At 36.5% G+C, this 132,550-nt stretch overlaps 1 protein-coding gene across 1 annotated transcript; it reads left to right on the top strand.

Moving 5' to 3' along the window:
• Positions 1 to 10,875: 10,875 nt before the first annotated feature.
• SLCO4C1 (solute carrier organic anion transporter family member 4C1) lies at positions 10,876 to 81,969 on the top strand. Its single transcript, XM_059175559.1, has 13 exons — positions 10,876 to 11,409; positions 14,909 to 15,172; positions 41,852 to 42,034; positions 46,684 to 46,780; positions 48,888 to 49,009; positions 50,317 to 50,435; positions 58,416 to 58,560; positions 58,972 to 59,167; positions 66,109 to 66,262; positions 70,233 to 70,423; positions 71,921 to 71,985; positions 72,823 to 72,960; positions 80,008 to 81,969. Exons 1-13 carry the CDS (start codon positions 11,064 to 11,066, stop codon positions 80,166 to 80,168), a joined length of 2,181 nt encoding a protein of 726 aa, XP_059031542.1. The 5' UTR covers positions 10,876 to 11,063; the 3' UTR covers positions 80,169 to 81,969.
• The last annotated feature ends 50,581 nt before the right edge of the window (positions 81,970 to 132,550 follow it).

The raw sequence follows: 132,550 nt of genomic DNA, 5'->3' as shown, positions 1-132,550 counted from the left end.
TTAGGCATGAAAGTTTCCAGTTAAAATACATCACAGTCCATTTAATCGTTTGGCCAAAATCTGGAGATTAACGTAAACTAAACTATGGGAATAGGATAAGGCAAAGGAATAAAAGTGGTCTAGTAAGAAGATAAAGGAATTCTAAGTATGGTTCTGACAGTAAATAGATGTTTGATGAAACAAATTTAACTAAATTTAAGTTCATGTCAATATTGTATTAAATTAACAGGTGATTACAGATTTTTAGCATCATTGTATGTCAGATTTAGAATGAGCTTCAAAGGCTTCAATCTATTTTATCCCATTTTGTAAAGCTCTAATTCTACAGGCCTCAAATTATTTTGTCTCAGGACCCATTTATACTTTTAGCACTTACTAAAACTGCAAAGAGCTTTTGTTTTTGTGGGATATACCTACTTATGGTTGTCATATTGGAAATTAAAATGAACAATTTTAATGATTCATTTAAAATAGCTATATATCTCTATATTAACATAAATATTTTTAAGGTTCAATAGTTACAAGCCAGAAACAGAAAGACAACTATCTCATGACATCACTTGTATGTGGAGTCCCAAAACAAAACTAACATTTGCATTCATGTTACAGAAAGCAGACTGGATGTTACCAGGACCTGGGAGTTGTGGGGGGTTAGGGATATGTTAGTCAAAGACTATACACTTTCAGTTGTAAGATGAGCAAGTTATGGAGATCTAATATACAGCACAGTGACTGTAGTTAATGTAGACTAGAAAATTGCTAAGAGAGTAGATCTCAAGTATTTTACACACACACGTGCACTCACAGATACCTATGTGAAAATTGATAGATATGTTAATTGACTGTGGTAATTATTTCACAATATATACATATATCAAAATATCATGTTGTATACCATAAATATACACAATTTTTGTTTGTCAATCATACCTCAATAAAGTGGAAAAATATATTTTCAAAAATTATGGTGAGAAGAATGGAATGGTTTTGTCTTTTTTCAAATCTGTTTTATGTCTAGCTTAAGAGGTTCTTATGTCTTCTTTTTGTGATATGACATGTCTAGTGGTCTCTGGAAAACATCACTGTAGGCTCATGAGAAAATGAGAATCTAAAAGGCAAATAACACCCCAGTATCATTTTGAATATAATTGTGAATTGGAAGAGCCCTTGAAAATATTTCAGAATTTTCCTGGGTATCCTGGATGACATTTTGAGAATCACTGCTCTAATTATAAAGATTTTCTTTATTTGGAGCCCATATTTTTCTTCTACTTTCTAATCTCAAGAACCATAAAGAGTAAGTCTGATGTGTTTTAAATGGTATCTCCACTCAAATATTTTATGACAACTCTGTTGTTAACCTTTTATCTTTCCTTTAGGATCAACATTCATAGTTCTTTCAACTAATGATCATGTGGCAAATCTCAATTTTTCTTTCTATCTTAGTTATATTATCCTTGGGCCTGCACTCATTAGTCATTTGTTCTTTTGGTGTAACAATTAGTGTTGAGTACAATATTTCAAGATAGTCTGAATGTTGGGAAGTTGAGAAAAAAAAAATCTTAACCTGGATTCCACATCTCTTAAGTTCTATACAATTTGATCCAGATTTTAACTTGCTAATATTAAGTCTTTCCTATTTTATAGTTTTTAATTGATATATAGAATTTAAAAAAAATCTATGTCATCTTATTAGAAGATGGATCATCATTTTAGCTTGTGGATCTTGATGGTATATGAAATATATCACAATATTTATGGCAGATAGTATTCACCAAATTGTTTCATCTTCCTCCTGGACATGTAGCACGAACCATATACTGAGCCCTCCTTGTATCCAGGTAGAGCCTAGGACTGAGTTCTTGTCAGTGGGGTGTACAGTTCAGTGCCCGCCAGAAACATGCAGTATAAATATTTGTAGTATCCCCACAATTGACTTGCTGCAAGTGAAGAACTCTGAGAGAACTAGAAAGTGGAAGGAACTTGGATCTGAGTTCACTATTTTGAAGGACAACTTTCCACAGAGGCTTCTGGAAGGGAAGATGGATTTCATCTTGATTCTTCTATGAGCTAGAAAGTGTTAGATGTTGCTTGAAGCTCTTGGGATTTTTGATAGCCTACGCCACGAAATGTTCTCAGCTTTATTAAAACACTCTATGTTGACATTAATCTGTTATTCAGTCACTATTTTTCTATAGTCATTCAATCAAAAAAGACCATACTACTTCAGCCATACTAATTGTACTAATCCTGCCGTCATTTATCCCATACTTATCTTACCCACAAGAATACAAGATAACTTTTGATAGATGCTACGGTGAAATTTGGATAAATGACGAGTAATGCTGTCATCAGAATGAGCTGGGGATGTGTTCTCTTTATTTTTTTTAAAGATTTTATGTATTTATTTAACAGAGAGAGAGAGAGAGAGAGAGAGCACAAGCAGGGAAGCAGCAGGCAGAGGGGAGGGAGAAGCAGGCTCCCTATGGAGCAAGAAGCCCGATGAAGAGCTGGATCCCAGGACTCTGGGATCATAACCTGAGCTGAAGGCAGGTGCTTAAACAGCTGAGACACCCAGACTTCCTTGTGTTCCTTTATCTTTAATTTTGTGAAAGAATTTGTGTAGAATTGGTATTAGTTCTCCCTTATATGCTCAGTAGAATTTACTACTGAAGTCCTTGCTCGTGAGTTTGTGGGAACATTTTTTTTTTTTTTTTTTTAAAGATTTTATTTACTTGACAGAGAGAGAAAGAGAGATCTATCAGAAGCAGGCAGGCAGAGAGAGAGGGGGAAGCAGGCTTCCTGTTGAGCAGGGAGCCTGATGCAGGGCTGGATTCCAGGACCCTGAGATCATGACCTGAGCCTAAGGCAGAGGCTTAACCCTCTGAGCCACCCAGCGCCCCATGTGAGAACATTCTTAACTACAAATTCAATTTCTTTAATAGACATACGTTGTTTAGGTTACCTATTACCTCTAGAAAGATCTTTTGTAATTTGTTTTAGAGGGATTTTTGTCATTTTCATCCATATGGCCAAACTTAGAGTTAGGTATAACTTTATCCTTTAAATATTTGTAGAATTTGTAGTTTTATAACCATTCACATTTCAGATATTGAAAATATGTGTTTTATCTCTTTTTCTTCTGGTTTCACTAGAGGTTTACCAACTTTATCTCCTCAAAGAACTCCATTTTGGTTTTATTAATTTTCTCTATTGTTTTCCTGTACTCTTTTTTGATTTGTTTGTTTGTTGTTTTCCTGTTTTCTATTTCATTAATTTCCTTCCTGGTCTTTATTATCTCCTTTGTCCTATTTACTTTGGATTTAATGTGTTCTTCACTTTTTAATTTCTTATGGTAGAAATTGAAGTCACTGATTTGAAACTTTTCTTCTTTTTAATATGGGCTGGTTATAGGTTTTCCCCAAGTGGTGCTTTTTAGTAGCACCCTACAAATTCTGATGTTTTGTTTTTATTTTCATTCAGTTTACAATACTTTCTAATTTTCCTTTTGATTTTATCTTTGACCCATGGGTTATTTGAGATGCGTTTTTTTTTTTTTCTTTACACATTTGGAGATTTTCCAGTTATCTTTTTTAATGATTTTTAATTTCACTCCCTTGTGACCAGAGAATGTATTTTGTATAACTTGAATCCCTTTAAAATTGAGACTTTTTCCATGTCTCAGGATCTGGTCTATCTTGATAAGTGTTCCATGTGTACCCTGAAAGATGTGTAGTCTTCTGTTGGTGGTGGAAATTTCTGTCAATGTCAGTTAGGTCAAATTTGTTGATAGTGTTGTTCGAATATACCATACCATAGTGTTGTTCAAGTACACCATACCACTTTGATTTTCTATCTATCCTTTGAGTTATTGAGAGACAGATATTAAAATTATTTAATTTAAATTAATTTAAAAATTAATAGAATTATTTAAAAATTAAAATGAGTATAATTGTTATTATGCTTAGTTTTCCTTGCAGTTATATCCGTTTTTTTTCATGCATTTTACATTGTTTTTAAGTGCCTAATTTTTAAGACTCTTAAATCCTCTTGGTGAATTCACCAATTCACCTCTTTATCGTTAGGAAATAACCTTCTTTATCTCAGGTGATATTCTTTGCTCTGAAGTCCACTTAGACTTTATTAATGTAGTCTTTCCAGCTTTCTGAAGATTAATGTAAATATATCATTTCAACTTTTTACTTTCAGCCTATTAGCATTTATATTTGAATTGTTTTTCTTATTGGCAGTATTTAATTGGTTCTTGCTTTTTTAATATCCCATCTGATCATCTTTTCCTTTTAATTAGAACATTTACTCTATTTCCATTTAATGTAACTATTAATATAGTCTGGTGGCAATCATTACCTTGTTACATGTTTTCTTTCTGTCTTCTCCATTTTTCTTCCCTTTTCTGCCTTCTTTTGGATTAATGGAATATTTTTTTAGGCTTCCACTTTATCTTGTTTATTGGCTCTTCTATTGTTGCTATTTTAGAGCTTGCTCTAGGTCTTACAAGTCATTATAATATTCTACCTTTTTTTTTTAAAAAAGATTTTACTTATTTATTTGACAGAGAGAGAGAGAGATCACAAGTAGGCTGAGTGCAGGCAGAGAGAAAGGGAGAAGCAGGCTCCTTGCTGAGCAGAGAGCCTGATGTGGGGCTTGATCTCAGGACCCTGGGATCACAACCTGTGCTGAAGGCAGAGGCTTAACCCGTGAGCCACTCAGGTACCCCATAATATTCTATCTTTCGCATATCACTTCACTTATAAGGCAAGTATATCGTTTCAGATATAAAATACTTACAATAATATACTTCCATTTACTTACTTATTTCCGTTTCTCTTTACCTGGCCTTTGCACTATTACCATACATTTTACCTTTACTTATGAATATCACAATACTTTTAAATTTCTGTTTAAGTAGTTTATCTTTTGGAGAGACAGAAATTTTAAAAAATCACATATATTTATCAGTCTTAAACTACATCTCCTCTTTTTTGTTGCTCTTTATTCCTTTGTATAAATAAAGCATTATTTCCACATCGTGTCATTTTCCATCTGCCCGAAGGACTTCTTTTAACATGTATGTAGGGTTCTGGGTATTAAATTATTTATGTTTCCTTTTCCTTTTTTTTTTTTTTTTAATGCTGGAAAACTTTGTTATCTTATGCTTTTTTTCTGAATATTGGCTGCTGTCTCTCTAATCCCTTCATATGACTCCATCTGTGGTCAAGGGTAGTTTCTTCATGTGAACATGCCATCTGTACTCTGCTGAGTACTTGAGGGATCCCGCTGACATCAACTCTTGCAGCTGTCTCCTCTCTAGTATTCTGCTCTCTATATTCCAACCATCTTGGTGTCCTTGGACCTTCAGTATTCTTTCCATGAACTCAGAGTCTGCGGGGTTTTCTGTGCCTTTCACATCTTGCCTCACCCTTCCCACACCATCACTTGAAAGCTCTCTCAAGGCAGTAGATTGCTCACCTAGTTTACTTCCCATCTCTTAAAGATTTTTTTTTTTAAGATTTTATTTATTTATTTGTCAGAGAGAGATTGAGAGCACAAGCAGGGGGAATGGCAGGCAGAAGGAGAAGCAGAGTCCCTGCTAATCAAGGAGTCCAATGCGGGACCCCGGGATCATAACCTGAACCCCGGGATCATAACCTGAACCCAAGGCAGATGCCCAATTGACTGAGCCACCCAGGCGTCCCAGGACTATTTTTTTTTTTTTTTTTTTTTATTACATGAAATCCAGTGCCTTGAAACTTTTTTTTTCCTTATGTATTTTTTTCTTCTTCTTTGTTTCTTTTGAGTGTTCCAAGAAGTTAAATCTGGTCTTTGCTATTATCCCATCTTGTCTTAAAGCAGAGGTCCCTCCATTTGGCTCTACTTTTAATGCCCATTTTTAAAATTTATTTTTAAAAAGTTTGCCTTTGTTCCATCACTGCCTCAGAAGTTTTACTTCTTATCATTCTTCGATATTCTTTTCTCCTCTAGTCTAGCAAATTTTCCTCTCCCCTGATAAGCAGAAGTATGGTAATCTTTGTATCTTCTCTTCAATCAAGGAAGACACTTTATTTCTGTGGATTTTCTCTCATACTCACTTAAGAAATTCTCTGTTTTCTTATCTCTTTTGTAGAGTATAAAATCTTCATCCCTGTCCTTTAGGAACATGCTCTGAGAACTTTCACAAATTATAAAGTGGAAGTATAAGGGTTTTTTAAAGTTTTTTTGTTTGTTTTATTTCTGTCTACTGACTTGAGCACTGTTCATGAAAGCTCTTATTTGTATTTACAAGTAAATTATTTTACTAAGTAATAGTAGCCTGCTAGCTCCCTCAACCTCACACTAGACTTCTACCAACTCCCAATAAATTGTAAAATGATTACTGTGAAATAAATGATAATTCCTCACTCACCACTACCACTCCTCCTGTTACTGTCCTATTTCCTGCTTCTGAATGCATTGAGCTTTTGGGTGCATTTGACATTAACCTGCCTAGAAACAGGCTGCTGGAACAAATGACATCTTGATATCTCTTGTAAGTCTAAATTTTAATAACTGTCATCATCCACTTTGTTAAGAAATGGTAGTGGTTAAATTGTGGGAATGATGGAACTATCAAGAATGGAAGCATGGCTGTTTCTCTAGTCAATAAAGCTGGCATTTTGTCATGAGGATGACATTGTGATTATATATTCTATAAAATGATCACATTGAAGACCGTTTCCTGGCATCAAAATCAGATTTTGAGTAGAAAAGAACATGTTTTAGAAATACACTATTTATTTGCTATAGAATTTCTTCTAGCTTAAAGCATTTCTTGAGATATATATATATATATATATATATATATATATGTACATATATATATATAAATCCAGCTGCGCTATCTTCACTATACCTAATGTTATATTTGTATAATAAATATCTTTCTATAGAGTTCACAGTATTTTGAGTAAATTATAATAGTATTTACTTATCAGTGAAAAGCTTAACTTGATACTACAGCAAATTTTATGCTAGAATACATTTTTTCACTGCCTACTGGGTTAGCTTTCTTATGGGAATTATAGTATTAAATGTTTACATGTTTTGTTTTTTAAAAATTATATTCATCCATGTTCATAGATACATGGCTTTCTTAATGATTTATGGTTACTTAATGATTAATGATTACTAAAGAAAATATAACTGCTATTTCTTCTAAACATAAATGTATCTGTGCAACTGCAACCAAAAAGTACCAAAAATAATCTAGTTCAACATTACATTTTTTCTTAAATATAATTTATTTTTAATTATACATTTTGTAGAGCATTTAAAATAGAAAAGATAAATGAAGAATACTAAGATCACTTAGATTGTGCCATTGCTTTCATTTAATAAACATAAGATCCAAGAGTATTAATAAGTCCTTACTAGTGGGATTTTTAATTACCACAACAATATCAGCACTTGACCATCTTTGTATTCAGGCTCTCTCAAGATCCTGTAATTTTAATATTCTGTGAGCATCATAGTGTTATATTACTAAAGGATCCACTGCACAATTGAAAGGGAACTAATACACTATTAAAAGCACACAGAAAGAAAAATGATAAAGTACCAAGATAGACATATAAGTATATTTCATTCCAGTAGGTATACCTACATGGAAGGCCAACATATAACGATGAGATTTCTTTAAAGCATGGAATCAAAGCAAGGGGAGTTGGTTTGATCATCTTGATAGCTCCTGTCATTAAGCCACTTTATTTTGGTTTATCCAGTTCCTGAAGGGAAAGATCTACTGCACATTCCAGAGAATGATCCATAGGCAGGGGCATCTGCTTCTGTGTATGCTGTTGGAGCTTTACTACAAAATTTGAATACTATTCTTTATCCCATTTTCTACCCTTTAAAAATACATCAAATGATATCTATTACAAGAATAGCAATTTATTAATTACCTTCTCAAATTTAAATTTTTTGACTATGCTCACTAGATATGCCCTACATTGACCAAAGAATTAAAAAAATGACGACTTTCCACAGAATTAGAAAAAAATTCTATCAAAATTTTTTGGTTTTGCTTTTTTGTTGTTGTTGTTGTTGCAAACCTGAACCCCCTTCCTTCCAACATTGCATCACAAAGGATGTAAGGGAACAGGAAAGTGGTGTTGATAACACTTTCAGTAAGAGCAAGATGTATTTAAGATGAAGCAATAGCACTTTGACTAATCTTTAAAAAGAGTTCTCTTCTGGAGCACTGCAGGAGTGAAGATTTCTCCTTACACAGTATGGACTTAAGTGCACGATGAGTATGCTACTTTGATTTTGATAGTATAATTTGAATTTGCTAATTCAAAGCTTGTGCAAAAGAGTCTTAAGCCATGACTGTGTTTATCATATTTCATCAAAGCAAAATTTGCTGGTTGTTTAAATTAGTTCATATTTCATAGACAAAGTGTATATTTACACCTTTAGACATCATTCTAAGTTCATTTCTGTGGAAACTTTTTACAATAGAAGGCCTAGGGGGAATTCCATACCAAGCCCAATTTGGATATCTGCAAAATCTGAATATCTGCACTTCAGAGCAGAATTAATCTCCAAACTTATCAACATCAGATCACATGACTGTTGATCTCTTAGAATTGCTAGCAAAAATTCTAACCGACAGTGATAGGCTGTAGCAATTCAAAGAGAGAAAATGCAAGGTTCAGGGACGATATCTGACAGAACTTGGAGTTCAAATCCTAAGTAAGTGCCAGGCCACTTATTAGCTATATGGCTTTAGGAGAGTTACTAATCCTTTCTAGAATACAGATTCTTTAATATGTAAAAGGTAGATAATAATAGCTACTGTTTTAGTAAGGATTAATATTGGAATATTTAGGAGAGATTAAAAAAAAAAGATAGTTCCTACTTCTACTCTTTCCCTATGTTCTTGATCAGTCTAGACTGCCAGGGAAGAAGGAACAAGATGTATGTTTGTTTAAAGTAAAATATATGTATTTTTTATCTCAATCCCCAGCTCAGTATATAAAGCAGATAAAATTGAAACAAAATTTTCACAAAATAATAGCTATTATGTGTCATGCACTGTGCATTTTCTTCTGAATTCTAGTTTATCTCATTAAGAAGTAAAAGTGTTTGAAAACATTCCTCTAGACCTTTTAAATGAGCTTAGCTACTATAGTTAGAAGAAATAAACACATCTTGTTTTGGGATGGGGGTAACTTTTCCATCACTATATTCTCTTCTCTAGGATGAAGGCTATGCTTGGATATGATCATTATATACTACCAAATCATTGCTATTCAGGAGGTATTAGCGCTCAATCTAGAAGTAGCTTCTTGGACAGGCAATCAGCCAGATGTTTAATGAAGACAGCAAAATGTGGAAACTTTCTCCAGATTATGATTAATTTTTAGTGAAGTAATCTTTTAATGAAAGGACCCTTATAAATAAATAATAGTACTAGTGTATTGACAACAATATAATATAGTGGGTATAGTATTTGGACAACTGAGACCTATATTAACTGCTAAAGGTAGTCCAGACACATTGTTTTGAAGTTTTATAATCAACAATTAGATTTGAGGAAGTAGATTCCTTAATACTCTGAAGTCTTATGAAACGTAACAGCTTTGTGTATATAGGCCCATTACACAGCAAAATGGAAATATATGTGATTTATATTCTGTTCCTTATCACAATACACATTTATGGAAAGATAAACATCTTGAGATGTTGATATAGCTTTAAAAATGTCTTCATTTAAAATATACTATTTTAGTACGCATTAGTCTATCTTCAGAAGGCAAAGAGGTTGGATCCTTTGAAAAACCTAATCATGTCACGATCAAGGTGACATACCTCCTGGGTTCCATACCTCCCAATTTACTCACAATGGAAGCCAAAGTCCTTATTATGGCCTCTAAGGTTTAGCCCCAATCACTTCTCCCCCCACCCCTTCCACCCCGCCACCCCCCATCTGCACCCCTTCACCTGCTTTCAACTCCTACTGTTCTCCAACCATTTCATTCACCCCAGCCATTCTATTCTGCACATGAGACTGTCGAGTCCCTTATCTCCTTCAGGTCTTTGCTCAGACTCAGGCCTTTCCTGTCCACCATTTTCTGATGAATGAATGAAAGAATGAAGGGATTTTTTAACTCTGGCGTAATGTTGTTCGGTTCTTCAGAGTCTGTGCTTTTAAATATATTCCACAGGTAGAAATTATTACATGATTAGTAGTATTGCTGATCTTAGCTATGCAATATACAGCAGAACGAATATCATATATAGGCTTTTAAAGATTTCTCATTTCGGATCTTCAGTTTTGGGGTTAGTCGAACCAAGCAGGTGGTTATGTTGCCACGTTAATGGCCCTGGTCATGGGGAGTAGGCCGGTGGGGATGTCCGTTTCTAGGGAGGATGACAGGTAAAAGTCTCACCATGATGCTCAAAATCCCCAGTATTGTCTTTGGGGCTGCCCAGATTCTCGGCATTTCAGACCTAGTCCGGGTTGGTAGCCAACAGAGGAAGAAAACCGGCAGGATATTTTCTGGAATGATCTCCTGATGCAACTGCGTTTGCAGCTTCCCTGTCAGGACCCAGAGGGAGCTTTATGGCCACCAGACTCACAACGCCTGGTTCGTTCCCAGTCCCTGGGCTCTGGGAAGCGGCGCGGAGGCCTGAGGGGCTTTCGCGGGGTCACCTGGCGGCGTCCGGGCCGCACGGCCGCGCCCGGCATTCCAGTTGGCCGCTGCGGCAACAGGTGAGGCGGGCGGAGCGCCAATCACACAGCCAGCCCGCCCCGGCGTCCGCGCTCGGCGCTCGGCGCTCTGCGCTCCGGGCGGCGGCGAGCTCGAGGAGGAGGATCCCGGCGGCTGCGCGGCGGCGGCGGCAGCGGCAGCAGCGGCGGCTTAGCCCTGCAGGAGCGACGGCAGGGAGGCGGGAACTGCTCCCGCACGGGGGCGCTGCCCCCTGCGCGGGGGAGGAGCCAGAGAGGAACCGGGTTTTTCTGCCGCCGGAGCGCACTGGAGTTGGGAGAACTCATCCTGACCATGAAGGGCAGCAAAGGCATCGAGAACCCGGCTTTCGTCGCCTCCAGCCCAGACACCCCGCACCGTCTGTTTGCATCGCCCTCTCACGTCGAGGTCTCGGACTTGTCCATCAACACCCAGCGACAGAACTCGCAGCCGCGGGAGCCTCCGGAGCCCCAGAAGTCGCCGGAGCCACCCCGGCCCCCTGCGGATCCCGCTGTCTCCCAAGAGCTGTCCGTTCCAGAGTCGCTGTCCGAGTTTGAGGAGGGACCCTGCGGGTGTGGGAACTTAAAACCGCAGAGTCTCCAGCGCTGCAACACGCCCCAGGGCTTTCTGCTGTACTACTGCCTCTTGGCCCTCACGCAAGGTAATGGCCAGCGCCCGCTCGAGAGGGCAGGGGCGAGCGGGGCCCAGCGAGGGCGAGGAGGGGCGCGCGGAGCTGGTGGGGCGGAGAGGGCAGGTGTGCGGCGGAGCCCGCGTGGTCCACGCGCTGGGCGAGGCAGCCCCGGGCCTGGGGACTTGCGAGCGCTCCCGCAGACGTCCGCAGGCTCAGGCATCCGCATTGGAGCTTTTCCTTTGTACCAACTTTTAAAACTTGCCGTGGGAGCTTTTCCATCCCCCTTTTGCGTTCTATCTCAGTTTAGCCGTTTCCCGATTCCTTAAAGGAAGTGGAAATCACTGGAGCCTTCCTTTGGGAAGAGTTTTACACCGGGGGTATCCATTCTGTGCTACAAAAGCATGTATCTTGCGAAAGCCCTTATTAAAGGGGTTTTATTTTATTTTATTTTATTTTTTTACATGGTTTCTGGAAGGCAAGGGTTAATTTACAGGTGAGGGTAAGGTAGTTCTCCAAGGAGAAATTTGTGGATAGGTTAGGTAGCAGCATTCATGTAGTGTGAGTACATTTAGCTGGAGTTGTGTGTGCGCACAGGTGGAACCCAGTCAATGTTAGCAAAGGCCCGAGGCGTTGGTGAAGGGTGAGGCTTTTGAAACGCAAAGGAGGTGTGCAGACTGTTTTGCTCCAGGATCTCTTTTAGAGTCTCTTGGGAGTTACTGATAGAGTCCACGTTTATCCCCTTAGGAGTTTGCAGTCTAGACCTGGTTTGGAAGAGTGAGTGGTAGAATAGAGGAAGAACGGCTCCCAGGAAAGAAAGCAGGGAGATTCTTAAAAGCTGTTGCTGGGTTGCCCGATGCAAGGGGTGAAAGAATCGGGAAGGGAAGTTACACTAAGGTGACGGACACATTGAGGACAGGTGGGCATTGAGATGAAGCATCCTGAAGGAAATGCTGAAGGTTAGTTAGAATTTGATAGTATGTAGATATTTTTTTAGTCACTTGAACCTTATTTTCAAAGTATTTTGTAAAAAGGCCCTCCAGGGCCGATTGGAAGAAGTGTAATCCAAGAAATATTTTTGAGGAGGGGGAGGAGTTGGAAATTGCTCTTTTTTAAGATTAACAGAAGAGTAAATCTAAATATATTCTTTTCTTTAATTAACATATAATATGTTATTTGCCCCAGGGGTACAGGTCAGTGAATCTTCAGTCTTACACAATTCACAGTACTCACTGTAGCGCCCCCCCCCCCCCATGTCCATTACCCAGCTACCCTCTTCCTCCCTCCCACCTCCCAGCAACCCTCAGATTAAGAGTCTCCTATGGTCTGACTCCCTCCCCTTACCATCTTGTTTCATTTTTTCCCTCCCTCCCCACTCCATTCTTTCTATTCTTATTCCTGCTTCCCTATCTGAAGGGAACGCAGAATTCAGTGCCCTTTGCTTTTGCACATAATAGGTGTTCAGTAAGCAAGCATTGATTGCAGGTCAACTGCAGCTTTTCTGCCAAAGGTTGTTTTGTGCCAAAAAGTTATTTCCATTTCCACCTTTCTTGCCCCCACCCAAGTTCACCTTCTCTCAACGTCTTGGTCTTAATTGTCCAAAATCTGTGACCAAATATTTCAGTGCCATAGGAATGCAAAGTTCAAAGAAGTTAGGCACAATTAAAATTTCTTGTTTTATCTTGAAACCTCTTCAGAAATTTCTGTATTCAGGAACACATTCTTGAATTCCCAAAGGAAGTCTCCAGTAAAATATTGTTTAAAATTATTAACAAATATTATTGACAGCCCTAGAAAGATGGGTCAGGTTTAGCCTAGAGTTATAGCTATCTAGAGGCCCCCAATTTAACAAGCATAAGCCTAGATGAAAGTGACCCAATAAATTCTCAGTTTAAATCTGAATTATTACCATTTAAGTTTGAATTATTACTTAATCATGTTTCTCAGACATGATCCCTGGGAGGTCCAATTCCGTGGTATATTAAGTAGTGTTTGGGAAAAACAAAACCCCTCTCTTGTTAGGTTAGTTTACTTAACCCAGAATTTCTCAAAGATAAACAGGGTTTCTCTTAGCACTTAACCTTCTAATGTGCCTCCTATTTTCATGTATGTAAAATAGAGACATGTAGTATGCAATATTTCCTGAAATTTCCTTTAGTAAAGGAGAGTTCTTAGAACTTCTGTAGCATTGAATTCAGAGTGGTATTCCTAGGCTTTAAGTGCCAAATCTCCATAAGAGTTTATAAATTTACTTTCTCAGAGAAGTTATACCATAAAGACAGTTGAGTTTTCATGACTAACTTTTAATCAGTGTGACAAGTGTGTTGGGAAGTTGGTTTTTTGGGTGGGGGGAGTGGGTTGATCTTTGGATGGGGAAAGTTTCATATTCTCAGATACGTTTATCTCATAAGCATGTCATTCCTAGGTACATTAGACACTATACCTTTAAATTTTAAGAACTGTAAGTTGGCTTTTGACTTATTAAATTGGCATAAAAATAAAATCATGTTAAGACTTTTAAAACTTGTCATATTGGTTTTCTTCAAATATATTTACAGTTGCAGTCTTGATAAAGCAAAATGTAAAGAAGTTGTAGAAATCATGACTTGTGTATATTCTGTTCGCTAACGAGTGAAGATGAGTCATGGTATCCTCCTAAGTAAAGGGAGTAACTAGTTAAAAACTGTATAATTGGATCAGATGCTTTTTATTTTCAATTTATACTGATGTTTAAACTCCTGTAAATTTAATCTGTATCTGGACATAACCTTTTTGTGAAGTCAGTCACAATTAGATTTCCAGCTTTTCGTTGTTTACATTATAGTCTTCCATCGCAGTTGTTATTAACAGATAAAATGTATAGTTTTTCGTTTACTTTGCATGTGATTTAGAATGCCAGTAGTTGAAATGACTCAGTGTGTGTTTATTTTTGTTCTAGGACCTCTTAAGTTATAACTTTCATGTCTATACAAGTTTTAGAGGAAAAGATGTTTGAAGCTAAATTTCACCTTTCATAAGACTAAGTCAAGGATCTCTAGTAATATATAAATATGTTTAATAATTGAACAACCTGGGAAGGTTGTTCAATTATTACTTAATGACCTCTTTAATGACCTCTGAGTCACCTGTACTTTTTGGTATTCTTCTGAGTGAGGTCTAAGAGAGTATGTTACTCTTGGAGTCTCTCTCGCAGACTGGCTTCATAAGAATTCACCAGTCTGATTTTTTGTTTGTTATATAGAGAAAAATGCAGTTATCTACAATTTTGTTTAGGAGAAGCATCGATTTTATTTAACACCTGAAAATTCACAAGTGTACCATTTAAAAGCAAACTAATTTTTAAGGAAGTTTGTTTGAGTTGCTAACTTTGAAACTTTGGGACTTTTAAATTTGGCACATTAAAAAGAATCAATATAAATGAACACTCAAACTTTAGTCATAACCAAACTTTAGTACATTGTTTTAAAACTCATAATCCATATGGGGAAGTTAATAAAAATCATGTACATACATTTTCTTTTCTCTCTTTCAGGTATTATCGTAAATGGCCTTGTAAATATTAGCATTTCCACTATTGAGAAGCGCTATGAAATGAAGAGTTCTCTGACGGGCCTGATATCATCAAGCTATGATATCTCATTCTGTTTGTTGTCTTTATTTGTGTCATTCTTTGGTGAAAGAGGACACAAACCAAGATGGCTTGCATTTGCATCCTTTATGATAGGACTGGGAGCACTTGTGTTTTCAATGCCAAAATTTTTTAGTGGAAGATACCAATTGGGGTCCTTTTTTGAAGGTAAGTCTCTGTTATGTTTTTGTTTGTTTTAATTTAAGAAGTACTTTAAAACAAGGCCTTTAATTTTATATTGCAACTTACTTGTACAGGTGAGAAGGGTAAGGACTTCGTCTCCTTCACTATTTACTCCTTTGTTTTGATGTGAATTGTGTGAAGTAGATTAGTGCATTATTCATTGCTTCAGTGGTTGTTCACGTTATTAATCCTCTGAATCTCATTCCCCAAATTACTCATTGCTCAAAAAACCATGAGAGACTATGGACTCTGAAAAACAATGAGGGGTTTGAATTGACGGGTGGGTGGGAGGTTGGGGTACCAGGTGGTGGGTATTAGAGAGGGCACAGATTGCATGGAGCACTGGGTGTGGTGAAAAATAATGAATACTATTATACCGAACATAAATTAAAAAAAAAAAAAAAAACAATGATCAGTTTTCCTTTGCATTTGTACGTCGTTGGGGTTCTAAGAGCTATAGTTTTCTCTTGTGTGTGTGTGTGTGTGTGTGTGTGTATGTTTTAAGTTACTATTTATTTGAAAGAAAGAGAATGAGAGACAGCATGAGAGAAGGGAGGGTCAGAGGGAGAAGCAGACTCCCCACTAAGCAGGGAGCTGGATGTTCGGATTCCCTGGACTCTGAGATCATGACCTGAGCAGAAGGCAGGCACTTAAACTATTGAGCCACCCAGGCATCCCCCAACCCCTGTTTTCTGGTTTTATTTGGTGTGCTTACAGCTCCGCACTCTGGACATATCAATTCCTGATTCCTGAGAAAAGAGAGATGAAATTTATAGCACTGAAGCCTTTCCTAAGAATTGAAGCTAGCTGTACTTTCGACTGTATTAGAGACATAGAACTTTATGAGTTATCTAATGTGTTGCTCTGGTTAGTTGAAAAAGTACATTATTCAAAGGCTCAAAAGGAAATTTGACTGTATTTCTATGTTGTTTTTTTTTTTTTTCCTCCCAAAGAATCCTTTTCAGTGAAGAAAACAATTATGGTAGAGCCAGAGGGATGTTCTAATGAAGACCTTAACATTTTTATTGTCTTTCCTGGGATTTTTAATAACAAATGTTGAGAAAAAGAATGTTATAAAATTAACTTTCAGGAGTTAGATAAGTGAGGAAAAGGCTTAGAGTATGAAGAAAGGAGAACTGGGGCCTGTTGCAATATAGGCATTATTTTTAAAAAGTTAAGGTTCTTACATTTGTCGAGTTTCAATATTGAAAATTAATGTTAAAGTGTTAACATTCCTAAGACCAGCTTCCAAATTATAGAATGACAACCAATAGGAAAATGTTTTTAACAGTTTAACAATAATATTTTTAACAATTATGCAGCATGGTTTTAGGAGTATACTTAGGTAAGCAATCTTCATTTTGGAAATAAAAATAGAATATGCAAGCGTATAGGACCAATAGAGGGTGTTTTTAAAGAGTTTTGGTAGAGTTTGGAATAAATGAGATAAGGAAAGTATGTTATCAGTGAAAAGATCACTTTTATTGATTCTAGATTGGACAAGATTCTGTAAGGCCAATGTCACATAATTTCCCTGGAGGTAGTTTTAGGAACAAGGCACACTAGGCTTTAGTATGACAATTTTGAAATCGTAACACTAAAGTCTAACCTTGAGTCTTTCACATAGGAAACATGATACTGATTCTGTGATAGCAAAAATACTGTTCATAGCATTTACATGGTAATCTTTGTACTAAATCAAATTCCCCAGTCTTCCAGTTGATCAGATGCCCTACTTGTTTTTAAAGTATATGAGCTCTGATACTATCTCTGACTCTCTAAACTAAAACCACAACACCTGTTCCAGTACCAAAGCCTCATCTGTCTTCAACAATCTTCTTAGCTTCATCTCTTGCCAGACACACTTTGAACTGTAGCTGATCTGAACAATTTATAATTCTCCATGGGAAATGGCCGCAAATTAAGGTGTGTGTCATTGGGGACAGAGATGAAGCCAAGAAGATTGTTAAAACCAGGTCACATTATACTGTACTATGTAAGTTTTCACCAAGTTCTTTTTGATATGTCTTACTGATATTTTTATTATTTTAGTTGAAGTAGATTTGAGGAATTGGCTGATTGTGAGGTTTTTAGTGTAAATTAGACTCATAATTTAAATCATAGCTTATCACTGGCAAATGGAAACAGAATCTCAGGTTGCCCTTATGTTCTGTCATTTATACAATGAATATTGCTTTGGACTCTACCTGGTGCTGCGATAAACAGCGAAACAGTTTCATGCCATCAGGATTTTCTGTGGTAGTGGGAAGAAATATGGAGTTCATAAACAAATGAAATAATCAAAGATGAAAGTGTTTTTATAAAAGAACAAATAGTATGAAGTAATAGTGCATAAAAGAAAAAATATGTGGTCAAGCGAAGGTTGTTTTGACAATAACTGGATAATGAGGAACCAGCTTTGAAAGATGCTTTCCAGGCTGGAGAAAAACATGATAAATGGCGTTGGAGGGAGAAAGGGTTTGGCAGGTTTTAGGAATTGTCACTTTGGCCAGCATGATCAAGGCATGGGAGAACATGGCATGGCATGAACTTGGAGAGACCGGTAGATGCCAACATGAGGCATTTAGATCTTCCTTTAAGTGCTGTGGGAAGTCATGAGGAAGTTCCCCCTCCCCCCATTTTTAAAAAGATTTTATTTGAGAGAGAGCAGGAAGCACAGGAGCGAGTGGGGGTGGAGATGGGCAGAGGGAGATGGAGAAGCAGATTCCCAACTGAATAGGGAACCTGACTATGCAGTGCTTGATCCCAGGACCCCAAGAGTATCACCTAAACAGAAGACAGATGCTTAACTGACTGAGCCACCCAGGTGCCCCAAGAAAGTTTTCCAAAGGGACATGCGTGACCTTACATTCTGATACGATCATTTTGGCTTCTGTTCTGAAGGATGAGAGTAAATAGGAGAGAATCACCTAGGGTTTTTTTTTTATTAGAGTCCAGGTGAGAGATATAAAGGTGGTTGGATTGGGTTGGTATTAGTAGAGATTTCAAGGAGTGACTGATTCTCGATGTATTTTCAAGGAAAAAGAGTACTCTTTGGAGATTGATTACAAAAGAGGAGTGAAAAATGACTCCTTGATACCTGGCTTGGCCAACTGGAGCAATTCACTAGAATGCAGAATAGCATTGGGAGTGGAAATCAAGAAATCAGGTTTGGAATTAGTGGGAGCTCAATATTATGTATCTCGATAGTGTTGTAATATATATCTTTGAACATACATGTTTGTATGAATGTGCAAGTTACTCTTTAGTCTTCATTCCTAGAAGGGCTCATATTGGGTTTGAAGGGCTTCCTCATTCTAATTTTTGATAGGTAATGACACACTGACTTTTAGGAAGGGATGTACCAGTTGCTCTCTCAAGCCAATACATGAAAATGCCCAGTTGCTATCTTGAATTTCTCCGTTTTTTTCCCTGAAAGTTTTCTTTAATAGGAATGTGTCTTTGAGGTATGTTTCTGTGTATGTGTAGGTATTCAAATATAGCAGATACAGAACTAAGGACTGAAACTGTATTACATACCTAAAGGGAAGGAATTCAGGCATTTAGAAACAGAAGGAATGTTAGAAATCATAAATTTCTTCTTTTACACCTCTAGGACAAGAGGTGAAGTGGCTTCATAGTGATTTCATAGAGCGGACAATAACAACTAAAACTAATACTAGTTTTTGTGCTTTGTTTAATGTTTTTAATTTTTTAAATTTTCTCATAGGTTTATTAACTATATTGAATAGTTTTAATATTTTTATGAATTTATTTATTTAAGTGTTTACATATTACATAATTACTTTTGTGAATTTAAACCATTTTTCCCCAATTTTGAATAGCCGGTTGTAATGACCTATTCTTTCTTAAAAACACAATAACTGGTCTGTTCAAGTAAGTTAATCCACTTTTGCAGATTTTGGACTCTATAACCAAAAATCTTCATGATTTGTCTAAGTCTAAAGAGAATATACTGGAAAACGATATGAGTGGGAAAAGAAACAAGAGTTGAAAACTCTCTGTAAATAGATAGAAACAAGGGCATGTACAATCTTGTTAGGTAATATAACATAAATAACCTAAAGAGCCTCACACTAAGAAATCATTTTATTAATTGAAATTATAGTGTAATTTAATTTGAAAATGACATTGAGAGAATTAGCATTTTCCTTTGGATGCCTTTTTGTTGTTGTTTTTTGAACTTGAGAAAAGTCAGGGCTCAGGATGAAATTATTCTATAAGAGGAGATTAATGTAATATAGTTCATAATTAGAGGAAAACAAAATGTGAAATATGATAAGCCTGTATAATTTCCACAGGTGATAGAAAAACACAAATGAGGTAAAGAGTTAGCAAAAAGGTAGAAAAGGGTGTTTGAAACAGCTTGAATTTTCTATTCTGTAAGAATAAAATTTGGGAAAATATTTTTTAAAGGGAAACTTATGAAGACCTAAGGGTTAGAGGTGATTATCTAACTTCGGAGATATTTATCAAAGGGAAGTTTTGGTTGTTATTGGATACAAAAAGTGGGAAGAATTAAAATTGACAGAAATGCTTCTCAGAACTTATTTTTATATATGTTAGCCTGGAAATAGAATATGTCATAAAATACTTTAAAGTAAATAATATTTGACATTCACTTTTGATATACTTTAACTTGTTATTACATATTTTAATATAATTTTCAAATATTATAAAAATATAATAAGTAAATCTTTACCACATAACATTTTGTTTTCCTCCAACCACTTTTTAATTCCTTGTGGATGAGTGTTAATTTAATGGTGTTAAGGAAAATAATCTCTTTGACTCTTTGAGATTTTTGGGAGGGGGATCCTTATTAAATACTTAGAAATTATAGGTAAGTAATTACTAAATCCAGTGAAGCTCTTTTTCTTTATTGACCAATAGTTGGATAACTTTTCTTAAGTCATATTATTTTCATGTTTCTCTTTTCCATTCCTTTCTCAGAAAAAGATAGCTCTGAACACTTTACATTTACTTCAGCATTAAATTTCTAATGTTTTAGATTGGTATTTCAGGAAGAATTCTGTATCGAAAGATGTTGGTTATGCAAAGTGACTAAAATGTTGAACTGGGAAAATGATTAGTGTGAGACTCAAATGTGTGATTTAATTTTAGTTACTGTTTTGCCTTTTATCTTGTATTCATAAGGATTTTTTTTTTTTTTAACATGGAATACTTCTCTAGATTGGAGAAGACATAGGGCCAAGGATCTTACAGTTTTACAGTTGCTAATTTAATACAGTATAATTTCCCTGGGCCTCTGAATGTTCTTCTTCCTTGATATTTCTTCTTCCTTATAAAGAATCAGTTTTATTTTTCTTATATTTCAATTTAATTGCAACAAATGAATAAAAAAGGAAAGGTAATATCTTAGAATATGTAATGATGTAATAAAACAAATGATTCAAAAGATTTTTAAATTCCATACATATAATAAAAGAGCTAGAACTAACTTCTAGGGGTAGTCAGTGCTCCAGATGGAACTATCACAGTTTTTAATATCCAAGGCACTTCAGTTTTCCACAAACTTCCCAGATTATATGAGTTACCCTAGATGCTTGCTACCGTCACTTACTGCCTCTTGGGGACCCTGACTCAGTAAGTCTGTAGTAAGACTCAGGAATTTATATTTTTTAAAACTAACAAGGTTATCTTATCAGTCCATTTGGGGAAACATATGTCCAGCTTGGTGCTTAATTATTTTGTACAGTTTCATCTATGGGCACAGAGGTTTCTTTTTCATTTCAGGATTATTGCTTTATAAATTCCTTTAAAATAGAAGTTTCACAACTGTCATGAAATACTAGATACTTTAATGTAGCCAGTTTTGTTGAAATTCAAATGACCAGGCTTCTGAAAAAAAAGGAAACTAACAGAAAATTAAATAGGAGGCATGTGTCAGTGAGTTATTAGCACAAACTTATTTCTGCTCACAGCTATAATTTGTAAATAAAGATTTAAAAACGCATGCCCTTGAGCAAAAGAATATATCCCGCATTTCTTAAAGTATGATCTGCAGAGCCCAGCTTCTGAAGATATTAAGAGTATCTTAAAAATATGTTTCATGGTTCAATGAGGTTGGGAAAATCAAAGTTAAGGGCTGTCTCTGTTACATCCCTGTAAGTTAATGCAGTTTTGAATCTGTAGTTAAGAGGATGTGATATGTATCAAAGGACTCCACTGGTTGGCCCCTTTGCTCTACTTCTGCTGCTCACTTCATGTTTTCTCCCCCAGATAAGTGTTTTGGTGAACAGGCTTTGGGGACATCTGTTCTGTGCTGTCTTACATCATTTTGAAAGCCCTTGTTGAATTTAGAATCTTGATTATGGCCAGAATTAGAACAGCCTGTGATGGATAGTAGGTGTTCAAGAAACGTTTGTTGAGTTGTCACATATTTTAATGAATGAATGGATCCTTTCAGTGGAGGCATATTAAGAGTCTAATGACTTCCCCTCCATAGAAGGGCAGTAAGAGCAGTTAATGTCAGATAGAGGCAGTTTGGGATGCTCTGTTCACATTTTCCATAAACTTGACCTAAAGAGTAATGGAGCATTTTTTTGGGGGGGGGCACCGAGGCGAGTTTTGGGAGGAACTGTGTTATCAGTGGCAGAGCATAGATGATCTTTATGGGTAAGATTTGGGATCTGAAAAATTTACAGTGCAAAAGAGGAAGCTAAAATGAGAAGCATATTCAGTAATAATAATACAACGTTTTGGTATTCTACTTTTGGTTTTTGCCTTAATTACTTGCTAAACTATTGATTTCCCTGTGTAGCTACCATGCTTCTAAGGTGATGCTGAAATGGCAGGATTTTTTCTTGATAGACTATTAGTAGTGATTATCCTTATTTGTTTTCATGTATAAAATAAAAGGAAATGCTCTGCTAAGGCATTCAACTTGACCAGAGGCATAGTTGTGTCTTACTGGTATAGTGTATGGGAGGTGATAATTAAGCAATGCTTTTGTTGCTTCCTCAGAAAGATTGGTAAAAATGTGGTTTGTGGCAAGAAAGAAATGAGGAAGTCACTGTTCTTAAAAAAATGCCCAAAGAGGTACTGTGTGTTTTAATGTATTTTTTCCCCAGTTAATTACCATTAGCACATTACCTTGAGAGAAATTATGCAGCAATATAGCAGGGATATTAAGGTCAGACAAAACTGAATTTAAATTTTTGCTCAAATGCTGTGTGGGCCTGGACAAGCTTTACTATAAATTACAATGATGATAATAACCCCTCCTCACTGGAGACTGTATGATACTGTATACTGTACTATATACCATAGTGATAAGGCAGTGCCTGGTGCATGGTAAGAGCTCATTAAATAGTAGCAATGAATAATAGCTTTGTTCATGATAATTAAGTAACAGCTATACTAATGTTAAAAACTACTTTTCTTAGGACGCCTGGGTGGTTCAGTTGGTTAAGCTTCTGCTTTCAGTTCAGGTGATGATCCCAGATCCCTGGGATGGAGCCTGGGGGCTGTCTGCTCAGCTGGGAGCCTACTTCTCCTTCTCCCTCCTCAGCTTTCCCTCTTTGTTCTCTCTTTCTCTCTCTCTCTCAAAAGAAGGAACAAACAAACAACCCCCCCCACCCTCCCCCAAAAAACTACCTTTCTTAGTTTATCTCAAAAGTCTGGCTAAACACTTCCAAAGTAATATATTAGAGAGGATTTTAATTAGCTATGTTTCCAGGATTATATTCTTAGGAGATAAGAAGATAACTCTGGTGTAGTTCAGCTTAAATGGATCCACTCAAAATAGTACACAAAAATATTAACTTTTAAATAGGCAAAATGCCAGTTTAAATATCTTTAATTTTTTTTTATCTAATTTTAAACATGATACATCCTTTGCAAGCCATTCAGAAGATTTAAAAAAAAAAAAACCCGAAAGAAATGGAATAAAAGGAAAAAAATGGAATAAATGAAACAAAAAAGGAAGGAAATAAGTTTTTATACCATAACTTAGATTATCCACTGCTAATATTGTTCAGTTTTCTTAATGTATATATATGTTTTTATGTGTATTCACAAATAGTCACACATCATACACACATTTACAGTACAGTCATTAACACACAGTCATGCTCACTCACATCCACACATTCTTACTAACATTCATACATATTCATACATCTTGTATCACATTTATACATATGCATTCAAATGTACATTTAAAGGAAACAACATTTTGAATTTATAGCTATTCACTTTTTCTTTAAGAATATATATTGGTCATTGTTCTATTTTAAAACAGTTGCAAATTATTTATGTTTTTATATTCATTTTATAGATAACCTATTTAATCATTCCTCTTTTGTTGTGTTTTTTTATTAGTACATTATTCTGGTTAGAGAAGTCCTGTGGGTCATTGCAGACAATTTGGACAATACTAAGGAATAGAAGAGAAAAAAAAAAAAAAACAATTCATTGTTCTTTCTCAAGGAAAAGAACTTTGGGACTGTGTTAATGTTTTTAATGTGCCTATTTCTTTTCTTTTTTTTTTTTTTAAAGATTTATTTATTTATTTATCTGAAAGAGAGATAGAGATTGCAAGTAGGCAGAGGGGCAGGCAGAGGGAGAGGAAAGCAGGTTCCCTGCCGAGCAGAGAGCTTGGTGCCGGGCTCCATCCCAGGACCCTGAGATCATGACCTGCGCCGAAGGCAGAGGCTTAACCCACTGAGCCACCCAGGTGTCCCATAATGTGCCTATTTATTATAGAGTTAATATAATATTTTGTATAGTTTTCAAACTTTGAACATTCTTTTCTTATATAACATTCCTTTTTAAATTTTAACTATTTTCATGAAGTTGAATATTTATATTTGAAAGTTTTCTATTGTAAATTACCTCATGCTAACATTGATTATGTTTAAAGATTTTACTTTATTTTGGTAATTATACAGTATTTAGCATTTCAGAATTGTCTTTTTTCACTCAGAATAATTCTCTAAAAACTCACCAGAGTGGTGGTTATCCAATGTTCATTCCTTTTTATTGCTAATTACCAAGTAGTTCATGTAATGAATGTATCAGAGATGGTTTGTTTAACTATTCACCTACTAAAGGACATCTGCATTGATCTGTTTTTGGTTGTTACAAATAAAGTTATGAACATTTGTATGGATGTTTGTGTAAACATAGTTCTCATTTCTGTAGGATAGATGCCCAGGAGTGAAACAACTGGGTCATGTGATAGTTTTATGTTTATTTTTTTGAGAAATGCTAAACTATTTTCCAGAGAGAGTGTACCATTTTATAGCCCATCAGCAGAGTATGAGTGACTCTATCATTTGGTGCTGTCTTTTTTTTTTTTTTTAGATTAGCCACTCTGATAGGTTTCAGTGAAATCTCACTGTGGCTGCAACTTGCATTTTCCTAATGGCCAATGATGTTGAGTGTCTTTGCTCGTGTTGATTTGCCATCTGCTTAACCTTGGTGTAATGTCTGTCCATGATTTTTGCCCATTTTCTAGCTGGATTGTTTGATTTGTACTGTTGAATTTTGAAAGTTGCTTATGTATCTTAAGTCCTAGATCTTTGTCACATAGGTGATTTGCACATATTTTCATCCAGTATAGCATATCTTTTCATACTTTTAACAGGGTTTTTCATAAGTGCAAAAGATTTAATTTTGATGAAATTCAGTTTACCAGTTTTTCTTTTTATGGATTATATTTTTGTTGCCAAGTCTAAGAATTCTTTACCTAGTCCTAGATCCTAGAGAGTTTCTATTTTTTTTTTTTAAAGTTCTAGTTTTCCATTTTTGTCTGTGATACATTTTGAATCTTGACTCTCTTTGTATTCCCATTAGCACTAGCATTCTCTGTTTTTTCCTTTAATATACCAAACATGTAAGAAACATATTTGTCACGATAATCATCTGGTTGGAAAGAGGAAAATACATAGCAGTCACTAGTTCAGAGAAATCCTGAAATCCCACTGGGAAGATAGTATGCTTGTTCCTTGAGTAAAGCTGCCTCTTGGGAGGCGTTTATTGTTCTCTGTTGGTTTTTTAGTCGTCTTTGGCTATATTTGAAGAGGGCAAATGGAGGGCATATTCCTTGTATAGTTAGAATCTCTATCAGCCTTTTTCTTACCGTAGAAATTTAGGAACTAAGGGTTATTTTCATACTCATTCAGTTATAATCTGTCTGAGAAGAGGCTGGTGGTTCATTTGGTGATGCAACAGTTTCAGAAACCAATTTGTTATCTCATTGGTTTGGGTATATGTGCCAATAGCCATACTCATGGTTTTGTTGTAGGTCTTATCTTTCTTAACCTCATGCCTCTCTCTGGACTTAATTAAGCATATCAGACTAATGGGAGAGTAATACCCTTAGGTACTTTTCTCTAAGCAGTATTTTCCAATTAAAAGTACTTGCTTGGCACCATCTTAATCCATTTAATGGTATTAACAGTGAGTGTGGCCTTGTTTTTATCCTTGACATGGTCTGTTTTAATTGACCTTTGTTACTCACAAAGGACTTCTGAATTTTATCTTTTATAGGATTTGGATGAGAAGCAGTTGTCTCTTCCAACTCTGAAGTCTAATCCTATTCCCTTTCATTCCATCCAGAATGCTTGGCACAGATCCACTGATCACCCACAATGTCATTACTGTCATTTATTTAGGTTATTGGAAGAGGTCAGAAAGGCAACGACCCATAAATCTCTGTAGGATGTTAAAATATGTTACTTAAAAAAGAGTTTCAGCACAAGCTTGCACTGTTTTTTAGCGTATTATTAGGCAAAGGGTAGATAGTTAGTAGGTATTTGTTGAATGAGGACCCCCTGTAATGCACAGAAAAGCCTGCCACATTGAAAAAGAACAGAAGAGAGGAAGGAACTCTTTCAGAAAGTTAGTGAATAAATAAATTACAGGATTTCTTTATTGAAATGATTCTGAGGATCTTGAGTAATACTAAATTGTTCATGTGGTTTCTGGGATAATGTGAAAAACACTTCTTTCTTGAAAAATTATCTGTAACCATGCCATTTTCTTTTCATAGATTGTACTTCCTATTATCTCCATTTTGTTATCAATGTGGTCATGTTTCTAATTTCAGTTTTATAAGAACAAATAATTGCTATAATACAAAATATTTTACCTTATGTCTGAGTTTTTAAGATAGACTCAGTGGTATTAAGAAGTAATCATAATAACTGAGTATAAAATATAAAATATTGGTCCTTTTAGCTTTGCTAAATATGACATTTTCTAGGATATAGTTTCTGTGACCGAATTCTGGTTACTTCAAACTGAAATATATTCTCTAGTCTTAATGTAACATATAAATTTCATTTATTACTATTCTTAATCTATGATTTCTGTCTGTTATTTTTCATATTAATCTGTTATATTCTGACATTTCTAATTCATTTTTTGGTATTTATTCTTATTTTCCTTTTGTTTACTTTATTACTATAATACTTAGAGGCTATAAATTTTGTATTTGTCAGGTTTTAATTTTTTTTTTTTGTCAGGTTTTAATTTTTATAGTATCCATTACTATTATTGCTACATCAGATAGAATTTTTGGGGAATGTAGGAGTTATAATTTGTTCATCATTTTTGGTATTTAATTTTTAATATATTTTTAAAATGTCAATTTTTAATACATTGAATTAACACCCAGGGCCTTTTGCTATGAAATTTAATTGATCTTATATTCTTTTTAAAAAATATTATTTATTTATTTATTTGAGAGAGACGGAACAGGTAAGTGGGGGAGGGACAAGGGGCGAGGGAGAGAATCCCCAGCAGAGTCCAAGCTGAGCACAGAGCTGGATGCGGGGCTTGGTCTTTTAATTCCAAGATGGTGAACTGTGCAGAAAACAAGAGTCACATGCTTAACTGACTGAGTCATCCAGGTACCCCAAATCTTATGTTCTTGTGGTAACCCTTGTTTTTTGAAAATTCAAAAAGACCTGTAGGATATAAGTTGTATTGATATTCTTCATTTGTCCATCCAGATCCTGGGGCTATGCTAACCTTCAGAGGCAAGGTCAGCTCCATTACTGATTGAGTTTTAGAGACCAAATTGACATATTTAAGTGGGAAAATTCTAAGTTTTATGGGCAGAAACCCAATCTGAATCAATATTATAGGGTTTCACAACCCTTTTACTAATTCCCAGACCTAAGTTAGTTCATAGATAGAGTTCATTATTGATAAGAAGGCTATATATCTTTGAAGAGCTTTACAACAAAGTCAGGAGAATATGATGCTTCTCTTTCCTTAAAGAGGAAAGAAAGAGCTTCCTCCTACCTTAAAACGTTTTATCCAGTGTTGAGCGGGAAGGGTAGTATTCATATTCAATGGAGATGGTTAGATAATAGCTCTGAACTCATCTGATCTCTGGAGTTCTAGAGTAGTGCCATGGTCCACTGATAAGAAAGGGACTTAGAGAGGTCCAATAATAGACTTGGCCCCAAGCTGCTCTAGATCACAGTGAGAACCCATCCTGTAATTTTTCTTAGTCTTAGGATATAGAAAGGGGATAGATATACTAGCCTGAAGAATCTCCACAATGGTTACCTGACCTGTGAATTGAGATATATTATTGTAGGAAGAAATAATTAAAAACCCCTGAATGAAATAGTAAACTGGAAATAATACGGTATTCTTAAAAGGATTGTAGAGTTTAGTGATGCCATCAAGATTTGAAAGATACCAGGGTGGTAAGTCCTACTACATTCTCACTTTTTTTAATGAATTTGGTGTAAATGCATGATAAAATCATGGAAAATGACTTTAGACCATTGTAAACATAATCAAAATTATAACTTTATTTTTTTATTACTTTATAATCATGGAGTATACATAATACTGATTATAGCCATGTTTCCAGATTTGGTACCTTTTCTAGAGCAAATTGACATAGACTCTGATATCTAATATATAGTTATTGATCTGGCACACGTTTTGTTTCATTTTTCAACTACAAAATAATCAAGATGACTTGCTTTTCTATAGAAGAACAGGAGTACATCACTATTCTCTTATATCAGTCCTGCACACTCTTTTTGCTCTTTGGTATAATATGGTCTAGAGCAGTGGTTGTCAACTGAGGCCAGTTTTTCTTTCTGGAGAACTTTTTGATTGTTATGACTGTATTGGAGGATGCTACTGGCACCTAGTGGGTAGAGGTCAGGGACACTGGTAGACCTCCTACAAGACCTACAGGAGAGGCCCTTCCCCAACAAGGAATTACCTAGCCCCAAATTGACATTTGCGATAATCTAGTCTAGAGGTACCGTGATCATCTTACTATCCAACAGAATGTCTTGCTGGACCTTATATTGATGGTATTACGCTAACTGGACTTGGTCAGTTAAGTATTTATTTATTTACTTATTGTATTTTAGAAGCCTCAGTAAAATACATGCATGCTAGAGAAAAACCACAAAAACATCAAGAGCCTACCATAACAGTATGGCCAAGGCCATGTTATAGTACCCTCTTCGCACATTCCACATTCTGCACTTGCATAGCCCTTGGTGTATCTTTTGGGATTTGGGAAGCATCACCGACCTCATTTAGATACATTAATCTAACATATTTATTAGGTAATGCCTAAGATTGCCAGAATTGAGTAGGAACTGAAAAAAGGTAAATTTCTTACAGCAGTATAGACAGTGTTTTTGGCAGAGAGGAAGGGTGTCAGAAGCCTCTGACAAGTCTTCACAGGGAAGTCACCGTGAAGACCCCAGGTTTTTGTAGTAAGACCATGTTTCTTCTTCTTATAGTAGTCTCCATTTGAAAAGCGGCTCTTGGTTTGCCACTAGATGTTGGTATGTTAGACGTAAACATGATCATGATCTGAACTCGCCATGATGAAGCATTGTTATTTACTATAACAAATAATAAAATTAATCATGTGAAACAGTATTTCTTATTAAATGAAATGGTAGATACAAGTAGGTTTGGAAAGCACAAGTAACTATATAGGCAAGCATCTCACATTTGTAAGCTGCTTGTTTTTATTGCCTTGTAGATGGATGTAAAGATATTTTTGCCACTTGTTAATGCTCATTTGGACATATCCTTTGTGGAAGAGGTTCTCAATGAGGAACAAAAGATGGTCTGTGCAGGGAATGTCATTCAGTGTCTTGTGGAATAGTACCATGTAAAGAGTGGCCATAATGATATAAACATGGATCCACAATCATGCCTTTCCCTCATCAAGACTGGTCTGTTTACCCCCACTGCAGATGGACTGCTTAATTTATTAACTCTAGGGGTGTGTCCTGAGAGCTTCTGATATGCCAGCTTTTCCCAGGGCAACCAATATACCCAAAGGTTAAAATATATCTCTACTAGTTGCAAATTATCCTCCTAACTTAACTATATATTCTAGATAGGAATTTCTTCTCATTGCTCTCCATGCCTCTACCAACACTCAACATTGTTTGACGTACGGAATACCTTATTCATTATAATTATATTCTATACAACACCACTTCTGACCAAGAAACTTATTTGCAGCAAAAGAGATATAGTAACAAAGTCGTGTGCATGAAATTCACCTGCATGTCTTACTCTGTACCCTAAACCCAGAAACAACTGACTTGCGGGGATGGTGTTCATTGTGTTGTAATTTGTAGAACAGAATTTTCTTAGAACGTGATACATGTGTTAAATAAGGCAGAAACCACTCTGTTTTGCTGGATCCTTTATAGACAGAATGCATAGGTAAGGAGCTAGAGAGTACCAAAGGACTAGTGCCTCTTCTTACTGTATCTAAAATTCCATTTATGGAATTTTTGCTTTCTGCCTTGGTCTTGTTGAGTCCTAGCCTCCAGAGATAAAAAGCTTTCATCAGATAACCCAGTCATTATTCCCTTAAAGTCAAAGCCTAGACTGTACCCTAATTATATATATATATATATATATATATATATATATATATATATATATGTGTGTGTGTGTGTGTGTGTGTGTGTGTATAAATATATTTATATTAAACAATCAACAGGAAGAGAAGATGGTCACTGAGCTGGCAGAAGTGATAGGTCCTAGTTACTCAGGGGAAATTGTGTTGTTTCTATACAGTATCTCCAAAAAATATATTTTGGACTGAGGGAATTTACTTGAGTGCCTCTTAACACTCCCACACTCAATAGTACTTGTTAAAGGATAACTATGGCAACCAAACAGAGATAAAAGAGCTGAAGACTTATAAATGCTCTGTAAAATCCTAGACCAGCTGAGGTACAGGCAGGAGGTAAAGGGAACAAAACCTGGATGATAGGAAAGGAAGCAATGTTTGTCAACTTGGTCTTTCTGACCAACTCTAGAAGGAAGAACTATGGAGCTTGTTAATTGTCCTGCTGTTATTTTCCTCTGCCTGTTACATGAAGACCACTGATGAGGACCAACATTTTAGTGTTGGTTTCAGGTAGGATAATAGCTGGATTGACGTTACCCCATGATGATGTTTTGGTGATAGATTCTTGTGGATTTCTTGTGTTGAAGATAGTGTTTCTCATCTGGACAAAGATAAAAATGGATGCTAAGATACCAAAAATACCCCACAAGAAATGGATAGTCCTGAATGGATATTCTCTGTTTGTCTTTCCAGATCTGTCATTCATTTTATCATCCAGTTTAATAGAGTAAGGCCCATGGACTATGTTGCCTTAGTACTTTGCTACCAGGATTCTTGTTGGGTTTAGCCAATGGGAGTTTGCATATTGGAAAGAAAGAGGTCGTAGTACTTACTTACTTTCCTGGTATGTTCCCCACCAGAGTTGGAGCATAAGTTACTGTGTGCCTTTATATAACTAAGCTACAGTTTTTGTAGTGTTTTGGCAGCTGCCTAGTGGTACTGGCACTTACTATTTGTTCCCTTTAACTCTGTCTTTGTAAAAAATCCATACCCATAAAAAATGTTAATTTTCCCCCAGTTATCCTTTTTGTCTGTATTCTACTTCAATCTTCTGTGATACATTAAAAAAATGCATACATATTTTCTAGCCTTATCGTCTTTCAAAAAACATTTTGATTTAACATTCCTCTTTACAAGTGACTTTTTTTTTTTTTAAGATTTTATTATTTATTTGAGAGAGAGAGAGAGAGAATAAGAGAGTAGGGGGAGGGGCAGAGGGAGAGAATCCCAGGTAGACCCTTGAGCCAAGCACAAGCCCATGGTGGGGCTCAATCCTATGACCCTGAGAACAACACCCAAACCCAAACTAAGAGTCAGAAGCCCTAGTGACTATGCCACACAGGCACCCCCCAAATGACTACTGTTTTGAAATGGAGTAGTGCTAATACTTTATAACAAATTGGGAAACTTTGTATTTTCTTCTCTATACAGGAATAGTTTAAATAATATACAAGGGTTGATTGTTTTTGGTTGAGCTTTGACATAAATTCTCCAGAAAAAATATTTAGAGGTAGACTTCTGATTCCCATTTCAATTTATTCCAGAATCATAGATATATACAAATTTTATATAACTTAAAGTCAATAGTTTCAAGACATTTTCAAATTTCTTGGTATAAGATTATACATAGAGTTTTCTAATTTTTAAAAAAGGGTTTTATGCCTTTGTGGTCATTCCTATGGGATTCATGGTGTGTCGGATTCTACTTTTCTTTCCTTTTTTTTTTTTTTTAAAGATTTTATTTATTTATTTGACAGAGAGATTGAGAGAGAGTACAAGTAGGGAGAGTGGCAGAGAGAGGGAGAGGGAGAAGCAGGCTCTCTGCTGAGCAGGGAGCCTGATTCAGGGCTCAATCCCAGAACCCTGGGATCATGACCTGAGCCAAAGGCAGCCACTTAACTGACGGAGCCTCCCAGGTACCCTGGATTCTACTTTTCTTATCTTGTAGTGAGTTATGGCCACTTACTTTAGAAAAGTAGATTGGCTGTTAGAAATTATATTAAGTTTTTCTCCTTATTTTATGTTGATAGAAACCCTTATAGAAATGTTTTGAATTTACATCGCAAGCTATTTAAATAACCAACTAATTTTACTTTATGTCACCATTAACCATGCGATGAATCTGTTATGTACTTAGGCTCTTTAGTCATAGAGATTTTGGAAGTAGATAATCTAATCTTGATTTTGCCTATCTGTAAAATGTGGAACGTAATGGTACCTCCTTCAAAAGTTGTTTCTGGGAATTAGATAATACATGATAGGTAAGGATCTTGCATAAGATGATCACTATTATGGCTGTTAACATAAGTGAGGATCGAATGTAAGCAAAGCATGATAAGCAAGAACCTGGTGAGTCATACAGGCAGTTAAATCAGGGTTCATTATCACTGAATGGAGAAAGAGAATAGTAAATAAAGATAGCGTTTCCTTTGGGCAATTTGGGAGACGTGGAAATTGAGCTGGACTTGAACAACGGATAGGATTACAGTGGGAAAAGCATATGGTGTGGTCATTTTAGGAAAGGAATATAATGTTGAGTGATTCTCATGTTTTAAGCTTGATAACTAAAAAACATAAACATACAGGGAAATGAGGCAGACAAGATGGTTTTTTGAGAATGATGAGTTCTGTTTAAGACATTTAAGTTAGAAATTTGGCATTAGAAATATGGTTCTAGGGATGCCTGGGTGGCTCAGTCGGTTAAGCAGCTGCCTTCGGCTTGGGTCATGTCATGATCTCGGGGTCCTGGGATAGAGTCCCGCATTGGGCTCCCTGCTCAGCAGGGAGCCTGCTTCTCCCTCTGCCTGCCACTCCCCCTGTGACTGGGGGAGTGAAATCCCATCTCAGCCTGCAGCATTCTGCCCTACCCTTGGCAGCAGGATGGGCTCAGAGGAAAAACGTGATTTCTTAACGCCCAGGTTTTGAAGGTAAATGCCTGGGGAGAAGCAGGCTGTGAGCCTCTGAGTGGGGATGAGGCTTGGACTAAGTTTGATATTTAACTTATAAATGTCCAGGTATATAGATTTTCATTTTCTCCTTTACCTTTAGTATCTGCACAGGTTAGTGGGTAGGACTGAACACTGGTTTGTCCCTTACGCAAGTTCTAAGCCTTAGTTTTATTGGCCACATTCCCTCTGCTCATGAAGAGCGCAGGCACTCCCTCTTGTGGTGTACTGTCAAAACAATGTTTTTAAATTAGTGTTGAATGTGTTTTGCCAGGAATTGTTTTACTTCTCATTAGATGTTGAAATTATGGGTTCAGGCACTTTCTTCAACTGATAATACTGCAGAATTCACATCATAGGTAAACCTAGCTATTTTAAAAATCTGTTTTAGAACAGGTGCAATATAATAAATTATTTAATATTACTTAGGATGAATAATCTTCATGTCTCCAATGGCATCTCAGAATGAAGTATTTCTTGGTAGGCTGAACTGAACCCTCTAGTAGTTATTGTTTTTGTTTTTTTCAGGAAGGGGTAATTCCTTGAGATTTATAATGTGTTTATTTGTCTTTTGCCTTTATACTTGAATGATAGTTTAAGATTTATGAGTCACCTTTTCTTTCACTGATTACTTTTTAAAAATAATTTCCTTTGCTTTATGAGATATGTTGCTCTAGAGAAGTCTGATGCCAATTAAGTGTTTTTTATTTCCCTCTACATAAGTGACTATCTTTTTTCTTGATGGCACAAGTGTTTCTTCATCTTTAAAATCTGTTAACTTTATAAGGGAATAGTCTTGAAAGCCCTGCATCAAATTTTCCTGGGGTGCCTTATGCCTTTTAAATTATAGATTGGTCTTCATTTATTTCAGAAAAGTTTCCTAAGTTTTACCTCAAAGTATATACTTTTTCCTATTCTGGTTGATTATGCACATGTTTGATTTTCTTTGTCTGGACCTCATTTCTATAATTTTCTCTCAAATCTTTTAAGTCTTAGTTTTGGTTTATTTAATTTTGTTCATATTTCTCAAGTCACGGATATGTATTCTCCTCATAATTCTTAGAGTCCTGTTTTCTTTTGCCCATTTTGATGTGACTTTCATTTCTATGGCAGTTTTCATTTTATTTCATGTCTTGCCTTGAATTTTTTCCATTTATTTTTTCTTCTCTTATTCATCACATTTATGAGCTTATTCAATCCTCATTTTCAGTTTTTGATTTTAAGAAGCAATTGTTATGATCACTTTTAAAGCATGGAATTACAGTAATTTAAAAATCTACATCATAGTGACGTTTTTGTGGAGACTATTCTGCCATGTGTTTTGCCTTTCCTTTTTGGTTTTTATTCACCCTTCAAGGAAGCAAATTCTTCCTTGGTTAACTTTTTGTAAGATGTTTGTATTAGTTTTTTATTGCTGCAGAACATATTATGCAAACTGAATTTGAAACAGCACAGTAATTCTTACTGTCTCTGTGGATCAAGAGTCTGGCACAGCTCAGCTGGATTCTCTGCTCAGAGTCTGAAACTCAGGGCATCAGCTGACTATCTCATTTGCAGCTTTTCAGAAGCTCCTTTTCCAGGCTCATTAAATTGTTGAAAGTAATGGTTTTGGTGGATTGTTTAACTGAGATCTCCATTTCCTTGACAGTCATCACTGGGTGTTGCTGTCAGCTTCTAGAAGCTCTCTGCATTCCTTGGCATATGGTCATCTCGATCTTTAAAGCCAGCAATAGCTCAGAGAAGCCCTCCTTGACTTCAAACTTTTCATCCCTTTTCTTCCAGACTGCCCCATTTGTTGGCATATAATTTTTCCTGGTATTCTTGATGATTCAATGAAATCTTGTCACTGTTTGTATTTCTCTGGTGTTGATTGTGGTATCTCCTCTCCCACTGATGATTTCTTTTTTCTTTTTGATATGTGTGGCTAGGGGTTTATCAATTTTATTAATTCCTTTAAAGAACCAGCTCCTAGTTTCATTGATCTTTTCTATCACTTTTTTTTTTTTCCTGTATCATTTATTTCTGCAATAATCTTTATTCTCTCCTTTCTTCTGCTAGCTTTAGGGTTCATTTACTGTTCCTTTTGCAGTTCCTTTCGGTGTAAGGTTAGGTTGTATATTCGAGATTTTTCTTGCTTCTTGAGGTAGCCCTGTATTGGTATATCCTCCCCTCTTATGACGGCTTTTGCTGCATCTTAGAGGTTTTAGACCATCATGTTTTCATTTTCATTTGTTTCCATGTATTTCTTCTATTTCTTCTTTAATTTCCTGGTTGACCCATTCATTCTTTAGTAGGAAGTTCTTTAACCTCCATGTATTTGTGGTCTTCCCAATTTTTTTCTCATGGTTGACTTCAAGTTTCATAAAGCTGCGGTTGGAAAATGTGCATGGTCTGATCTCAGTCTTTTTCTCCTGGTTGAAGCCTATTTGTGACCCAGTATGTGGTCTGTTCTGGAGGATGCCTCCTGTGCACTTGAAAAGAATGTATATTCTGCTGCTTTAGGATGAGATGTTTTGAATACATCTGTTAAGTCACCTGGTCCAGTGTGTCATACAAAGCCATTGTTTCTTGGTTGATTTTCTGCTGAGATGATCTGTTCATTGTTGTAAGTGAGGTGTTAAAGTTTCTTACTATTATTGTGTTATTATCAATGAGTTTCTTTACGTTTGTTATTGTTTCATATATTTGGATGCTTCCTAGATGGGGGCATAAATATTTACAATTGTTAGATCTTGTTGGATAGATCCCTTTATTATGATATTGTGCCCTTCTTCATGTCTTGTTACAGTCTTTGGTTTAAAATCTAGTTTGTTTGACACAAGTATGCCTACTCCAGCTTTCTTTCTTTCTTTCTTTCTTTCTTTTTAAAGATTTATTTATTTGACAGAGATAATGACAGTGAAAGAGGGAACATAAGCAGGGGGAGTGTGAGAGAGAGCAACAGGCTCTCTGGCAAGCAGGGAGCAGACGTGGGGCTCAATCCCAGGACCCTGGGATCATGACCTGAGCCAAAGGCAGACAATTAACAACTGAGTCACCCAGGTACCCCTCCAGATTTCTTTTGATGTTCATTCTCCATCTCTTCACTTTCAATCTGCAGGTGTCTTTAGGTCTAAAAGAGTCTCTTATATGGGAAGCATATTAGATGGGTCTTATTTTTTTTTTTTTTAATTCTGTTACCCACTGTCTTTTTTTGGAGCATTTAGTTCATTTACATTAAGAGTGATTATTGATAGATTTGAATTTAGTGCCATGGTGTTATCTATCAGGTCATTGTTTCTGGAGATTTTCTCTGTTCCTTTCTAGTGCTTGTTGCTTTTGGTCTTTCTTTCCAACTCAATGAGTCCTCTTTAGTCTTTCTTGTAGGGTGGTTTAGTGGTCATGAACTCCTTTAGTTTTTGTTTCTCTGGAAAATTCTTTATCTCTCCTTCACATTCTGAATGACAATCTTGCTTGATAAAGTATTCTTGACTGCGTATTTTTTCCCATTCTGTATGTTGAGTATATCATGCCATTCTTTTCTGGCCTGCCAGATTTCTGTTGATAGGTCTGCTACAAACCTTATATGCCTTCCCTTGGAAGTTAGGGATTTCTTTTTGCCTTGCTGCTTTTAGGATTTTTTCCTTTTTCCTGTGTTTGGCAAATTTTACTATTATGTATCTTGGTGTTGGCCAGCTTCTGGTGATTTTGGTGGGAGTTCTCTGTGCCTCCTAGATTTGGGTGTTTGTTTCCTTCCCAGATTAAGGAAGTTTTCAGATATCATTTCCTCAAATAAACCTCCTGCCTCTTTTCCCCCATCTTCTTCTGGGACTCCTATGACATGAATGTTACTATGTTTTATGTAGTCACTGAGTTTCCTGTATCACTGATTTGTTTCTCTGCTTCTTCCATCCTTGTGCTCATTACATACATTTGGCTTTGCATCTTGGTTATAGCATTTTTATTTCAGCCTGACCAGTTTGGGGTCTTTTATCTTTGTGGTAAGGGACTCCCTGGTGTCTTCTTTGCTTTTCTGAAGCCCAGCTAGTATCCTTATGATTGTTGTTTTAAATTCTGGGTCAGTCATATTACTTAAATCTGTTCTGATTGGATCCCTGGCCATGACCTTTTATTGTTATTTCTTTCTGGACGAATTCCTCTTCCTTGGCATTTTATCTAGGTGTCTGTCTTCTTTTCTGTGTTAAGAAAGCCTGCTATGTTTCCTGCTCTCGAGAGTAATAGCTTTATGAAGAAGAGGGCCTGTAATCTCCAGGACCTGGGACATTAGGCAGTGTTTCTGGTGTATGTTGTGTGCACTCTGTTGCCGTGTTTTGGCTGCTCTTTCCCTCAGGTCATTCTTCTGCAGAGTTTATCCTTGCCAGCAGTGGGAATGTTTGGTCCTTGTCCAAAGTGTGGAGAGTTTTAACCAGGTGTGTTATGGGCTGCTTGTTAAAAGGGACTGGATCCTGTTTCCACTAGGGCTGAAGCTTTGCAGCATTCTGTGGTCAGTGGACTTCATGTCTGTGGGAGGTTCATCCCAGTCTCCTGGGGGAGGGGTGCTGGGTTTCTGCTGCTCTGGTTCTCAGGCACACTTGCCCTTGTAAAGAATCACCTGCACAGCGCAGGATGGTGGGGCTTTGTGTAAGCGGCTGAGGCCTTCACTGTTGGTGCTGTTCTGCTTGCTTAAGTCAGCCCATGGTGATGTGGGACAGAGAAAAATAGTGCCAGCCCCCTCCCTGGTCTTCACAGTTTGTGCCTAATGCTGTTTGGGAAGCCCTCGCAGAAGAGGGGTCACTCTCTCCTTATGTATCCCAGGCATTCCTCAGGTCCCTGCCTTCACCCTATCTGTGTCCAGACTGTCTGCCTTCCCAGCAGTGCACTGCACTGTGTTTTATCTTAGGCATGCCAGCTGACTTTCAAAACTCTAAACTTTAGGGATCCAGCTCAACACAGACTATGTTTGGTCTTCTGAAGGAGGGTCTCCCTACGCTGTGGCTGGTGCCAGTTTGTCCCAGACCAATTCACAGGAGCTTGGAGTTCAGAGAAAAGCAGAGCAAAAAGCTGGTGTCCAGAGTAGCTGCTTTCAGTGGGTGTGTCTGTGCCCCTCTGCTAAGGGCAGCGCAGTGGTGCCCTCTGTCATATTTGTCCCCTGAGATGTAATGCCACCTCTCCCACATGCACTCCAAGGAATAACTGTCTCCCCCAGTTTGTCCCAGGGGGTCATCATATTACGATATCTGCTTCCAGGCCTCTGCTCTCCCCCATCTTCCTCCTCCCCCTCCACCCCCAGAAGCACTATTCTGCTGGTTGGGCTCCACACTGACAGTGGCATGGATTTCTAAAACTCCAGTTTTTGAGTTACACTGGTTGTGAAAACTCAAAATAATCCGTGCCTCTCATTTTCCCTGGTATTGGTTTGGGGGAAGTATTTTTCATGTGAGATCCCCTGCATGCTGTGTGCACTTGCTCCCTTTCTCTTTCTCTCAGTCTTTCCCTCTCTCTCTGTCTCCACTCTCCATCATCAGGGTTCCTTCCTCCTCCCCAAAGTCACTGTCTCATCTCCATGCTAACCACCTTCCTTGTTGTGGCCTTTTCTCCCTTTAGCTGTGCATTTCGATTTCTCCGTTCTCTGATTACTTGGGTGTTTAGAATGATTTGATTTTTATCTAGCTGTGTTGGAGGGAGGAGGCAAGCATAGGATCTTCCTACTACTGTGGGGTCTTAACCCCACCTCTCCAGGTTGGATTCTTTCACTTAGCAATATGTATTTAAGATTCATCCAAGCCTTTCTGTGGCTTGATATGTCATTTCTTTTTATCAATTCTAAGAAAAGCAGTAGAAATTATTCAGAAATAATATAGAGAGTAATATATTGGATATAGTAGTTTTCGTAAGTAGATCTTAGGCCTTGTTTACTTGGGAAAAATGATACAAGATGATGTTAATTGTTACCAGGCTTTTCATGTAGTTCTGTGAAATAGGTCATAACTGGGATAACATGTTGGTATCTCAAAGCCTAGACAACTGAAGTAATTACAAGGGATTTGGTCCAGAGAAAGACTGCAAAGATCAGTCACAAAAAACAGTATCCAAAAGTAAACCCATACCCAAGACATTTAATTTGGTTAAATTTGGTTAATCAGACAGAATACTACATTCCAATTTTTTCCCACTAAACTGTATTACATATGAATTAAAAATACAGTTGAGAAACACAAAAACCTGAGTTTGAATTGTGTTGGGTCCACTTGTACACAGGGTTGTTGTTTTTTGTTGATAAATATAGTACAGTACTTACTATAAATGTATTTTCCTTATGATTTTCTTAACATTTTCTTTCCTGTAGCTTACTTTATTGTAAGACTTTAGTACCTAATACATGAAACATACAAAATATGTGCTAATCAACTATTTATCAGTAAGGGTTCTTTTCAGCAGCAGGCCATTAGTAGTTCAGTTCTGGGGGGAGTCAAAAGTTATACATGGATTTCTGACTGTGCAGGGACTAGTGCCCCAACACCTGCGTTGTTCTGGGGTCATCTCTAAAGTAAGAAAAATTCTATGGTAAAATCATGTTAACTTATGTGTACTCTTGGAGAAGGCAAGACTTTCATTAAGTCAGATATCAAAGTCGGAACCTAGGAAGTAAATTTGAAAAATTTATAGAAAATATATGCAAGTGGCCAATAGACATATAAGAAATGCTTCATTGTATTGATGATCCTAAAAAATTGAATAAAAAAATATGTACACGCACATGTGCATGTATTTGTTTAAACAGAGAGATTGGAAGTAGTTTAATTTTATTATGCAAAGTGTTGCTGCATTGCTGGTGTGATTGCATATCTGTTTACTTTTTGATAAGGCATTTGGCAATATCAAAATACAAATATTTACACACTTTGACCTAGCATTTCCACTTTTTAGAAACTGTACTACAGTTAGGCTTGCATAAATATGCCAAGGAAATTTTTTAAAATGCTTGTCACAATATGTTTGTAATGACCTAAATATATGTACAATATAATAAGAATAAATGTTATGTTACTAATTATTATGTGTAAGTTGTGGATTAAGATATACGACATTTATGCTATGGGATGTTATGGCAGCCCACAAAGAAATTTAAATACAGTTAAATTCCAACATCAAGGATGTCAGCACAAGAGTGAAATCTGGAAGTTGTTGAGCATGAGAATAGTATGTTTAGTATGACAATACTTGTGTAAAAAAAAGTAAATGGATATAAGATGTGTGAATGTGTGAGAAAATATCTGAAAAAAAAATAAAAGGAACTGTTTGTTGGCAGTGGTCATTACCTCCATCTGAGTTACAGGGGAGAGCATCAGGTAGAGGCAAGCAGGGGGAAGGGAGAGTTTTGTATTTCTCTTCGTCTCTTTCTGTGCTATTTAAAATTTACTTAAACAAACATGTTGAAACCTCATGGACTACTTCCTCTGGGGAAAAAACAAACACCAGAACCCCACAGCATACCCACATGGTCAAAATATCAAGTAGATTACTACAAAGAGATATTTCTCTACTATAAAAAGAAATGGGAAAAAAATAATAAACCAAGAAATACGTGTCAGTAGATTTAATTGTGCAGGGTATCAAATAATAAGAGATCATTCTTAGTACAATCTGCTACCTCCAGAAAAGTGAATATTGAAACCAGAAGTCACAGGTCAAATGTCTGACATGGCCAGGAAGGTAAGACAAATAATGCAGACTTGGCCTGGTTATGAATATAAATTATCTGCTGATTATCTGATAATATAAATTATCATCAACCTCGTATAATAGTCAGATTATAAAAGGGCATATTATAGGGTATATTTTAAATTGTAGGGTATATTTTACATTTTAAGTTAAAAGAGTAAGTTTTTTACATGTAAAATTTACATCTGAAAATCTGATGACCATGGACCAGTTAAAGAGTCTTCAAGATTGGTGCTTTGGAGGTCTTACTCATCTCACTCTTCAGGAAGTAATACATCTTGATCTGATATTAAGGAAATGAAAATCATCTAAGGCTGTTGTTAAAATGCAGTTTCCTGGATACTACCAGCTTCAAAGGGAAAGAAGGTGCTGGGAATATATTTTATCAAACACTTTTATTCATTAATATTATCAGGTGAGTTTAGGAAATATGGGTTTACTATAATTTCCAGACTTTGTGATTTTTAAGATTTTAATGAAATCTTAAAAGTAACAATTTTTCCTTTGATGATATTCAGAAGAATATTCTATAGGGCCAAAGTTTGCTTCAAAAAATAAATTTAGTAAACTAGTTTGAGCTATAAGAAAGAACTAGACATAACTTCAAGTATTATGGCTTTGTAGTGAATATTAAGAAATTACCATTTTGACCAAAATGTCATATAACCTAAGTACGCTTTTCACATGTGTTCAGGGTATTGATTGATAATTCAGTATGCTGGTCATACTATATTTATGACTTGGAAAGAAAAATAAAAGCTAGTTTTTTTGTGTTTTGTTTTGTTTTTCCCATTATTTGAAAATTCCTTCCCAGGCACAGCTTGCTTCAGTTGTGTTTATTTCAACTTACCCCCAAATTTGTTAATTTTGATTGTTAAAGTAACGTTTCTCAGTTTTATTTTACATTGCTAAATTTTAACATATTTCTTAAATTTTCTTAAGTAATGTATATATTTTAAGAACAGTTTAATCAAAATGAAGTGATTGAAGGAAATAAAGATGGTTCTGTTAGGCAAGTATAATTGATAAAAATAGATATTTCAATTTTTAGCCAAATTTCCATAAATTCACAATTTAATTTTTTCCTCCTCAAAGGTACTTGCATAGCAACAAGGAATAGAACCAATTGTAACTCTTCAAATTCTTCGCTTTCTAACTACTTGTATGTCTTCATCTTGGGACAACTGTTGCTGGGAACAGGAGGAACTCCTCTCTATACCCTAGGAACAGCCTTTATTGATGAGTCTGTGCCCACACACAAATCTTCTCTCTACATTGGTAAGTTTTCTCTGTCCTGTTGTTTCAGTAACACTTCATTTTATTGCTTGTTTAATTTATAAGTAAAAACATAATAGAAGCTTATTTAAAAAGTTAGTTGTAATTTCATGGGTCTTTCCATTAGATTCCCAATAGATGGCAGATATAGCAATATTACTGTTTTTGTTTCATTATTTACTGACATATGTCCTTTGGTTGAATGCAGTTATGAATTTTGTTGACTTCCTGCTCTGTTTCCTGTTCTTGGCACCCCAGCCTTCCTAGAAGTGCCATCCAAGCAGTAGGCTGTCTAGATTACTTGAGTTCTGGCTAATTTACACAGGGTGGGGGATGGAGCTCTCCCATTCTACCTGATTTACTACATCCTACATGGACCTGACTAGAATCCACAAAAGAAACGACAAGATAGTACTAAAAAATCTGTGGAATTTTTCATTTCCGATCAATCCTTTTTATATATGGCTCAATTCATGGGGGCAGGGAATCTAATTTTTGGTAGCTTAAATTTTTCTTAAATTCCTTCTCTGATACTCTTGCAGGGTAGAGCTTACTAGGCTATTCATAGCCTGGCCTAAAATGACTGTGTTTCACATTTCATTTTATCAGTTTATTATTCTAATAAAGGGGGCTGTCTTAGTTCTTTCAGTCTGCCAAAACAGAATATCCTAGACTAGTTGACTTATAAACAATAGAAATTTTATTTTTCACAGCCCTGGATGCTGAAAAGTCTAAGATCAGGGTACCCACAGATTCAGTGTCTGGTGAGGCTCCTTCCTACCTTACAGACAGTTTATCTCTTTCCTGTGTCCTCACATGACACATGGGAGGACAGGGCTTTCTGGAGTATCTTCTTATAAGGGCACTAATCTCATTTATGTAGTCTCCAGTCTCATGATGTAATCTGTTCCAAAGGTCCCACCTTCTCACACCATATTAGGGATTAGGTTTCAACAGGAGTCTTTTGTGGTAGGGGGGGTAGGGAGAACACAGACATTCAGCCTATAGCAAGAACCTATTGTCATCGTCCCTGGAAGTCCAATGCATTCAACATAGCCCTGACAGAGACTATTAAATCTACGTAGGCTCTTCCATAATGTGAAAACGACTACACTTCTGTTTATTTTCTGTACTCGTTTGCCTTGGTCTCTCAGCAAGCTCTGATTCTCTCTCTCGGATCTCCCAGCTGATCTGTACAGCTTTTCTTGCATTTGCTAAGTTAACAATGATTTATTTCAATTAGCTAGTGGTGATGTTTTCCAGTCTCCCAGTTCAATAAATTTCCTTTCTGAAGTGCTCTTCTGATCAATACACCTGATAAGGCAATTTTAATCTTTATGTTTTGATAACACACAGAATAGGAAGTTTTTCAAAAATTATTTAAACACGGTTGGTGGGATAGAGGCCCACAGGACCATCCCAGACTCCATAAATCTGTAGGAAGACTGACTCAGCATAAAATCATACTCGTAGCTATGGTTTATTACAGCATAAGGAAACCAAGCAAAATCAGCAAGGGGAGAAGATGCAGGAGGCAAAGTACAGACAAAAACTGGGTGCAGCCTGCCAAGATTTAGCTCCCCCGAGCGGAGCCATACAGCTTGCAATTAATCCTGCCGGCAGTGAATTTGAGATATATATATATGTATACATACATGTATGTATTTGCTAAGTTAACAATATATATCTTAAAAAATTTGAGATATATATATATATATATATGTATACATACATACAAATTTAAAAAATTTGAGATATATATATATGTATACATACATGTATGTATACATATATATATATCTCAAATTTTTTAAATCACAAGTTCACTAGAGATTCAGTGCCCAGGGATTTTATTGGGGGTTGATCCTATTGCGACACTCTGCCTTGCATCTATCAAAGTTCTAGACTCAAAAGGAATACAGGTGGTCAGCACATTGTTTATGCAAAGCCCACACAGTGAGTCACCCTTATTAGTTGTGGAATGGTGGCATCCCTCTGGACAGTTAAATCCCAAACGCTAGTCAAGGGCCAACCTTGCCAACATGGCTTTCTAAAGTTAACAGTCGCAGGCCTCTATGTTAAGTCTTTCCTATACTATAGGAACTCATCAAATGGCAGTTTTTTTGAGTAAAGGAAAAAAACAAAAGCAATAAAACTGCAAAACTCATTTTAGTTTTATCTCTTATTTTTCTGTTATGGAAGATATAAATGCTTATCTTAATCACAGTATCTTAAACGGTTCTTTTCACTTTCAGATAACCATATTTTTCACTAGATACTTAGGTTTTTTGCATGAAATCCTTCCTTTTTTATAACTTTTAATTTCCCCACTTTCAAAATCGTCCACCGTTCTTTCTTTTAAAACAACATCTATTACTGATAGCATACATTCTTCTATGAAACAATGAAACACATTTTGTGCATAACAAGGCAAAACGGGCAAAATGAAAATGGTCACAATCTGCTCCTTTTTAGAATGAATTTGTGACATACCTATCTTCATGGACTTTTGCAGGTCATTCACTCTTTATTCCTTTATTTCTTTGATGCTTTCCCTGGGTTTCCCTTTGTTCTTTCATTGAACATTTTAATTCATTTAATGTTATTTTGTGTTTAAATCTTTCATTTTAACCTGTGCTTCCTAATTGTTCCATGTTCTTATTTCTTGCTCTTTTTTTCTTTCTTTTGGATAATCTAATATTATTTGATTTCTTCCCTCTCAAATTCCTAGCTATATGTTATTTTATTATTCATCTACTAATGACCTTATATGTAAACTTGATTTTATGAAATTCTAATATTAATTGATACTTTTACCACATACCTGCTCATCATAGATATCCTAGAATCCTTTAACTAAAAATAGTCTTTTTAAAATGCTTTTCCCTGATGAATATTTTCACTAGGAATAGATGACTAGTTGGCCATTGATTTTTTTTTTTTTTTCAGTACTTTAAAAATACTGTTCCTTTGTCTTTTCACTTCCACTGTTTAATATAGGTTTGCTCTTTGAAGATTTTTCACTTTGCATTTGATTTTCATTGGTTTTATTTATATGATGTGTATAGGTGTAAAATTCCTTTTATTTAACTCATTGTGTGGATTCTTATGACTTCATAAATATGTTGTTTGGTATTTGTTATTGGCTTTAGGATATTTCCTATGATTATTCATTTAAATATGACTTCTATCCTATTATCTCCTCTCTTGGGACTCCACTTAAATGTATGCTAAAACTTTTAAAAAATGTATTCTTCATATCTTGTTCTTTTCTGTATTTTTTACCTTCTGTTTATATTTTTTGTGTTTCTCGGTAAGTTTTTACTGACCTAATTGATTTGTCCAGTTTGGTAATCCTCAGTTCAGTTTTGAGTAATCTGCTATGTATCTCTTTCATTTTAACTCTGACAAAGGTGTTTTATACTATAGTTTTTTTTTCCAAACCCCACTCTGTGTGTTTTTTTAATAAATTACCAATCTCTGATATATTTGGGAATATGATTTGGGATCCCCTCTATGTAACTTCACAGAATTAGTTTATTTGAAGCAAAGCTGTACTTACTTAGCGGGCAAGTCTACTTCTAACTCACCCTTACTTTTAGAGTATAGCTTCCTAGGTGCCAATATAAAATGTAGGATGGGGACAGTTTATAAGGTATAACTCCCAAATTAGCAGCACTGAACTGCAACTTTGGTGTCCCTACTTCCTAGAGACTAGCAAGGATTGCTAACCTTTCCAGTGCCTTTTGTGGAATCAGCAAATATGCCCAGGAAATAATCAGTCCCAGTTTTTTGGACCTTTCCAGAATCTTGGCTCAGTGGTCCTTCAAAAAATCATCTTGCATGACCTCTACTTTGGAAACTTGGTCAAGTACATAGTCATTTTTATCATTGACATATGCTTAGCTTTGGGTATGATAGATTCTGGTCTTTTGTGTATGTGAATGAGAATCTTAACAGTTAATAAAAAATTCAGAAGGTGGTAATATATAAAGATACTAATGTAAGCATAATTTTTTGCAGAAATTTAAATGTTACATATGGCAAAATTTTAAATATCCAAGAGAAATAAGGTCAATTTAATTCTGCTACAAGTAGAAATGGAAGATTTCCTAAGTGCATAGTTTAAATTAGTGGCTTACTTTTATGAAACAGGCTAATCACCAGGTCCATGTTTTAAAATCAGCTGTTGGAGTGCAAAATACATATTGCTTTTAGAGTATGTACACAGTAGAGAAGGCTTCTCATTTCACAGTATTTTCTTCCATAAGAATTGTAAACAGTAATTATCATCATCCAAAAAGTAGATGTACTACCTCTTGCTGCCATTTAACAGAATGTAATTTTCCTTGAATTTATAGTTGTTGGGTTTATTGAAATTATTATAGTCTAACAACTTTTACACTGAATTACATATATATTTATATTTAAAATGTATTTTATAGTTGTATTTATTTTAAAAATATTTTTAAGCTCCTTGACTTAACAAGTGGTACCATTCAGACTGTATTCTTTTTTACCGAAAATATGTGTAATTTTGTTGTAATTCTAATCATTTCAATTTTTCTATTGTAAAATATATCTTTCTGTACTACGGTAAGACATTCATAGCATGTACAGTTGACTATTTTTCCATGTCTTTGTTCTTCTAGGAATTGGCTATTCTATGTCAATATTAGGCCCTGCTGTTGGCTATGTGTTGGGAGGACAGCTGCTATCCTTGTACATTGATGTGGGTATGGGACAAAGGCAAGGCATTATCTATATTTTTAATTTAAATTTATTTTATTTTAATAATGTTAACATCATAGAACATTTCCAAAGAATTTCCTCAGCTAGAGGGAGGGATTTTTTCAGGAAAAAAACCTGAATACACACAATTTTTCTATAATGTTTTAGCTGCATTACTTCCTGAATTAATGCTGTACCACCTCCTAGTATAATGCATTTATTCATAAATAAGGATGCTTAAAAGTTACCTGTGAAATTTTCAAAATGCACATCTAGGGCCCCATACATTATTCAGAAAGAAGAATTTAATCAAAATTGGTTGTGCTATTAGTAGGTTTAGCTGGATATAGATAACCTGAAAAGCCTCAAGAGTTTATGATCCTTAGACCAAGTTCTGTAGTAGTTCTGATATGGTCGTGGGAGTCACAATTGTGTGGTTTTAAATGTGGCAATAGAGGATAATAATAGGTAATGTTTATTTATCCCATACTATTTTCTGTATGTCATAGGTTTTGTGTGTTACTTTATTTTACATACCACTTAATTTAATCCTTTTAATAATCCAATAAGTAATTGATACATGGCTGAGGCATGAATTCAAGTTGATCTTTTTGACCCCCAAATTCTTCTTTTAACCACCAAGTTACCTTCGCTTTTTCCTGAATATAGAGAAGTTGGTAAATTTTGGCGAGGCCATATTTTCTCATTTTACCACTAGGAATCAGAACTGCATAGTCCTCTGTGTGACTCTGAGTAACGAATAAGAAAATGTGGTGATAGATTCCTGATTTGTTCTTTGAGCTGTTAGTCCCAGGTTATATTTTAGAGACTGTGTAAAAGACGTGCAGAGAAAGTTCTTGAAGCAGAGAGCTGTGTTTTTGAGAAAGGTTTTTAATTTCAGTGGAGAATTACATGAGTTGTAGGAATGGTATGTTTGGGGGGAAAACTATTGATATAAAACTAGGAGAAGAATCAATGAAACAAGATGGCATTGGGAGGGAGACAAACCATAAGTGACTCTTAATCTCACAAAACAAACTGAGGGTTGTTGGGGGGAGGGGGCTGGGGAGAAGGGGGTGGGGTTATGGACATTGAGGAGGGTGTGTGCTTTGGTGAGTGCTGTGGGGTGTGTGGACCTGGCGATTCACGGACCTGTACCCCTGGGGATAAAAATATATGTTTATAAAAAATAAAAAATTAAAAAAAAAACTATGAGAATCATTATAAAATACTGTTAATAAATTACTTTAAGAAGAACTTTATAGTCAGAGAAAAAAAAATACTATATGATTTCATGTGTATGTAGAATCTAAAAAAAACATACAAACACAAAAGCTTATAGATACAGAGAACAAATTTGTGGTTACCATAGGTGGGGAAAGGGAGAAATAAGTAAAAGGAGTCAAAAGGTACAAACTTCTGCTTGTAAAAATTTCAGTCATGGGATGTAATATACAACATGGCAACTATAGTTATTAATATTGGATTGTATATTTGAAAGTTGCTAAGAGAATAAATCTTTAAGTTCTCAAAACAAGAAAAAAAATTCCGTACTATATGGTGACCAATGTTAAATAGATTTAATGTGGTGATCATTTTGTAATATATAGAAATATTACATCATTATATTGTATACATGAAACTAATATACAGTATGTCAATTATACCTCAGTAAATGAGTAAATAAATAAAATAAATGAATTTTACATTTAAAAGTATGCCTTAATTGAAGTACAGTATATGGGCATTTAACACAGATCAGTGATTTGCTGTAAGAGGTATTCAGTTAGTAGAGAAGAAAAACTTAGCCAAAGTTAGGTAAACAATGTTCAGAAATTCTACGTATGCTTTCAGATATTCAGCATACCTGTATTTACTATTAAATAGTTTGTACTTCTGTGTCATATTGCCATTTGAAATACTTTGTGAACCATTATTCTTATAGATCTCATTTATGCCTGCTCTCTGTTGTCTGATTCATCACAATGACTCAACTTAAAATGTTGGGTATTATAATACTATTCCCTTATATATGCACTTGAATTACAAAGTATATACTTACTGTAACTGCATTTTAATGAACAAGGTAGAGTTGACTTTTATATTTTGTTTTTCTGTCCTATAGCATAGCTATCACTGAAGATGATCCACGATGGCTGGGGGCATGGTGGATTGGATTTCTTCTGTGTTGGCTCTTTGCTTGGTCTTTGATAATACCTTTCTTATGCTTTCCAAAACACTTACCAGGTAAACATGTTTTTATTTAAAATCAAGGAGCTTTATTCTAATTGTAGGCCAAAGGTTGCTTATAATTTCTAAGAACCCTAGAAAATTCATTGTTTTATAGAATTTCAGTTGTCTGTCTACGCAAACTTTTGAATATTTGTCTTTTTGAAAAGACAACTTTGGGTAGCTTTCTTACTACTCATGTTTTTCCTTTATTTCCAGTTAACAAAAGCAGTAAAACTGTATGTATTCACTTTTTTACTATATAAATATATACTTAATAATATATTATTAATAACTATGTTAATCATTATATGTACTATAGAATATTATAATAATATATAACATGTTAATAACATATTATTGTGTATATACTTAATAATAAATTTGTTTCCTGTGTGTTATCTGGAATCTTGCTTTATGTATATGCAAGGTATAGGATCTTTCAAACTATTAGTTTGCATTCAGTTCCTCACTAACCAACAATCAATCTGCCTTAAATCATTGATGTTATTTGTTGATGAGAGTTACAAATACTTTTTTCAGTTTCACCAAAGTAATACTGTAGTGTACTCATTTTTACCATATTTCAATATTAGGTTGCCTGAAAAGAAAAGATTAATAGAAAAGAATATCCATTCCTTTCTCTGTAAAATTTTGCTTGTATATAATCATGTAGTTCAAATACATTATCTATCAAAGTATTTTTCTATAGGCAGAAATTAGGTAAATACTTCTTTCTACTGTCACGTGTAACAGGATAGATGATTAACTTTTCAGAGTGAGCAGAAGTTGACAGAGTAGAAGTAGATGCACTCATTGATTTCTTTCTACCCTGGACCATCAAACTTATAATTCCATATATTGACTGTCTTCTCAGATTTATTCACAGCGCCCTTATTAAAAATCAAAGGGACATGGTAATACATGGTAAATACTTCATCTGCAAAGCATGTTAGGATTAAAGAGACTAAAGGAAAAGATACTTCGTTTAATATATAATGGATGCAAAAGAGATCCACTTTAAAGGAAGAAAAGCATTTAAGAGATATTTGTAAATAAAGGGAATAAATATGTCATTGGAACAAAATTGTCTCAGTTTAATTTCTAGACTGATTAGAACTTCCTTAGCTAATAGGAATAATACTAGCTCTCCAGGCAAATTACACATGCACAATAATTTGTATAATTTTGATTGACAAATAGAGGAACTGGCTTCTTATGTTATAGAATTTATATATTTGTAGAGCTGTGTGTCAGTTAAAAAGTAGGCATTTAAAAAAATGAAAAATGAAGTGATGGAGCAAGTACATTTACTATTTTTTTAGGTACAGCAAAAATTCATAGTGAAAGAACTTGCCAGACTCATCAGGAAAAGCATAGTTCCTTAAAACACACAGAGGAGAATTTTGGAACAAGTTGGAAAGATTTCCCAGCTGCTCTAAAGGTAAAATAACACTGTACACACACATATACCTTCCTCCACATATAAATAGCTACATATGTATATATTACATATACACATGAATAAATATATGCATACATATATACAGATATTTTCATGATGCAGTTTTATTTGCCTATTTACTATAGTTATAGCTCTTATAAATAAATAATTTCAGATTTATTTTTATTATGCTTTGAGTAAATGAGAACTACTCCAGAGTAGTATGGTTGAAAGAACATGAGTTCTCTTATTGGCAATATAAATATTCAATGGTCCCTCATTAGGGCTATAGTCAATCATTATTCCTTCCCATTTTCCTCATGTAATGAATGGATCAATCAGTTATCACTGAATTGTAAATATATATTTGAGAATGTCGTTCTAATTTTAGTATATGTGCTGCTGAAGCGAGCGCTATATTTGAGAATGTCAAACCAGTATTTTTGCCTTGTGAAAGAAGTGGCAGTTAGTGGTTACTTGGTTTGATTTGAGGTTAAAGAAACAAGTGTTATGGTCTGCTGCATTCTTTCCATTTATCATCATTAAAGTTTTATACATAGAGGAGTATAATTTTACCTTTTCAAGATTTGAAATTATATACTTTTCAATTATTTTCATTTCCCCCCTCAAATGAAAGCCTAAAATGTTCTTACTCCATTTATCCCACCTTTAAACTCTCTGTTCTCTCCCATGCAGGCAAATTCTTGTGTTTTCCTGAGACTGTTCATGATTTTTAATTCCAACAACTGTTGTATTTTATACTAACTTTATTTATTTTATAAATTCTTATGCCATCAAGGGTTATTACTCCCTGCTGCTTTCTTTTTTAATCCTTACGGTTTCATGCTTCGAGGTCTCAATTCTGATTCAGCTCTCTCTGGGTATTATATTTGATTTCTAGTTTTCCTCAGGCAGAATACCATCTAAGTATCCTTGAATCTTAAATGATATTTCTGACAGGATGGACACTTTCAGATCACATTCTTTTAGTCCTAGAAGTTTGTGGGTGTCATCTTGCACTTTTCTACTTAAATGTGTTGTATATGAGAAGTTCCATGTTAGTGTGATTCGTTTGTATCTCCATTTACAAATTTTATACATTTTTCATGTATCTTTAAAAGAAATTTTTTTAAAATTTATTTTTATTTACTTATTTTTAAATATTTTATTTATTTGACAGATAGAGATCACATATAGGTAGAGAGACAGGCAGAGAGAGAGGAGTAAGCAGGCTTACTGCTGAGCAGAGAGCCCGATGTGGGGCTCGATCCCAGGAGCCTAGGGTCATGACCAGAGCTGAAGGCAGAGGCTTTACCCCACTGAGCCACCCAGGCACCCCCCATTTTTTTTTTTTTTTCAGTGTAACAGTATTCCTTGCTTTTGCACCACACCCAGTATTCCATGCAATCTGTGCCCTCTCTAATACCCACCACCTTGTTCCCCCAACCTCCCACCCCCCGCCTCTTCAAATCCCTCAGACTGTTTTTCAGAGTCCAAAGTCTCTCATGGTTCACCTCCCCTTCCAATTTCCCCCAACTCCCTTCTCCTCTATAACTCCTCTTGTCCTCCATGCTATTTGTTACACTCCACAAATAAGTGAAACCATATGATAATTGACTCTCTCTGCTTGACTTATTTCACTCAGCATAATCTCTTCCAGTCCCATCCATGTTGCTACAAAAGTTAGGTATTCATTCTTTCTGATGGAGGCATAATACTCCATAGTGTATATGGACTACATCTTCCTTATCCATTCGTCCGTTGAAGGGCATCTTGGTTCTTTCCACAGTTTGGCGACCGTGGCCATTGCTGCTATAAACATTGGGGTACAGATGGCCCTTCTTTTCACTACATCTGTATCTTTGGGGTAAATACCCAGTAGTGCAATTGCAGGGTCATAGGGAAGCTCTATTTTTAATTTTTTGAGGAATCTCCACACTGTTCTCCAAAGAGGCTGCACCAACTTGCATTCCCACCAACAGTGTAAGAGGGTTCCCCTTTCTCCACATCCCTTCCAACACATATTGTTTCCTGTCTTGCTAATTTTGGCCATTCTAACTGGTGTAAGGTGATATCTCAATGTGGTTTTAATTTGAATCTCCCTGATGGCTAGTGATGATGAACATTTTTTCATGTGTCTGATAGCCATTTGTATGTCTTCATTGGAGAAGTGTCTGTTCATATCTTCTGCCCATTTTTTGATATGATTATCTGTTTTGTGTGGGTTGAGTTTGAAGAGTTCTTTATAGATCCTGGATAGCAACCTTCTGTCTGTACTGTCATTTGCAAATATCTTCTCTCATTTCGTGGGTTGCCTCTTTGTTTTCTTGACTGTTTACTTTGCTTTGCAGAAGGTTTTGAATTTGATGAAGTCCCAAAAGTTTATTTTAGCTTTTGTTTCCTTTGCTTTTGGAGACATATCTTGAAAGAAGTTACTGTGGCTGATACCGAAGAGGTTATTGCCTATATTCTCCTCTAGGATTCTGATGGATTCCTGTCTCACGTTGAGGTCTTTTATCCATTTTGAGTTTATCTTTGTGTACGGTGTAAAAGAATGGTCGAGTTTCATTCTTCTACATATAACTGTTCAGTTTTCCCAGCACCATTTATTGAAGAGACTGTCTTTTTTCCACTGTGTATTTTTTCCTGTTTTGTCGAAGATTATTTGACTGTAGTTTTGAGGGTCCATATCTGGGCTCTCTACCCTGTTCCACTGGTCTATGTGTCTGTTTTTATGCCAGTACCATGCTGTCTTGATGATCACAGCTTTGTAGTAAAGCTTGAAATCAGGTAATGTGATGCCCCCAGTTTTATTTTTGTTTTTCAACATTTCCTTAGTGATTTGGGGTCTCTTCTGGTTCCATACAAATTTCTGGATTATTTGCTCCAGCTCTTTAAAAAATACCGGTGGAATTTTGATCGGAATGGCATTAAAACTATAGATTGCTCTAGGCAGTATAGACATCTTAACAGTGTTTTTCTTCCGATCCAAGAGCATGGAATGGTCTTCCCTCTTTTTATGTCTTCTTCAATTTCTTTCATGAGTGATCTGTAGTTCCTCCAGTACAGATTCTTTACCTCTTTGGTTAGGTTTATTCCCAGGTATCTTATGGTTCTTGGTGCTATAGTAAATGAAAACGATTCTCTAATTTCCCTTTCTGTATTTTCATTGTTAGTTTATAAGAAAGCCACTGATTTCTGTACATTGACTTTGTATCCTGCCATGTTACTGAATTGCTGTATGAGTTCTAGTAGTTTGGGGGTGGAGTCTTTTGGGTTTTCCATATAAAGAATCATGTCATCTGCAAAGAGAGAGAGTTTGACTCCTTCATTGCCAATTTGGATACCTTTTATTTCTCTTTGTTGTCTGATTGCTGTTGCTAGGAATTGTAATACTATGTTGAACAAGAGTGGTGAAAATGAGCATCCTTGTCGTGTTCCTGATTTCAACGAGAAGGCTGCAAGCTTTTTCCCATTGAGGATGATATTTGCTATGGGTCTTTCATAGATAGATTTGATGAAGTTCAGGAATGCTCCCTCTATCCCTATACTTTGAAGCGTTTTAATCAGGAACAGATGCTGGATTTTGTCAAATACTTTTTCTGCATCAACTGAGAGGACCATGTGGTTCTTCTCTCTTCTCTTATTAATTTGTTCTATCACACTGATTGATTTGCAAATGTTGAACCATCCTTGTAGCCCAGGGATGAATCCCACCTGGTCATGGTGGATAATCTTTTTAATGTACTGTTGGATCCTGTTTGCTAGGATCTTGTTGAGAATCTTAGTATCCATATTCATCAGTGATATTGGTCCGAAATTCTCCTTTTTGGTGGGGTCTTTGCCTGGTTTGGGGATCAGGCTAATGCTGGCTTCATAGAAAGAGTCTGGAAGTTTTCCCTCTGCTTCAATTTTTTGAAACAGCTTCAGGAGAATAGTTGTTATTTCTTCTTTGAAAGTTTGGTAGAATTCCCCAGGGAATCCATCAGGTCCTGGGCTCTTGTTTTTTGGGAGGTTTTTGATCACTGTTTCAATCTCATTACTAGATATCGGTCTATTCAGGTTGTCAGTTTCTTCCTGGTTCAATTTTGCGAGTTTATAGTTTTCCAGGAATGCATCCATTTCATCTAGGTTGCTTAGCTTTTTGGCATATAACTGTTGTAATAACTTCTGATGATTGTTTCTCCTTCCTTGGTGTTAGTTGTGATCTCTCCCTTTTCATTCATTATTCTATAAATTTGGGCTTTCTTTCTTTTCTTTTGGATTGGTGTGGCCAATGGTTTGTCGATCTTACTGATTCTTTCAAAAAACCAGCTTCTAGTTTCATTGATACGTTCTACTGTATCTCTGGTTTCTACCTCATTGATCTCAGCGCTAATCTTGATTATTTCCCTTCTTATGTGTGGAGTTGGTTTGATTTTTTGTTGATTCTCCAGTTCTTTAAGGTGTAGAGACAGCTGGTGTATTCTGGACTTTTCCATTTTTTTGAGGGAGGCTTGGATGGCTATGTATTTCCCCCATAGGACCGCCTTTGCTGTATCCCATAGGTTTTGGACCGAAGTGTCTTCATTCTCATTTGTTTCAGTTCTTCTTTGATCTCCTGGTTGATCCAAGCATTCTTTTTTTTTTTTTTTAAAGATTTTATTTATTTATTTGAGAGAGACACAGTGAGAGAGAACATGAGCGAGGAGAAGGTCAGAGAGAGAAGCAGACTCCCCTTGGAGCTGGGAGCCGGATGCGGGACTCGATCCCGGGACTCTGGGATCATGACCTGAGCCGAAGGCAGTTGTCCAACCAACTGAGCCACCCAGGCGTCCCAAGATCCAAGCATTCTTAAGCAAGGTGGTCTTTAGCTTCCAGGTGTTTGAGTTCCTTCTGAACTTTTCCTTGTGATTGAGCTCCACTTTCAAAGCATTGTGATCTGAGAATATGCAGGGAATAATCTCAGTCTTTTGATATTGGTTGAGTCCTGATTTGTGACCCAGTATGTGGTCTATTCTTGAGAAGGTTCCATGTGCACTTGAGAATAATGAGTATTCTGTTGTTTTAGGGTTGAATGTTCTGTATATATCTATGAGGTCCATCTGGTCCAATGTATCATTCAATGCTCTTGTTTCTTTATTGATTTTCTGCTTCGATGATCTGTCTAATCCTGAGAGAGGTGTTTAAGATATCCTACCATTAATGTATTCATATCAATATGACTCTTTATCTTGATTAACAGTTTAATTATTTAATTGGCTGCTTCCATATTGGGGGCATAGATATTTACAATTGTTAGATCATCTTAGTGGATAGTCCCTTTAAGGATGATGTAGTGTCCTTCTGTATCTCTGACTACAGTCTTTAGTTTAAAATCTAATTTATCTGATAAGAGAATCGCTACCTTGGCCTTCTTTTGAGGCCCATTGGCATCAAAGATGCTTCTCCAACCCTTCACTTTCAGTCTGGGTGTATCTTTAGGTTCCAAATGGGTCTGTTGTAGACAACATGTGGATGGGTCCTGTCGTTTTATCCAATCTGCAACCCTGTGCTGTTTTATGGGCGTATTTAGACCATTCACATTGAGAGTGATTATTGATAGATACGTTTTTATTGACATCGTGTTACCTTTGAAGTCTTTCTTTCTGTAGATTGTTTCTATATTTCTGTTCAATGCTATTCTTAGGATTTTTCCTCTTTTATAGAACCCCCCCTTAATATTTCCTGCAGTGTTGGCTTGGTGGTTGCATAGTCTTTTAAACCTTGCCGGTCTTGGAAACTCTTTATCTCTCCATCCATTTTGAATGTCAGTCTTGATGGATAAAGTATTCTTGGCTGCATGTTCTTCTCATTTAGTTCCCTGAATATATCTTGCCAGCCCTTTCTGGCTTGCCAGGTCTCTGTGGACAGGTCTGACGTTATTCTGATGGGCTTTCCTCTGTAAGTAAGGAGCCTCTTTGTCCTGGCTGCTTTCAAGAGATTATATCTACAATTATGATTACTCAATTTGACTATCAGGTGCCTTGATGTTTTTTTGGAATCTATAATCTTGGTTGGAGACCATTCGGCCTCTAGTACATGAACACTGGGTTCACTCGCGAGATTGGGAAAACTTTCATGAAGAACTTGTTCCACTATATCTTCTAGACTTCTTTCTTTCTCCTCCCCTTCAGGGATTCCAATAATTCTGCCGTTGGAACGTTTCATGGCATCATTTATTTCCCTGATTCTGTTTTCGTGGCTTCTAAGCTGTTTGTTCCAGGCTTCCTCCTGATCCTTTCTCTCTATCTGTTTGTTTTCCAGATCACTAATTCTATCTTCTGTCTCAGTTACCCTAGCTTTGAGAGAATTTAGATTAGATTGGAACTCATTGAGAGCATTGTGAACCTCAGCCCTGCCCTAACATTGTGAATATCATCTCTGCTCTAACATTGTGAATATCATCTCTGGTCGCTTTCAGTTCGGCCCTAATCAATTCCGTTTGGTCATCCATGGCTTTCTCCAACCTAGCTATTGCCTGGATAATTGTTAGCCTGAATTCTCTTTCTGACATATTGTCTATGTTGATAGCCATTAGCTCTGTTGCAGAAGGTCCATCCTCTGTATTTTTCTTCTTTTGGACATTCCTCCTCCTAGTCATTTTGGTGAGAGATGACTGAACAGATGTAGCTGGATGTATTGACCGTGGTGCAGTCAAGGTGCACCCTGGAACACTTCTGAGCAATCAGGAGTCCCCACCCAAACAAGAGAAAAAAGAAAAGAAAAGTTAAAAAAAAAAGAGAGAGAGGGAGAGAGAGAGACAGGAAAGAAAGGGAAGATAAAAGAGAAGGTTCAACCCAAATGGACCCCAGGGTAAGATTTATGAAGTATACAAACAAAAACAGACAAACAAAAAGACTGATAAAAGTATATGACAAGAGAAAAAAAAAATATATATATAAGCAAATAAAGGAAGAACCTCGTGAAAAAGAACCCCAAGTGTAAGATTTATATACCCCCAATTTTTAAAAATTTTTTAAAAATTACTTTTCAGTGTATTAGAGTTCATTGTTTATGCCGCACACCCAGTGCTCCATGCAATACGTGCCCTCCACAATTTCAGGCAGTTTGTTAGGTTATGCCTCAATTATATGTGTTTTTTCATTAATCCTTGCCAGGAATCCATTATCTTTTTTAATCTGAGGATTTGAATATTCTCTGCTATTACTCTTTTACAAAATAGTGAATGTTTTCATACAGGTACTTTTTCTCCTTTTGTCATTATTGTTATTCTTATGTTAGATCATCTGGATCTGACTTCTAACTCTCTTATCTTGCCCCTTTTGTCACTCCTGTGTGTGGGTGTGTACATGCGTGTATTTTGTTTGATTGAAATATTTTTGCATTTAATATTCTAGAACTATAATTTGGTTTCACCTTATGATTAGATAAATTAGCTTATTAATCTCTATACTCTCCCCTGATAGATGGAAAAGATTCTGAGAAGTCTAGCAATCCACATTTAAAATTACTCTATAACTTCCCAAGGTTCTTAGGTATTGAGTCCTTTACTCATGGAACAGTACAAATTTGGTGAGACCATTCTCAACTGTGCTTATAGCCGAGTTCATTTATTAGATATGGAAGTTCAAAACAGTAAAATAAATCAGATAAGAGGTAGATTTAATATATGGAGATTTATAGTAGACGGGGGAAGGGAACCTTTCCATGCCTGCTTTTACCTGCTTTACTCAGTCTCTGTATATGATAAGGCACAGTCACCCTCTTAATGAATCACCTGTCAGTTTTCTAGGTCCTGCACATATCAGTGTTCTCAATGTAATATATGTAAAGCTATTAATATTCCATATTTATGCTTTTATACTGGAGAAAATGTTGAAGTTTTATAAATATGCTGTATTTATTAAAATTTTGTCATTTTATCATGCTGCTATTCTAATGCTTCATTTTGCAGTATAATCATAGTTACTCATTTGATGAACTATATTTTTTCCTTAGAATTTGATGGGGAATGCTGTCTTTATGTGTTTAGTTATTTCAACTTCTTCGGAAGCCTTAATTACTACTGGGTTTGCTACATTTTTACCTAAATTTATAGAAAATCAGTTTGGATTGTCTTCCAGCTTTGCAGCCACCCTTGCAGGTAAACCATTTTCCTCTTTATTCGAGTTTAATCGAATAATTTTACTTTACCACATTAAGTGCTTGTTAGAATAGTGTATACTCTGGATAGCCCCACTTTTTAAAATTTAAACCCCACTGATTTTGATACAAGTTTCTGATTTTCTGATATTAGTCTGTTGTATGAATGAGAAATACAGAGGCTGTGTAGCTAAAGAGAATATTTGGTGATCTTAATATTCAGCATATTAATTTTATTAATCTCTTGACATAACCATTATTTTATTCATAGGTTTCTAAATCATGTGGTAGTAAGTCATATGTTAAAACAATACTTGTTTTTGATGTTTGCTTGTTTTCCAGTTGTCATCTGAGTAACTGAGTACACTTGTATGTGTTCTTACTTTCTGTGTTTTGTTTTTTTTCTCATCAGGGGCTGTTTTAATTCCTGGAGCCGCTCTTGGTCAGATTTTAGGTGGTATCCTTGTTTCAAAGCTCAAAATGACATGTAAAAACTCAATGAAGTTTGCTTTGCTCACATCTTTAGTTGCATTTGCACTGAGTTTTGTATTTGTTTATGCCAACTGTGAAAATGAGCCATTTGCTGGTGTGTCTGAATTATATAATGGGTAAATATATTTCAGTGTTTTTGGTATTAATATCAGGGTAATAAACAATGTGCATTTTTTTTTAATAATAATTACATCTGTTCTTTATTGAAATATAACTGGAGCTTGCCCAGTTCTTTTTTTTTTTTTTAAAGATTTTATTTATTTATTTGAGAGAGAGAGAGAACATGAGAGGAAAGAAGGTCAGAGGAAAAAGCAGACTCCCCATTGAGCTGGGAGCCCTGATGCAGGACTCGATCCTGGGACTCTGGGATCATGACCTGTGCCGAGGGCAGTCGCCCAACCAACTGAGCCACCCTGGCGCTCTTGCCCAGTTTTTTCATCAGCATGTCCTTTTTACTTCCTCTTCCCATTTAGTATGATGGAATCACCCTTATCTACACAATGTGCATATTTCTAAGTCTTTGCTTTCTTGAATCAAATAATGAAATATCGTCTTTATTTAAATTGGAAGACTTTCTCCTATTAAAAAAAATGTAAGTTTGTTTTGTTTCATTTAGATAATTGACATCTTACTAAATGTTGGGTATTTATTCGGAGAGCAATTTTAAGGAGCATCTATTCCATCCTGGGTACTATGTTCAGGGATACAGAGATGAATATAACAGAATCTTGAATCCCCTGAAGGGATTCACGTTCTAGGGAGAATTTCACATTTTATGTTGCTATTGATTTAAGTCTTTAAAAATAGAGGTGACTCCCTATGATGAAATTCATGTATTAGGTAGGTTGAAAATAGTCTAGGAGAGAGATTAAAATGGAGGTAGTCTGAGGTTATAGTAATGATTACTGTTTCTTATGTATATATGAATGTTTCTCCTATAGGAGTTCATGTTTATCATAGAGAAATAAATGGCTTCTTCTTGTTCTGACCTGTAAATATGTTTTCACTTATAAGTGGTGTGATCATTTTATCTTTCTTTGCCTTGTTTGTTTGGTTTTGAAATCCTAAACCGTGAGTTAGGGGATCAGGCAGGAGGGCATTGCACAGTGGTGTATTTATAGCCTGCTGCTTTGTTTCATTGCATGTGTTTGAGGCTGATGAGTGAACTGTCAATCCATCCAGGTCAAGGACTCCACAGTTTTGTAGAATATGGCATTCTGATAACTTAAACAGAATGTAGTTTGTTTGGATGAGTTTGCCAGTAGCGATTAAGATTTGTAGCTGCTGTTCATTTCTGTCTACATTGAGATGCTGAGCAATGTTAAGTTCATTTCCATTACATTTATTCAACATTTGTTGACTCCATCCTCTAGCTGACCTTTTTGACAGAATCTGTATTCTAAAGGAGTTTTACAATGTAGCTGGAGAGATTGGGAAACAAAATGGTAAATGAACAATGCATTAGGTAATGGGAGACATACAAAGGGCCATGAAATTCAAAAGAAAGAGAGCTTTTCAGTTCCATTTAATAAGATTCAGGAAGGGTATGGGCTTAAATATCCTTGAAGGATAAAAAGAGCTTTGAGAAGAGAGAGAGGCAAAGGGAATATGTTAGCGATGAAAGCTAGAAAGTAAAGGCTAGGTTCAGTTACCAGTTTGAATGGGACTTAAGTCATGTGCCTATAAATAAAAAAGTACCTGACAATATCCAAAGGTGGATAGAGGTGAGCTCTGCAGACCTTTCACACCTACAAACTTTGCCCAAGCATATCCCAAGAAACCACTGGTTTTTTGTATGTTCTTTTTAGAAGAACAGAAAGTTCTAGAAAGTTTAGCACTAGTTAATCACTTTGAAAAATAAATGACGTAGATGTGAATCTATTTGATATTTTTCAGCCTTAAACACGAATTACTACCAGTCAAGTTGTCCTTAGTCTATGGACAGGAAGGAAGACAAGTGAGAAGGTGTCAGCTGGAGGGGGGGTGTGTGTGTTTAGGTGTAAATATAGATAGAGACAGAATTTAATGTCACAAACGAGATGAGTCATTGTCAGATTGTTTTGTCTCTGTGGTCCCAAATTCTCAGTTTTAGCTCTGTGTGCTATATATTAAAATGTACGCAGCATGGGCAGCTAGTCAGTATAGTCTCATCCAAGAAACACATGTATATGAAAAAGTATATTTGGAAGAAGAATAGACTAAGAATCTTAGTGGAAGAAAGAAGTTATGAAAATGTAGAGTTTCTAGTAGAGTGAGGCAATGCGAATTTTTGCCCTTGCCGTGTAATCACAGCTGGTTAAAAACTGCTTTTTTGACTGAATTAATGAGTTAGGCTTATCGATAAGTTCATTGAAAACCCCGTCAAACAGATATATATATATATATATATATATATATATATATATATATATATAACTTAAAATCAACAATACTGATTATTTCAGGGAATACTATTAGTATTTATAATATTCTACATAAATTCATTCTTAAATGTTTAATATGGGCACAGCAATTGAAGGAGACTGTCGTTTCTAGAATCTGTTAATTATTAAAAGTTCCCATAGTGGTGGTGATTTTGTTTTACTTTATACTTGGAACCTCATAAAATATGAAATACTGTAGTAAGTACACATAGTATTTTTTATATATCTGGTCTTTGCTTATATGAAACAGCACCTTAAAGAAGCATACCTATTAGGATGTTATAATAGGTTTAGGGGAATCTTTGCTTATGGGAGAGGCCTAATTATAGAATAGTTTGGATTTGAATAAGAAATTAACATTTAAATTCTATTTGTGACAAACATGTTACTCATATATATGGATGTTTGCATTTATACACATGCTATGTTTTAAATACTCAAAAATTTTATAATTTAAAATATTTTATATTTTTAAAAAATACTATGTGTCTATTAAGACCCTTTAATAAACTTTGCAAGCATTGGTTTTTTTCCTAATAATAGTTCCCCCTTTATCTCAGGCAGTACATCTTTAGAAAATATGTAGGCTTCGGTGGCTTATATAGCCTTGAAAGTAAGGAATATATGCTGCATTTCTCTGTTTCTACTGAAGTTCTCATCATATTTTATATTTTCATGTTCTCAGTAGTCATTGGTAATGTGAGAATTATATATTGGAAAATTTAAATTTAAAAATGTATAGCGGCTCAGGACACCTGGGTGGCTCAGTCGGTTAAGCCTCTGCCTTTGGCTCAGGTCATGATCCCAGGGTGCTGGGCTCAAGGCCCACATTGGGCTTCTTGCTTCGCGGGGAGCCTGCTTCTCTCTCCGCCTCTGCCTGCCACTCTGCCTGCTTGTGCACGTGCTTGCTCTCTCTTTTTCTCTCTCTCTGACAAATATATAAATAAATAAATATAAATAACTTTTTAAAAAATTGAAAAGAAAATGTATAGAGGCTGTTTCTAGGATTGAAGGGATAGTATTTTTCTCGTCGCTGTACTTGTATACCTATACAGTAAGCTAGTTGTAGGAATACCAGACTGCTTTTTCTTGTGAGTAAAAGAGTGCTTGACAAAGAAATCTAGCAGCAGCCCGTGGAATCAATCAGGAGAAGAGACTCCAGGCAGAGTGACAAATTATTTAGGAGTTTGCTCTTTGATCACCTTTCCTTCAAACTTCCCCTGATTTGCTTCCAATGTGTTTTGTGTCCTTCAGTCTGTTTCTTTCATGAGTTCCTTCTTCTCCACCTACCCCTCACATACCCTCGCTTTCTAATAGAGCAGTTATTACCTTCTGATCTTTAGATGAAGCCCTCTTTACTGATTCTGACCTCCAGTGCAAGGAAGTTAGCTTCAGGGTTTCTTTCTTTTTTTTTTTTTTTAATTTTTTATTTTTTATAAACATATATCTTTATCCCCAGGGGTACAGGTCTGTGAATCGCCAGGTTTACACACTTCACAGCACTCACCAAAGCACATACCCTCCCCAATGTCCATAATCCCACCCCCCTTCTCCCCAACCCCCTCCCCCCAGCAACCCTCAGTTTATTTTGTGAGATTAAGAGTCACTTATGGTTTGTCTCTCTCCCAATCCCATCTTGTTTCATTGATTCTTCTCCTACCCACTTAAGCCCCCATGTTGTAGCTTCAGGGTTTCTATGAAGAGGGGTTTTATTATCCCTTTCCTTCTGTCCACCCCCGCCTGCCTTTTCCCTTTCTTCCTCCCTCCCTTTCTCTCTCTCTCTCTTTGTCTCTCTTTATTTCTTTTAGGTTTATTTCCATCACTTAAAGTAGAGTCTAGCACATCGTTGGAGCTCACTGTGTATTCATGAAGTAAGCAGACTCCTGAGACCTCTGTACTCCTCTCTCTCTGTGCTCCTCATATGGCTGATCTTACCATTATCACGGCGTCAGCCACATCTCTATGCAAACAATATTAAAATATCCAGCTGCAGGCCAGATTTCTTCGCCAAATTTTAAGACTCTTAACCTCAATGTGTATAAAACTGCAAAACACTCAAGTTAGACAGTAGAAGTCGCTCTCAACTGTTTCATCCTGTTCCCATCTTAAAATACCAAATCGTGCATCTCATCTTTTGGATGATTCTACATCCAGGATGTTTTTCAAATCTGTCTCCTTTAATCAAGTGTTCTATTTTGGTTCTCCTGCATGTTGTCTATTGTCATAACTTAGTGCCTGGGATGTTGTGATTTGTCTCCTTCCTTTAATTTCATTACCCCGTGTCACTATTGGCGTTCTTTCTTTAACACGTGCTTTTGACGGTATCACTTCCCAGTGTGAAACTATTTTGATTACTTTTCAAAAATAGATTAAAGCCCCCAATAATCTGGTCCCTGACCCCTCTAGCTACATTTCCGATCATTCACTGCCTCAGGCATCATTCATATTTGTCCGTAGAGGATGCTATTTCTCACCTTTACACCTTCGTACCAGCTTCCCTAAGTATCCTACACATTCCCCATTTATCCAGCCGTTACTCATCATTTAAGACTCGCTCAGAGAGAAGCTCCTAAAGACACTCACCCAGACTTTGCCTTGACCTTCTTCAGTACTTCTAAAGTACACTTTGTAAATACCTGTAACTACTCAACCATGTTAGTGTGTGTAATTATCTGTGTCCATCTCTGCTCCCAGACTGTGAGATCTTTGAGGACCTTACTCAGCTTTGTATTCCTGATACCTAACATAGGGCCCAGCATTTGCTCAGTGTTTATTGGTTGAGTGAATGAATAAGTAAGAACTGGAGAAATGTCTTTTTTAAGGTAACCCTTTACCTTACCAAAGATATCACATCCTATTAAGAAGCAGCGCGGAGCACAACTGAGCCTGGGAACCAGGATTTGGGCAAAGACAGAAAAGTAACATAATCTCTTAGGGCCCTAATTTTCCCACTGATAAAATGACTATGTTGAATGCCATAATTTTACTCATCCTTCTAGTTTTTTGTTTTGTGTGTGTGTGTGTGTGTGTGTGTGTGTGTATTTTACAAACCTTTATTCAGTATTTTTAGTTTTTTTTTTAAATTTTAATTCCAACATAATAAACATACATTGTTATATTAGTTTCAGATGTGCAATTAGTAATTCAAGAATTCTATATATTACTCAGTGCTCATTTCAGTACATACACTCTTTTTTTTTAACTTTTAATAGTCATTTTATTTTTTTTAATTTCTTTTCAGTGTAACAGTATTCATTGTTTTTGCACCACACCCAGTGCTCCATGCCCTTCCTAATACCCACCACCTTGTTCCCCCAACCTCCCACCCCCCACCCCTTCAAGACCCTCAGGTTGTTTTTCAGAGTCCATAGTCTCTTATGATTCACCTCCCCTTCCAATTTCCCTCAATTCCCTTCTCCTCTCCATCTCCCCATGTCCTCCATGTTATTTATTATGCTCCATAAATAAGTGAAACCATATGATAATTGACTCTCTCTGCTTGACTTATTTCACTCAGCATAATCTCTTCCAGTCCTGTCCATGTTGCTACAAAAGTTGGGTATTCATCCTTTCTGATGGAGGCATAATACTCCATAGTGTATATGGACTACATCTTCCTTATCCATTCGTCCGTTGAAGGGCATCTTGGTTCTTTCCACAGTTTGGCAACCGTGGCCATTGCTGCTATAAACATTGGGGTACAGAGGGCCCTTCTTTTCACTACATCTGTATTTTTGGGGTAAATACCTAATAGTGCAATTGCAGGGTCAGAGGGAAGCTCTATTTTTAATTTCTTAATGAATCTCCACACTGTTCTCCAAAGTGACTGCACCAACTTGCATTCCCAACAGTGTAAGAGGGTACCCCTTTCTCCACATCCTCTCCAGCACGTGTTGTTTCCTGTCTTGCTAATTTTGGCCATTCTAACTGGTGTAAGGTGATATCTCAATGTGGTTTTAATTTGAATCTCCCTGATGGCTAGTGATGATGAACATTTTTTCATGTGTCTGAGAGCCATTTGTATGTCTTCATTGGAGAAGTGTTTGTTCATGTCTTCTGCCCATTTTTTGACATGATTATCTGTTTTGTGTGGGTTGAGTTTGAGGAGTTCTTTATAGATCCTGGATATCAACCTTTTGTCTGTACTGTTATTTGCAAATATCATCCTGCTAGTTTTAAAATTTTGCCAACACCCCAGAGGAATTTGGTAGTGTTTGCAGACCTTTTGGTTGTCGTAACTGAGGGATACTACTGGCATCTAGTGTGTAAGGACCAGAGATGCTGCTAAACATCCTACAATCCACAAAATCATCCCTCTCTTCCCCACCACCTCTTGAAAAAAATAATCTAGTGCCAAAGGAGAAACATTGTTTTATTTGCTTACCCTGCCTATTTTTCTTATCACTGACATACATTATATAAGTATTGTTTATACTGCCTCTCTCTCTCCCATAAGAAATTAAATTCTATGTGAAAAGGCAGATATTTTGTTTGTTTTATTTGTTAAGTAATCAAATATGTGTTGAGCAAGTAAATAAATAATTGGTGGAACGGCAAGATATAGCAATGCTCTGAACTGCTCATTAAAAGTTATAACATAGGTAATTTGCCTTTATTTCATTTCTTGTCAACAGGACAGGAAAACTGGGAAACTTGACTGCTCCTTGTAATAGTAATTGTAACTGCCTGCGATCTTATTATTATCCCGTCTGTGGAGGAGATGGAATCCAGTATTTTTCTCCCTGCTTTGCAGGTTGTAAAAATTATATTTCAAAAAGACATCTAAAGGTAACTTGTGTCTTCTGCTTTGCTTTAATGAGGCTGTGTGTTTGTATATGTATAGATAGCCATCTTTATCCCTCTAGTGGAATTATGTAGGGCTTGATCTTCCCTTGCTCACGCTACTCCTTCATTCAGAAGCCAGACATAAAGTTTCAGTCTAGTTAGATGAATAACTCTAGAGATCTGCTGTACAACATTGCACCTATTATCAATAATAATGTATGCTTTAAATTTGTTAAGAGGGTAGAGTTCATGCAAAGCATTCTTACTTTAATATATATATATATATATATATATATATATATATATATATATATATATTAAGATTTTATTTATTTATTTGACAGAGATCACAACTAGGCAGAGAGGCAGACGGGGGTGGGGCGGGGGAAGCAGGCTCCCTGCTGAGCGTAGAGCCCGATGTGGGGCTCCATCCCGGGACCCTGGGATCATGACCCAAGCCGAAGGCAGAGGCTTTAACCCACTGAGCCACTCAAGTGCCCTTCTGTGTATGTATCTTAAGTCCCTGAGCACACAGCTGAAAAAGACTCTTCTTCCTTTGTATCTCAGACACTCCTAATGTGAAAAAATCAATTTTTCAGTTATTCACATTCATCTTTGTAACATTACTTCTGATAGTAGTGAAATATTTACATTTTTATAGTTTTATTTTTTTCTCAGCCATACTTTATGCTCCTAGAAGTCAGAGAATGTCTATTCTTACTAAATATCATGTATATAATAATAGAAGCATAGTAAATATTTGTGGCTTTTATTTGATGTACCATGGATTCATTTTAAAATACTCATATCATTAATTTTCAAATACAAATTTATTTTTAATTCTAGATTAAAATTATATTAGTTTACCTAGATAGAATTTTTTTTTTAACAGTTAAATGGTTTAAGAGAATCCAATAGAATTTTATTTTTTATGGTTGGTGAGCTGTTTTATTTATTTATTTTTTTTTGTAATTTTATTTTATTTTTTTTCAGTGTTCCAAGATTCATTGTTTATGCACCACACCCAGCGCTCCATGCAATAGTGCCCTCCTTCATACCCACCACCAGGCTCACCCAACCCCCATCCTCCTCCTCTACAAAACTCTCAGTTTGTTTCTCAGAGTCCACAGTCTTTCATGGTTCATCTCCCCCTCCAATTTCTCCAATTTTATTGGATTTCATCTTAGCTAAATTTAAGCATTAGGGGCAAAAATAACATTCAGATTATTTATAGTACATATGATGTGCATTAATGGATAATGTGATAACTTTAAGAAGACATAAGGGAAATATATACTATTATATAAGACATCACAATGAATAAGATATGTAAGAATTATATGATAAAACAGCACAGTCTTGAATATTTGAAATGGTGAATAATGAAATGGCGTTCGTTTTCCCATATAAAGAGAAGTTTAAGATTGCAAGAAAAGATTTCTATATAAATAAGTAGAAATAGATAATTGAAATGACCCATAAAATTACTTTAAATTTCTTCTAAGACCAACATGGATATGTGTGTGTGTGTGTGTGTGTGTGGTTGAACACATTTGTATGTTCATAAATACACAAATCTACGTATGTTCATGTACATATACATACATAGCTTTAATGGTCTTATGTGTAATAAATACAGTGGAAGTTTGAACCTACTAGGATTAGATCTTCCTGAAGGAAGTTAAGAATATGAGAAACAATGTACATTTTTTTCATATTACCTGGCTTATAGATTTTTTAAAGGATCATCTAAGAACATTGAAAAATATGGTGGAAGAAACGTCTGTGGTGACTCATGGTAGACCTAATAGAAGTGGATGCCATATGTGCAGTTTTAATCCTTGGGTTAAACTAATTAGATCATTACCATTAGGTGTCTCTGAAAAATAAAAGGGATCAGGAAGATTTTTGAGGTCTCAAGTCTGTTGACTTCAACAGTAGACCTCTTCAAACCAGTAGACATCTGGGATTGCTTTAGTTTCAAAACAGACTGAGAAAATTACGTGTTTGTGTCAGTTACAAGGAATCGAATTCTGCCAGTGAGCATGATGCATATTACAGAGTCAGAAATAAGTGTAAGGTAGCTAAATATTCCTTTGAGAGGCAGATATATAGGTATTGTTTTCTTGTGTCTAAAATATGGTTAAGAAGTGTTATTGACTAACTCTACTTAGAAAAAGATTACAACAAGGAGATATTTGTAGGGTTTTACTCACATAACTGAAAATGTCAGACACAAATACTGCCCTGCATACAGAAACCACCCCCCCCAAAAAGAAAAACAATCTAATAGCCTGTGCACATTTTAATTGGTATGGGTTATTTTGATATGATTAATTTGATATTTATATTTTTCTTCAAATACTATAATTACCATCTTAAATAGCATATTAATCTTTTAGGGATTATTTAGGAAAAACAGATTATTTTGACTTCCATATTTTCTATTCATTCTGGCTTTCTCATGTCCATTTAGTCCATGTAACAACTCATTTTTTCACAGGATTTTTTTTTCTTAATCTCATGTTTCAAATAGGCAAAATACATTGTTAATAATATAGTAAATACCTATGTACATTTGTTCACAAAAATATTAGTCTTATATTTTACACTAGTGACCCAAACAACAAAACAGATATTGACTGACAGCTAGGTATAGTTATAGTGCAAACAATATTGTATATATTTTTATGTAAGAGAGGTGTAAATTTACTTTGAGATAGAAAATACTTTTCTCTTAAAATGTTAAAAGGCTGTATTTCTTTATTATTTTATCTATCCAGTTGAATATGTAAAATTCCATTTTGGGAGTGTCATCTGCATATTTGGACATCCTGAATCAGTGCCAGTAGCTTTAGATTGCCTTTAGCACTGAGAAAAGGTTTCTGGCCTTCAGAATAGTAAAGGAACCATTTCCCTTTGATTTCTTTAGCTTTACTCTGACTTTATTGGGGCCCTAAACTTGTAAAAAGATTTATAGTAAGGATAGAATTGAGGTGTAAAAAACTTTTAAAAAATAATTATGCCTTACAAACTTTTTAAAACTCTCAGTTCTTTCCCTATAAAAGTGATACTTGTGACCTTTTAACATGTTACCTTTTAATACTTTATATTATTTATATGTATATTTTTATTAAACAGTTAATATTTTATATTTACATATAAAATAGGATTCAGGATAATGAAGTAATAACTTCTAGTTTTTTATTATCATACATATGTCATCTTAGAATGCATATAGTTTCCTTTCAGTAAAGCAATTACTAAAAGTTTAGAAACGTTGTAGTAGTTTAGTTGAAAGTAGCATTTTTTCCCCCCTAGAGACTTGTAATATATTACTTGATTTTACTGTGGGGCTTGTTGAAATTACAGTGTTTTTCCTTTCCAACTAAGACAGAGAGTGAGATTGCCACCCTACATGCTTCTTTGCCGTCTATATTAGAAAACTATTTGAACAATTATGATCCATTAAAAGTAGTCTAGAATATGAGATCTGGTAATTGTTATATTCTTTTCAATTTATTTTATAAGTCATAGTCAATAGTAGGTTATGATTTGAATCAATGAACACAAAACTCAAATACAGACCATAAATATGACCAAGAGTTAATTACTCTTTCTCAGCATCATTTGTTGTGTACAGGTTAAGACTATGTAAAATGTTTGCCATCTCTAGAGAGCACCTAACTTAAAATGATAAAATATGTTTTTGAGAGGGGCACCTCGATGGCCTCATCGATTAAGTGGCTGACTCTGGATTTTGGCCCAGGTCGTGATTCCAGGGTTCTAGGATGGAGCCCTATGTTGGGATCTCTGGTCGGCTGGGAGACTGAGGATTTTCTCTCTCTCCCTCTTCTTTTGTCCCTTCCCCCATTGTTCTCTCTCTCTCTCTCTCAAATAAATAGATCTTTAAAAATATGTTTTCTGTTTTCAAGATACGTACTTTCAATATTTTCTTGTCTAATATTTCTAGGTATATTACAACTGTTCCTGTATTGCAAAAAATACAGAAATGACACCTACTCTGGCAAATTTTGATTTAGAAGCTAAAGCTGGAAAATGTGAAAATCGATGTGCAAAGTTGCCCATTTTCCTTGGCATTTTGTTTGCTACAATTGTCTTTACATTTATGGCTGGTACTCCTATAACTGTGTCCATCCTAAGGTATGTATTATATTGTGAAATTTGCCATCCCTAAGACGTGGTCGTTGAAAAGAATATGGACTCAAAGGTTCAGTTGGGCTTCTTTTGACCATTGGCTCCAATATTAATTTGGTTCTCATAAAATCATTAGTTCCATGGCCTGGAAAAGCTACTTCATTGAACCCCAGAGGAATGAGGTTTAAATATGATCATGTATGTGAAAATGTCTTAATATTGCCTATCTGGAATATACGTGACTTTTGTTTCTCTGCCTCTTTCGTGAGGCTTCAGTTGAACTGTTGGACTGTGTTTGAGCGTGATGGAAATACAGTGCGTTACACCTGTGTCAGAGTCAGAATGACAGAATCCTACCTTATGTAGTAGGTGTGGTGATATTCAGCCGTTCTGTAGACAGTGCTCTGCTGGATGAGAAGCTAACCGCCCCCGGCTCTTAATAGTCTCTGAGCTTCATTCAAGTTGCTCTTTCTCCTTCTACATCACTTGATAAAAATATTTTCTGTCTGCTCTTTCTTAAGTTCATCAGCCTTTCTAAGTCTTTCCTAACAAACTCTAGCGTTTTTACTCTTCAGTTTTTGTTCCCCCATACTACCTTTTCACAAAATTGTTTGTCAATTGGAAATTTTATTAGAGATTCAGTCAAAAGCTATTAAGTTGTCTGTTAAGATGATCTCATGTGGACTTTGGAGTTATTTAGAGAATTGAGAAAATGTTTTTTTTTTTAAACTTCACTTTTTTTTTTTAAGATTTTATTTATTTGACAGAGAGAGAGAAATCACAAGTAGGCAGAGAGGCAGGCAGAGAGAGAGAGAGAGAGGGGAGGAAGCAGGGTCCCTGCGGAGCAGAGAGCCTGACACGGGGCTTGATCATGACCCGAGCGGAAGGCAGAGGCTTAACCCTCTGAGCCACCCAGGCGCCCCAAAACTTCACTTTTGAAAAATTATCTGCATTACCTTTCAACTGCATGTTGATCTCTTTTCTCCTAACTCTTATGTGCCAGCATCACGTTTCATTCATCGTTGATAATCGTTACTTAAAATAAGATTGAGCCTCAGCATCTGTTTTACATTGACCCACATTTGTACATTATCCTGTAGGTATGACTTCTGTCTCAAAGTTAGTAAGTTAGAGTAGGAATTATTTGCTTGTGACTTAAGGGATAGTTAAAAATAATTCTTACTAATAAATATCGTTTCTTTTTTACATTTGATACAATTCATGTATATTCAATACATTTGTTAAACTTTATTTGACCCTTTTGTTGTTATTTGTATTTGTAGTATTTTAGTTCACATGTCATTTTTCTTCTTTTATAATTCTATAACTTCTTTTGGAACTCCAAAAGGTTGAACTGTATATGAGCTGTTACAAATAGTTTATTTCATGCATATAAAATTTACTTTAATCTAGAAATGCTACGCTGGTATAAAAATAAATTTGCTCAAAGAGTAAATATACTATACAGCCACTTTTGCTTTAACATGTATTTGATATCTCCAGGTGTGTTGATCACAGGCAGCGGTCCCTAGCATTGGGAATACAGTTTATGCTGCTTCGATTATTAGGTATGCTGTTTTTCTTAATTCATTGGTGACTGTTGGTTATTTTTGTTCATTAGTGCTATTGGTGTCCTCACAGTATGTACATAGAAAATAATTAATATAAATGTCATGGAAAACTATATAATTGTCATTGAAAAAAGCTGTTTTCTAATATTTAATATGTAGTATTGTTTATATATCATGTAGGAGAATAATGGCTTTCTTTTCACTTACCTGATTGGTAAGTGGAGCAGAGAACCCAATGCGGGGGACTTGATCCCAGGATCCTGGGATCATGACCTGAGCCGAAGGCAGAGGCTTTAACCCACTGAGCCACCCAGGTGCCCCTAAGCATCTGACTCTTGATTTTGGCTAGGGTCATAATTTCAGCATCATGAGATCAAGCCCTGTCAGGCTCTGAGCATAGCGAGGAGTCTGCTAAAGTTTCTCTTCCTCTCTGCTTCCCTGTGCTCACCCTCTCAATTTCTCTAAAATAAATAGGTAAATCTTAAAAAAGAAGTAGAATAACTAATTTCAAAGGCACATTCATTAAATTAGGAAGGCTGTGGATTAAAATACCTAGCTAAGTGTTAACCCAATAAATACCAGATTTTTTTAATGTAAATAATTACTTTCTGAATTGATTGGAAGTATATAATAATTATATAATTATTTCAGAATGTTTTATCTGTATTTCTTTCTATCCCTTTTACTTGTACATGACCTGATTGATTTGTATATGGGCAGATTAGTTTTTATTATTGTTTATATAAAATATATTTATGACCACTTATAATAAAAACCTATTAATTAGAGACTGTAATATTTACTGATTGTATATTTCACATAAAATTCTTCTAGGCACAATACCTGGACCAATTATATTTGGTTTCACAATTGACAGCACATGTATTCTGTGGGATATTAATGAATGTGGAGCTAGAGGAGCTTGCTGGATTTATAATAACATCAAGATGGCCCATATGCTAGTAGCCATAAGTAAGTGGTAATTTCTTGATAACTTTAGATTAAATTGATGATGTCAAGAGAAAAAGGTCTTACTGTTACTTACTTAAGTTTTGTAATGCTCAGTCCATGCTGTTGGGCTACCCTGAAATTCTGAAGCAGACATCAGTTATCATGGCAAGTTGTGAAAGGCTTTAATGAGTTGTAAGACTCAGTCTAAAATAGAAGAGAATAACATTTTAGCTTTTATAAAATCACATACACTTCTTTTAAACAACTTCTTTCAAAATTTTTTTTGAACATCTAACAAAAAGCTCAGACAATTCTGAGAAACTCTCTGGAATGATTGTTATCTAGGTACCTGGGCTTTGGAAAGCACTTAGAACTGAAGTAAGGAAATATCCTTTGGCTCTAAAGCATATTGTAAAAAATGTTTTTATAGTTTAAAAGGTTAGCTGTGATGTTTAACCCTTTTTGCTTTTGGTAGTCTACTTTGGATAGTTTTGGTTAAGCAATATATGACAATGAAGACTGAGAAAGTAGACCAGTGTACCTGTTTTGTAGGAGTTAATATTTAAAAATTTAAAATCAACCTAAAAATTACATATTTAAATTAAAAATAGAGTTAGAGGTTTCAAGTTGGTCACAGGAGGACCCTGAACTCCTCTCCTCCCATGGATACAATAAATTTATAGCTACATATAGAATAATTTCTAAAGAAAAGGATCTTAGCACTGGACACAGCACCACATAACAAAGGACAAAAGAGTAGGGTAGGAAAGGTAGAGACATGCCTTACCCCAGACATGTTAATTCCACAATTGAGAGAGATCCCAAAAATGAAGAGTACATCCTTAATGAGTGAAGGGATTGAGTCACAGAACAGGCGTGCTGACCCAGAGGACTGGCACTGGGAAGACACGATCTCTAAGCATCTGGTTTTGAAAACCAATCGGGATTAAGACCAAGAGAAACACGGAACTGTAGGGAAGAGAGATCCCACTCTTATAGGCCTTGTGTGCAAACCATGTGTCCTGAGATCCAGCACAAAAGCAACAGAATGAAGAGTATCCAGAATTTAAGCACAGAAGACCCACTTAGTAAGTTTAAAATGGCTTCTGGAGAGGTAGGAACATGCAGGGACTTTATCCAGAAACACAAGCTCTGGTGGGCACCATTTTTGTACTCTTATCCTAACTTGCTGGTGACAGAATCAGTGAGTGCCAATTTCCATGCTCTTTCTCTAGCCTGCTAGCACCAAAGGGCATGCTCTGTCCACCTTGCACTGTAACCAGGCTGGACAAGTACTCTGCACCCCTCCCACCATGTGCAGAGATCTGACCACAACTAGGATAGGCAAGCTTTCTGAGCCCCATCCTTCCCATTCAGCAGCCAAGATGCAAACAGGAGGGCAGGTTCCCTGAGCTCCATCCTCCCAATGTAGCAGACAAGCCGCAACTGAATCAGGTAAACATCCCAACTCCTGCCTTACCCAGTCAGCCCACCAACCTAGAACTGGGCTGGCTGAGTACCCCGAGCCTCATCTATCCCATACAGTAGGTGTGTCCCTATTATAGACAGTGAAGACATGCAGCCCCCATGAGGGATGTCCATAGAGGGTTTGGGTCAGTAGCGAGGGAAGACTGTTTTGGGGGCCACATGAAACACTCTTACACAAGCCCACTACCTCAAGATTGAAAGAGTTAACCGTTATACCTAATGAATAGAGATAAACACAGAGAGACAGGCAAAATGAGAAGAAAGATTCTAAACCAAAAAACCATAGTAAATCACAGAAAAAAGACCTTAGGGAAATGGAGAGAAGCAGTCTACCTGATAAAGAGTTCAAGGCAATGGTTGTAAAGTTGCTCACCAATTGTGGGGGTAAAATGGTTGAACACAGCAGGAACTTCAACAAAAGGGTAGGAAATATAAGAAAGTACCAAAGCTAAGTTATAACTGAACTAAAAAATAGAGGGTTCAACAGCAGAACGCATGAATTAGAGGCAAGAAGCAGCAAGCTGGAAGATAGCAATGGAAAACACTCAAGCAGCTGAATGAAAATAGAATTAAAAGACAAGATACCTTGAGGGACCTCTGGGAGAGCATCAAGTGGAATAACATTTGAATTCCAGGAGCCTCAGAAGGAGAAGAGGGAGAAAAGGGCTAGAAAAATTTGTTGAAGAAATAATGGCTAAAAACTTCCCTAATCTAGAGAAGGAAACAGACACGCAGGTTCAGAAATCCCAGAGAGTTCCACAGAAGATGAACCTGAAAATAAATACACCAAAACCAATTATAATTAAAATGATAAAGGTAAAGACAAATAGAGAATCTTAAAAGCAGCAAGAGAAAAAAAATTATATATAAGGGAAACCCAGTAAGGCTATTAGCAGATTTTTCAGCAGAAATTACACAAACCAGAAAGATGTGGAATAATATTCAAAACACTGAAAGGAAAAAACTGCCGACCAAGAATACTTTTCCCAACAAAGTTATCATTCAGAGTTGAAGGAAAGATGAAGAGTTTTCGAAGTAAGCAAATTCTAAGGAAGCTCATCTCCACTAGACTGGCCTTACGAGAAAGGCTAAAAGGACTTCTCTAAGCTAAAAAAGAAAGACACTAATTAATACAACATGAAAACAAAAATCTCAGCAGTAAAGGTAAATAAATAATAAAGGTAGTAGATAAGCCTCTTAAAAAACAAGTGTTAAGGGTAAAAGACAAAATTGTAATTTAAAATACAATAATTAGGGGAATATAAAAAAGTTATGAAATGTGTCATCAAAAATCTAAAACATAGAGGGTGTGAATAAAAGTATCAAGTTTTGAAATGCGTTCAAAATTAAGTTACTATCAACTTAAGAGAGACTGTTATATACATGTTATATGTGAACTTCATGGTAATCACACACATTAAAAAATTATGGTAAATACAGAAAGGAAAAGAAAAAGGAATCTAAACAAAACACTAAAGAAAATAAACCACAGGAGTAGAGAGAAAGAGAATAAAAAAGGATCAGAGAGGAATTACAAAAACAGCCAGAAAACAGTTAACAAAATAGTAAGAAGTACATACCTATCAATAATTTCTGTAAATGTAAATGAATTGAATTCTATAATCAAAGGGTATATGATCAAAAGGTCTGGATAAAAAAATAAGACCCTTACATCTGCTACCTGTATGAGGTAACTTACAGTCTAAAGATGCTCACAGACTGAAAATGAAGGGATAGAAATAGACATTATATGAAAATGAAAAGAGGGCGCCTGGGTGGCTCAGTGGGTTAAGCCGCTGCATTTGGCTCAGGTCATGATCTCAGGGTCCTGGGATCGAGTCCCGCATCGGGCTCTCTGCTCAGCGGGGAGCCTGCTTTCTCCCCTCTCTCTCTCTGCCTGCCTCTCTGCCTACTTGTGATCTGTGTCAAATAAATAAATAAAATCTTTAAAAAAAAAAAAAAAAAAAAAAAAAAAAGAAAATGAAAAGAAAGTAGAAATAGTGATACTTATCTCAGACAAAATAAACTTTAAAACAAAGACTGTAATGAAAGACAGAAAAGGGCATTCCATAACAGTAAAGGAATCAACACAACAGCATTCGTAAACCAAACATAGCACCTAAATTTATAAAGCAAATATTAATAGTAAATAGTAAATAGTAAATAGTAATAGTAATAGTAAAGGGAGAAATAGTAGTAAAGGGAGAAATAAACAGTAATACAATATTCGTGGGGGACTTTATTTTTTTTTATTTTTTATTTTTGATTTTATTTATTTGACAGAGAGAGATCACAAGTAGGCAGAGAGGCAGGCAGAGAGAGAGGAGGAAGTAGGCTCCCTGCCAAGCAGAGAGCCCGATGCGGGGCTCGATCCCAGAACCCTGAGATCATGATCTGGGCCGAAGGCAGAGGCTTAACCCACTGAGCCACCCAGGCGCCCCTCGTGGGGGACTTTAATACCTCGCTTAGATCAATGGATAGATGATCCAGATAGAAAATCAATAAGGTAACTATGACCTTAAATAGATTAGATGGACCTAATAGATATATAAAGAAGATTCCATCCCAAAACAGCACAATACACATTCAAGTGCACATGGGGCATTCTCCAGAATAGATCACATGCAAGGTCACAAAACAAGTCTTAATAAGTTTTAGAAGATTGAAATTAAATCAGGTATCTTTTCTGACAAAAAATATGAAACTAGAAATCAGTTATAAGAAGAAAAGTGGAAAGTTCAAAAATATATGAAGATGTAAAAACATCCTACTGAACAACCAGGGATCAAAGAAGAAACCCAAAAGAGAAATTTAAAAAATACCATGAGATAAATAAAAGTGGAAACACAATGTTCCAAAATTTTTTGAATGCTGCAAAAACAGTTGTAAAAGGGAAATTATATATAGTTATACAGATATAGGTCTACCTTAAGAAACAATAAAAATCTCAAACAATCTAACTTTATATTTAAGGGAACTAGAAAAAGAGGAAAAAACAAAGCCCAAAGTTCTTAGAAGGAAGATGGTAATAAGATCCAAACAAAAATAAGTGGAATAGAGACTAAAAAAGTAACAGACATGATCAGCGAAACTGAGAGCTGATTCCTTGAAAAATTAACAAAATCAACAGGCTTTTAACTAGACTCATCAAGAAAAAAAGGGAGCCCAAAAATAAGATCAGAAATGATGAGAAATTGCAATGGACACCATAGAAATGCAAAGGTTCATAAAAGAATATTATGAATAATTATATACCATCAAATTAGACAATCTAGAAGTGATGGGTATATTCCTAGAAACATATAATCTTCAAGACTGAATCTTAAATATGGACATGGGGGTGTGTGTGCTATGGTGAGTGCTGTGAAGTATGTAAACCTGGTGATTCATAGACCCGTACTCCTGGGGATAAAAATACATTATATGTTTATAAAAAAAAGTAAAAAAAAAAAAAAAAACCAAACTGAGCAGGAAAGGACTTACACTACCTGACTTAAAGACTTTTATAATAAAGTTATGGGAAAAAAAAAAAAAGCTGAATCTTAAAGAAATTGGAAATCTGTATAGAAAATAGACCAGTTGGTAGTAATGAGATTAAACCAGTAATAAAAACAAAACAAAACAAAAAAACCACTTCCCTCAAAGGTCCAGGTCCAGGTCCAGATGGCTTTGTAGGTGAATTTTACCAAATATTTTAAGATTTAGTACTTATCCTTCTCAAATTATTCCAAAAAATAGAAGAGGAAGGAACTCATTTTATGAGCCCAGCATTTAAAACCAGACAAAGACACTACAAAAAAGAAAATTACAAGCCAATATTCCTAATGAACATAGATGCAAAAGTCCTCAACAAAACATCAAACTTAATTCAGCAATATATTAAAAGGATCACACAGGCTGACTAAGTGAGGTTCATTCCAGGGATGCAATGTTTGTTCAACACCCACAAAAAAATCAGCGTGACACATGACTTAACAAAATGAAGGATAAAAAAAATATATGATTGTCTCAAAAATAGTAAAAACATTCAATGTCCATTTATGATAAAAACTAACCAAAGTAGGTATAAAGGGAATATACCTCAACATAATAAAGGCCAAATATGATAAACCCACAGCTAAATAATATTCAACAGTAAAAATCTAAAAGCTTTTCTTCTAAGATCAGGAACATGACACCGATATTCACTCACCACTTTTTTTTTTACATAGTATTGGAATTCCCCCCCCCCCCAAAAAAAAACTATTGGAACTAATAAATTCAGAAATTTCAGGATATAAAATTAATACACAGAAATCTTTTGCATTTCTCTGTACTAACAGCAAACTATGAGAAAGGAAAATTAAGACAATCCTTTTACAGTTGCACCAAAGAGCCCAGAAGTAAACCCACATTTATATGCTCAATTAATCTACAATTAAGGGGGCAAGAACATTCAATGGAGAAAAGACAGTCTCTTCAATAAATCACACTGGGAAAACTGGACAGCTACATCCAAAAGAATGAAATTGGACCACTTTCTTACACCATACACAGCCATGAACTCAAAATGTGTTAAAGACTTAAATGCAAGACCAGAAACCATAAAACTCCTAGAAGAAAAAAAAATAGTAAGCACAGCAGCCTTAATAATAATATTTTGGGGGATCTATCTCTTCAAGCCAGGGAAACAAAAGCAAAAATAGACAAAGGGACTACAACAAACTGAAAAGCTTTTTGTACAGTGAAGGAAACCATTAAATGAAAAGGCAAACTACTGAATGGAAGAAGATACATGGACATGAGATGGCCAATAAAGGGTTAATATCCAAACTATAAAAAGAACTTATACAACTCAATAACAACAACAACAACAAAAGCAAACAGCCTGAATTAAAAGCTAGGCAGAGGATCACATAGACATTTCTCCAAAGAAGACATCCAGATGGCCAGCAGGCACATGAAAAGATACCATCACCCATCATCAGGGAGATGCAAATCAAAACCGCAATGAGATACCACCTCACATCTATCAGAATGGCTATTATCAAAAAGAAGAAATAACAAGTATTGGTGAGGTTGTGGAGAAAAGGGAACTCTCACACACTGTTTGTAGGAATACAAACTGGTGCAGGCACTATGGAAAACAGTATGGGGTTTCCTCAAAAAATTAAAAATAAAATGTGATCTAGTAATTCTACCTCTGGGTATTCCTGGGTATTTATATGAAGAAAGCAAAAACAGTAATCCAAAAAGATGTATGTACCCCTATGTTTATTGCAGCATTATTTATAATAAGTTATGAAAGTAACCTAAGTGTCAATTGGTAGGTGAATGGATAAAGAAAATATGGTTTATATGCACAGTGAAATATTATCCAGCAATAAAAAGAATGGAATCTTACTGTGTGATAGCATAAATGGACCTAGATGGTATTATGCCAAATGACATAGGTCAGATAGAGAAGGACAAATAATATGTCTTCACTTATAAATGGAATCGAAGAAAGCAAAAAAAAAAAAAAAAGAAACAAAATAAAGCAATTCATTTGTTAATAGTTAAAGGCCTAAATGCATGATTAATTTTTGTTTTTATATGTAGGTGTTACTTGTAAAACTATCACCATTTTCTTCAACGGGTTTGCAGTCTTCTTGTATAAGCCGCCACCACTAGACACAGATGCATCTTTTGAAAATCAGAATCCAGTTGTGAGTACGGTTTCAGTAGAATGTGACCTCAGCAATATAGGATATGAGGAGTGAAGCAGAAAATGGAGACCAGATTATAGCTGGAAAATTGGCCATCATTTGTAAGAGTGCACATTGCCATTGCAGCATTATCTACCCAATATGGACAATCACATTTTAAAAGTTGGTATTTATAATTAAATGTGTTTTCTGTACATTTATGAACTTGTTTATTTTTGTTTTAATGTGAGAAACAGACCTGTGCCTTCAGAGCCCACCAAATGCCTCAGAATACACACACACACACTTCCCATTTTCAAGGTGTGAAATAACAAGCTAATAAACTAAATTAGAAAAAAAAAAAGCCAATTATTAACGAAAAGTTTACATTTTAGAAACAAAATGACATTTCTTTTCTTCTTGAAATTTGTTTAATTATCATTGTCAGTAGTTTGGGCTTATTTATAAAATTTGTGGTATAAAAATGTAAACTAATCAAATATATGTGATGATTTTTAAGCACTATTACTGAAAACTCAGGAATTTAAAACCAGCTTTTTTGTTTTTAAGTTTTATACACTGGTCTGTCCTTCACCCAGAAGGTTACTAAACTACTAAAATATAGGTTGATTGTCTTCTTTGTGTCCCAGTATATAATGAGTTCAGAAATAGCATTATATATACATATTGTCACTCTAACTCAAGAATTCCAGGAAGTAATTTGCTAATCTTGCTTATTTTTAGCATTTTCCTTTAATGATTCTAAGGCAGTATTATTCAGTTATATGTCCTCCAGAAGAAAGTACCAGATTCAATAAAGAAAAGTGCCAATTATATATGAAAAGATTTCTTAATGAACTGTTGATCAGTGTTTATATAACTCAGTAATTTAAGTTTTCTCATTTTAAAAAACTTGTTACCTAGTATATTATTTATAGCACCTTAAATAGTACTTTGCTCACAGAAGGCATGTATTAAGGGTTGCTTGACTCTTTAACGGATCCATTTATTCGACAGATAAACTGTTTCACATATCTGATAACATGATAACATTCCATGTCTTCAGCTCAGATTTAAGCCACCTTTGTCTATTCAGAATGTAGAGGAAATAGATCAGTGAACAACAACAAATAATTCTACCTGGTTAAGAATTTTACTGATCAAGAAAAGCATTGAAGTTCATACTTAAATTAGAAAAAAGAAAAAAAAAGTCACCCTATATATACAAATAGTTTGAACAAGTTGCTTATAATGGACATTTGTAATGGTTTTTAGTTCTCAAGGGTTTTGCTTTATTCAGTGTACTCAATTTTGTAAGATGATACATTTTTACAAATTTTTAATGAAAATGAGTAAAGTGAAAGTAATTTTGATCCTTGAAAGAAATCAGACTTTTATACATATTTACAAAGAATACCTCCTTTCATGACAGGGCAATGTAGACACTACATATTATTTATACTTTTGGATCAACTAGGTTATATGTGTTGGTATGCTACCTTAAGAACAAAATTTTTCATAGTATATTTTTTCACAATTGATATGATTAATTTTATATTAAGCTTGAATCTATGAATCGACCTGTGGTGATTTTTGTACATAATTAGATACATATCTTAAAACTTATTTTTAATATTTAGATTTCCTGAATTGTAGGACATAAAAATCTAAAACTCTTACACATGAAAGAACTATATACGATTGATTTAGCTATGTAAATTGGAGAAAATATAAGTAAGATTTTAGCTGTTTTCTTTTAGTATTGTCTTTAATTTAAGCAATTATGTAAAATGCATATATGTATCTTTTTAAAAATGAGAATATTTGTACCAGATTGTTAAGTGTTTAACCTTATTAAATGGCACAGATTTTGAAATGGGGTTTGTATCTGTTTATGAATACACACACATTTGATGGTTGGGAAAGGGAAAATCAGTGTACTTTTGAACTTGGTGAAAGCATTTTAACTCAGTGATTTCTGGTATCTCAGCAGATGTATTTAATTCAATATAAACCACATTCATTATGAAACATATACTAAAATTGTTCCATACAGTAGTTTTCATGTATGACAGAGAGGTATGTAAGATTTATATGAGTAGGATACAGTTGCAGATGGTCTGATATTGCAAAAGTAATGTGTTTTGGAAAGGTTATATTTAAATTGTCTTGGGTTAGCAAAACACTCTACAATATTTTTAAAGAAATCAGGTTGGACTTTAATTTTAGAGATAATGTGCTTTACCCCACTATAACACATTCCAGGCTTCTGTAGCATTTTTTGTACCTAATGCAATAAACATTAACTTACACATTATATATGAGTGATCAAAATAAATAAAAGACAGTCTGTTTTTAAAAACTGTAAGGTAAATTGGATCAAAACATTTTACTGTTTTTTATAAAATTAACAGCTTTAAAAATCATCCTCAATTGGCATTTTAATTTTTTCTTTTTAGATTTAGTTTGACTTTCCTTTTTAAACTCTACTTTGTAACAATTTTAGACTTCTAAAAAATTGTAAAAATAGTACACACAATTATCCTATAAGCTTTACCCAGCTTCTCAAATGTTGACATATCAAATATCTATAGAAAAATTATCGAAACCAGCAAATTAGCATTAAAGAAATAGTTAATACCACATTTGCAAGAGGACATGGCAGAACTACTTTCTGTGATGTCAGTATATCTTTTTGTAATTGTTGAATTATATGAATTAGAATGGTACATTTTACTGTATATAATTTAGGCCCCAATATAGTTGATTTGCAGAAAGAACTGATATTAGAAACAGTGTTTATTTATTATTAACATCTAATGTATTATTTGTTTCAGGGGTGCAAGTCTGTGATTTATCAGTCTTACACAATACACTGTGTCCACCACAACACATACCCTTCCCAATGTCCGTCACCCAGTCACCCTAACCCCGCCCTACCCACCCTTCTTCAGCAACCCTCAGTTTGTTTTCTGAGATTGAGTCTCTTATGGTTTGTCTCCCTCTCTGGTTTCGTCTTGTTTCATCTTTCCTCCCTTCCCCTGTGATCCTCTACCTTGTTTCTTAAATTCTGCTCATCAATGGGATCATATGATAATTATTGTTCTCTGACTTGTTTTGCTTAGCATAATAGCCTCTAGGTCCCTCCATGCTGTTGTAAATGGAAAGATTTCAATTTTTGATAGCCGTGTAATATTCTATTTTATATATACACCACATCTTCTTTATCCATTCATCTGTTAATGGACATCTCGGCTCTTTCCATAGTTTGGCTATTGCTGCTAAAAACATTGGGATGTGTGTGCCCCTTTGGATCACTACATTTATATCCTTTGGGTAAATATCTGTAGTGTAATTGCTAGGTCCCTGGGTCGCTCTGTATTCAACTTTTTAAGAAGCCTCCATACTGTTTCCCAGAGTAGCTGCATGAGCTTACATTCCCAACAGCAGTGTAAGAGGGTTCCCTTTCTCCACATCCTCACCAACAAGTGAGTTAGCAAGTGACATTAACAAGTCGTTTCCTGACTTGTTAATTTTAGCCATTCTGACTGATGTGAGGTGGTATCTCACTGTGGTTTTGATTTGTATTTCCCTGATGCTGAGTGATTTTGAACAATTTTCCGGTGTCTGTTGGCCATTTGTATGTCTTCTTTGGAGAAGTGTCTGTTCATGTCTTCTGCCTGTTTCTTGATTGGATTACGTGTTTTTTGCGTATTGAGTTTGATAAGTTCTAGTTCTTCTTTTTCTTCTTCTTCTTTTTTTTTTTTTTTTGAGTTTGGTAAGTTCTTTATAGATTTTGGATATTAGCCCTTTATCTGATATGTCATTTGCAAATATCTTCTCATTCTGTCTGTCGTCTTTTGGTTTTGTCTGTTTACTTTGCTGTGCAAAAGCTTTTTATCTTGATGAACTCCCAATAGTTCATTTTTGCTTTTGTTTCCTTTGCCTTTAGAGGCATGTCTGGTGAGAAGTTGCTGCAGCTGAGGTCACAGAGGTTGCTGCCTATGTTCTCCTCTAGGATTTTGATGGATTCCTGTCTCACATTGAGGTCTTTCTTCCCTTTTGAGTCTATTTTTATTTCATTCATCTGCATGTGGCTGTCCAATTTTCCCAATGCCATTTGTTGAAGAGACTTTTTTCATTGGACATTCTTTCCTGCTTTATCAAATAGCAGAACCTCAAAGAGTTGAGGGTCCATTCCTGCATTCTCTATTCTGTTCCATTGATCTATGTGTCTGTTTTTGTGCCAGTACCACACTGTCTTCATGATAACAGCTTCATAATACACTTTGAAGTCTGGCATCGTGATGCCACCAGCTTTGGTTTTCTTTTTTTTTTTTTTCCTTTGGCATTTGGGGTCTATTCTGGCATCATAAAAATTTAGGATTATTTGTTCCAGCTCTATGAAAAAAAGTTGATGGTATCTTAATAGAGATTGCATTGAATGTGTAGATTGCTCTAGGAGCATAGACATATTAACAATATTTGTTCTTCCAATCCATTATTAGAAGAAACAGTGTTTAAGAACAACTATTGCTGGTTCTTTCCAAGTCTAATGAGAATGCTCAAAGGGGATCTTGCTGGTGTTGAGGATATTTCTAAGAAAGTGTGCTGGTGTCTCTTTCATAATTGTGTGTTTTCTTAGTTCATTCCCATCAGATTGGAGCAGGTACCCCAATATGGTAAGGGAGGAAAGGAACACAGAATTAGATTCCTGGGCCTAAGCCTAGGGACCAAATTCCCAGAAAGGAAGCCTCGGAAGAATAACTTCATTCATAACATCTGAAGATAAGAACTTCTCATTCGATGAAAAGTGACATTTTAGAGCAGTGTTGAAGGGATTCTGTCCATAACAGCTGTCTGCTCTGAGGTCCTACCAGACAGTGTCAGCAACTAAGGTGTGTGGGGAGCATCAGTCTCTCTGGGAATTGATCCGTTTTGAAGTCAGTGTGAACCTACAATTGTACCCCATAATTAAGCTGGCTTTTGGAGTCCTGCCATAATGGATGGCATGGAAGTCAGTCAGTATCAGCCAAGAAAAAAAAAAAATTGTAGGTTCTGGTAGTACAGGGGGTTTGCCTCATTTCCTCTTCTCCTTCACTCCTCGTGCCTATGCTGGTGCAAAAGAATACAGAAGATGGAATGGGCTTAGAGATTTTTTCCTCTCTCCCCTTAGTAGGACCCTTTTCCACAAGTCAGTTCTTAGATGGGGACATGAGAGAAATTAGACCTTTGTAATACCTAAAAATGGCCATCGAGCTATGGAATTGATCCAAGAATGTTGTCAAAGGGGTAGAGTTAGTAGTTCCTACAGAATATATTTGAAGGTAGCAACAGGATAAGAATAAGACATTTAACAAGTTTTTTTTTTTTTTTTTACAAGTCCCACCTCTTTTGAGTTTACTATTTTTGTATCTTTTTACTTATTCAGAGGAAATAAACATGATTTTATTGTATTTCTTCCTCTCTAACCCTTGCAAATCCTCCTTAATATTTTGAAATCCATCAACTAGAGTTTGGTTTGAGTGGTCGCCAATGACTAAAATAGAAGTTGCCTGTGGAGCTTTCGAAATGAACAGTGTTAAAGCTCCATCCGGGATCAGTAAATTTGCTTTGTGAAAAACTGACACTGAAAAAGTGGGGTAAAGAGCACGAATCACATTTTGTTGCCAGTGATTTGATTATGTTTCCTGATTTCCAACTTTGATTTCTAAGGGAGGGAAATTTTGGCTTGAAAGTAAAGGTGAGACAAGGAGTAATGGGGTCCTTTTGAGGGTTGAGATACTACTGGGGCTTCTTCTAGAAGCATGTCTCTGGGATGGGACAGAGTGAGTTGGGAGAGAAAAAGGTGCAGAGAACGATGGGGAGAAATTGACTTGTTTTTAAATTTTGCTCAAGGCTCTGGATTTCAGAAATAAAGCATCAGAGAATACCATTAGATTCCTTCTTTTCATGCATTAGTGAGTTGCTTTGGTAATGATGTGGACATAATACCCACTATTATTTCATGGAGAGATAGAAGAGTAGTTGGGTTGAATGCATGCCATACTGTAATGTGAGAAGTTCTGATAAGGGAAATAGAACGGCATTGACATAGCTTCATGGAGATTCTAAGGCTGTAGACATCAAAGACAGTATGTACATGTTTCTCTGCTATGTTCTTGAGATCTTCCAAAGAATGTGGAAACAGCTGAGCACCTGGCTTCCCAGTGACAGAATACCTTAACCTGTCTCTCTAATTGTCAGCAAAACAGAAGCTTACCGAAGGAAAGAAAAAAGTAAATCACTGTATCAAATGCGTACTCTCTTTTTTCCCCTTCTCTTTCTTTTCTTTGTCTTATATACATGCTGCTTTGCATTGGTTACATTAAATCATTCTATTTCTGGCTTCAGTTTTATATGAGTAAATGGTGTAATGATATTATCATATGTCTTTGACAGGTAATTTCAAAGTCTGAAAATTATAAGCAGCAAAACCAATTGGGTAATACTGCTTGAAAAACACTTCAAAATTAAAAAAAAAAATAGAAAAGACCAGGTAATTCTAGTGGAAAATATTGCTTATTGCTAATCTGTTGGGTATGGGGAAATGTGCAGGTATATTATATGTTTATACTCATTACAGTCTTATCAGTTGTTTCTTATGTGAGACAAATAAAGCCCAGGGAGATAAATTTTCAAAGCCAAAAGTTTAGTAAGTATCAAAGGAGAACTTGAGTCTGCGTGTCTGTGACTCCAAAATTCATGCTTATCCTTTTTTTCACCAGAATTTACTAAAGTTAACTACATAGATCATTTTGTTTTTAAACCCCAAACACAACTTTTATTTATAATGATTATCCTATATTTCTTTCAATTCTAAGAATTATACTTTCTGAAGTAATGAATAATAAGTTAGCAAATTTGAGGCGCTAGACAAAAATTGCTCTCTGTTAAAAAAAAAAAAAGTGCTTCAATTAAATCCTTTCCTAGTCTTTCCAGGGTTACAATTTACATTTTTACCAGCAGGTGGCGGTATTGTTTTTAGTAAAAGTGTTGCTATAGGAGCCTAATTTTTTGTTGGAGGAGGATTTCTGGCCCTTCAGTAAAAATTTCATTTGCATTTTTTTCATTATCATTGTTCATATCCTTTTTGTAATTTTTCCAGAATTTTCTAATTTCAGATCACTGGAAAGCTTTCTTGTTAGAAGGAAAACTGATAACTAATGAGAATCATTTGGCGGATTCATCTTTTGCTACTTCGACTTCTTTTCTCATTTAGAAATAGGATGATACATACTTCTGATTTCATGGGTTTTCTCTCTAGATACTGACCAAGAATGAATTTTGATATTAATCTGTATTTTATTTTTAAATAGCAAACAGCCATTTAAATTACCTTCCATAAAAAGAATTGATCCTTTAAAACCTTAGAAAAGAAATGACCAAAAAAAAAAAAAAAAAAATCTTAAAATTTTGACCAGGTTTGTCTTTCTATTATTAAGCATGAATTTTTTACATATTAACATTATTCACTATTATACTGGGTTTTCCTCCCATCGGTCTCTATAAGACCTCCTCAAAACAGAATTTTAAAAAATGAATCTGAAAACATAGATAATATGTTCTTATATTTATTATTTACTATTAAAAGGGACGTCAGTTGTGCTTATAATTCTCAAAACCTTTTGGTTAGCCAGGAAATATGTAGTTTTCTTACAAAACTGCCTCTTAATATTTTCTTTTTAAGCCGGGTAGGGTTTTTAATGTGCAATGTTGTGGCGAGAGTTATTCTCCTCAAAAATTTATGGAGCACTGGTTGTGGTGCATAAACAAGGAATTTTGGAACACCGAAAAGAAATAAAATAAAATAAAATGAAAAAAAAATAGCATCTAATTTTTTTTTTTAAAAGATGTTATTTATTTACTTATTTGACAGACAGAGATCACAAGCAGGCAGAGAGGCAGGCAGAGAGAGAGAGAGGAGGAAGCAGGCTTCTTGCCTAGCAGAGAGCCTGATGCGGAGCTCAATCCCAATCCCTGGGATCATGACCTGACCCAAAGGCCATGAGCCACCCAGGTGCCCCAGCATCTAATTGGCAAAGTAAAGCATAAGTATATGAAATGTTAACAAATAAAGCAATTCAAGATTTAAGCAAAAAGTTAAAATATTTGACCTCCAGAAACATTTACTGATCTTTTACTTATGCCAGTCTGTTTTAAACTCTAAAAATTGGGGAACAAAGAGGGGAGAAAGAGATAGAGACAGAGAGGTACTCTGTCTATATCTGCAGAGGGTCATGGGCTTTTGTAAATAGAAATGTATTTAATTAGTTATATAAAAATACAGTTCAGTTTTATCCCCAGGTCTGTTTTTTCTTTTTCTTTTTCTTCTTTGTAGAGGAGTTAGTGTCAAGCATAGCACTGATAATCAGTATAGGAATGTAGTCCCTCCCTTTCTGTCCCCTTCTCAAGTCAGTGCTTACAGTCAGTAAATCTACAAAGAAATATAATGCGGAGAGTTCAAATTGTTTCCAGAACACGCAATGGAAGTGACTCAACAACTCTATTTGGGATTTTAATGCAGGAAGGTGACAGCTATGTTAGTGGCTTAGAAAGGGATGAATTGATGTGATGTTACAAAGCAATGCCTGATCACAAATGACTTGCACAGCTCTGTGCTCAGGCTGGTTTAGTCGGAGCCATCTCTATAATGGAGCAGACATTTAGAAGCCCTGATTATGCATCTAACCTCATTTTCCACAGGTAATACTGCTTTTTTTCTTTACAGATTTCTCTTTACAGAGAAGAGAGAGACTATTAAATAGGACTATTCTCGGGTTCTATTCACCTCTCTTTACATCCTGCTTACAAATTAACATGTATCTGTCTTTCGTCTCAACTCAGTGGAAAAGACATTTCCATTTCTCAAGGTAAACTACAAACCTGGTTTCTTCATCCATTCTGAATGCCCCTGATCTTTCTGAGGACCTCGTGCCATCAATTTCCCTCTGTTCTGTAGGATATCTTAGTCTCTGCTCCCTTTCATTCCTTGCACATGTAAAGAGTTCAAGGTTCTCCCTTCTGTAGAAAATTCTTTCTCTCCCCTCATACCTTCAAAATGCCCAACACCAGCGCTGATCTGTCTTTCCATATCCAGGTTTAGAGAGGACGTCTTTCTGGGACTAAATCACAGGGTGTCAAAATTCAGTGTGTCAGTAACTGAACTCCCTGTGTATCCTGCTGCCCCGCCCCTCCTCCGCCTCCTTTCTTCCCCTCTAGTTTCTCCATTTTGATGAATGGCTGTACCCCCCCGACTCCTAGCCTCCCCTGCCTTTGTGTTCTAACCCTATCGGCTGTCCTACCCCAAACCCATAAGCAATCCCCATGTTGACAATTGACTGTAAACAAGCAACAAATATTACAGACAATGGTTATAATTTCAAGGAAAAGATAACATATAAACAGTTTTAAATTTCTTCAGTACAAATGTATTGGGTTGGATTAGATGAGAGCAGAATAAACATAATGCCATGTCTAGATATAGATGACATTTTAATTTCTCCATCACCTTGTGTCTATTGTCAAGAAACAACTGAACTAAGGAAAAATCAAGAATGACAAAATATTAAATTTTATCTCCTGGCTTAATTTTTATTTTCAAACATTATTTCTTTCTTGAATCTATGATAACTTAATAATCTGACACGATGAACTTGCTGATATAAACTGGAAATGGAAATGCTAATTTTGTTGAATTCTTCTTTTCCAGTTTTATAACATGAGCACACTGACCAGAGCAAGCCCTGGGGAAAAGCTATGGGATAAATTTGATGGTTTTGAATATTTAAAAAAAATAATTTTATCAAGCCTTAGTGTGGCAAAGCAAAATTGGCACTGGGCAAATTTAAACAGGAAAGGAAGACTTTATTTAGGTTGAGAGACCAGAACTCAGTCTGAATGAGCTCTGCAGAAACAAAAGGTGGTAATTGTTTTCAAAAGATGGGGTGAGAGAGAGAGCATAGGGCATCTGTGGTTTGCCAACTGGTTTTCACCAAAGAAAAAGTAAACTTTTTCCTTTTTAAAATTGAATTATAGTTGACTGACACTGTTAACTAGTTTCTTATTTTAACATACTGATTGGACAATTCTGTCTATGAAGTTACGCTCACTGGGGTAAGTGTAGTCCTCATCTGTCACCATGTGTGTTATGACAGTGTTGACTCTGTTCTCCATGCTGTACTTTTCATCTCTGTAAGTTATTCTATGGCTGCAAGTTTGTACTTCTTAATCCCCTTCACTGATTTTGCCATGCCCCTCCCCCCAACCTCTGGCAACCCCTCGTTTATTGTCTGTATTTATGCTTCTGTTTCTGTTGTTTGTTCCTTTGTTTTCTTTTGTGGATTTCACACGTAAATGAAATCATATCTTCATGCCAAGGAGGAAGTTTTACAACTCCAATTAAGGAACGCACTGAAGTTAGACTTCTATCCTTCTGCAAAAATGGCAGTTAGAGGAGACGGGGATAGGGGTTCTATCTTTCTTGATAATTACATTTCAAAGGCATGGCTCCCCAGTCTCGAGAAAGACATTCCTAGGTTGTAAAACAGGCACGCTTTTAAAAATATTTACATTTCAAAAGGGCCAAGAGAAAATTTAGTGACCAGTATTCTAATGTTCTCAGGAAAGTAAGAGCAGGGGCCTAGAATCAGGAAGATTTTCTAAGGTTTAGTTAAGCTGAGAAAAAAATGTTAATGCTGTTGTGGTTAAGGGGATGCAAATTCTTTGATTTCATTTCAATTTGCCCTGGCATCTCTCTGAGCACATTTTTACATAACATATCCCTTTGGTTGCTTGGTATTTGATTTTGGATTTAGAGACTCTGTAATAAAGGAGCCTTTCTTAAATTTGGTCTGACTTAACCTATTATTACTATTTTTTTTAATTAGCACGTCTGTCAATGATTTGTGTTCTTACTCAAGAGAATATAACAGAGCAATTAGTTGTTAGAAATTGTGAAAAAGTAAGCCACAGTGTCCTCAACAGACATTGATCCTGCTTTGACTCTTAAATTCCAATATAAGAAGAATACTCATAAAAGGCTGCTGTGAACAGAGCAGGCATAGATAACAGAGGCTCAGACACACTAAAGCTAATTACCTAAAGTAAATGGTTTGAATGTGGGCCAGTAAGAGACTGGGGAGTAAGCATATTAAAGCCACTATAATAGAAGACATGAAATGAGACAAAAGAAATGAGGGATGGAAATGTAATGCATGGAAGGAAAGTCATACAGGAGATTAAGAAAATTACATTGCTATTGTGTTTCATTCCAGTTAAAGTGAATGACCTTCATTGGCAATGGTTCACGAATCCAGTATTTATAAGAGAACACAGACGCATGCAGTGGCATACAGGTTAACTTCTTTTTGCCTTTTTCTTCTTTTCTCTTTAATGCCTAGATAATGAGCTACACTGCAAATACACAATCTACACATGTGAAACCTTGTAGAATAGAGATGCAATAGGCTGTGCTTATCTAGTTGAAGATAATGTCATATCTTCTCCAGCAATACACACCTGCTGGACTTACATATTAATAATTTTTAACTGATGAAGGATGTTTTGTCACTATTTTCCCAGTTTTCAGGGACTTGCTAGGCCCAGAAAGTCTGGCCCTCTGTTGAATGGATGCTTCCATTTTGGTGGAAAGCAATTTTTTCATTAATTCGTTCTCATGCTCACATAACTGTGAATAATACATTTATTCCCATTATAATAATAATTCCGATAATTCCTATGACAAGACGTCCCTGGATTCTGGGGATGGGGAGAGGAAGCAAAATCTAAATCTGGTGCCATCTCAGAACCGTCCTAGATAAAGTCTGTCTCAGAATCATTCTCATTTTAAGGAGGATGCCCTTAGCCTTCAGTGGGTGGGAGGGAGCAAATATCTTTCTATCATTAAAGTCATGAAAATATGGGATACAGCCTGAGGTGAGTCTACCACATTCCTATATTGCACAGTAGTTTTTCAGAAATTAAGTATTGGTCCAGTATTGGTTCCCATACTTTCTTAGTTTCTTAGTTTACAACAAACTTAAGCGTCTCAGTAATTTTTTTCCTGGCACATCTAGATCCAAAGAAGGGGCTAGCAGTGGGGGTTAACTAACTACATAGGTCCAAGAATTTAAAAAATATTTATTTCTTAAAAGTTTAATAGTTACTTGAAAGAAACAACACATCAGTGGAAAGAAAACATATTTTTGTTTCATTGTTTTTTTTTTTTTAAAGGTTTTATTTATTTATTTGACAGAGATCACAAGTAGGCAGAGAGGCAAGCAGAGAGCGGAGGAAGCAGGCTCCCTGCTGAGCAGAGAGCCCAATGCGGGACTCGATCCCAGGACCTTGAGATCATGACCTGAGCCGACGGCAGCAGCTTAACCCACTGAGCCACCTAGGCGCCCTTTTTTTTCATTGTTAATCACAATTATTAATGTGTACAACTTTTGAACATGGCAAAACTTCTCAAATCTTTGAATCAGATTGGACACGGTCATCCCTTTTCCCTACCCTACACTGATTTTCATAGGTCCTTGCTTTTTATCATAGTGGTTGCTGAAAACACACTTCTGCAAATATATGACATCATCTCAAGGAATATAGTGCAGTCAAATGTTAAGATTTTGATAACCTCACGTTAGCAGTTTGTATAGATTACAGTGGATATTGAGTATTGCTGTGTTTGGCTCTTGGCCTTGGGGTCACAAGTTCATGCCCTACTTTGTAGAGATTACTAAAAAAATAAACTTAAAGCCTGTTAAATATTCCACAGGACCTTTGTGAATTTGTTATGGCCTAGTGGGATGTAGGAAGGTAGATACACATTGAAGATAAGAGATTTAATTCTCCCTGTGGAAAATAAGGGAAAAGATTTCTTCTCTCTCCGTTTTCTTAGAGAAGTGACTTCAGAGAACTTGTAAGTGTAGTTTCTTTTTGTCCCCTCAGGAGATTCTGTTTTTAATTATATTTCCTGAGGCTTTGGCCTTTGTTTCAGAATGATGCTAGACACAAGTTTCCTCCAGGTTTTGACCTATTCAAACATTACAAATTATCATTATAGGTTTACACATCTAGACATTTTCATTTTTTATATATTGAAGAAATGATTTGTATTCCATAACATTACCAAAGCTTTCTAAAAGTTAGAAGACAAGTGTCACACTCATTTTTAAAAATTGATTTTAGAGAAGAAGAGCAATCTAACAGGGATTATGTGGCGTGCCAGAAAAATGACAAGGTGAGTACCTAGGTAAGTATGATACTTTTTTTCCCATTCCTTTAACAAATTTAGAGTATGTGGCTTGCCAGAGAGTCAAATTAAGCACCTAAATTTCAATATATCCTTCTACTTTCCATAGCCTATACAAAAAGATTTTTTTTAGAGATTGCTAAAGAAGAAATACAGTTAAATTAGGACAAAACCCCCTCATAATTAAAGTGTTAAAAGTTGTAGAACATAAGAAATTATGTTCAAGTAAGGTTCTGGAACTTCCTTTCAGAAAATTTTACTTTATTATTATTTTTCCATATTAATTAAAATTATAACATTGTTATATTACTATTGATACAAATCCAATAATCCCACCATCCCTTTAGTCCTCTCTCAATTTTTATTTATTTAATTTTATAAAACTAGAAAACACTTGTGTTACACAGAACTTAATATTACCTTTCTCCCCTTTCATTTATTATGTCATAGGCAGAGCCAGTGTCTCCCTAGGTATATCTAACTCGGTGTTTAGGCAACCTCATAGATTTCCAAAGTATGAATATGATGATTAGTTTACTCTTCATTTTCATATTTTAAAAGAACAATATGGCAGGCCAATACCTTTAATTAGGTTTGAATGCAGTTCTGATCAGATAGGAGATGAATTTTATCAGTTACCTGATGACTAATCAATCTTACCCGGTTGTGTATAATATAGTCTTTCTGATAGATTTGATAATTGAGGCCATAAAGTGGTTTTAGAAGGAAGTTGAAAGAAAAGAGAAACAGTTTTCTTTGTCAATATTTTTGAAACCATGTCACTCAACTTCATAGATCTGAGATTGGTATCTTAGAAAAATTTCAAAGGAGTAACACATTTTGAGCAGAGCATGAAGAGGACAAGATTATGTTTATATTGTCAGAAAAGAAACCAGACCAGATGAATAAGACTAGGAGTAGATTCTTTGCAAGAATTAATAATATTAAAAACCGCTAACTAGAATTATTAAAAAGAAAAGAGAAAGCACCCAAGTGAGTAAAGTCATGAATCAGAGAGGAGAGATCACCACCAGCACCACAGAAATACAAACAGTAATAAGAGAATATTATGAAAAAGTGGAGGCCAACAAATTGAGCAATCTGGAAGGAAAATTCCTAGAAACATACAAACTACCAAAACAGAAACAGGAAGAAATAGAAAATTTGAACGACCCATAAGCAGTAAAGGCATGGAATCAGTATTTAAAAATCTCCCAACAAACAAAAGTACAGGGCCAAAAAGCCTCCCAGGGCAATTCTACCAAATATTTAAAGAGTTAATACCTAGTCTTCTCAAACTGTTCCAAACAATAGAAATAGAAGGACAACTTCCAAACCCATTCTATGAGGCTAGCATTATCTTGACCAAAACCAGACAAAGACCCTGCTGATTCTCAGACACCCAATATATTTTTTTAATTTTTTATTTCTTTTCAGCCTTACAGTATTCCTTGTTTTTGCACCACACCCAGTGCTCCATGCAATAAGTGCCCTCCCTGGTTCCCCCACCACCTGGTTCCCCCAACCTCCCATCCCTCGCCCCTTCAAAACCCTCAATTTGTTTTTCAGAGTCCATAGTCTCTCATGGTTCACCTCCCCTTCCAATTTCCCTCAACTCCCTTCTCCTCTCCATCTCCCCATGTCCTCCATGCTATTTGTTATGCTCCACAAATAAGTGAAACCATATGATAACTGACTCTCTCTGCTTGACTTATTTCACTCAGCATAATCTCTTCCAGTCCTGTCCATGTTGCTACAAAAGTTGGGTATTCATCAATGTTTAATAAACACCTGCAGAGCACAGTGGGGTGGGGCTTGAGGTAAGAAGTGGTGCTGGTGCTGTTCTGCTCACTCAAGTCAGTCTGTGCTGACATAAAGGAGGGTTCAGAGAAAAATAGTGCCAGCCCTTTCCCTCATCCCTGGAGAGGGGAGTTCACCCCTGCTACTGTCTGGAAATCCCTCATGGAAGAGCGAACTATCTCCCTTCCTTTGTCCTGGGTGTCTATCAGATTCCTGCCTTCCCCCTGTCTGTGTCAACAAAATACACCACATTAATAAAAGAAAGGATAAGAACCATATGATCCTCTCAATAGGTACAGAAAAAGTATTTGGCAAAGTACAGCATCCATTCTTGATAAAAACCCTCAAAAACTAGAGATAGAGGGAACATACCTCAAAATCATAAAGACCATATATGAAAGACAACTAATATCATCCTCAATGGGGACAAACTGAGAGCTGTTCCTCTAAGGTCAGGAACAAGCCAGGGATGTCCACTCAGTGCTGGAAGTACTAACGTCAGCAATCAGACAATACAAAGAAATAAAATAAAAGGCATCCTGATCGACAGGAAGAAGTAAAACTTTCACTGTTTGCAGACGACATGATACTCTGTAGAAAACCCAACCACTGTACCAAAAGTTTGCTAGAACTGATACATGAAATCAGCAAAGTTGCAGGTTACAAAATCAATGTACAGAAATCTGTTGCATGTCTATACACCAATAATGAAGCAGAAGAAAGAGAAATCAAGGAATCGGTTCCATTTACAATTGCACAAGGAACCATAAAATACCTAGTAATAAATCTAACAAAAGAGGTAAAATATCTGTTCCCACCAACCTTCCCCTTTCTCCACATCCTTGCCAACATCAGTCATTTCCTGACTTATTAATTCTAGCCATTTGACTGGTGTGAGGTGGTATCTCATTGTGGCTTTGATTTGTATTTCCCTGATGCCGAGTGATTTTGAACACTTTTTCATGTGTCTGTTGGCCATTTGTATGTCTTCTTTGAAGAAATGTCTGTTCATGTCTTCTGCCTATTTCTTGATTGGATTTGTTCTTTGCATATTGAGTTTGGTAAGTTCATTACAGATTTTGGACACTAGCCCTTTACTTATATGCCATTTGCAAATATCTTCTCCCATTCTGTCAGTTGTTTTTTGGTTTTGTTGTCTGTTTCCTTTGCTGTGCAAAAGCTTTTTACCTTGATGAAGTCCCAATAATTCGTTTTTGCCCTTGCTTCCCTTGCCTTTGGAGATGTGTCTAGTGAGAAGTTACTGCTGCCAAGGTCACAGAGGTTGTTGCCTGTGTTCTACTCTAGGATTTTGTTGGATTCCTGTCTCACAATGAGGTCTTTCATCCCTTTTGAGTCTGTTTTTGTGTGTGGTGTAAGAAAATGGTCCAGTTTCATTCTTCTGCATGTGGCTGTCCAATTTTCCCAACACCATTTGTTGAAGAGACTGTCTTATTTCCATTGCACATTCTTTCCTGCTTTGTCAAAGATTAGTTGACCACAGAGTTGAGGGTCCATTTCTGGCTATTCTGTTCCATTGATCCATGTGTCTCTTTTTAGGCCATTACCATACTGTCTTCATGATAACAGCTTCATAGTATAGCTTGAAGTCTGGCAGTACATTTTAGAACAAAATAGAAAGATACTATCATTATTGTTATGATTTTATACAACTGAGCATGTCCAACAAATTCCTCCCATTCTCTCCACAGAATATCAAGCAGGTTTTTGAGAAATTGATTCATCTAAATTGATTAATTGAATTGTTTACATTTCTTGACTTGTTTCAAAATTCTCTTACAATAGGTTCTAATAGTCTCAACTAGATATTTCAAAAATGATCAGAATAAGGGAGTATATTCTCCAGAGAAATTTAACCAGAAAAGATCCTAACTGGTCAAAAAGGAGCACGGAGATGAAGAACTGAGCTGAAAGTAAGGAAACAGAATAACAGAATAACAAAATTCAGCATAGTTACTTGTGAGACTGGGACTGAAAATATAAGCCCAGAAAATATAATCTAATAATGTGTTTTAGACCCTGATGGACACGGTGATGGATAAAACAGCCTAAGTAAGATTAAAAAATAAGCAATATACAGGGGTGCCTGGGTGGCTCAGTCGGTTAAAGCCTCTGCCTTCAGCTCAGGTCATGATCCCAGAGTCCTGGGATTGAGCCCCACTTTGGGCTCTCTGCTCAGCGGGAAGCCTGCTTACCCCTCTATCTCTGCCTGCCTCTCTGCCTACTGGTGATCTCTCTCTCTCTGTGTCAAATAAATAAATAAAATCTTAAAAAAAAATAAGCAATATACAAATAAAAAGGAAGGGAAAGGAAAGGAAAGGAGAAGGAAAGAACTGCCAGGAAAGCATCACCACCACCAATATTGACAGAATAGAAACATAATTATAATATTTGATTTAGAAGCATGTGCTAATACAAACAATGAATGACTGAATAGAGGCTGAAAAATTACTATAGTGGGTAATAAGTGAAAGGCAAGATACATTTTAAGAAATATAGTATTTTGGGGTAGGGGATGGGCAAAATGGGTGAAGGGGAGTGGGAGGGACAGGCTTCCAGTTATGGAATAATTAAGTCATGAGGACAAAAGGCACAGCATAGAGAATATAACCGATGGTGTTGGAATAGTGTTGTGTGGTAACAGATGGTAGCCACACTTGTGGGGAGCATGGTGTAACAAACAGACTTGCTGAATCACTATGTTGTACACCTGAAACTAATGTTACATTGTGTTTCAATGTTACCTCAATTAAAAATAATATTTTTACCTGTCTAAATAAGAAATGAATGGATACCATAAAAAACTGACACAAAATTAACAATGAATAATATTATTTAGTAACAAGTAAATAAATAGGAAGGTATAGGAAACAGACTTGAGGATAGTTACCTCTGGTCAGTTGATTGGTACAATGGTCCGAGGAGAAGAAAGATGTCTGTGTTAGCAGAAACTCAGGTTTTTTTTTTTTTTATTTTTTATGAATTTCTTTATTTTATTTTATTTTATTTTTTTTAATATATAATTTTTGATTTTTTATAAACATATATTTTTATCCCCAGGGGTACAGGTCTGTGAATCACCAGGTTTACACACTTCACAGCACTCACCAAAGCACATACCCTCCCCAATGTCCATAATCCCACCCCCTTCTCCCAAACCCCCTCCCCCCAGCAACCCTCAGTTTGTTTTGTGAGATTAAGAGTCACTTATGGTTTGTCTCCCTCCCAATCCCATTTTCTTTCATTTATTCTTCTCCTACCCACTTAAGCCCCCATGTTGGATCACCACTTCCTCATATCAGGGAGATCATATGATAGTTGTCTTTCTCTAATTGACTTATTTCGCTAAGCATGAAACTCAGGTTTTTATTAAGCTCTCGGAACTATTTCACATTTCAAACTTTATGTATATATTACTTATATATAGATTAGATTAAAGTTAAAAAGCCTCTTTACTTATGCAGGGAAACTTTTTTTTTTCAGGGGCAAAAAAACATTGACTTACAAAGGGTTTTGTGGGTGTTTTAGTGGAATGCTTAAAATTTTCCTTTTTAATTTAATTTAACTTTTAATTTAGCTAAAATTTAGTCTATAGCATACTCTGTTTCACTCTACTCCACCCATGTACTTATGAAAAAGAGCCTGGGAATTTATATATCTCAGGGGGAAGCACATTGTTTGAAGACATTGTTCAAAGTCCTGATTTCTGAGATTTGGGATTTGCCCATAAATATGGAGCATATACTGACTTTATGTCTGCTCATGATGCCTGCATAATTAGCTAAAAAGTGAAGAATGCAGTCAGTCAAGGCAATGAAAAGTCTTTTGATTCATTGCCAAGTTTCTCAGTCTTGTATAGGTATAAACTCAGTGCTTCCTAGCATTTATAAGGAAGTGTTTAAGATACATTTGCTATGGAATGGTTAGATATAATTCCTAGTTTTTGTGTGGGTGCACACACATGCATATTCTTTTTTTCTCATGAAAGAAATCAAATATTGAGTTTTTAAGTTTTTTGACCAAGTAATGAAGTATTCTGCCAGTTTATGGCATGAAAATGATCAGGAGTTGGTCAGAAAGGCAGACTCTGTGATTGGCTTCCATGGAATAAATTTTACGTCAATGTGTGCCTTAAAAGTTACATGCTCCACACAGCTCTTTGCATTAAAAAATGTGTGTAAGTAATGGTAAAGCTCTGAAAATCAAAGTAATATTTTTTTCTCCATTACTGATAAGTAGTCTCTCAATGCAAATGAGCACGTCTTTAAAATTTTTTAAAGAAGAAGGAAAAGAGTTCTGTTCACGTCCACATTGGGAGAGCTACCCAGGACACACAGTCTTCACAAAGAAGAGTGCTATGGGCAACCCCATTTAGTACAGGGTTACATGCGGTTTTTACATGAAGAGTTACAAATCATGACCGAAGACCTTGCAGAAAGTTACAGACCTTTATCTTAAGCTTGTAGTATGTGTAGGACTGCTTGATTCCAATCTTAGAGGAACTAAGGAGGTTTGGCTCTTATGTTTGTGTTTGGAATATTTCTTCGTAGGTTATTTGTTAATGAAGCAAATGTACAATGTGTACTCTGGGCAGAAACTGAGCCATGCTTTGAGGTTTTGCTGACTCTGGTAAATGTAGAAGTGTGGTTTCTCTGAGACCCCATACACAAGGCCCACAAACATTAAAAGCTGAAACTCTCCTTCACTTTATTAAGTCTTAAGCTTTAAGATTGAGAAAATGAGAAACCATCTACTGAATTCATTTAACATCTAGATTTCAGAAGCTTTAACATCAAACTAATAAAAGAAAAACAGTTCACTGTGAGAGATAACAAACCTGAAGAATCTCCCCAAAAGGACCTTCCAGTCTTTCCTCCCACAAGGACATTTCTGACATGCTTCTTCTGCGTCATATTTTCTCTAGTCACAAATATGAGACTCCCAGACCTTAAGCATGACACTATTTAGAAGAGCAACACTTGAAATCCCATCAATGGCTAACCTTTCAGTGGCAGTATGATTTCAGGATATTTCTGAATTAATATTCTGAATCTTGAAATAGCATTTCTATTGAACAAAGGCAAGGAAAGTCATTTGGACCCAGTGACTAGAGTGGGGTATAGGATGGTGGATACAAATAACTAAGGTTACAAACTATTTTTCAATGAAATCTCTTGCTTTCAATCACTAGGAATTAACCAAAATAAAACCTAGTTTTAATGTAAGTTTTTTGATATTCGTTCTCAGGTTTTCCTGAGGGTGTTGTTCCTGTAAGTTCAAAGAATTTATTCAGCAATATTTGAAAACTAAGGTCTTGGGAAAGTATATCTATTTTTGCAAATATTATCATGTACATTTCTTCATTTGGCCATCCCTAAATCAGTCATGGATGAAACTTACTACTGGAAAACCAAATATTCCATGAGCTTTTGGTACATCTCCAAATTAATGTGAAAAGCAAATTGCCTTGGATAAAAAATTCTTTTTTTTTTAAGTGGTCACTTTTTTTTTATTTTTTATTTTTTATAAACATATATTTTTATCCCCAGGGGTACAGGTCTGTGAATCACCAGGTTTACACACTTCACAGCACTCACCAAAGCACATACCCTCCCCAATGTCCATTATTCCACCCCCTTCTCCCAACCCCCCTCCCCCAGCAACCCTCAGTTTGTTTTGTGAGATTAAGAGTCACTTATGGTTTGTCTCCCTCCCAATTCCATAAAAATTCTAATATTGTAAAACTTACATCATGCTAACATCAAGTTTTTAAATATTTTTAATATTTTTATTTATTTGAGAAAGAGAGCACAAGCAGTGGTCAGAGGCAGAATTAGAGGGAGAAGCAGACTCTTTACTGAGCAGGGAGCCAGATGTAGGACATGGTCCCAGGACCTCAGGATCATGAGCTGAGCCAAAGGCAGGCGCTTAACCGACTGAGCCACCCAGGCATCCCAATGCTGTTGTTTAATGCCAATAAATACAACATTTCATTAAACATCTGGTTCTTCTTCAAACTTTAAGCTTATTCTTTTTTTTTTTTTTTTTTGCTTTTCTTTTTGCCTCATGGATGTCGCTTTTTCTCCTGTTCCCAACTTGTCCTCTTGCTTATGTTGTATATGAGTTGCCTGAATCAGTTCTCAAGTCCCAGGCATGCATTTCTGATTTTCCTATTAAAATCACATACTCAGTGCTGGCAAAACTTGACTTAGAGTCTACACATTGCTCTTCTTGCTGACTAAACTTACTCTGTTCTTTGACTCTAAATCACACAGATTCAAATCCTCTTAAATCTTTTGGATGTGAGCACTTCTTATTATACCAAGCTACTTCAATGCCCAGCCACATTCCCTCAGCACATTATAAGGAGCTGATTTGCAGATCTTTGCCTTACTTCCTGGCATCCTCAGGGATGGGGTCATGAGAGCAGGTTTGACCCATGTAGGGAATAGGGCAAAAATACCAGGAAGTTGACTGCTTATAATGTAAACTGATATTCTTTATTTTATTTTATTTTGTTTTTTAAAGATTTTTATTTATTTGTTTGACAGACAGATCACAAGTAGGCAGGGAGGCGGGCAGAGAGAGAGAGGAGGAAGCAGGCTCCCCACTGAGCAGAGAGCCTGACTCGGGTCTCGATGCCAGGACTCTGGGATCATGACCTGAGCCGAAGCAGAGGCTTTAACCCACTGAGCCAGCCAGGTGCCCCGTAAACTGATATTCTAAACTAACATTTGTAATACATAAAACAAAGACTTTGAAAATATTGAAGTTAGTCACCTAAAGGTCTTCTGTGATTTTACAGAGACTGCATAATTTTATATACTCAACTACTGATTTATGGAAATGTTACAGAGAACCTTGCAAAAACAGCTGTCAGAAAATGGAAAGAAATGTCAAAGTGTCCTCATAGTGCTAGCATAAAACATACATTTCTTTTTATCATTTTGCCTATTCTTTTAAGGAAGATGTGGAAATCTCTGCCTTAAATCATAAAAATTACATTCCTTGTCACACAAATCTAGTGAATGTGTCCCCTCTCCACCCAGTTCCCACAGCAGGGCATTATCTGCCAGTCATTTTTTTTCCCATGGTGTATTTATTATGAGCTTGCTATTTTCTAAGTGGCCTATCTATGACATGTTGCTAATTTCTCCCTAAGCAATAAAGCAAGGTCACAACTAAATGAGGATGAGGTACCCTAACCAGGGAGAGGAGAGCAGGGAGAAACTGATCCATGGTTGTCTACACAGACTTCTAACCCAGTGAACCTTGAGTTCTTCCTATATTGTCACCAGGGCTGGTGCTGCTGACCAAACAGTGCTGAAAGAACTCTATGCTCCTGGTAGACAGGCTCCCGATGGCCCAGACAGGAAGAACATAAGGGACCTCTCCTAAATCATTGTCAGGGACAGAATGCTAATATGCAAAAACTTTATTGGTTGTGCTTTATCGGTCTGCTACTGACCTAATCATGAATGTGGCTCAGAAATTTAGAGTACAGGACAGGCCATATATGTCATTACATGCATGCAAATCATTTATCTCTTACTTGGCACTTAATGAAATCAATACACTTCATCTATAGTCAGAAACTTCTATGTTCCTAAAACCAGTCCAAATGTCATCACATATGTTAAACTCTTGAGATCACACAACCTTTTCAGGTAGGTTTAATAGATGGATAGTTGAGAAGGTTAAATGACAGTTATTTAAATTAACCACTATAAAATGAGGAAAGGAGACACTTTAGACACAGTAACATGAAACCTCACTCTATTCCCTGCACACAGCACACATTTAAAGCATGTTTATGAGGCAGCCTTGGATTAAATAAATAATCGTTCTGAACAGCCTGTAGGTAAACATAGTCCAGGAAATGAGTTTCAATACTTAAAAATAATAGCAAACATTGTAAGATTTCCGGAATACTAACAGAAACCCTAGGGAAGTAGAAGACCCTAGGCAATCATCTAGACTGTTTGACACTTGACTTTTTTCCCTGATAAATAAAATGAAAGAAACAGAAGTATAAATAAATCAAGTGTAATCACTATTTACCTTTTATAACTTTTACTTCTCTTCACAAAATAAATCAGAAATGAAGTTATAGCACATCGAAGATCACTAAGCCAGTGTTGCCCCTGTCAGGAATTCAGAATGGAAATAGAAATGCTACTTTCCCCCCTCGATGACTCTTCATCTTCCTCTAATCTCCAATTGACCTTTTTATCATCTCTCAATCCATTCTCTTGGCTTTTATCACTGCTGTTGAATATGACGAGGTGGGAAATGTTGAAAATGGCTTAAAATACTCTTCAGGATTTCTGTCCTCTCAGAGGGAAGAAAATTGCATTAATTTGACTCTATTTTTTTTCCTTTGGTTTATTTCCTGATATGAGGGGTCTTAACCTTCTGGAAGATTTGGCTCTTCCTTTCCCTTCAACTCCCATCACACTTAAAATAATCTTTTCATTAGACTAACATCTTTCTTTCTTTCTTTCTTTCTTTCTTTCTTTCTTTCTTTCTTTCAAGGTTTTATTTATTTATTTGAAAGACAGAGATCACAAGTAGGCAGAGAGGCAGGCAGAGATAGGAGGAAGCAGGATCCCTGTGGAGCAGAGAGCCTGATATGGGGCTCGATCCCAGGACCCTGGGATCATGGCCTGAGCCCAAGGCAGAGGTTTTAACCCACTGAGCCACCCAGGTGCCCCTAGACTAACATTTTTCAAAGGACAGAGCAAAGACTGGCTTCAAGAAGATTTTGTTTTCCTACCCTGCAAAACTCTTTTATCAAGGAAATACTAAAGACCTCGTTAAAATCTTGAAATTGGAAAAGGGTAAACTAGAGACAACACAAATATTCTCGACTGTGTTTCCTTATGCCTGTGAACAAGGTTATTTGAAAGTGTGAAAATTCAAACTGAGAAAGAAAGGTTTGCTGATTTGTCTTTTTTCCCTCATGATTAGACATATTTTGCTCAGTGGAATTAGGTAGTACAAAGGCATAGATATTGGGAAATGGAGTTCTCAATTAAGGGTACTCTTTTATTTTTAATTAACTATATCCATAAATAAAAGGAGCTCTTAAATGCAGTTATTATTATTTATTTAATGGTGAAATTTAAAGGATTTTTTAAAGAGTATCCGTAGATCGTGGGATGCCTGGGTGGCTCAGTCAGTTAAGTGTCTGCCTTAGGCTTAGGTGACTATCCCAGGGTCCTAGGATGGGATCCCACATCAGGCTCCCTACTCAGCGGAGAACCTGCTTCTCCCTCTATTCCTTGCTCGTGCTCTCTCTTGCTACATACTTGTCTCTCTCTCTCTCTCAAATAAATAAAATCTTTTAAAAAAGAGCATCAGTAGATCAGAACCTGGATGCTTGTATACCACTTGTCTTTCCTTCAATTCGAATGAAATTATGAGAAAAAATGGATTTATGTAATTAAACATGGTATTAATAATTATCATAATAATAGCCTACTCTTTCTTTGTAATGATGACTCCCATAATAATATGGTATTCATTCTTTGTTTTGACTGTTTGTCCCTGTCCTTTCAGACACTATTAATTACCTGTAGCTCTGGAGATCCAGGGATTCTTTCTTCCCATTTTTCACAATATTCTAAATCTTTCAGCTTAGAGAAATCAAGCCAGCATCTCTGCTTTCAGGAATGAGACTTTCTTTGTGTAGCAAAACAAATAAGTAAATAAATAGCAGGGATCTTTGCAAAAGTTTTCTTATAATCACAAAATAACAGAACACGGGGTTTCTGGAAAGTTCTTGACATCATTGATTTCAGCCTCTAAGGGAACTTCATAATAGGAAAGCTTTAGAATTAACGGAAAAACAGGTTTCTAGTTGTAGAGTACTGCCCTACTTCCAGATTCTTGCGTTTGTCTCTGTCATTGATATTTTATGAGAATCATCTGGAAAAGTGGAGCTTAATTTCCATTCTTAGTGATAATACCTTAGAGACTGGCCCACAAGTGTGAATAGTTAGAAAAAGACAGCTGCAAAATGATATGGCTCAGCCCTGTGTTTTCTGCTATAATCCCGCCACAGTGCCAAGGTGACATGGGAGAGCCATCGGGAGCATGGACAAGTTGCGACTCATCTAAAAACTAGGGCACAGTACCTTCTTAGTGCAACAGGCAATATGTGAGTGTCCTAAAAGCAGGGACAAGCCTACTGGGGGTGGAGAAGATGTCCCCACCCAATCAAATGTTCTCTCTCAGCATAACATACCACCTAGCTTTAATTGAAGTCACAGGCTTAAAAAGAGCCTTTTGCTCATTCTCATTCCTGGTATTCCCAAATTTGCACCTTATTGTTTGAAATTTGCAACTAGAGAAGCTAGTATCTTGTGAAAGTGAAGCAAATTCTGGCTATTTGGCTACTTTCGTCTTATTCTGCAGGACTGCATTATTTGTTCACCTTTTCTCTTCCTGTTGGAGTCAAAGCCTTGTGTCCACGTTGTTTTAAAGCTGAAAAGTTGCATTCCCCCCCCCACCCCCATCGTAATATGTAGAAAGGGTGAGGAATTGTGAGGGTAGGCATTGGACTGGCATCCTTTCTTCATAAAATAAATGTTCTAGGAATAAGAAATCCACTACATGAAATCATGTATGAGGGTTGAATTTTTTTTGATATTTATGTATTCAAATGAAGGTATTTCTTTACTTCCTATAATTTGTTTGATTTTTCTTATGACGCCTTGACCTTGTAGACTACAATAGTTCTCATGTCCTCTCATGCCCACCTCACTATATTAATTTATAATACAGTAAACTCATTCAAATTCAACAATTCAAACAATTTTTATTTTTATAACCTGGTAATGTATTCTTTTTTGGAATGATTCAACATATTATTTATTTATTTTTTATTATCATCCCCAGCTGTTTGCCAAAATGCCTTCTGCCAGGGTTTCCCTTAAATCAGTGTTTCCTCTCCGTAATGATATTTACCCTATTTCCTTTCTTGAGGCGGTAGGTGGCGGTTGGGAGGAGAAAGAAGCTTATGAAGAGAAGACTATAAATCAGGAGATACTCAACAAATATAGTACTTATTACACATGGCCTGCTTTTATTTCCCTACTTTTATTTTCCTAAATAAAAGAGCAGATTGAAAGAGCAGATTGTCACTTTGTGTTTTCTAGTAATGTTAAAATATTCACATGGTTATTCTTTCTCTTTTGCTCAGATAAATTAAGTGAAACATCCTGAGTTTGAATGATCTAGGTAAGTGAAAAATAAGAGACACTTTAGGAATAATACCGTGATATGAGCAACCATAAGGAGTTGCTCAAACCCTGCTTCTGCCACACATGGAGTTCCTTCAGCTCCTTTCTTACCATTCTTCACACTTTTGGAAATATATCTATTCTATCTCTATTTCTATCTCACAACTCTAAATTGTATAGTACCACACAATTTGGGAATAGACATTCAATTACATCTCGGGTGATTTATATAGAATACTACAACAGACTTCAGTGCTGAGAGGATAGTAAATATCTTTATTCATGCCTGTTTGTGACTCAGAACATTTAGGAAAGATCTGAATGAGGTTTTCCTAGTAGCCACAATATGTACTTGCTCTTTTTTTTAAAGATTTTATTTATTTATTTGACAGACAGAGATCACACGCAGGCAGAGAGGCAGGCAGAGAGAGAGGAGGAAGCAGGCTCCCTGCTGAGCAGAGAGCCGGATGTGGGGCTTGATCCCAGGGCCCTGAGGTCATGACCCGAGCCAAAGGCAGAGGCTTTAACCCACTGAGCTACCCAGGGGCCCCAATGTACTTACTTTTCACTATAATTTAGAATTTTATGCTGTAGTGAGGATCAAAATCAGTATCTACAGATATTAGGTCTAGAACTATTTTTTATAGTCATTCTCTGTTTACTCACTTCCTATTCTCTCTCCAACCCACTCTAAACAGTTTTATTTCTACCACTTCACTGAAATTACTCTTGCATAGGGGCTTTGTGATCTCTATCTTCTGGGTAATCCACAGAATATGCTTGCTGGAGCTCTTAACGTTTAACACCATTGATTTTTTTTTTTTTTTTAAGATTTTATTTATTTATTTGATAGACAGAGATCACAAGTAGGCGGAGAGGCAGGCAGAGAGAGTGGGAAGCAGGCTCCCCGCTGAGCAGAGAGCCCAACACAGGGCTCCATCCCAGGACCCTGGGATCATGACCTGAGCCAAAGGCAGAGGCTTTAACCCACTGAGCCACCCAGGTGCCCCTTAACACCATTGATTTATTTTGCCTTTCTGAAATGCTTTCTTTACTTGACCTCTGGGCTACAACGCTCTTCAGAACCCTGGACACTTTTCCTCTTACTTCACTGGCGACTCCTTTTCAGGCTCCTTCTCTAGTTTCTTCTCATCATATTTATTTATTTATTTATTTATTTTCCTTTACTGGTAGCAGGAATTACTGTCCAGCTCCACTCATGGGGCCAGAGACCCTTGTGGTGTTCAGAAAGACTTACCCATCGTGTGGCATACTACCTACACTTTCTTCTCTTTGAATCACTAAATCTTGAGATACCTGGCACTTATCTGTGTATCTGTGCAACTTTCTTTTTTTTTTTCCTATTTAGACTCACATCCGGGATCTGATCTAATCAGTTTCAAATACCATCTTCAATACCTGTAATTCCCCACTTCATATCTCAAGCCCTCATTGTGTTCCTGAACTCAGATTTCAGGAACTATAAATGCTTGCTTGACTTTCATACTTGAATGTGTAATAGATTTCTTTTTTTTTTTTTTTAAGATTTTATTTATTTATTTGACAGACAGAGATCACAAGTAGGCAGAGAGGCAGTCAGAGAGAGGAGGAAGCAGGCTCCCCGCCGAGCAGAGAGCCTGATGCGGGGCTTTATCCCAGGACCCTGAGATCATGGCCTGGGCCAAAGGCAGAGGCCTTAACCCACTGAGCCACCACCCAGGTGCCCCAATAGATTTCTTGATTAAACTTCATTATCCAAACCTTCCTCCTCCACCCAACAAACCCGAGAGTCCCTCAGTCTCCATCAGTGATACTTTCCATTTCACAACCAAACCATGACCGAACCATGAGCAATGAAATCGTCTCAGTCTTCAAATTGATACCCTGAACTGGATTAATTGTCAGTTCTCCTTCCACGGCTGCCACACTGGCCCGAGCCACATAGTCTCTCACCTGGACACTGCAGTAGCTTCAGCCAAATTCAGTTAATATGCTACAAAAACGTCAAGTAATTCTGCCTGGTAGGATTTAAGACAGAAATCCTATTCCATGAGGATTTTTTTTTTTTTTAATATTTTTATTTAATTTTTTTTTTTTTAAAGATTTTATTTATTTATTTGACAGAGATGGAATACTATGCAGCCATCAAAAGAAATGAAATCTTGCCATTTGCAACAACGTGGATGGAACTAGAGCGTATCATGCTTAGCGAAATAAGTCAAGCAGAGAAAGACAACTATCATATGATCTCCCTGATATGAGGAAGTGGTGATGCAACATGGAGGCTTAAGTGGGTAGAAGAATAAATGAAACAAGATGGGATTGGGAGGGAGACAAACCATAAATGACTCTTAATCTTCCATGAGGATTTTCAGTGTTCCGAGTGATTTAACGTATGAATTTAAGGGGGAAAATATTACTTTGTTTACATTACATTTAAGAAAGCAAGTCTCTGTACTTAAATATGACAAGTAAGTTGCAAAGATGAGACATCACTTTCAAGTGTATATGAAATGTGAGCAATCAACACATATATTTAATTAATAAATGTCTACTTCTCTAGGATAACTTTCTCACTATAAGGACTGATGCTTCACCCAATTACAGCCAGGATGCGATGTCTGCATTTCATGGATGCTCTGATGTACCAGGCTCCCTCTGATGGCAATAATGATTCTGACCCAGTCAATGTACTCACTTGCTTGTACTTTCACACATTCCCGTTCATCCTAAATGATCTGTTTCTCCACTGGAAACAAATTAGGATAGTAAACAATACAAAGTTCTTTTTTTCTAGATCTGTGATGAGGTTTTGTATCACTGAGGTGAATCATTCTAATGTTTGGCCCCAGGCACTGGTGAAGAAATCCATGAAAGTCAGCTTCTCAAAATGTCTCAGCTATTCTCAGTTTCTTCCAGGTCTATAGTCCTATTTGAGAGCGGAGCTAAGAACTCTGACTTTCTTCCTTCCTATAACTTTTTAATAATGTATCTCATTTAAAACTCCTTTGCTTTTCATGTATTTTTCCTTCAAATCCTTCGATTAGAACATGGGAAGCAAGCAGATGAGAAAGAAGTAAAACTAAGAAACAAAGTGTATGATGAGAACTGAATCCCAGGTAACAAGATAGTATCTTAAATATTATAAAAAATAAGGACAGGGGCACTTGGGTGCCACCGTCACTCAAGCATCTGCCTTAACCTCAGTTTACAATCCCAGAGTCCTAGGATGGAGCCCTGCATCAGGCTCCCTGTCCAGAAAGGAGTCTGCTTCTTCTCCCTCTCCCTCTGCACCTCCCCACTGCTTGTGCTCTTTCTCTCTCTTAAATAAATAAATAAAATCTTAAAAAAAAAATGAAGACATATTTTGCTTTAAAAACTAAAAAGGAGGAAATTGCATTATTGAAATAGCTTGTCCTCATGGTTATGTACCATGTGTACAAATAGTCATTATTTTAACCTCATCTCTTATTCTGAATTAAGAAACTACTTATAATCATTTTGTGCATAGTAAAGTACTATACTCTTCAACTGTCCAGTGAGTACTTATTTAAAAATCGTTTCATTTTATGTTGATATGTTACTTGATATCATTTCACACATAAGAAAATTTCACTATTTAAATAATCATAATAATTTCTTACGGAAAGTGAGGAAGTCACTAGAAAAATATACATAAGCCTATTTGGTGAATTCAGATTTTATTATTCTGAATTTAATGTAGTGGTAGAGACCATGAAAAGCTAACAGTCATTAAATTAACCATAAAATGGAAGAATAGCATTAATTTTTCTTTCTTTCTTTTTTTAAATAAACATATTATGTATTTTTATCCCCAGGGGTAGTATTAATTTTTCTTTAGTGATCTTTTTCTTTAGGGGTGTGTGTGTGTCCTCATACTTTGCATTTTTAATCCTTTAGCTCATACAGACATTCTCATATTTCCTTTTACAACTTTTCAGTCTTGGCTTGTCCCTACCCTGAACTGTGCAAGGTCAAAGCTTATTGAGTATACTCACATTTCTATATCCCATTTCAACAGAACCAAGACTCAAGAAGGATTAAATGTTAACACGGAAAAAAATACTATGATAACATTATTAACTAGTCTTAAATATTTCAAAAATTGTCAGTTTCTGACTGGGGTTATTGTCTGTTTCAGAATTGATTTTAGCAGTTTGTTTTCATGTCCTGTCTCTAACATCTCCTCCTAACTTTCCAGCCAGTGAAATGTTTGTCCTTCTTAAATTTCCTAAGAAGTTCTTCCTGAAGCATCCAGGATGGCATTCAGCTGCCAGAAGCAGCAATCTACTTCATGTGGCTTTAATAACGGAATGGTTTATTTCTTTCTTCATGTATAAGAAATTAGAGGTGGGCAGCCAAGGAATAGTATGTTGGTGTCATGAACAACAGGGCCTCTAGCTACTTCTGTCTTTCTATTCTGCCACCCGTAGCATGTGGCTTTCAACCTAAGCTTGCCTTGTGATCCAGTATGGCTGAGAAGTTAGAACCGCTTTCTAAGCTGTAGGAAAGAGGAAGGGCAAAGGGCAAAGTATTTCGCAAAGCCCACCCCAATCTCTGCCTTTACCTCATTGGTCATTTCTAACTACAAAGAATGTATGTCCTATGCTATCCTTAGCATATGGCTTCCATTCATCAAAATCTACTCCTTGGAAAATATCTACTAGTTTTATTAACATTGAAGGAAATTTTCATCTGTAATGGTACAGGTCTTAGGCTAGGATTTTCTAAACTTTAGTCATTTTAGTCCTACATTCAAATTTTTGACACATACACCTTGTACTATTAATTAATACATTTACTTGATCTTAAATAGTTGGGGAATTATTCTTTGCAATAATCTGCTTCATATCATAGCTTGAGTATATTAGTTATGCTTTTTCAGATCACATGAAAACAGATATCACGTGTAGCTATTTCAAAGTTTATCAATGTCTTACCTAAAATCATCTGTACACAATTAGTTGTTCACATACTTTCACAAATGGTTAATAGTATTCATCAACCCGACTATGCTATGGTGCCCAGTTTTATGGTCAAACCGTAGGCCAGATGTTGTTGGGAAAGTATTTTTTAGATATGATTAGTATTTATAGTCGGTAGGTGTTAAGTAAAGCAGAACACCCTCCATCATGTAGGTGAGCCTCATCCAATCAGTTGAAGACACTAAGAGCCACAAGACTGCAAGGTCCTGAGCATCCCGGAAGTTTTGTCCATTTAGTGGACATCCTGAGAGGCAAAGAAGCCCTTTTCCATCAATAGTAACAGAAAATTCACCAGGGAAGGATTCCATATGGCCTGGTCTGCACACCTTGCCCAACACCGGGCTCTGTTTGGACTGCAGAGAGAGGTGCTCTTCTTGGCCCCCATTGTGTGCATATAGGCCCATATCTGTTTGCCACAAATTATCTGGATAATAAGAACTGTTGTTGCTGCCGAAGTATCCTTATCTGTTCATGAGTCCCTTCCTTTTGCCTCGGAAGGTCACACCGTATCACACTGAAATCTGGCTCCGGTTTCTTTAAGTGCTATGGTTTAAAGACAGGAGAAGAAAATAATGCTTGTGGGTATGTGTGAAGGAGAGAGGGAAGCAGAGAGAAGGACAAGAAGGAAGTCAGGGAGAAAAGATAGTAAGGCAACACCAATAAAGGAAGGGAGGAGAAACTGAAAAACAGCAAAGCAGTAAGGACCTCTGTGGGAGCAGTGAAAGATGTGAGCAGGACAGAAAGAATACAAATCGTGGATAAATTGAGGATACAGAATGGCCTCCGAGTTCTGTGCCTTGGTAAAAGCTTATATGCTCATGGAAAGTTTTGCCTCCCCTTTGAAAAGCACGGCTTTGGCTGGAAAGACTTGCTTATTTGAAAGAATGGGAATGAGATTTTACTAAAATAATCTTTGAGTATTGCTGACTGACTGGATATAATTGAAAATGGTTATTATGCTATAAGTGTTTTATAATGTGTAGTGAAAATATGCTCTGAACTTGACCCCTTCAGCACAGGCCATACTTCTCTGCGTTGTGAAAAGCTTGGCTTTAAATCTACACACAAAAGAGGGAGAAATGGTCTGCAGATTCTAATTCTTTGCCTAAGGCCATGTAGAAACACAACAACATATAACCCAATTATTTATCTCAAATTTAAAATGAGTATAAAATCAACAGAGCCATCCAAAGGGGTTGAGATCAGGCATCTCTTAATGGACTTCATTTCCACCTGTCAATGGGTTTCTCAAGAAGCTAGTCAATACACACTTATTTAGAGGTTAAAACAAACTCAGTTTTCATAACTAAAAATGTGCTGCTTTATAGAAGGGAGACTGGGAATCCGTGTGACATTTGGCTTTATTGACATACTGACAATGAAATTTTTTAAAGATTATTTGTTTGTTTATTTATTTATTTGACAGAGAGAGAGAGAGAGAGAGAGAGATCATAATTAGGCAGACAGTCAGGCAGAGAGGGAGGGGGAAGCAGGCTCCCTGCTGGGCAGAGAGCCTGATGCGGAACTCAATCCCAGGACTCTGAGATCATGACCTGAGCCAAAAGCAGATGCTTAACCCACTGAGCCACCCAGGCACCCCTGACAATGAAATATTTATGTACAAATGTATTTTGAAACATATTGCAGTAAGATTTTGGGCAGGGTGTTCCTTTAAATACCAATCTCAATTTTACAACTAGGTATGCATCGCAGCACTCTGGCAAAAGCTGTTTCCCTATAGTTGATTATACAATTCCTACATCTGACAACTTGTGCACATTATTTGTAGGACTGATGGTGTTGTCTTCTTTCTCCAAAATGATTGTATACTCCTTGAAAGCAGGGAGAATATTTTATCTTCTACATATTTGTTGTTTTTTTTAAGATTTTTATTTTTATTTATTTTGACAGAGAGAGATCACAAGTAAGCAGAGAGGCAGGCAGAGAGAGAAAGGAGGAAGCAGGCTCTCCGCAGAGCAGAGAACCCAATGAGGGCTCGATCCCAGGACCCTGAGGTCATGACCTGAGCTGAAGGTAGAGGCTTTAACTGAGCCACCCAGGTGCCCCTAAATCTTCCATATTCTTAAAAATAATATTTAGCATAGATCTAAGCAAATGGTGGTGCTTAATTCATATACACTGACTTGATGTAGTTCACCTTGCCTTAATATAGCTGCCGGAAGATCACATGGGTCAGCCTACAAACTGATTTCTTTCTTTATTTTTTTAAGCCCATCTATCCTTAACATTCCTTTCAAACTATCCAGTATACTGTCCCCTGGGCTAAAGTCTTGAGGAGGGCACAAGTCACAGTCTATAAGTGTAGGTCACTCTCTGTCCTTTCTCCTTCCGTCTCATTTTTGCTATTGTTTGTAAGGTCCTATTTTGTGGCTTTTCCTTCCTCCTTTCCTCCTCTCTTTCTTTTTTTTTCTTTCTCTTTCTTTCTTTCTTTCTCTCCCTTCCTTCCTTCCTTCTTTCTTTCCTTCTTTCCTGTTTTGTTTTTATTGAGTCATGAAGACTTTTGATTATATTCTTGGAAATGTGTGTTTATGGCTGGTTACTTCCTCGCCGTTGCATGCTTATCCTGAATCTGGGCTCATGGCTCTGCATTGTAATTTTCACAACCAGTTTGGAAAAGCAAGTCTCACATCTGGGCCCCCAAATCAAAATGGGTAATATTGCAGATTTAATTGTGTCCCTCAAAATTCAGATATTGAAGCCTTTATCCCCAGTGGGACTGTATCTGAAGACAGGGCCTTTACAGAGTTAACTACGGTTAAATGAGGTCATAAGGGTGGGGCCCTAATCCAATATGACAAGTGCTCTTAAAAGAAGAAAAAGAAACACCAGAGATGAACATGCACAGAGAAAAAGCCTTGTCAGGACACAGTGAGTTAAAAAGTTTCTGTCCGAGTTCTAGTGTACAACTCTGGAAAGAAGCCTCAGGAGAAACCAAATTTGCCAACACCTTGATCATGGACTCCCAGCTTCCAGAATTGTGAGAGATAAACTTCGGTTATTTAAACCGCCCTTAGGAGATAATATGAGATCTACTAAATTTCAGAGCAAAAGGTATGGACACAGGGAGGCTATTAATGTCACTAACTTACAAAAGAATTTTATAAGGATTTTTTAAAATATACTATTTAGTATAACATGAAGTATAACACACATGGAGAAAAGTCGATAAATCATGAGAGTAAAGTCTGGTGATTCTTTTTTTCCAAAGTGAACCCCATGAAATAGCCACCAAGATGAATTAGAGAATGGTATGATTTGTGTGGGAAGGCATGTGTAAGTTGTGAGATAGTGAGCAACCCATTTTTTCTCCACGCGTATCTAATAAAGTCAGGAAAACTTACTAGAAATGTGTCTTTTTTTTTTTTCAAGCAAACTTTGTCATAAATCACGTTCTATTTCTATGTAGTTCTCTTTCTGGATGCCATACTTTTTTCTATTGTCCTAATTACATCGTACCACATGGTCTTAATTACTACAGTCCTACAAGTGTATGTTCTTCAACGTTGTCTTACATGTCCATGCCTCTCTGCCTTTTTATAGAAATTTGAGAATCAGCCTGTCAATGTCCATAAAAAGAATGGCTTGGGTTTTGATTGGTGTGACACCAAATCTACAAATCAGTTATTCAGATAATCAGTTAATCAGATAATGTATTCACAGTATCAAAAGTGTTCTATCTCTCCATTTATTTGTGTTCTAATTCTACTCAGTGATGATTTGTAACTTATTTGTAGAGGTCTTATAGATCTTTCATTGTTTCATTCAGAGATATTTGATATTTTGATAGGACTGAAGTTACACCCTTTTCCATTCATACAAATACTTCTAGCTTATGCTATTCAATTTAAAGTTAGCTTAATCATAGTTTGGGATAACTATTCTTATGCGTATAAGGATAAAGTCAAATGTTACATTCTTTTTTTTTTTTCAAATGTTACATTCTTTTTTTTTTTTTTTTTTTTTTTTTTAAAGACTTTTTTTTTTTTTTTTTTTTTTTTTTAAAGATTTTATTTATTTATTTGACAGAGAGAAATTACAAGTACACTGAGAGGCAGGCAGAGAGAGAGAGAAGGAAGCAGGCTCCCTGCTGAGCAGAGAGCCCGATGCGGGACTCGATCCCAGGACCCTGAGATCATGACCTGAGCCGAAGGCAGCGGCTTAACCCACTGAGCCACCCAGGCGCCCAAAAGACTTTTTATTTATTTATTTGACAGACAGAGATCACAAGTAGGCAGAGAGGCAGGCAGAGAGAGAGGAGTATGCAGGCTCCCTGCTGAGCAGAGAGCCCGATGTGGGACTCGATCCCAGGACCCTGAGATCATGACCTGAGCCGAAGGCAGCGGCTTAACCCACTGAGCCACCCAGGCGCCCCAAATGTTACATTCTTAATAAAGTTTTTTCCTAATCAGGTTTTCCCCTAATTAAATGGATTTGAATAAGCTGAAAACCTAAAATCTAGAAACTCTTTTTATTATTTTATTTGTTGGGCAAACCTTTAAAATTTACTGATACCATTAGTTTTAAGCCTACAGAATTGGAAGGATATGAAATGGGCAGGGTGAAGATATTACTGAGATCATAGACATGGTCAAGATGTATCTAATTATATTCATTGAGCAAAAAGAGTTAAGGGGGAGGCAAACTCTTCTGAGAAGAAATTAAATGTGTTTAAAAAGGGAAGAAAACAACACTAAGGGTTTATTTTCCTAAAGGGAAGAAAAGGCTACATGGAGTTGAGGAGGCTTGTCAGTGGGTTAAGCCTCTGCCTTCGTCTCAGGTCATGATCTCGGGGTCCTGGAATCGAGTCCCGCATTGGGCTCTCTTCAGCGGGGAGCCTGCTTCCTCCTCTCTCCCTGCCTGTCTCTCCGCCTACTTGTGATCTCTCTTTGTCAAATAAATAAATAAAATCTTTAAAAAAAATAAATACCAATCATTTGTGAAGCAGTTCTAGCATCACCTGTGGACATTTGGTTTCTCTTTGGCAGTGATCTTCTGTTTTATAGTGTCTAGAGGGGGATTTGATAGCTAGGTCATGGGTAGGAAAGTGTGTGAATACCGGTTTTAATTTCAATTCACAGCAAGTGACCATGATCATGATTTAGCACCGTAGTCTGTCCTTCCCCTGTACTGGAATCATCTATTGCTGTGAAACCTGAGCTTTAGGTGAGAAAGCAGTATTCCTAGATAACTTCTCTGAGATTGCTCTAGGACCGCAGTTAGTGCCCAATCTAAGGCATGGTTTTCTTATTAGAGAAAGACAGTATTCATTGCTAATTGGGACACTGAAGCCGTGAAGGCATTTTGCAATGGTGACAGGTGTTTCGGTTCAGGAATAGTCTGTTTACTAAAGCCGAAGGAATATTATTCCTTCTTTGGCCTTAATTATTATTATTATTATTTTTTGCAATGGAATTGTTTATTTCTTGACTTGAAATGTATTTTTCTTTTATATTTGGTTCCTTGGTTTTCCTGGTAGAGGTTACTCTCTCCTCCAGTATTTCTTCAAACCTTACCTTTCCCCTTTTTGGGAGTTTCTCATGGAGGCCTCCTTTTGCGTGCTTCATCTCCAGCTGGTGCAACTTCTTGAAAAACAGTGGCCAAGGGCTGTAGAGCTCCTGCAGCTGCTCCTCGTTGGCGGGGATGATAGAATACTGGGTGCGTGGCGCGAGGCTCGGGTCCAGTGGGGCCGAATTGCAAGAAGACCGAGGAGGCCCAGTGCCACTGCGGGACAGCGACTGCGAGTGGAAGCCACCGGCACGGACAGTCCAGACAGGACAGGCAAGAGGTGTCTCTGATCACCTTGAGGTAGGAGAAGGCAGAGCTTGGTAGTGGGGTAGCCCCGGGAGCCCAGGCTCTCTGCGGGGGCCAGGATGCGTGTGCCCCGGCTCTTGGACCAATGAGGACAGGAGGGGCGCGCCTAGCCATCCTTCAGTGGTAGGTCTTAGGACAAATTCTTTCAATTTTCCCTTGTCTGAGAGTGTCTCTACTTCTTTATTGTCGCAGGATAGATCCCCTGGAACTCAGCTGTGGTCCTGGTCTTTCTGGCGGTGTTACACTGGGCAGCGGCTGCTGTGGGACTAGCCCTGCAGCGTATGGGCAGCTTAAAATACCAAACTTGTATTTAACTTTGAGTTTGTAGATTTGCACTTTAGTCTGGACTGTGCTGAGGACTTCTTTTGTTTAGAGCCGGGTGTCTTTCTTTATCTTAGATGGGTATAGATTTCTTTATCTTAGATGTCCTTCTAAAGGTTAGTTGGTTCTCAGTCTGGGCGTCTCCTCCACTAACCCCGTTCACATGGCAGTGGTTGGGAGCTAGGAGAGAAAGACAAAAACTTCAAAAATTTCCTGGAGATGAGGCCTGGAATTTGATAAAACATATCCTCAGTTACACTCTCTTGGCTAAAAGCAAGTCCCCGATCACCTGGGGTGGGGAAGAGATACCACGTTTACCTACTCCATCAAATTGCAAAGAAGGTGGGTGCCAATGGGAGGAGCGGAGAAGTGGGGGCTTATTTGAAATCCATCTACCACAAATACCTTAAAACTTAAAGCCTTTGCAGGTCATTTATGTTGGAAAATAGATTAAATTCATTTCGCTCATATTTTGGATTTGTTTTTATTAAGAAGGTTAGTTTGGTACCTTTTAATGCTCTACCATTAGAGGTAGATGTCCTACAATGATGTTTTTAAAACATGAATTTTGAAGGAATTGGCGTCACAAGTTCAGAAATAAAAAAATAAAGCCAAAGAATAGGTGAAGTAGTAGTTGCGGAAAGTTCATTGTGTGGACACCAAAAAAACCTTCCCAGCCACGAGCTCTCGAACCAAAACATGGAATGAGGCTCAGGTGTGTATTGTTATAAAGCAGCTTCTATGTCGAGAAAACAGTGACCATTCTTCATAGCAATTTGTTATAATGTTAGAATTTTCTTAAATGGTAGGAAATTGCTTTGTGGTTACCTTGTTTCGGTCTGTTCAGGAAACAGTTTGAGTTTTGCTTATAATTTCCAGATGCATTGGCAAGAAATGACGCAGGTCAAAGGCAGTCCTAAAATTAAGCTAAATAAAGCTTTGCTTGTATGAGTAAATTGGTTTTGTCTGCTCAGAGACTTTGTAAGGCTGATCATCTTTTTTTTTTATTATTTTAATAGTGGAAAGATTATTTGCACTTCTGGAAAAGGTAGACATCTTCACCATAAGATTATAAATGGTATCAACTGTTTTAAATAAAGTTCAAAAGACTTTTGATTTCCTTTGTGTAGGATGAATGTGAGAATTAAGATAACTTAGCAACAGCTGCCTAATCAAGATAGAAATGGAGCAGTAAAAGGAACGTGGCAATCATTATTGTGAAAAAGACATAGAATATAAGAGGGGGATGAAGATAAAGCAATAGATCTGTGTCCAATAGCTTGACTAATAAATGAACTTACATTTCAAGAACCATGGTAAACACAAGGAAAGATGGAAGGTAAAGTTCTCTATCATGCCAATGCAGTTTTTTTTTTTTCTCTATTGGTATGAAACTATTTTCCAAAGATAAAGCTCAACAGTAAGGCAAACCAGTCTTAAATTTAGCTAGCCTGACTTTAACATGTTGTTTCTTTTGATGTCTTTCTATTATAATATGAGCTAGAGCAATTTAATTCTTTATAGTAACCATTAATAAAAGTAAATTATAAGTAATTTTTCTTAGTTGTAAAAATGCACAACTTAATATATGGTTTAAAGTAATCCTAATAAATAATAAATCCTAATCCTAAATAAAATAATCTTTATTAGGATATTTATTTATAAAGGATATTTACTTTGTAAATAATGATAAGAACAGAAATATGTTTTAGTGCATACATTGAAGACAAAATTTTAAAGTGTCAAGAAAACATGAAAGAAAATATGAAATAGGAAAACTGAAATCAATTCTAATATAACTATAATAAAAAGAGCAGTCTAAGTATTTTGTTTAATGGTGAAAAATCTCATATTTGATGATATAGAACCATGGGTTTCAACAACATGGCATTTCCCATCTACTTAAAAACAGTAGGTAACAATGACAGAGGTAGTTAACTGAATTCACCTGAAATAAAATTAAAGGAAAGCATGGGTAACGAAATGCAATAACAATAATCATTGTTAAATGATAAGAGTTTTAATTTTGTTCCGGGGCTACATATCTCTTCAAAACTACAAATGACTGACTCTTACATTCTTCATAACAAGGAAAAATGTATTCTCAGAGAGATCAGGAAAATATAATTGGGAAAAGAAAACGTTACATTCTTTAGATTGATGGGAAGAGAAATTGTTTCTGCTTTTTTATCGTAATCATGGAATACAGTTTTTAGGATATGTGCTGCTGAAGTAAGCACTGGAATACAGTTTATACTTCTTTTTGTCTGTGGGTTTAGATGGTCTATGAGATAATTTCCAGGCTTAAATTTTCCTCCCTACTTCCTTGAATTACTTGGATGGTTCTTATTGAAATACAGTATAAGTTGAGCAAAATTTGAAAAAAAAAATTGTTGGACTAGTACATGCGTATAATTTGAAAAGAATAAGGTGGCCTCCTGAGCTTTGGGGAGAGGGTGGAGGGAAGGAGACCATTCCGGAGTCCAGAATCAGGGCCCGATAGGTTTACCGTAGCTTTCCTAGGATACGTAAATCACTCTTACTCATTTATCGCACAACCTTTGCATGTTATTTTAGTGGTTAGCTGAAGTAAAGGTCCAATTTCTCTGACTTGGTTAGGTGGTCTTCCTGCCTAATCTTGTCTTTATTCTTCTTCCTGTATTTACTGTTTTTCTTACCAGTCCCATTCAGGCTGCTGCTAGGGAAAGGCAGCATGAGAGGACAAGACATTAGGGTTAGAGATACTGATGTAGTTTGGCATTTTCTGAGACCTCACAGAGTTGTCAGACTGACCTTATTTTAGATGTGGCTCTCTCAGGGCTTCACAAGTATCAGTCCTCAGGAACAAGGCCCCAGGAGGACACAAGCAGCCGAGTGCTGGTTGTTGTCCAGGGCAACTGTGAATGGATATGCTCCTGTTATTCTGCAGTTTATTCAAGTTAGTGTCCGTATTTTTCCCATTCTGGTAAATGGAAGTTAAAAATGAAATATATGATCGTAAAACAAATTGAAGGAAGCCCATGAAAGTAATCAGAAAAATGAATGTTATCCAACTGTTCTATATTCATTAACCAATTATAATTTTCATATCAATTGCGCTGTCGGATTAAATGCATAATTTTTTCAGAGCCTGTACTTTGAGCTCAACTGATTATCACAAAATTAAGCTGCATGCTTTCAAATTAATACACATCACCAACAATAAAAATCCTGAAGTCTGAGTAGGTTTGCAATTCTGCTGATGCATAAAGATTAGATCACAAAAGGCTGTCTTGCTTTGTGATACTTCGTCTTCTCTTGGTAAAGACTTGAGGTGAGTAACCTGCACCCTCATAGCTCTACACATTTATGAGGCAGTTAGGAGGGGACAGGCAATGGATTTGGAGTAAGGTAGTGTCTTTGGCCTGGATTTTGACCTTCAGATAACCAAAGGCTACTGCTATATGTTAGAAGTCTTGTTCTCCATGATCCTGCTCCTGCAGACCCAGCAGAAGAAGAGGAGAGGGCAGACGATGTTAAAAGCTTGTTCCTCTGCAGTTGTCTTGTGGATATCTGCTGTACTCTTCCTTGGCAGCTCTGGCCCTCTCCGTGGTGGCTGTTGGTTTTGAAAAGCGTGGGAGTGTGTCTGTCACTGTAGCTGATGCCCACCTTGAGAGTGCAAGTGTCCATGCCAGAACCTAGATTCTGATACTTGCAAAATTGGGACTCAGGGTGATGGGTGATACAGTCTCCTCACAGTGTGATGAGTGTTTAGCAGAACTGGAGAGAAGGTTCATTTTTCTGATATCAGCTTAAATTCTCTCAGGACTCAAACCACATCTAGCATGCCCTGAATATAGCTCAATTATGTATGCCTGCAGCTCCACCTACCATCTGGCCCAGATTCCAGTCTGAGAATAAGCTGAGAATTCATGCGTCCGTGAAGATCAGTGTAGACCACAAAACTTAACCTGCTTGTACACTCCTCCAGTGTACAGGAAACCTCTATCATGGCTAATAACTGATTCCCAGAAAAGGACTCCAGCAGGGTCCTCTACAACACAATAACAGAAATAGGCTTCTTAAAGTTTGACCTCAGCTGGTATTTGGTAGATTTTTGTAATGTAAATATTAAAATGACCCAGTACTCTTCCTTCCCAGAGTCCGTTCCTTTGACCAATTACTGCACGTGAATAAGGTGTCCATTAAAACTGAAACCAGTGTTTTGACTTGCCTGAAAATCTCTTCTTATTTTCAATTTCCTTAAGTCAAAAATTCCTGAAATGATATTTGTCTTTACAAAGATTACCTAAAGTAAGTATTCTTCAGATGACTGATACATGAGCAGAGTAGAATTTTGATTCCTATGAAAATGATTTCTCTGTATTGTTTCCTTGTAGTTCAAGAGCAACTCCGTTTTGTAAATTGATTTCCAAAGGTCTCTCGAGATCTGCTTACCGCTCTCAAGCAATTGCACGTGATCCAAATGTAAACCATTCTCTGAGACGGAGTGATGGTTCTGCTAACTTCTAAAGTGAGCATCCATGTATGTAAAGACAGTGAATTTCCCCCAAATAATAATCTTGACTGTCTCCTTCTTCATAGGTAATACATACAGGGGGTAGAAATTCTTTGTTGAAGTGGAGATAGAGATATACATTTCTGTTGATTAAAAATCCACATATATCAAGTCAGTGGGAGACTGTAGAAAGAAAACATGTAACACCTGAAAGATTTGTAGACCTTTAGGGATATAAAGGCAATGGAAAATGGCCCTTGAAAGCTAATAAACAGGTGTTTTCCACAGTTTGGTTGGGACACGTTGAAGGATAGCAAGAACTAGTTCATGAGTAGAATTCTTCCATGATGAATAGAATTTTGGAAATAGAGTACGTGTGGAGCAGCTAACAGGTGTGTTTGGAGAGCAGCAGCTCTACCAGGTAAGTTCAAGGTCTTCGAGTCTCTTCAGTCTGTGGTTGCTCATTCCGGTCATGGTGCCAGTTTTTTGGAAACGGCCAATTATTTTCAAGTTTCCTTGGAGTGTCACAGAGATGGTCACGGGTCATGGACTGCAAAACATTCTCAGATGAAGGCAGTATAAAACCGAGTCTTCCAGATTCTGCATTTTCTTTAAATGCCCTGCGTTCTTTTGTTCCCCTTTTCCTCCTCCAAGGCTTCCTAGAGCACTATACCTGCCCCTCCCCACTGGCTAACTTAGGAAGAGCTGCTTATTTGGTTACCTATATGCATCGTCTTTCTCTTGAAAATTTCCCTGTTCTGTCATGTGTTAAAAAACAACAACTTGCACTTCACAAATTTCATACTTCCTTTCTTAGTTCTCAACACAAAAGTTGGCAAATTTTGGTGAATTAATGAAAGCACTAGCAAATGGAATTAAACATTAATATGCAGCCATTCTAGGGCATGTAATTTATGTTCAAATAAAGATTTATTTTTTTCTAGAAAAAATGAAACCGGTTGGGAATTTAAGGCAACATAGTCGACCTTGGTTTTTGTGTCAGTCCAGGCCTTAGTGGAGCTCTCAAATCAGCCAAGCAGGGACACTTTGCTTAGAGTGGTTTCTGCTTTAAATTTGATCTCTAGCAGGATGAATTGGATGTGCAATCTGTTAGGCTATTGAACATAGTCATTCTGTAATTGTTCAAGTTCAAGAAGATAGTTGAGGTTCCTGAGTATGGGGCGTCACTGCCTTTCTATGGAGTTCTGTGTGATGCTTCATACCAAGACCTTTTCAGATCTTCACTTAGTTTATACTTACTTTACTTTCTACTTTACTTAATTTAGAAGATTTTTTTTTCTGCTCAGTAATCACATCCCCATTTTATATAAAAGTTCTGTCCTCTATCAGGTCCTAGGGCTGTCAGTCAGAGCAACAGAGTCTTTTCATCCTCCCTTAAGTCCATGAGGCAGCTGAGATACCCTGTCCTTCTAACCCAAGTTCCAAGCAGAGGGAGAGGCTCCCAGTGACCATCAATTTCCTCTTCTGCAGCCACAAGATGGCAGTATGACAATTTATATTCAAAAGTTATTGAACTTCATTTTATGGAGTTCAGAGGAATTTAAGGACCACAGAATCCACTTTAAGCAAATACTGAAGTTGAACTGGAAACTGTATCCCACAACAGATTAATGTTTGTGCCACGGTTCAGGAGATGGGTGACCTCCAGCCAGAATGATGTAGGCTGGGCCAATGTGATTCTACAACGACACATTTTGCCTTCTTTTCTCCTCTGAGGTACTTGAGTAAAATGGTTGAGGCAGACCCATGCATTTGGCCTTTACACCATAACGAGGAGGTTTCAAATGACATTGACTGGCACTGAAGGACAATAGCAGACACTTTGGTTTTATTTTTCTGTGAAATGAAGACCCAGTGAATTCCATCAAGGAGTTAGCTTTTGTAAGGCAGTAAATCTTGTTCTTTTATAGCAAAGTCATTTAACAATTCATCAGAAGTTCATTGTTTTTCTCCGTGAGAGAATACATGGTGAGCTTTACTTTATGAAAAATTTATTTTTTAGGTGCTTGAATCTGTATTGTAGAATGTAGGATACATTACAGAGAAAAAAAGCATTGAATGTATTTAGGACTATGCAGTTTGAAATATTCAGGTATGTATTTGTTAAATAAGTCCAGGGAATGTTTTATTTCTTAGGATCTGGAATGTGTGTGTGTGCGTGTGTGTGTGTGTATGCATGTATATATGTGTGTGTGTGGATCTGTATGCACATACACAGTAACTACCTAATAGAAATTTCCTGAAGATTAAGGGAGTAATCCATGTAAAACACTTAGTATAGTCCCTGGTACAGAGACGTCATGCAAAAATTGTTATTGTAACACTATTATTATTTAATAATAATAATAATTTATTATTATTATTATTTAATAATACATAATAACACTATTATTATTAGTCATGGTTGTTGCTACATTGGTAATTACCCACGGAACCAGTTAGCTTGGTCTTGTCACAAAGCTACAGATAAAATTTTTTTATCTAATTATCTGTTTTGGAAATGCAGACAATAGTATTAATAATTAATTCATGTTGATTAAAACTTTAAAATGTGTTTTATATGCATAACGTCTCCTCCCTCTGTCATTCTCCCTTAAGATGCTCAAATTACCTTTGCACCAATCAGAAAGACTCTCAACCCTTTCTCTTCCTGTCAGTAGTTACTGAGTAAAATCTGTTTTCTCTACTTGAACCAATGCTCAGCTATGTTTATCTTTGGAGAACCAAAGAGAAGCAGGAGTGATCTCGGTTTCTGTTACTCCTAATTACTGAGTGGGGCTGGATTCCTATCCAGCAACGGGGTTCCTATCCCTGCAACTCTAGACTTTAGGGCTAGATGTCCATATCCCCATAGTGAGCAGCACTTGCCTGGACTGCTTTGGATTGTAATCTTCATCAGCCAACTGGGCACTTAGAACTTTTTTTTTTTTTAAATTTATTTATTTTCAGCATAACAATATCATTATTATTTCACCACGCCCAGTGCTCCATGCAATCCGTGCCCTCTATAATACCCACCACCTGGTACCCCGACCTCCCGCCCCCCCTGCCACTTCAAAAACAATCTGAGGGGTTTGAAGTGGCACTTAGAACGTCTTACATCCAGAAGCTAGTAGGTGAGAAGTGGAGATACCGTCTTGGCAGGAGTAGTTGAACTTAATCATAAGGAAATTGTAGGACTTTGGATACACAGTTGGGGCAGGGCAAGGTAAGGTCTTTAGGTAGACCTTGGGTCCTCCTTCTAATGGACTGAATTGTATTCCTTCCCCCCAAGTTTGTATGCTGAAGCCCTAAGGCCCAATATGATGGCGCTTGGAGATAGAGTACTCAGAGATAATTAAGGTTAAGTGAGGTCCAAAGAGGAGTCATAATCCAACAAGACTGGTATCCTTAGAAGAGGAAGAGCTATGATGCAGGGCGTGTACTCTCCCTGCACATGTAAAGAGAAAAAGACATGTGAGCGCCTGGTGTGGAGGTAACCTTCTGCAAGCCAGGAAGAAAGACCTCACCACAAATCAACCCTACTGGACCTTGATTGTAGGCTTCCAGCCTCCAGAACTGTAAGAATATAAATTCTATTGTTCAAACCTTGTCTGTGACACTCTGTTAGGGAGGGCTGACTAGACTAATATATTTCTACGGCCAATTTTTTTTTTTTTCTGTCACTGTATAGTTAGAGTAATTCTGGTTTGCAAACAATATACCAACATGGGTCCTAGTCCCCTCTGGAGTGAGGGTTTGAGTCCTGTTGCCAGATAAGCCCCTGGGACCAGCAGAGGGGTAGCTTCGAGGGAAATCTAGCACCAGTAGTGGTAGTGGGTATCAGTATTGGTGGTGGCCTGGCCAGCTGTTCCTAGCTATTTACCTTCTTGTTTTACATTTCTCTATGAAAGTGAAGCTTACTGGATTCCTGAGGATTCTGTTTCCTGAACAGACACACAGAGACAGCTCAGTGGGGCAGAGCTCTGTATACACAGGCATATGTGCTTCTTAGAATCTCTTCAAGGAAGGACTTACTACTTGAGCTCTTGTGTACTGAACTCTGTCTCAGAGTCTGCTTTCTGGAGAACTTAACATACAGCATTGACTAACAATTGGGTCAATTGTAATAAAATGAGGAATGTTTAAAGCTTTAAAGCTTCTGGTTTTTATTTGGGGTCCTAGTCATCAATCTGATGGCAAAAGGCTAAGTCACACTCAACATTCTTGCAGTGAACACTTGTCTTTTGACTTAAGATTGTGTGAACTGGTTTATAACCGAGAATGTCCTAAGTGTACCCAATAGATGGGAAGTTTATACGTGAAAATATAGGACTGTTTTATTGTAGTTTCCACTGATAGGACTTTATAACTTTGACCCCCCCCCCTCCTTAGATAGCTGTAAATGTTGAAGATGGACAGAAAAAGGCTATATAATAGAGATGAGAAACATGGCATTTTCCTTCTGTGGGTGATGGATAACCAGGTATAATCTTATAATCTTTGTTCTAAAATTGTGTCAAACTGACAGTCATTGTAATTGATATTAAAAGGGACCAAAACAAATGGGACAAGCTGTGTGTGATCTATTTGAGATGAGACATCCATCCTTAGTTGACCATCTATAATTCTGTAATTATGTTCTCCAAGATATGTGAAATGGCAACAACAAAAAGCATGGTGTTTAGCTTGCACATCACGATAAAAACAACACAATACGTACGTCCTACTCTGTTGATTAATTGTTCTTCCGAACAGTTTCTATAATGTGACTTTTTTTTTGGGGGGTGTATCAGATTTATTCCATGGGGCTTTCCCTTGGGTTAGCTGTTCCTCCACTGAAACAGGTCTTTATGGGGGAGAGGGGAGAAGGAAAGTAAGTTTAAAATATTTAAATAGAAGAATAATCCTCTAAAAAGTTGAACCGTATTTTTTAGTACAAACAATTTATTAAATGATAAACTTCAACATTCAAGGGTTTTTTTTTTTTTAATTTTCACTTTTGGTATAGTAATTTAGGTCTGTATTTATGGGATTTTGTGATCCAAAAGACATTGTGAAATCATCCTTTTGGTCCTTCATCAGCCTTAGCTTATTTCTATGGCCAACAGGTTAAAGTCCCTAATCTTTCTTACTTACTAATTGGTGTACTGTTTGTTTTTATTTCCTAAATTTAAAAAAGTGACTAAATGCAACGTTTGTAGACATTTGCTGTTTCACGTAGTAGCTTTGTATCCTGGAACACCGTTTTGAGGATTGACATTCATTTGATAAGTCTAAGGAGGATGGTGGGAACTAGAGATAGCAAATTTTACGTGGGTCCTTCAAAAGTTTGGACTTGACCTACAAACCTGTGAGTAGCTTGGAAGCTGCAGGGGTGAAGTACGCATTTTTAGAGAGATCTTAACTGCTGTGCAGAGAACGAATTTGAGGAGATCTAAAAAGCAGAGAGAGAAAAAAAAAAAGCAGTCAAAGCTGTTTTAAAGTCCAGGTGAGATTGGAGGAAAGATTTAAAACAGACTCACTACAGTTAGTCTGGATACTCCTCCCAGGTAATAAGCAAAAGAGGGAACTTTTGGTAAGCCTCTCCATTGTCAGTTTTAAATGTAAACCCTGTAGTCAGGTTTATTCCTTCTTTTCTCCTTTCCTAGCTTGCTTGCTTGCTTCCTTCTTTCCTTCCTTGAATTCAACAATTCCTGTGTGCCCTTGTCATGTCTTATCCTGACAACTCTGTGTCTGATGGGGAATGAAGCAGGTGTATTGGCTACCCTCCTGTCTGTCAGCCAGGGTTCCAGCAGGAAACCATAACCCATTCCAAACTGGAGGATTCCAGAGTGGCTCAATCGGAAGAATATTTTTAAAAGTGGTAGAAGGTTGTATCCTGGAGTGAATAGCAGCTGCTATCACTCTTGACTTGGAGAAACAAGGAAAGCGAGTGTTTTCTACAACCTGGAAGAAGACCTCCTTGTGGAGAGGAGCCACCTTGAGTGAAGCTGTGACCTTCAGCGGGGGTGGGAGGAGATTGGCAATCCGTGGCGATTTCTCGGAGAGAGAGCTGGAGAGCAAGCACCTTGAATACCCTTCTACCATTCTCCTTACCCTTCCCTCCAGGATCTTGCTGGGCTTTCCATTGGCTCAACCAAACCAAAGGCGAAAGGCTTCAAGGGACTGTTTATGATGTTTTCTATTCAGGTGCTCAGCCTGGACCAAAAAGACAAACACGGAAGTTTGGGGAGTTAACTGGCAGGAGCATACAAGAGGTAGAGAGAATGCCAGGAAACTCCCAGGCGCGCGCGCGTGCGTGCGTGCGTGTGATCCTTTCCATACTGTATTGAATGTTGGTTTCATCTTGGTTTGACCCATAGGAACAGTGTGGGCAGGGAGAAGGGTTACTACACTGTCATTTTTCTTGTGTTACTTTTGCCTTAGAAGCAGCCTAGGACCACATCCCCTTTCTCAAGGTCATCTTCTCTTTAGAGTAGGCAGGTATTTTACAAACAAATAGAATACACACAGCTAAATGCACTTCTGTATTTACCTGGTGTTGTGAAGTCTGGCACTTCGGGCAAACTCCAGCATGTGTAAAGAAGCATGTAAGTAGAAAACAGGTGTATGCATAGATTTTGCTTTCTCTCATTGTGGCCTATGTTTGCCATATGTGAATTATTTGGCATTTTTGCTTTGCACAATATTGCGGGTCTCCAATGATAAAAAGCTTCAGTGTCGGGTCTGTGAGATTCACAGCCTTCTAGTATTTTTTCCTATAGTAAGAGAAGTCGACAGTGGAAATTTCTGTCACTGACAATCTCAAATTGGTTATTCTGAATAGGACGGACATTCAAGTTCTTGGCTGATCAGTTACAAAGTAAAAGATGTAAAAATAACAAAGAGTAAATTTAGGTAAGGGGAATTTGTGATGGTGTATTTACATTTACTATTGTCAAAGAAGAATCTTCTTGACATTGGTGGCCTTTTCTGTATCCTGGAAGGATAGACCCAGATTGTAAAGAGCTGAAAATCTCCATCTTCTTACTAGATGTCTTTTAGATGGATGTTAATAAAATACTTTCAAAGAAAAGGAAGGAGGCTGGCTGTTCACCTACGCATTTCTTTACTACAGTGGTATATTGGAGACTAACCAATTTTTACTTGTTTAGAATATGCCAATATTTGGGGGGAAATATCAGTCCTTTATCTTTAGTGTACTTTACTTACATGAGAGAATCTTAATAAACTTCACTCAAGAACTATCATGGGGTTTAAAAGCAAGAAAACCACTGGAATCGTGTGGCATAATGGAAAAGGACTGCCTTGTCCTTTAATCTTTCTGGCAAAGATAGTAATTTAAAAGCAATAAGGTAATACACTAGGACATAGAGAGTCCAAAGGTAGGCTATATTGCATGCTTCGGCAAGAGTGAATTGAACAGGAATGGATCCCAAAACTTCAGGTCAAGTGTAATAGCCAAGTCTACAAAAAGTGAGTGGCTGAAGTTCTCCCAGAGTCCTCAAGGAACTTTACCTGTCCTGCACTAAAAAGACCACATTTTTTTCCCTGCCATTTAAGACCTTGGAGGTGATCCAGTCCGAGTCAGAAAGCGAGAAGTGCAGATACAAAGACTTGCCTGGTTTCTTGAGTTCTCATTGTTGTTAGAAAAGCCAGATAATGGCAGGGAAAGGAGTCAAGTGAAAGTGAAAGATGAGAGGGTACATCTCCCACCACAGATCTGAACAACAGTCCAGGCTTGTGCTGAAGGAGGAGTTTGGGGTCGAACAGGAGGTTAAGGTTTTGACTTAGAGCAGATGAAGGTTTTTAGTACCTGAATGTGAACTTGGTTGCTAAACATGGATTTTGATCCCCTAAAAGGACTCAGAAGTCATGGAATACATATGAAATACAACCCGGGAAATAGGAACGGAGATTAAATGGAATGTGTTTGAAAGCAAGGTTTGTAGAAAAATAAAGCTACTTCCTAGTTTCTGTAAAGCTGTTATAATAGTGGTATGGGATATTCTCCAGGCTGAATCTAATGCCACAACACCCTAATTGGTCAATACTATGTTTCCTGAGTAATTCTATTTTATTAACAATGTGATAAGAAGGTTGAAGCATTTGGTGTGAGCAAAATATATGGAGTATCCATCGTTCAAAGTAAAGTGAATCCTTGAGTTTAGGTCTCTGCAGTTGCTACTTTTCCATTCTGGTCTTTAACTCTTTAACTGCCAGGAAAATTTTTCATTCCTATTCACTCAGCACTGATACAGCCCATGTTTCATTCCATTGTTAAACATCAGCATCTTTGGATAGATAGAAGAGGCAGACAACTGAGAATCTAGGGAGTTGGGGAGGAAAAACAGAAGTTTGATTCTGAGAAAGGGACAGCTGAAGGAGACAGCAGTGTGCAGGGGAGAAAATGCATATCTGACAAGGAAGTATTAGTTCCGTGAAGGCATAGGATCCTGATAGACTCTAAAGAGAGTTGGAAAGTTTGGGAAGTTTTAAAGACTTGGAAAAAAGGAGAGGTTCCTTTATTCTTTCTGAAAGCGACAGGATCGATAAGAACTAACAAAGGGTAAATTCCATGAATTCTGTATATGTAACTTAAGAGGGTAGAAAACTAAAATTCTATCCCGCTCTGTGAGTCTGGTGAGTGGATCTTTGTCATCTTGGATTAATTGTTGCACAATCCTAATGAAAATACTTCCCATACTGGGGCACCTGGGTGGCTCAGACCTGATCCCAGGGTTCTGGGATGGAGCCCCGCCTGCTTTGAAGTGGGGCTTCCTGTTTAGCAGGTGGTCTGCTTCTCCCTCTGCCAGTGTTCTCTCTCCCTCTCTTGTACACACTCTCTCTCAAATAAATAAATAAAAATCTTCAAAAAAATACTTACAAAAAATATCTCTACTTAAGTTTAAGGTTCTTTGTGACTAGGTAGGATGCTAATTTTTCTCTCAGGATTCAAACTGAGCATTTTCTACAACATGTGAGGGAATCCAGAGTGAAGAGTTGTAAGCTCCCAAAAAGAGCTGATGAAAAACTTATTTTAGCCAATGGAATGTGTTACATACACCAAGTGGTCACTGAAGTATGGCTTGAATCTCACTAATCTTTGTGATGAATGATTCAAGACACCGGAGCATGCCTTTCTATGCCTTTCTATGTTGTATTCTTCACATAGGAAGTTTGAGTGCTTGCACTTCTGTCCCATTTCACCCTTCCCTCCATGATGGCCGTGAAGTCTTTCTCCAGCGTTCTCTGATTAACATACCAGTAGTGGGCGGTCCTTTTCCTGGCCTGGGATCTATAATCAGTGCTGTGTTGATGGTATCACCGACTGCATTTTCAAGGAGATGGCTCCATAATTTCGATGGTTCCTTTGGATTTCTTTAGGGGTTTTTGGCTTGTTTTTTTTTTTTTTTTTTAAAATTTAGTTTCTGGAGGGAGACCTTATTTATTTCAGTAGTTGGCTTAGATAAAGCTATAAAATTTATGCTAAGAGGCAAAAGACTGAGGCACTGAACTATTTGAAGAGCAAAATTCATAAAGTATTGCTATTTGTTCATGTAGTATGTAGAGGAGAGAGGGGATTTTCTCAGGTTGTACTTGAAAACGTTAATCTTTAATAACCCAGGGTAAAGGACAGGTAATCAGCAATTCCTTGAACAGTAACTTACATTTGATATATATTCCTGTCCTCTTCACAAGCTGTATGTAGTCCTGTAATTTTATATCTCATTATGCTCACTGGCATCCAATATAAAATGCCAATGTATAAATCAACTATGAAATTAGCCTAAATTGTGTAATAAATTGCGTTACACTTCAGAGTTTTTGAAAATCTTCATTAAACTTTTTATAACTTTAAGAATAAAATGAAATCTTCTCATTTTCACGTATACATATGTCTCCATATGAAAACACATACATAGCACACTTCGTTAATCATTTGAGGACTTTATTGCGGGGTTTTTAATGAAAAGACAACTTAAAAGATTATCCAGAGTTTTGCTTCTGCCTGGGGTATAGAAAGTTGGAAATAGTGGGCCACTCTCAAAGAAGTATATGAGCAAGTTAACTAAACTAAAAAAAAAAAAAAAAAAAATTATAACTTTTTTGTCACAGGACAAATTACCTGGTGTCTAATGAAAAACGTGTCCCTCTAGAGATATAGGACCCAAGAATAGTCTTAACTGTGCATAGTATGGGAGGGTGAGATGCTGGGCACCTTATAGGTTTATAAGAATTCACTTAAACTTGGAAACCAATTGCTAGAGGCTGAATGTGGACAAGAGGGAGGAGATAACTCCGTTCTCATGCTGAGGACAGAAGAGGTATTCACACCCACTCTCAGGACCCTCTCCAGGTACCTCCAAGAGGTACTCACAAGAATGGTTGGAGGTAGAATGGGAGACCAAAGAAAGCCCTCCTCCTTGGAGTCCTGAGAA

Source organism: Mustela lutreola, chromosome 5, assembly GCF_030435805.1.
Source record: "Mustela lutreola isolate mMusLut2 chromosome 5, mMusLut2.pri, whole genome shotgun sequence".
Lineage (NCBI taxonomy): Eukaryota > Metazoa > Chordata > Mammalia > Carnivora > Mustelidae > Mustela > Mustela lutreola.
The sequence above is the reverse complement of the archived record's forward strand: the minus strand, read 5'-3'. Positions and strand labels throughout refer to the sequence as shown.

Excerpts from the sequence above, each read along its gene's own strand:
- SLCO4C1 (XM_059175559.1), top strand. The coding sequence starts at position 11,064 with ATGAAGGGCAGCAAAGGCATCGAGAACCCGGCTTTCGTCGCCTCCAGC. Across the intron at positions 46,781-48,887 it reads GATGTGGGTATGGGACAAAG|CATAGCTATCACTGAAGATG; the intron begins GCAAGGCATTAT and ends TCTGTCCTATAG. Across the intron at positions 59,168-66,108 it reads GTGTCTGAATTATATAATGG|GACAGGAAAACTGGGAAACT; the intron begins GTAAATATATTT and ends TCTTGTCAACAG.